The sequence below is a fragment of the Cornus florida genome, unplaced genomic scaffold, assembly GCF_030987335.1.
Source record: "Cornus florida cultivar Cherokee Brave unplaced genomic scaffold, ASM3098733v1 CherokeeBrave_3.0.0_Hap2_Chr08, whole genome shotgun sequence".
NCBI classification, from domain to species: domain Eukaryota; kingdom Viridiplantae; phylum Streptophyta; class Magnoliopsida; order Cornales; family Cornaceae; genus Cornus; species Cornus florida.
In genome coordinates, this window is record NW_026775578.1 from 7,961,403 (window position 1) to 8,072,099 (window position 110,697).

The 110,697-nt window shown below is 34.6% G+C and overlaps 10 protein-coding genes and 1 non-coding gene across 21 annotated transcripts; 7 read left to right on the plus strand and 4 right to left on the minus strand.

Moving 5' to 3' along the window:
• Positions 1 to 853: 853 nt before the first annotated feature.
• Positions 854 to 1,420, plus strand: LOC132269658 (uncharacterized). Its single transcript, XM_059770910.1, has one exon. The coding sequence runs from the start codon at positions 854 to 856 to the stop codon at positions 1,418 to 1,420; it is 567 nt and encodes a 188-aa protein (XP_059626893.1).
• A 17,103-nt stretch (positions 1,421 to 18,523) lies between these two features.
• On the minus strand, positions 18,524 to 19,364 carry LOC132269659 (uncharacterized). Its single transcript, XM_059770911.1, has 2 exons — positions 19,102 to 19,364; positions 18,524 to 19,028 (listed from the first exon to the last, which is right to left on the minus strand). The coding sequence occupies exons 1-2, from the start codon at positions 19,362 to 19,364 to the stop codon at positions 18,524 to 18,526; spliced, it is 768 nt and encodes a 255-aa protein (XP_059626894.1).
• A 10,770-nt stretch (positions 19,365 to 30,134) lies between these two features.
• Positions 30,135 to 31,133, minus strand: LOC132269660 (uncharacterized). Its single transcript, XM_059770912.1, has 3 exons — positions 31,068 to 31,133; positions 30,627 to 30,858; positions 30,135 to 30,502 (listed from the first exon to the last, which is right to left on the minus strand). The coding sequence occupies exons 1-3, from the start codon at positions 31,131 to 31,133 to the stop codon at positions 30,135 to 30,137; spliced, it is 666 nt and encodes a 221-aa protein (XP_059626895.1).
• Positions 31,134 to 33,592: 2,459 nt separating this feature from the next.
• On the plus strand, positions 33,593 to 33,665 carry TRNAK-UUU (transfer RNA lysine (anticodon UUU)). The gene has a single exon. It is a non-coding gene; the product is annotated as a tRNA-Lys (tRNA).
• A 30-nt stretch (positions 33,666 to 33,695) lies between these two features.
• LOC132269197 (protein PEP-RELATED DEVELOPMENT ARRESTED 1, chloroplastic) lies at positions 33,696 to 42,070 on the plus strand. 3 transcript variants are annotated; one of them, XM_059770292.1, is made up of 10 exons: positions 33,696 to 34,170; positions 36,506 to 36,661; positions 38,065 to 38,133; positions 38,236 to 38,406; positions 39,883 to 40,026; positions 40,219 to 40,374; positions 40,454 to 40,519; positions 40,852 to 40,911; positions 41,410 to 41,559; positions 41,781 to 42,070. In XM_059770292.1, the coding sequence occupies exons 1-9, from the start codon at positions 33,856 to 33,858 to the stop codon at positions 41,452 to 41,454; spliced, it is 1,182 nt and encodes a 393-aa protein (XP_059626275.1). In that variant the 5' UTR covers positions 33,696 to 33,855; the 3' UTR covers positions 41,455 to 41,559; positions 41,781 to 42,070. The 3 variants fall into 3 exon arrangements, with proteins under 3 accessions (XP_059626275.1, XP_059626274.1, XP_059626273.1); XM_059770291.1 differs by having other exon boundaries at positions 41,410 to 41,537; XM_059770290.1 differs by having other exon boundaries at positions 33,697 to 34,170; positions 41,410 to 41,533.
• A 4,238-nt stretch (positions 42,071 to 46,308) lies between these two features.
• LOC132269198 (fimbrin-2) lies at positions 46,309 to 56,798 on the plus strand. The gene is made up of 14 exons (XM_059770293.1): positions 46,309 to 46,557; positions 46,686 to 46,856; positions 47,304 to 47,545; positions 47,709 to 47,880; positions 48,630 to 48,668; positions 48,881 to 48,949; positions 49,075 to 49,191; positions 51,426 to 51,637; positions 52,078 to 52,233; positions 52,548 to 52,747; positions 52,863 to 53,020; positions 54,215 to 54,311; positions 56,188 to 56,279; positions 56,380 to 56,798. The coding sequence occupies exons 1-14, from the start codon at positions 46,471 to 46,473 to the stop codon at positions 56,563 to 56,565; spliced, it is 1,998 nt and encodes a 665-aa protein (XP_059626276.1). The 5' UTR covers positions 46,309 to 46,470; the 3' UTR covers positions 56,566 to 56,798.
• Positions 56,799 to 62,181: 5,383 nt separating this feature from the next.
• On the plus strand, positions 62,182 to 63,366 carry LOC132269199 (transcription factor IBH1-like). Its single transcript, XM_059770294.1, has one exon. The coding sequence runs from the start codon at positions 62,617 to 62,619 to the stop codon at positions 63,091 to 63,093; it is 477 nt and encodes a 158-aa protein (XP_059626277.1). The 5' UTR covers positions 62,182 to 62,616; the 3' UTR covers positions 63,094 to 63,366.
• A 5,133-nt stretch (positions 63,367 to 68,499) lies between these two features.
• On the minus strand, positions 68,500 to 70,353 carry LOC132269200 (uncharacterized). The gene is made up of 2 exons (XM_059770295.1): positions 69,672 to 70,353; positions 68,500 to 69,092 (listed from the first exon to the last, which is right to left on the minus strand). The coding sequence occupies exons 1-2, from the start codon at positions 70,146 to 70,148 to the stop codon at positions 69,030 to 69,032; spliced, it is 540 nt and encodes a 179-aa protein (XP_059626278.1). The 5' UTR covers positions 70,149 to 70,353; the 3' UTR covers positions 68,500 to 69,029.
• Positions 70,354 to 74,505: 4,152 nt separating this feature from the next.
• Positions 74,506 to 80,461, plus strand: LOC132269201 (protein WHAT'S THIS FACTOR 1 homolog, chloroplastic-like). Of its 5 annotated transcripts, none has more exons than XM_059770297.1 (4): positions 74,506 to 74,845; positions 75,627 to 76,949; positions 78,202 to 79,175; positions 79,843 to 80,461. In XM_059770297.1, the coding sequence occupies exon 2, from the start codon at positions 75,677 to 75,679 to the stop codon at positions 76,934 to 76,936; it is 1,260 nt and encodes a 419-aa protein (XP_059626280.1). In that variant the 5' UTR covers positions 74,506 to 74,845; positions 75,627 to 75,676; the 3' UTR covers positions 76,937 to 76,949; positions 78,202 to 79,175; positions 79,843 to 80,461. The 5 variants fall into 5 exon arrangements, with proteins under 5 accessions (XP_059626280.1, XP_059626281.1, XP_059626282.1 ...); XM_059770298.1 differs by having other exon boundaries at positions 75,644 to 76,949; positions 78,047 to 79,175; XM_059770299.1 differs by having other exon boundaries at positions 74,506 to 74,753; positions 78,047 to 79,175.
• Positions 80,462 to 81,114: 653 nt separating this feature from the next.
• On the plus strand, positions 81,115 to 84,854 carry LOC132269203 (uncharacterized CRM domain-containing protein At3g25440, chloroplastic-like). 4 transcript variants are annotated; one of them, XM_059770304.1, is made up of 4 exons: positions 81,115 to 81,399; positions 81,831 to 82,119; positions 83,130 to 83,537; positions 84,162 to 84,854. In XM_059770304.1, exons 1-4 carry the CDS (start codon positions 81,287 to 81,289, stop codon positions 84,708 to 84,710), a joined length of 1,359 nt encoding a protein of 452 aa, XP_059626287.1. In that variant the 5' UTR covers positions 81,115 to 81,286; the 3' UTR covers positions 84,711 to 84,854. The 4 variants fall into 4 exon arrangements, with proteins under 4 accessions (XP_059626287.1, XP_059626284.1, XP_059626285.1 ...); XM_059770301.1 differs by having other exon boundaries at positions 81,116 to 81,484; positions 81,798 to 82,119; XM_059770302.1 differs by having other exon boundaries at positions 81,116 to 81,484; positions 81,801 to 82,119.
• A 1,059-nt stretch (positions 84,855 to 85,913) lies between these two features.
• LOC132269204 (protein FAR1-RELATED SEQUENCE 5-like) lies at positions 85,914 to 89,528 on the minus strand. 2 transcript variants are annotated; one of them, XM_059770305.1, is made up of 3 exons: positions 89,329 to 89,525; positions 87,157 to 87,754; positions 85,914 to 86,303 (listed from the first exon to the last, which is right to left on the minus strand). In XM_059770305.1, the coding sequence occupies exons 2-3, from the start codon at positions 87,709 to 87,711 to the stop codon at positions 86,103 to 86,105; spliced, it is 756 nt and encodes a 251-aa protein (XP_059626288.1). In that variant the 5' UTR covers positions 87,712 to 87,754; positions 89,329 to 89,525; the 3' UTR covers positions 85,914 to 86,102. The 2 variants fall into 2 exon arrangements, with proteins under 2 accessions (XP_059626288.1, XP_059626289.1); XM_059770306.1 differs by having other exon boundaries at positions 86,198 to 86,329; positions 89,329 to 89,528.
• Between the last annotated feature and the right edge of the window lie 21,169 nt (positions 89,529 to 110,697).

The following is a 110,697-nucleotide window of genomic DNA, read 5'->3' on the forward strand; positions in this document are numbered from 1 at the left end:
ATTGTACATGCTCCAAACATAATTCTATATCTCTCTCATATTTCATCTTTGTCTCGGTAACTTTGTTAATCAACATGGTATCTGAGCCATGAATTAATGGCCTGTACTGAATCATTCCACTTACTGTACCTCTGAAATTCAGTCTCAAATTTCACAAACTTTCTGCCGCCGTCACCACTGCTCTGCTCTCTGCCGTCACAAACTCTCTGCCGCCATCGCCGATCGCTGCCGCCGATCTCTGCAAGTGCCGACATCGTCGACACACCACTGCTCTCTTCCGTCGCGGCTCTCTGCCGCCACGGATATATCTCTGCCGTCATCGCGGATATCTGCCGCTACGGAGCTCTGTCGCCGTCACCCATCTCTGCTATCTGCCGTGGCTCCATCTACCGCCTCTGTCCTTCACCATTATCACCGATCTCTGCTCTCTGCCGTCGCTCCATCTGTCGCCGATATCTGCCTAATTAAAGGCTCTGTCAAAGCTCTGAATACAGTTTCTTTTTGTGGAGAAAGATAAAAAAAACGTCCTGATTAAAGGTTCTTGGAACCCCACCGACAGCATATATATATATATATATTATATATATTTATAACATCATTGTTTTATATATATATATATATAATATTAAAACAATGATGTTATAAATATATATATATATATATATATATATTTAATATATATATATATATATTTAATATTATAATTTATAAAAATATTATATATATATATATTCACACTCCATCAATCAGGTACAAGTCCATATATTTTCAAGTTATGGACCAATCCGAAATTTCTCATCGTATTAGCACTACATTGGTGGGCTGTTCAAATTATATTATTTGGACCCAAGCTATGACCAGCTTTCTCAAAGGTAAAAAATTTTGGCGCATTTTCACTGGTGATATCCTCGAGCCCGTGCGGGAGGAAACTGAAACAAAAGAAAAATATGGTAACCGTCTTGAAGAATGGGACAACAAAAATCATCAGATTATCACTTGGTTTTGCAATACCTCTATCTCATCCATTAGTATAGAATTTGGTCGTTTTGATTCTGCAAAATCTATCTGGAATTTTTTGAAGCACCGTTACACCACCATTGATCTCGCCCATCAATATCAACTTCTGACCAATCTTCACAACAAAACTCAACAGCCTGGTCAATCTATTAGTACTTTTGTCTATGAAATGCATGCTATTTGGGATCAACTATCTCTTTCTGAACCCACTTGGTCGTGTGCTTCTGATGCTACAAAGTTTACTACCTATCGAGATGAGCAACGTGTGATCATGTTTCTCATGGCTCTTCAACCTTCATTTGAACCCGTTCGAGCCTCTCTTCCTCATCGGCATCCTCTGCCTACCTTAGAAGATGCTATAACCGAGCTTCTTTCAGAAGAAACTCGTCTGAGTACATCTTAACCTTCGGCTTCAGATGCAGTTCTTGTTACTCATTTTCCCAAAAAGAAATTGACGTCATCCTTTTCCTCTCCAAGGGAGTGTAACTACTATCACAAAACAGATCACGTTGTATTAACTTGTCCCACCAGAGTTTGCAAGTTTTGCAACATGAAAAGCCCAGGTCACTACCAGAGTGACTGTCCCAAGAATTGGCAATCTCGCATTAATTCTTCTAAAGGTTCTTCATCTAGACACAATCATCCATCTTCCTCCATCACTACTGGCACTGCTGAGGGATATTGTCCTCCTGCTTCTACAGTCGCACAGATGTCCACCAACGATATCGAGGCCCTTCTGAGACAAATTATCTCTAATAATGGTACTCCTTCTTCCACTGCCATGTCAGTTACCCAGGTAATTCTTGGTTTTTTGATTCTGGTTGCTGTAATCACATGATCTCTGATTCTACAATATTTTCTAAACATCATCCTACCATCAATACACCTACAATTCATACAGCTAAAAGGTCTCACTTACATGTCAATCACGTCGGTCAAATTTCTACTCCCAATGTCTCACTCTCAAATACATTTCATATACCAAAACTTACAATCAATCTTATCTCTGTTGGTCATATATATGAACTTGGACTTAATGTCATTTTTTCTTCTTCTGGTTGTCATGTACAGGATCCACAGATGGGGCAGACCTTTGGGATAGGCCGTAAAGTGGGACGTCTCTTTGAGCTCATCTATCTCCGCATTCCTTCTCATCGGCCCTCTACAGTTTCTACTGTTGCTTTAGCAACCTCTACTCCCTCATTTAGCCTTTGGCATTCTTGATTAGGTAATGTATCTGTTGGGCGCTTATGCTCTTTAGTGTCAACCGGTCAATTATGTTCAATTAAAAATGATGATGTAACTTGTTTACCTTGTTAACTTGCAAAACAACCTGCTTTACCTTTCAATAAAAGCACATCTATTACTACTGCTCCTTTTGACCTAGTTCACTCTGATGTATGGGGACCTTCTCCTCGCATTACAATAGGGGGATCCAAATACTTTGTTATTTTCATTAATGACTACTCACGATTTACCTGGCTATATCTCATGAAAAATCGCTCTGAACTACCCCAACTTTACTATGATTTTGCAAACATGGTCAAAACCTAGTTTTCCAGATCGATCAAGATTTTCCGCGCTGATAATGCTTTGGAGTAAAATGAAACAAATTTTTTAAAATTTCTTCGCCAACATGGAATGATCTCTCACTCTTCTTGTCCTGGTACATCCCAATAAAATGGACGGGCTGAACGTAAATATAGGCATATCTTAGACACTGTTCGCTCCCTCCTAATATCCAGTTGATGTCCTGAGCGTTTTTGGGGGGAAGCAGCTCTTACTGCTGTATACACCATCAATCGTTTTCCCATGCCTATTATTGAAAATCAATCTCCCTTTGAACGCTTATATGGGATCTTTCCTGCTTATAATCTTCTTAAAGTTTTTTGGATGTCCTTGTTTTGTCTTACTTCAGCCTCATGAACGTACCAAATTAGAGCCTTGGGCTTGTCTATGTTGTTTTCTAGGTTAAGGAATTAAACATAAAGGATACCGATGTTGGGATCCCATTTCCAGACGTCTTCGTGTCTCTCGTCATGTAATCTTTTGGGAACACAAAATGTTCTTTTCTCTCTCCAAATTCTATTTATCTCCATCTTCTACTCCCTTATTCTTTATTGATTCTTTAGTTGAACTCTTCCCAGACGACATAGATACAATATCTTCATCTGAGCTTCCAAACACTATCTCATCTACTCCAGAAACAACGTCTTCATCTAAGCTCCCACAAATGGCTTTACCTGACGAATCTGCTTCATCTGATGGTCCTAATACTGAATCTTCTTCATTAAATACCATCACTACTGCTCAACCTCCTCGCAAATCTAATCGGGTAAGAAAACCTCTTAGTCATTTACATAATTTTCAGTGTTTCTCTACTATCATGTCTCATCATAAGCCTCAATCATATCGTGAGGCTAGTTCTAACCCCCTTTGGCAGCAAGTTATGACAGAAGAACTACAGGCTCTCACACAAGCTCATACCTGGGACATGGTTGTTCTTCCCTCTGACAAAACTGTTGTTGGCTGTAAATGGGTTTACAAAATCAAAACTCATTCTGATGGGTCAGTAGAACGATATAAAGCTCTTTTGGTTGCAAATGGATTCACCTAAGAATATGGCATTGACTATGAGAAAACATTTGCCCCTGTTGTTCGACTTATTTTTGTCCGTAGCCTATTGGCTGTTGCAGTAACTCGTAAGTGGGAATTATTTCAAATGGATGTGAAAAATGCCTTTCTCAATGGTGATCTCACTGAAAAAGTACATATGAAACCTCCTCCAGGATATGACCATTCTCGACATCAAGTCTGTAAACTTCGTCGAGCACTGTGTGGTCTTAAATAAGCTCTAAGAGCTTAGTTTGCAAAATTTAAGTATACAATTGGAGATTTTGGATTTACCTCAAGCTCATATGATTCTAGCCTTTTTATCTATAAGAATGACTCTGGTATTACGTTTCTCTTACTTTATGTTGATGACATGATAATCACTGGCAATGATCTTGCAGGTATCTCTGCACTTGAAAATTTTCTCAGTCATCATTTTGATACGAAGGATCTTGGGCACCTCCACTATTTTCTAGGCTTGGAGATTCTCTCTGATTCGGATGGCTATTATCTCTCCCAAGCCAAGTATTCTTCTGACATTTTTGCTCGTGCTGGTATCACTGATTGCAAGGCAGTTCCTACTCCACTTGAGCCAAATGTTAAGCTCACTCCTCTAGATGGTACATTCCTCAGTGATGCCACATTGTATTGATAATTGGTTGGCAGTCTGGTATATCTCACTGTTACTCGACCTGACATCGCCTCTGCTGTGCATCTTGTCAGTCAGTTCATTTTTGCTCCTTGATCTACTCATTATACCGTTGTACTACACATTCTTTGATACATTAAAGGGACTATGTTTCATAGTATTCACTTTTCTAGTCATTTTTCACTTGAGCTACGTGCCTACTCTGATGCTGATTGGGCAGGTGATCCAACTAACCGGCGTTCTACTACTGGCTTCTGTTTATTTCTTGGTAACTCTCTTATTTCTTGGCGCAGCAAAAAGCAATCCGTTGTTTCCAGGTCTAGTACAGAAGCTGAATACCGTGCCCTTGTTGATTTCACACAAGAACTTATTTGGCTTCAATGGCTCCTAACAGATATGGGTGTTTCTCATTCCACTGGCACTATTCTTTATTGTTGCTCATAATGATGTTTTTCACGAATGCACCAAACATATTGAAATTGATTGTCATATTGTGCGTCAACAAGTTACTCGGGGAACTGTACGCCTTCATTCTGTAACTTCCACTGATCAAACCGCTGACATCTTTAGCAAAGCTCATCCGCCAGGCAGATTTCGAGAATTAGTTTCCAAACTCAAATTGGTTTTTGCTTTACCACCTTGAGCTTGAGGGGGGATGTTAATATAAAGATTTTGTGTATCTTATTATAACCGTTGTATTCTGATTCTTGCTGTGATTCTTACCGTGATTATATCTTAATCACAATTGTAATGACCAGGTCATTTCTCTTTCTTTCTTTTTTCGGCAAATTTCATTTTTTCGTCTTTTTCCCTATTTCGTCTTTTTCTCGTTTGTCGTTTTTCCTTACATAACCTCACTTTTTGTGCTCGAATTTGATTTCAGCTTTACATACATTCATGATATATAATTTCCATGATATCTATATTTTTACTTTTGTTGAAAAGCATGCTTGATATTTACTTTCCTTGTAAATAGCATGGATGCATGACTTCTTGTAATTATTCATAACTTTTGGGGTTTTATGGTAATTAAATAAAGTAATTATTTTTCATCTTAGGGACTATTTTGTAATTTAATTTAGAAGATATTTTTAAAAATGACCTTTTTACAATTTTCAAAAAATGTGACAAGTGTCACATTCTCATGGTGCCACTTGTTGGCATTAGGGTGGGTAGACTTGGGAGCATGATCTTATAACATTTGGAGGGTAGAGATTCACCCATTTGTTGTCCTAGGATACGAGCACTTGTTGGCATTGATGGTTGACAAGTGTAGGCTCAATGATAAGTCTTGAAAGTTTATATAGGATGGTGACAAGTGTAGGCTTCACAATTGGTCTTGCATTATGTGTGTGTGAGAGGTAGTGCAAGAGCACCTAGTGAGTGGAGAATCCCACCATATTTAGTTAGGGTTTGTGCCTTTATTTCATTTCATCACTTTCCTCTCAAGAACTCTAACTTAGCCATCATGGAAGGAAAAACTTGACTCAAGGCTTTGACCTCATTTTTGACCTCCTTCCACTCACCCTAGACCATAAAGTTTGGAATACAAAAACTTTGCCTCACCTTCCTCTTCATAACCCTAAAAGAAAAACTTGAAATTCCTTTGCTTCCCTTGGATTTAAGAGGAACAATCCTCTTGTGAGGTAGGGGTGGTTGTATGTTTATCCTCTTTGGGTTTTATATATATTGGAGCTTAATATATATTGATTACATGCCTTTTAAATTCTTTTATTTGTATGTGAATAGAGATTTTATATGCTTAACTTAGGAATTGTGGATTAAAGCATGTATATGACTATTAAATTGTATAGGTATGTTATTGTTTAATGATTTGCCTAATACTTGTGATTTCATTGAGGGTTTATTATGAATATCTTGAAATTGCACTTATGTTGTTAAGTAATGGAGCTTTCATTGAAAGTTTAGTATAAAAATCTTGTATGCAGCACTTGAAATTACTTGTAGGTAAATTACTATATTACATGATTAGTAATTGTGGCTTACATTAATATTAAATTCATATGGCATAATATGTAGTATCATTAGCTTACCACTTTAGATATGAAACCTTAGGGCATGGTTTGTGTAGTTTTACCCTACTTGTGCTTGGTAAGTAGTTCCATGCATTGAGATTATATAAATGTCATGGACTTATTGATTTTTGGAAGCTTATAAGGATATGAAATGTTGACGGCTAGGGTTTGGCTCTAGTATGGAGGGTAAGAATTCTCCTAAGTCATAGTGCACACTAGGTTGTACCTTGTGGGTCGTAATTATTTAAAATAACTTGTATGGTCTTATGGCCACATATCCCAGTCTTTCCATTATTTGATTTCGCGTTACTTTCCAAGTTGTAAATCATGGATTTCTTGTAGCTTGTGATTTGGTAATCCTAGTTTTAATGTGGTTAGTGTACTTGTTTATGTATACTTGCATACTACGTGTTTATAGTTTCAAATATTTGTATAGCTTGAGATGATCCCTTAGAGTACCATGGAAATATAGACGTTAGGTGGAATGCACCCTTGTGATGGTCTATGTTTGGTTCACATTATACTTGAAACTATAAGGTATGCGCATGCACCACATCCTACGAGTAACTTGATTACTGACCCTAGTTGTTTGGGTTGTTTTGCAGGTAAAGAGACTTTGTTTTGGGATGCATCACATCCCTAAATTATTTTGATGCCTTGAAGTATTTTGTTATATTTTTGAAAACATGCAAGTGTTAGCATGTAGTATCATTTTGGTGAAAAACGCTATTTTTGCCTTGAAATATGTAATGTGTACCTAAGTACACTTTTTGATACTTATTTTGTATGTACAACATGAAGCTAAGGGCCATTAACTTGATGTTCACAAGCATGCTATAAAATTTCAAGTATTGTAAATATAGCCTATTGAGAAAATTAGTGGTTTGACATGTCAAAAATTGTAATTGAGTTGTAATGAGGCCGTAGGCCATTGTAGCGCGTCTACTACATCATTTTACATTTGTGTGCATACTCATATCTCACAAAACTCTTAAGTTTTGACTTTTGAACTAATTATGGATAAATTATGGATTTTTATAAAAAAAGTTCATGCATTAGAGTAGGTTTTAAGTTCTCTTTTGTTTTAGCATGTTAGGGATGCTCTTTTGAGGTTAATGAATGTTTTTAAGCAAGTACGGATCATATGGGATGCATGCACAACCTTAGAATTAGACCAAGGACCTTTTTCCTAGCATTATAGTAGCTTTTCGAGGTGTTTCGGTCGACCGAAACACCAATTCGGTCGACCGATGGCTTTTGGAAGCTTCAATGCACAGTAAATAATCAATTCCAGTAGCCATTTTTACTGTTTTGGGTCATTTCGGTCAACCGATGGCCTATTTCGGTTGACCGATGCACCAATTCGGTTTACCGAACCAGCCACACCTCAAAAACAAGATTTCAGAAAAGTTTTTGCCAGTTTTGGTTTATTTCGGACGACCGAAACTCCCCTCATACACATGTCTTCCAGATTTTGTTCCAGCACTAAAGTTTCGACTTCAAATGGCCATAACTCATTTGTTTCTAACCCAAATGGGGTGATTCTTGAGCCTAAACTCAAGGATTTTGAGTCAGCTTTCCAATGGTACTAATTTCATTCTCAGATTCAAATCATAGCGGAAGTTATTCAGGTTTTAGTTGGAGGGTGTCAGTTTTCGCTTAAACCGAAAAATGGCGTTTTATGGGATTTTTGTCCAAAGTTCTTAGAACCTCTTAAAATGTTGTGAAATGATTTGTTTAGGTTTTGTGGACCTTATTTGACTTGTTTAGAGTCAAATTTCCCTTCTCAATTATACATTGACCATTTTGCCCTTGATTGATGAATTTTGCACGTTTTGACTCTTAATTCCTTTTTTTTTTTGCTTTCTTTAACTTCCATGACTTCATGGAAGGTCACACCAGTGTCTTAGGGATGACTTTTAACTCTAGAGACCTTGGTTTATCTCTTCCGCATTTCGGATCCGTTACTGGATTAACTTACGAGTCATCAATGACGCATCAAGTTGAAAAACTTGAACAATTGTATAGCCGTTGTACAATAGACTATAAATAGGCTCCTTTGTACATGCTCCAAACATAATTCTACATACATCAATTCTGTATCACTCTCATATTGCATCTTTGTCTCTCTAACTCTGTTAATCAACACTTTGTTTGCCAGCTACTGATGGATACACTTTATAAACACGTTCAAATACTCTTTTAGCTATGAATTAAAAATAATGTCAATATATATATTGAATTCACGATCATATTTCACTGATGATCCCATTTCAGGTACAAGAATAAATACACAAATAAAATTGCAACAAAATAAGAGGAGCATGAGGTGTAAAAAAAAAAAATGAAAAAGAAATAAATAAACGTAATATTTAAATCCACAACCATCTAAAGGAATAAAATTAGATTTTCAAAACTAGTACATAATTTGGAGTATAAGTGTTTTAAGAACAGGGGTACTTACCTCATAAGATTGAGAAGAAAAGTCTGAATTCTTTCAAAAATTTGAAACTAATAAGATCTGGTCATTAACGATACAAATGCAATCAAATTGGAGAAGCCAAAAATCTGGTCATGTAATGCTCCACCATATTCTCCTATTTTCTTTGTCGATCAGACAAACAAAGTGCCATAAACCTGTAACATGTTAAGGCTCTTATGCATCGAATGCATCTATATCTTTCAAAAATTTGATCATCTGATCGTTCAATTGTTGCTCTCAATTTTGGGATCGCCTTCATCATCATCCTTCAGCATATTTGCTCTCTTATGTTTGAGGAGGAATGGTTTAAGAGTCAGTCATATCTTATGTTGCAGGATTCTATGGCTAGTCCCAGCATTCTAAACCTAGATAGCTTTCGTGGCTTATTTCTTATTAGTGGGATCTCTTCTGCTTTAGCCCTTGTCATATTTTTGATTGGGCGTGTCAAAAACTATATTAGAAACCTGTTTCTGCAAGTAAATTTAATTTTCATGTTAAAGAACCTCTTCGTTGAAAATACTATCATGCATTGAAGAAACCAATGTTGCAAGACAACTATTTTGAAGTTCTTCACCTATTGATCCTTTGTTTGCCAGCTACTGATGGATGCACTTTATAAACACGTTCAAATACTCTTTTAGCTATGAATTAAAAATAATGATGTTAATATATATATATATATATATATATACATATTGAATTCACGATCATATTTCATTGATGATCCCATTACAGGAACAAGAATAAATGCACAAATAAAATTGTAACAAAATAAGAGGAGCATGAGGTGTAAAAAAGAAAAAGAAAAAAAGAAAACGTATTTAAATCCACTACCATGTAAAGGAATAAAATTATATTTCCAGAACTAGTACAGAATTTGGAGTATAAGTGTTTTAAGAACAGGGGTACATTCTCCTATTTTTTTATTTTTTATTGGAATAATGTATTCATTTTGTTTTTATGGAATAGTTTTTTTTTTGGCCAGATCTTTTAGAATACTTGACTATCTACTTTGGGCACGATGTAATGAACAATTGGTGTTCACTTCCATAATGTAAACTGACATCGAAAGTCACAAAGAGGAAGGTGAGTGGTGGCTCGAAGACGGGTTGAAGATGAAGCGGGGAGGGAGGAGAAAGAGAGAGAGGTGGGGCAAGGTAAATCTTCTAATTTAACATTATACATATATTACAATAAAATAATATATATATCCATTGAGCCACGTGTCTTGTTTTTGTCCTTTGGCGGGGAAATTGCACATGCAATTCCCACGCAACTTTTACCTTGGCTCAGGCCCTCAACAACACACACACACACACACACACCCACAATATATATATATATATATAGCACATACTGCTCTTCTCTTACATTTAGAGAGAGAGAGGCTTGCATAGGGTAGGTCTGAGAGAGGGTTTGCTGAGGGTGGATTTGCAGAGAGTAATCGAAATTTCAACATGAGTGGGTTTTCAATTCTTGTTCGTGGTGCTAATAAATCCAATGAGAAGGTTATTGGGGAGTATTTCCAGACTTTTGGCGTGGTGACTTCCATAGAATTGGAGGAATATGGCTGGTGTTGTGTCTCATTTTTTGAGTCTACCCCTGTGCATGCTTGTCTTAGGCGTGTAGTGCATTTCATTGATAGCCGGAAGGTATGCCTTCAAATTATGTTAAACCTTCTGTGGGTGTCACCCATTAGAGGCTGACATGGCATGATTGATAAGTCAACGCGACCCCAACCAAATCCCTCGTGGCGATTTAAAAAGTCAAAAGCCTTGAGAGACCAACTCTCGAGCACATCAAGCCCTTGTATCACCCCAGGCCCATTAAGCCCTGGCATCGATCCAGGCCCATCAAGCCTCGAATGATCAAACTTCGAGCACTCTAAGTCCTGGTATCACTCCAGGCCCAGCAAGCCTCAAGAACCAATCCTCGTGGTGATTTGAAAAGTCAAAAGCCTTGAGAGACATCAAGCCCTAAGAATGGCAAATTCCCCATCCCCGCCGGGGCCCCGCCCCGTTTATAACGGAGATGAGGATCCTTTTAGCTAAATGGGAATGGGGATGGTGGCAAATTTTGAATCCCTGCCGGGGCCAGGGCTGGGGATGGGGTAAACCCGTCCCGTCCCGATTAAGTGTGAAATTACTAATATACCCTTACATATAATAATTTATTACTAAATTAGATTTATTATATATATGAAAATAAGAAAAAAATATGTTTTTTTTTTAATAAAAAAATTATGAAGCCTGGGCCGAGGGCTGGACGGGGCGGGGACGGGGATAAGGTGCAGGGGGCGGGGGCGGGTATGGGGATTCTGGCAAAATTTTAAGTGGGGATGGGGGCAGGGATGAGGAATGAAAAATGCATCGGGGATGGGGATGGGGAATGGAATCCCCGCCCCATCCTGCCCCATTGCCATCCCTATCAAGCCCTAGTATCACCCTAGGCCCATTAAGCCCTGGTATCGATCCAGGCCCATCAAGCCTCGAATGATCAAGCTTCAAACACTCTAAGCCCTGGCATCGCTTCAGGCCCATCAAGTCTCGAGGAACCAATCCTCGAGCATACTAAGCCCTGGTATCGCCCTAGGCCCACCATGCCTCGAAAGATCAAACTTCGAGCGCTCTAAGTCCTGGCATCGCTCCAGGCCCATCAAGCCTCGAAAGATCAAGCTTCGAGCACCCTAAGCCCTGGCATCACTCCAGGCCCACCAAGCCTCGAGAAACCAATCCTCGAGTACTCCAAGCCCTGGCGTTATGTTAGACAACATCACTTTGAAGGACTGGAGTCCCAAAGGACTCGCTATTCAAGGATTGCCTATAGCATGAAACGAAGGTAGGGCCTTCGCAGCTATAGGGGATCTATGCTTGGAAAACTTAGGAAGATATTGGATTGGTAGATGAGAAGTCAAGAAGTGCCTTCGCTTTCAGCAAGGCCCAATTTGCAAGATGATGGGATTATATATATTATGACAGCAAACCTTAAAATCACATTTAATGTTATGTCAGGCTAGACCAACCGGCGGCCAAGTAACATTTAATGCCCTTGATTAAGGGAGAAGTGACATGGCAAAAAAGTGCAGGGCTCTAGAGGATTAGACCTCTCAGACTCCTAAATCTTCAAGATTACCCACATAATCCAGACCGGGAGAAATGCATGAAGCCATGCACGGAAAAGACCACTAGATAATAACCAATGGAACTCGGGCCTATAAATAGTGTTGTCCTATGAAGGAATAACAAAAACCCAGAAGAGGAAACTATCATAAGATATTGTATAATTGCCCTACTACCATCTTAATCTCGACAGTTGTTCTTTTTCTCCTCCTCTGACTCTAAGCATTTCCTTTGTTTCCTTCATATTTGTATTTCTGATATCACCATTACTTATTTGTTTATTGTTTGATCAAAAAGAACCCATATACCTTCTATTTTTTATTTTATTTTATATATATTGTCTGAAGATGATGGATGAATAATGGTGAATCTCTGTTTCTTTTTTCTTTTCTGTTCTTTTGGATTATTATATATAGATATTAGTTAACCAAAATTCTCTGTTCCTTCCCTGTATTGTTGCTTCTCTGTTTTAGATGTATTATGTTTGTCATTTTTTGTTAATTGGATGGTTTGATTCTTGCCTGCGCCTAAATTTTATGGGTTTTTAACAAAATTTCTTTCAACATTTTGGATTTCCAATTGTGTGCATCGTTTTTAGTCTGTAGATTCTTAAGTTTTATGGTTTTTTAACAAAATTTATGAAGATGATGGATGAACAATGGTGAATCTCTGTTTCTTTTTTCTTTTCTGTTCTTTTGGATTATTATATATAGATATTACTTAACGAAAATTCCCTGTTCTTCCATGTAGCTTTTCTATTATAGATGTATTATAATTTGTCATGTTTTTGTTAATTAATTGGATGGTTTGATGATTGCTAGTGTACATCCATACATATATATGCGCACATGTATACATTGACCATACATGTATGTAGTGACCCTTCTCCATTTAATGGATATCTCATTGAACTGTTATATTCTTTTACATTTGAAACTGCTCGATGACCAAGTGTTGTTAAACGACGAAACTTGTCAAATTTATGCAACCTTCTCGACAACGACACCCACTTGTCGATCTCATGCAAACAACTGTCAACGATGACCACACTAGTTGATTTGGTGTCAACAAGGCCGATCGATTTTGTGCACTCAATGATAGCTTTGTCTACGAACCAACCTGTTTTTCTTCGACAACAACCCCTCAACTTTACGCACCCATTCTAGCCGACAAAACTCGTTGATTTCAGGTTACTAGTTACCAATTTGGTCGATTACCGGTGGTTCTCATAACCAGCTGTGACTGCATATTCTTCTATCCTCTACACTGGTGCTTCACCAAATATCAATGTCATAATCCCATTGTGTTGCATACCCAAAAATCAACAGTGTTTGTGAAGTAATCAAAGTATTACACACACAAATTTGCAAAATAAACTCATTTTTTAGATGGGCTTGTTCGGCAACGACCCATCGCTTTCGTCAACCCGTTTGGATTGACGATCCACCCGTCGATTTCATTCTACCATTTTGTCAACAAAAATTGTCAATTTCAGACCCCTGTTAGTCGATGAGCCAATGATTATCTTACCGGTCTATAAACAAGTTCTCGATGATTCTCCCCAGTAAAAATATTAAAATGACACATGTTCTCTCTGTTAATATCTTCGCCAAATGTATAGTCTGGGTATACTTCTATGGTATCATTCTTTATACATGCTAAACTTGTCTACTTACAGTATGTTGACATTAAAGACTAGCCTTTGTCATTACTTTTAGTATGTCTTCTTATGGTACATGATCTTTGTCATTGGCATTTCAGTAGTTTCACTTTTGATAGGGTATGTACTGTTACATTCTAGTTCTTAATTATTTACTTCTCTAAATATATTGTTTTTTGGATGAACCTTTATGGTGTCAATGATTCTTCTCTCCACTTTTTGCTTTTCTCCTTACATCATTGATGAGTCAGTATATAAGCGTACAACTAGGGATGGCAAATTTCCCATCCCCGCCAGGGCCCCGCCCAGCCCCGTTTATAGCGGGGATGTGGATCCTTTTAGCTAAACGGGGATGGGGATGGGGGCAAATTATGAATCCACGCCGGGCCTAGGGCCGGGGATGGGGTAAACCCGCCCCGCCCCGATTAAGTGTAAAGTTACTAATATACCTTTACATATAATAATTTATTACTAAATTAGATTTATTATATATATGAAAATAAGAAAAAATGTGTTTTTTTTTAATAAAAAAATTATGAGGCCAGGGCCGGGGGCGGGGACGGGGGGCGGGTATGGGGATTCTGGCAAAATTTTAAGCGGGGATGCGGAATGAAAAATGCATCGGAATCTATTGGAAGTTTTACTTTTGGCAGGCCTGGTAGGAATAGGTTCATAAATGCCATGATAGTTATGAGCGATTATCCAATTACTTTGGCATAGAAACTGAAATCACTATAACTTCCTAGATTGTCAGAAACCAAACCTTTGGTTAGAAATTAAATATAAATTTGCCGCGCTTGATCTATTGTTGTTCTACTTGTTTTTCCTTTTTCGTAGTATTCAGCTTTTGCCAATTTGCTGCTTCTCTTTGAGCTGTAACTGAATGTGCCTAATCATGCATGGCGAAGCATCCATAAATTCTATGACAAAAAAAATTTAAACATTTTGACTTTCAACTCAGATTGCATTATATGTTTCTTCAATGCAGGTGCTTGTGGCCAAAGCAATATCGAAGGCCGAAAAAGAATCCTCTCGGCTTTCAAAATCGAAGAACAGAAGCACAAGGGATCTTAGGAAGCGTGCTGCAAAATCCATCCCGGTCCATGGAAAAGCTATTCCTGCCAATGAAGATGCCGGCAATGAAGTTGATAATGCTGGCGATGAAGTTGATGATGCTGGTCCTGACTTTCTGGCCATTCTTTTTCTGGCTTTGGGAATACCGTTGCTGCAGGTGGTGGTGGTGGTGGTGGTGATGGTGATCTTGCTTGGTCTCATCGAGCTCATTTCTATGTTCATCTTTTAACTTGTGGCTCACTTTTTTTAGTTCACAATTGCTTTTGAGTTGAAGTTCTTGGGAGTATGTTTGTTGAGTTTGGTTGAGTGTGGTGTCCTTTGATCAGAGGCATGGACTTTAGATTTTAAAAAAGTTATTATTTTCTTTTTTAATGAGAATGCCAAAGCTAAGTTTATCAAATTTTTGCCCTCTACTAATATCATTGTTAGTGCAAAAAAAAAAAAAAAAAATCTAATGAAGCACATTTGACCTAATACTATACTGGATTGGACCTAAAATTTTGGCTTAGTTTCTTATCCAAGCTTTTAGGTTTAAAGAAAATTGGGCCTGCATGTATTCTTCCAAACTTTGTTGTTATAGAAACTAGCTTGCCACGGTATTGACAAGTAAGAACCGGATTTACCCATTTAAAGGGTAGGCCACCTAGGTTCAGAGAAGCTATTACATGATTAAGAATTTTTTTTTTATATTTTTTATTTATTTATTTATTATTATTTTTAATCGAAACAAAGATACAGAGAGGGCAGAAGCCCAAACAAAACAAATCACAAAACATTACCCCGGAAGAGGAGGAAGATCCTTCTCAATAGCACAGAGGAGCCATTCAGGCCAAATGTCCCACAACAAATCTAACGAGTGAGAGCGAAGGGAAGACTTGCATATGGCATGAGCCACGCTATTGCAAGAGCGAGGAGCCCAACACAGCGAGCAATCCACCAAAGAGCCCATTAGAAAATGAATATCTTCCATCACAGTCAAAAGAGAAGAAGACGAAGGGGAAAGGGTCATCACTGATAAATAATCACCTTCAATGTCCACATGTTGATACCCCCAGTCGCACAAAAGAGAGAGGCCCTCCCTAAGGATAATGGCTTCAGCCATTTCAGCAGAGCCAATGAAAGCCTTAAAAATAGAAGCAATTTCAATAGGGTAGCCAGAGGAATCACAGAGGATAAAGCCCCCTCCACCCTCACCGCAACCAGATGAAAATGAAACATCACAATTCATTTTCAGACGCCCCATAGCAGGAGGTAACCACCGAGAAGGAGCATGCGAGCGAGGAAACGACGGAGGAGATAGCAAAACCTGTTGAGAAATAACCTCGGCAAACTCTTGAAAAAAAGAAATGGCCTTTCGAACTACCTCTAAAACATCACACTGAATATGCTTAAAATGAAGGTCGTTCCTAGCCTTCCAAATATACTAACAGATAGAGCTCCCCAGACCACACAAATCATGAAAAAGGTGGCAACGTTTCCAGCGAGTCACAAGAGAATCCCAAATATGGGACCAAGACCTGTTTTCTGAATCTGGTAAATTAACTTGAAGATGAGAAGCTTTCCACACTAAGCGAGAAAATGGGCAAGTGAAAATAAGGTGTGTAACAAATTCGTGAGAAAGGCTACATGTGGGACAAGTTGAGTCAGCCACCACTTTACGATAATAAAGCTTAGAAAGGGTAGGGATCCGTTCATGACAACATAGCCAAAGGAAGAAAAGAAATTTACGTGGAGCTTTGATTTTCCAAATGGCATTCCACAGGGACAATTTCACTTGAGAGTGACTGGAAGAGGGGAGGTGAGAGCTGTTAACCTCGTGAAGAGACCGGGCTAACCTATAAGCCGACTTAACAGAAAAATGGCCATCCGATGAGGGGGACCAGAACCGACGATCTGGACTACCTGACATCCCAAGAGGAATCTGCAAAATAAGGTTCGCATCCCTTAAATTGAAGTGTTGACGGATCAAATCACTGTTCCAAGACCTAGTGTTACGATTAATGAGCTCTTCAACCTTGTGCAAAGATGGATGAACAAAAGGAGTAGAAATAAAAGGTTTAGAGGGATTCGGCAACCAATGATCATCCCGAATGCTTATAGCAGCACCGTCTCCCACCCGCCAAGCAATACCTCGTCTAATAAGATTCTTGGAAGCGGAAATACCTCTCCAGCACCAGGAAGCATTAGCCGGACATGAGGAATTGAGAAAAGATTGATTCTAGAAATATTTTTGTTTGAAAACCGTAAAAAATAGAGAGTGATCATTCAAACTATCACCCATTTCTATTCACCAACCAAACTTAGCCAAGAGGGCGAGATTGAAATCCTCCAAGTCTCGAAAACCCAACCCACCTTGAGATTTAGAACAGCATAAATCGGACCATTTAACCCAATTAATTGGAGTGCCTTTATTTTTACCGGACCACCAAAAAAGACAAAAAATGCTAGTAATCTCCTTAGCATTGTGAAAGGGAATTTTGAAACATTGGAGAGCATAGATAGGAATAGCCGCAAGCACTGATTTAAGCATTGTTTCCCGTCCCGCCCTTGAAAGAAAATGACCTTTCATAGATTTCACCTTGTTACCCAATCTCTCTTTCAAAAATTTGAAGGCTTCTACTTTAGAACGATGAATAAGAGATGGAAGGCCCAAATATTTATTTGCCCAGCTAGAAGGATGAATGCGCATAAGGCGACATAGAGAAAGACGCAGAGACGGGTCCGTATTCTTGCTGAAAAAAGCACCAGATTTGGAAAAATTAACACGCTGCCCTGAAGTAGAGGAGAACAAGTCAAGAATGTCCATGAGTGTGGAAACCTCAGCAGCTTCAGCCCTATAAAACAGGATAGCATCATCCGCAAAGAGCATATAGCTAACTGGAGGAACGGATTGGCCAATTTGAATGCCGTGAATAGCATGGTTGCTTTCAGCATGCTTTAACAATGAACTTAGGCCCTCTGCACAAAGAAGAAAAAGAAGTTGAGATAAAGGATCTCCTTGGCGGAGACCCTTAGATGGTTAAAAGTACCTGCCAGCTTTGCCATTAATAACAACAGAGAAAGAAACTGAGGACACACAGGACATAATAATAGAGCACCATTTGGGGTGAAAACCAAAACCGTGAAGCATACCTGCGAGGAAGCTCCACTCAATGCGATCATATGCTTTCTCCATATCCAACTTTTAAGCGAGAAAACCTCTCTGTCCACTGGATTCAGATTTTAGATAATGCAAAAATTCGTGGACCATCAAGATATTTTCATGAATAATTCGGTTGGGCACAAAGGCAGATTGGTGATCAGAAATGAGCCGATGCATGTAAGGGCGGAAGCGGTTGGCTAAAGCCTTAGAAATTTTTTTATAAATAACATTGCATAGGGTAATGGGTTGAAAGTGAGACATTTTAGTAGGATGTTTAACTTTGGAGATAAGCACGAGATTTGTATGATTAATATGCGAAGAATATGACCCGATTCCAGGAAAGCATTGAAACCATTAAGAGGATCAACTTTAAAATCGTCCCAATGGCGTTGAAAAAAGAAAGGGGTGAAGCCATCAGGGTCGGGAGCTCTGAATGGGCCCATGGAAAATAAGGCTAGCTTTAATTCTTCCTCTGCGCCTCGTTTAAGAAGCTCATTGTTCATCTCTTTCGAAATGATAGAGGGGACCAAATGCCAGAAATTCTCCTCTGTTTGGAAAAGGTGTTGAACGTATTGCTCAGCAATGCCGCGAACGACTTCTTTTGAGTCCTGCCAAATACCCTGATCATCCTCAATACCGGAAATCTCATTTTTCCGACGGCGAATAATAGTTTTGCGATGAAAAAAGGCCGTGTTCTTATCCCCAAGATTAAGCCAAGCCAGACGAGACTTCTACTTCCAGAAAATTTCCTCATTGTGCAATTCGTCAGCCAGTTCCTTTTCAAGCCAAAAGATTTCAGAACGATCAAAAAGATTATCAGAAGATTTAAGAGAGGCTAATTGTGTTTGAAGCTGTTGGATCCGTTGAGAGGAATTGTGATTACGACCCCTGTTCCAACACTTAAGGTTAGCTTTGCAAGCTTTAAGTTTCTCTTTTAATCTAAAAAGATTGGATCCCTGACAAGGGAAAGCCCAAGAATCCTTAATAACGGTAGAATATTCCGGGAATTTGAGCCAGCGAGCATCGAAAAAGAACTGACGCGAACTAGAATTAACTTGAACATTGAGATCTAACAAAAGGGCCGCATGGTTCGAACCCGAGACTGGGAGATGCAAGAGAGAATAATGAGGAAAAACACGCAACCAGTCTTGAGAGCAAAGACCTCTATCAATCTGGGTCCAGATAGTATTATGATACTCCCTCTGATTACACCAAGTGTACGGGAATCCTTTAAACCTTGTATCCAAAAGATTACAATTCAACAAAAATTGAAGAAAATCACGTAGAGTCCAGGCTTCAGTAAAAGTACCTCCTCGTTTCTCCTGAGGATGAAGCATAGCGTTTGAAATCCCCGAGCAACAACCACCGAGAACAAAGGCTGGGTTGAAGACGTTGAAGGTAGCGCCACTGAGATGCTCGAATGGAATCATCACGCGATGCATAGACTACTGAAAAAGCCCAAGACCTACCAGGGAAACCAGCATCTACCACACAAGAAACTTGGAAATCCGAATAATCAAAAACTTGAACATCCAGACCACTGTAATAGAAGAGAGCCAAACTGCCCGCCATCTGACGGGGGGAATGCAAAACACTTCAAAATTGCCCAAAAGTCTACGGATACTGTCAATCTTCTCGTTTTGATTTTTAGTTTCTAAAAAACAAAAAATTTGTGGGGAATGGAGGTGGATGAGCCTCCTCAACTGGGAAATTGTCAGGGGTTTCCCCACACCCTGGCAATTCCACACCATAACTTTCATGTAGACTTTGGGGACCAATTCTGGCTGGTCGCCTCTACCCAATCAAATGACCTGTCAACCGAAGAGGAACCCTTGCAATTCGAACCACCATCCTCCAAAAATTGGTGCTGTTTTTTTAGAGTAAAAGTGTCGGTATCCGAATCCGAAACCACTTCCAAAAATTTTCGTTTGGCCCCCTTAGTATCATTCTTGGAAATTGAAGAAGGAATGGTAGCTCTAGCTTTCGGCTTTTAGTAATTTTGAACTGAATATCCTTTGGAAATCGGGATCTGCCCAACTTTTTGCAAGGCAGGGGAGAGAGAAACAGGTACGGTGCCCACCATAGAAACATCCTGATCAACCTTCGGAGCAACCTCCCGTTCCTCAGCGGCTTAGGCCTCTACAGAGGGAGAAGCGACTGAAATGCAAAAGGTTGGACCAATGCCCTGGACCAATAGAGGACCTGAGTTCATAACTTGGCCTAACAAATCCCTCACGCTAATATGGGCCGTAAACGGTAGAGTGGCCCATTTAAGGAAGTAGAACGGTTTATGAGAGGGCCCCCCAAACAAGTATATCCGCAAAAGTAAGTGTGGAGCCATTAAATTAGAATTAGAAAAGGAAAGGTCAATACCATCACTAGCTGAAGTAAAACCAGCTGTTGGCATCTCAATGGATGAACTGACATTTGACATGACGGATGAGGCCTGGGTAGTAAGAGTAGGAACTGTGATCTGTTGAGAACATGCGTCATGGATGACATCACGAGAGATTGATGCCTATTCACCATGGGAAAGAGAGCCCTCAGTGTCGGAAAACCCAATATTTGGCCGGAGAGATGCAACAGGAGCAAATGAGGGGTCTGTGGATGACACCAGCAAACCGGATGGACCTGCAAACCGCAGAGTAGGACCAAAAGGAAGATTGGCGGTGGTCCGATTAATGGAAGAAAGCTCCCCTACCTTGCACTTCTTAAGTGTATGCCCCAGACAGCCACAAAAATAACAAAAGGAAGGCAACATCTCGTACTAAAACGGGAATCCACTTGGGAGTGCCATCGATGACCAACCTGATACCCCGGCGAAGAGAGCGAGAGACATCTACTGAAATCTTTAGACGAAGAAATCTGCCACCATTTTTGGGATTTTCTTGAACCTCGACAACCTTAGCCTTAGGGAAAGAAGCGACAATCCGATGGCCAACACAATAATTATACCCTTCCAATGGCAGATTAGACGGATACACCCACAAATCAACTGTACTGAAGAGATCATCAGAAACCACCAGATTAGGTTTCCAAGGGATCAAACTAAGGAGATGATTTTCAAAATGCCACGGTCCAGACGACAGAACCCTTTGTTGAGTGGAGCGCTCTTTGAAGATAAACTGGAAAAAATTATTAGAAATATGTAGAACTTTAAGCGTAGAGTTGCAAAGCTAGACCTTATCTAGGGTTTCGTGAAGCCCATCCACATTAACGCCAGACTCCTTGAACAATTTACCAATAAGACTTTGGTTGCACCATTTAATGCCTTCTCTGAGATCGTCAGAAGTGATATTAAGAGTGATGGATTCTTCTGCTGTGAGGGTAATACCCCCCATTTGTTGGAGTAATAACTCATCCATACCAAAGGAAAAGAAATCAAGACAAAAACGACAAGATGATGACAAGGCGATTAGGACCCCCTAGTCTGAAATCTCTAAATACAGAGAGAGTCAAAGAGAGGACTGTAGAAAACTCATACAGGATGAGAGAAAAACACCTCTACAACGATACACACATAAAAATTTGAATAAAACTGATACATTATTTACATGTCAAGTTAGATCATAAAAATATCTTGGCCAACTAGACCGCAAGAAAGTAAGGTTAAAGGAAAAAAATGAGAGAATTGAAATAGGATTGAGCTAATCAAATATGATAGAATTATGACTATTTTAGTGAGGCAGATAATTTCTTTTTAGGATTAATTTTACTAACACTCCCTTAGGTTTGACCAAATATCATATTGAAATAACTTTCAAAAATTACTATCACTCACAATACAAATATTTGGTCCGTTTTTCATTCACATTCTAAACGTTACTTTTTAATAGTGTCGGAGTCCTTTTCTCATGTAAAATGATATTATTATCCTTTTGACTCTCTGTTGACTTAAAAAAAAAAAAAAAAAAAAAAAAACACCGGGTTCAGATGACTTGAGTACTGGGGACGAAAAAAAGGGTAAAGACCAGTAGTAAGCCTCTATCAACCGTCCATTGGAGGCCATATCCATGATGATCACCGGATTGTTGACTGGTTCCTGTCATGTGTTCATTATGTTTGTTCTTCCTTTGGGGGTCGTTACCCTTCACTGAGTTAGTTGCTTTCGGGCTGGGCTGGTTCTTATTGGGCTGGCCATTGTATTATTCATAGCCTCCCTCAGGCTATTACTGTAATCCTTTTTCTTTCTTTCTTTATTTTATTTTATTTTTATAATTTACTGTAATCCTCTTTATTAATTAAATTTACCTTTACTTTTCAAAAAAAAAAAAAAAAAGAAGTTAAATTTGAATTTGAATTTTTTTTTTCAAATTAAATAAGTCAAAATAAATTCATAACTCTATTCATTAAGTAAGAAATTTTAACATCAATAATAATAATTAAAAAAAAAAACCATCTCCTTTTATTATCAAAATTTTATAAAACAAGAAGTTTCAATAAATTATCATATTATATTTGTTTAAAATGATCCCCTTAATAGAGTATACATTATATATAAAAATAAAACTTATAATGAGACTGACATTACAAAATAAAAGTTACTTCAAATAAAGGAAAAAAATAGAAGAATAACAATGTTAATAATTGATGCATAATGATAAAAGAAATTTTAGAAAAGAAACTTGACATGGAACAGTAAAATCTAGATGGATATTTCTGAAAAAAATGATGGTTAACATATTGTACAAATATCTTCGAAAAATACTTGAAAAAAAAATGGTAATTCAAGAAAAATATGGAGAAATTAAAGAGGTAGGAATGGGCTATATATAAATAGCTTGGTGAGTATATCTTGGGTCATTGGTGACCTTTTCCTTTCAACTGAGTATTTTTTGGTGATAATGTGGTACAATATTCTCAAACTAGGCCTTATTTTGAAGCCCAAACATAAATATCTAGCTAGTAGAACCGACCATAGTTTACAACTTATGCGTTAGCTTTAATTGTAGGTTTAGTTACGGAACCGGACTCGAATGCTTGGAGAATTATACTTGATATAGCATTGTGCTCTATTCCGTGCTTGGTAAGTGACTAATGGCATTTTGAGACATCTTTTTTGGGAGAGAGGTAGTATTTGATTAGGATTACTTACTCTTATTTTGAATTTGATGCAACATGGCTTCCATAAAACTGGTTCATGTAGGTAGAGAGAGAACTTATTTGGTTTGCTGGCACCACTCTACACAAGATTTAATAGCCCCAATTGTTCTAAGTGTTGACATTCATAATTAATAAAATGTCTATAAAAGGCTCATTACTCATGGCCTTCCATGGTTAACCAGCATGCTGAATGATATCATATGCATAACTAAAGGATCCACCATCCTCCCTTACCCAAGCTGGACTATTAAGCAGCCAAAACTAATTTATGAGCTATGATACACAGAAGCAAAGGTTTGAGGTTTCACCTTCAAAGTTTGTATTCACTCTGATTTCAGTTAGAAATTGAAACATGGGTACTTTTTTTTTGCTAAGTAAGATAATTATATTGATATGAAAAATCATTACCTACCAAAAAAAAAAAAATTATAGAAAGAAATTTTGAAGCATGAATATTAGAGTAGGAAATTCTCTTCACAAGATCCCTCCTCTTGTGTACCTTTTGCCTTTCGTAATAAGAATATATTAGTAATCCTAAAATATTTGAACAAATGAGCTATTGAGAAAATTCATTACATGAAAAAAATATCATCAAGTCCACAAAGAAACTACTGAAAAATTGTGTGTTGGTACCTTTAAGAATGGGCAGTTGAAAGTTGTAGCGACTATTTGAATATACCGTGTCTCTGCTGCTGCATGATCATCATTACTGTCCATGGATTTCAGAACTGAAAGCCCATTGACAACAAATATAACAAAATTGACCTTCCTGATCTCACTGTAGTAACCATTCTGGCGATCTTTGTACTTCACTATGGTCTTTACACTAGAACTATCTGAATCCCTGGTATAAAAAAAACCACGCGATAACTCAGATTCTAAAACCAGAAAGTAAAGCTGTGTGAAGTAATGATATAAACCTGACAGCCAGCTCTCCATGACGAACACCTTTTGTCATCCAACGCTTCAGCATTTCCATGTCTTCAGATGACACTTGAGACAGGCCTCGCGTGTCATTTAGACAGAAAGAAGTTGAACATCGTGGAATCATATATTCCTGTAGGAAAAAGGTCCCATCCCCAGTAGACAAATTATCTGGCACAAGTGAGATTATTGAATCAGGAAAATAAATAAGTAATTTACCAGCCCTCTATTTGAAAAAGAAGGGGGAAAATGGCATCCTTCACAATTCACGTCAGCTTAAGAAAAAATAAAATAACAGGTACTTGATACTTGGGCCCTTTCTGATGCAAACTTGTCAACTTCAAACACCCTTGATATTCTATTAACACGACTGCTTTTTCCAGATCCCTTGGGACCAATCAATAAAAGTGATGTGGTCTTTGGTACGTCAAAATCACTCAACTGCATGCCACAAACCCTCTCAATCCATGCTTCAGGGTTATAGCTGCAAAGAATACAAGACTGCTTGGTTCAGCTGTCCATCGAAAATGGTTTAAAAATTCAATGATTATTACAACACATTGTAAGTAGTCGATCCTATTAAGAACAACAATGCAAACAAATTGGCTTTGGAATATGGAAACATCACCTATCACTTAATTAGTACGGAGAGTTCCTTGAAAATCTTTTGTCTCACACGAATCTAACTCCAATTCCAGATCAATAAAGCTACTCAAAACCAATGTTAAAATTGTAAACCTGATTTAGATGTTTTGGTTTGTATATTACTTCAACTTTTATTAGTTCTCATAAATTAAATGCTTACATTATGTGCAATGAAGATGGGGGAGACCAAATTGACAGAATTGTAAGGAAGGACAGAAAATTGTCAGTAAAGCACCAACAAATGTAGGATAGCAATAAAAGTTAGGGAGTCGTAACGCATGAAAGATCGATCTCACCATGAAAGCCTACGACCACGTGTTCCACCACCACCCAAACCAGTTGTGGATACCACCACCGTCCAACTCCCAAACCAATAGCAGCAGTGGCAGACTCCACCAGCATGTACCACCCACCGGCCGCCCCCACCTCATTTATCCACACTGAAATAGAACATACCATAAAGTTTCAGAATTCACAATAACGAATTGATTTTTCTCCTATATAGGACCCAAGGAATAATAATAATAATCACAAACTGAGTTTAAAGCAATTTTTCAATTTTTCCATGGGTTATTTTTCTGTTCATTTCATCATCGGGCAAGTAACAGTACTTATCCTTTTGCGAATGAATACTTATTTACTCATTAATGGTTATTTTTGGGAGAGACATATAACACTCTTTTTATTTTATTTTATGTTTATACTGATATTTAAATTAATTTTTGAGTCCCAAATCTGGTATTGTAGACTGATACTTGAAGTTGCTTTGCGATAAACATCTTTCAACCATACATTATTGTGGAAAAACAAACCAATGTGAGCAAATAATACCCATATAACTATTTTTTAATTTCGTATTCCATATGAATCTATATAAGCTTGTTAAATGCATTGTATTAGAACTGTAATTTTGTTCTATTTCATTGGTTCAAACACCACTAAAGGCGGATCCAGGGGTGGACGAAGGTGGGCTTCAGCCCATCCCAAAAAAAAGAAAAAAGACGGATTCAGGGGTGGGCGAAGGTGGGCTTCAGCACACCAAACAAAAAAAAAAAAAAAATTAGTAATGGTAGCTTAGCTTAAGTTAGCCCAATTCTAAGTTAGCCCACCCCATTCAGAAATGTTGAATCCGGCCTTGGGTGGGACTTGGGTGGGCCTAACCCGAGCAACCCGCTTCCAACCCCATAGTTTTACGGGAGTTGGAAAGGTCATTGAGACTATGGGATGGGACTGGATTTAAACTTTAGAGCCTAAATTCATTTTGGGCTGGATTTGGATAAAAGTTTTAGTAACCTGAGGAAACCAAAGAACCAAAATTATAAAAATAGTTTATAACTTTTATACAAGGCTATAAGTGAAGGAAAATAAAGTACCTTAAATTATTTATAATATCATCAATCATGGATTCATGGTATTCACCAAACTCAAGTACTTTGGTACTAAGGGCCTTGTAGCCCAATGGTATTTCCTCTACCTTCCAAAGTGGATGATGACATTTCGAGTCTCCAAAGAAACAAAGTGAGTGTGTGAGTACGTTTATTTTTAAAAAGTAAAAACTTTTAATAATTGAATTTTAGTTAAGGAAACCAAATATTAAAGAATATCAAATATTGAGTTCTTTCCAAGTTCATATTCCCTTCTTTTTTTTTTTTTTTCCTAGTTGGTAGACCTCTCTTTAGAAGGTAAGAGGCTGACACCGCTAAATCACTGACCCGTTGGTATTATGTGAACTTTTTGGGCCTTGTTACATATCTTAAATTATTAGAAATTATATCTTATTGCTATAAGATTATATTACACATAATTTAGTTCTATTCATCATCCTACTTGAAATGGGAGTTTGATCCTGGCTCAGCCTGACCGAAGATAGAAGTTGAGAAGTGTTAGCCTGACCGAAGAGAGAAGTTGAGAAGTGGAACATTCAGAAACTCTAATAGGTTAGGCAATCTCCGATTGATATCGATTCAATGACCTGGTTGCAATAGAGCAAAACCTCCGCATTGATGATCAATAGGTAATCGACTATCTTTGCCTGACCGAAGATAGAAGTTGAGAAGTGTTAGCCTGACCGAAGAGAGAAGTTGAGAAGTGGAACATTCAGAAACTCTAATAGGTTAGGCAATCTCCGATTGATATCGATTCAATGACCTGGTTGCAATAGAGCAAAACCTCCGCATTGATGATCAATAGGTAACCGACAGCTTTGCAGCCTTTTATGAGGCCTACGAATCGCAATCAAGAGGTGAGGGTGGACAAGGAAGAATAAGTCGTAAGGAATGAAGCATCAAGTTTGCTAAGAATCAGTCTGACCTTCGGATTCTACCCCTCACACAAGTTTCAACTACTATGATGTTCTCGCAGCTGGCAGGAGAAGGGGCTCTTCAGAAAGTCTTCCTGAAGCATTCGAACAGGCAGGAGAATGAAATGGATCTCAATGCGGAATTATTGTTCCCCACTGCAGTAGCTACTTTTGGAGCTACTTTCTCGTCAACAAGATACGGCTTCCTGAAGAAGGCAACTCATTTTGAAGCTCTGAGCAATCCTCTTAGAAGATGTGGTTATCTAAATATGCATGGGGTCATTTTGAGCCCCAATGACAAAGGAACCTACGGGCTGGAAAATTCCTCACACCTAACTATAAGGGAGCTGTTGAAAGCTGACCAAAACAACAGAAACTGGGACTACCTGAGCTAATAATAAAGGCAAGAACACTTTCTTTCCGGCCAGACCCTTACTATAACCAACCTCACAGGTCCAACAATATCTTTTACATCGATGTATTAGTACTCTCTCGACCAGGTGATCATAAGAAAATACTGCTCAATCTTTCCGTTTTTGAAGTGAGAGAAGGAGGGAAGGTGCGCTACAACTAACATAACAGCCAGAGCTGAAAAACGTTAGCCAGCTAGGCTAACGCGCAATGGCTTTCTCTGATAAGGGCCCGTTTCTTCAAGCTGCTCCGCCCAACCTATACAAGGTGTTGCGCGCTACAAGGTGCTGCATGCTTTCTCTCAGCCACTAGTGACTTATGTAGTGGTCGGCATTCCTCCCTGCCCCCTACTTAAGGAAAAAAAAGGTCACCTTTGGATGTTGTCGTGACGCTTTAGTTACGAAGGTTACAGGGATCAATGATTTATGGATGGATTCAGTCAGCGAAAGTCCCTCCAACTCAATCAAATCAACAACATGTCGTAACTGGTTAGGCTTGGTTGATTTTGTCAGAAAAAAGTGGGTTTCGGAAGTTCATTGATTAGTACACCTCCGGTGCTGGTAAGGTCGGGACCGTGAGAATCCTTAGTAGGTTTGCCGGCCGATAAGATTTCTGAGATTGACCAGCCAGGGGTTAGTTTAGTTATTCTTTTTTTATTATTATTTTATTGAAAAGGAGTCAGCTGTCTGCGCGAGTCACCTTCTTCTAGGCTCCGCTGGACGACACTGCATTTTCGTTCAAATATAGGCCGGCCATACCTGTGATGGTTCCCAAGGATCCAGTATGATCGCTTAGGTCTACGTTGCCACGATATTGTTCTATGGAAGCGGGCGGGCTGTTAGAAGTTCGGCCCGATTTTTTTGGTGTCGTAGGGGGAGGATTGACCTTTCTAACGCATATTCCGTCGTACCGGCATGGCCTTATTTATTTTTTTTGAGCGGAGCATCAAGCAGCGCAACCCGGTTCTACTTGACTAAGCCCCGTGCTCGTCCAATGAGGGAGTTTGCTTTACCCAACTCCCTTTTTGATAACAATGCAGAAAGCCCGACCCGTGATACAAGCACCAAAAGCCAACGACGCCGTACACTACAAGGCGGCTTTCGGTGCGGAGGAGGTGAGCCCGTTCTGAGCTTCACCGTTTTGAGCTTCCACAGCCATGGCTCACTGTTTGTTTAGAGAGAGAGAGCAGAGAGAGAAAGAGAGAGAGAGCAGTAGAGAGAGACCGAAGAGTATAGTTCTGTTGCAGGTGAGCGGAATTTACTGTTGCCAGGAAGCAGAACGGCTTGGGCTTTATAGGGAAAAAAATGTTGCCGTACTCACTAATATGCCCCTTTATTTGTCCTTTATTTATGATGGTACCATTCTTCCGTCCCTTGAAAGAATTCAAAGTACTACTATAAAATAATATTCTATAAGATTGCCTTCTCCTTTTCTTTTATTTACGACAAAGCCACCCCCTCCTTAAACGGCTATGTTTTGACTGGTTCGTACTTCATTCCACTTCTGAATCCTCTTTAATGCAAGGATGGAAGCTTTTGGACAAGTCTACCACACTGGTTCAAATTTACAAGTAATGACATTTGTATAAATAAAATGGTATATATCATAATTTATATTTCCAATCTTTTCCGATTTACGAGTTTATTTATATATTAACTCTAACTCCATTAATATTATATCATAATAGGAGTTGCGATGCAATCACAAAATTATTCCATTGTAATTTGAAACTCACGATATCAAAAATTATAAATTATAATGTTCACGTATACATAATTTGACACATATATACGGAGTTAATTGTTTTTCATAACAAATTGGTTGGGCAGCAACTAAAAAGAAATATAAAGGACATAATATAATCCAAAATATCTTCGTTCGCTTATGTATTTCAATGGTGGCAGTGGGCAAGAGCCGTGGCAACTGCATGTGGACGTGGGGGGTTAAATGGGTCATGGATGTGATAATGCTCTGATTGGAGAATTCGTGGTTATGAACTTATGATTGTGGGATCAATTTTGGTTGAACGTGGCATGCATGGTAATAAAAATAATTTTGTTTGGCATTATGACTGTAAATACAACTTAATTCGAGTATATCTTAAAGTCCATATTAGATTTATATTATAAATAATTGAAATTAATATAACACAATTCATCATTTCTGAGATTTTATTTAGGTGTATATTTGAATTAATGGTTGCTTTAATATTTGAATTTACATCCTCACGCTGGTAAGATTTTGCAGCTACATTATGAGCCAGTTTGAGATTGTTGTTAGAATGTTAAAAGCGTTTTTAATAGTAGAGCTGTTATAAAAGTGCTGTCAGTAAAACGCAGTTAAACGTTTGGTGACACATTGTATAAAGCACTTTTTATACTTGAAGCACTTTTAAAATTGTTTGGTAATAATATTGCTTAAAGCACTTTTATTACTAATTTTACTATATTACTCTTACAGTAAACATATGATAATTTCCTAATATTTAATATTATAAAATTCCATTGAGTTGAATAATTTATAACGATGAACTTGTTATTTTTTTTTTTATTTCAAATATCATATATTTTGTTTATGATATCGAATTTGTATTGAGTACTAAAATATAAATGAGTTAAACATATTTTAATGATGATTATTTTGTATCTGATTTTGGATCTTTTAGTAATAAAATAAGCAAATTTGCTCATATGTTATCTAATAATGAAATTTAATAATATAATGTTTTGCAATATAGATAACATTTTATAAAATAGAATTAAACACTTTAATCACAATTAATAATCTTATTACTTGTCATTTGAGATAATAGCATAAATATATTGTGGTTATTTTAAAAACAAATTACAAGTCATAAATTATTAAAAATGAAACATCTAACAATTATATAATTGAGAAGTTATACGGTCACGAACAACCCCCATCTCATTGTCATCGCCAGTGTACCTCTCACGTGGGTGTTAATCATTGTCATTCCCTTCTTCATCAGGCACTAAATCCAAATTTTCATCATATCGTTGAAATTCCTCATCAATAATAGCTGTTCGCCGTATAAAATTATGAATCGTTATGGATGCAATAACAATTGCAACTTGTTTTGAAAAACTAAAACTAGGCATTCGTGATATAATTCGCCATTTTGCTTTCCAAACACCAAAGGTTCTTTCAATAATCGTTCTCAAAGATGAGTGAGCATGATTGAAGAACTCATGAGGGCCCCTTGGCTGACTTCCACGACGAAATTCTGGAAGATGGTATCGTTCTCTCTTGTAAGGAGCTAAATATCCTTTCATATTAGAATATCCACCATCAACTAGATAATATTTACCTACGAAGGTAAAATTTTAGAAGACAATATAATGATATATTGTACAAAACTAAATAATTAATGAAACATTATACTTTTTAATAATAGAAAGAATAACTTAGATATAATTCATTTATGAACGAACCTTCCGGGGGTTTTGAAAAATTCAAGTTTATTCTCTCAATTGCCTCCAAAAGAATGCGAGTGTCGTAAGCTGTTCCCTCCCAACTGGCCCAAGCAAATGTAAATAGCATATTAAAGTCACACACATCCATTACATTCTGAGTACAATACCCTTTCCTTCTTATATATGGAACTTTCTTATTTTCAGGGATAACAGCTGCAATATGTGTCCCATCAATTGCTCCGATACAATCCTAACAATCAATAAATAGTAAAATTTTATATAATTAATAATATTAAATTAAAATAACAAAATTATATAAATAATTACCTTAAAATATGGCCAGTACTTTCGATTCTTGCGAATATATATAAGTACTTTAAATTCACAATCAAGAGGTTTTATAAAATCCATAGATATCTTTATGACTGCAACTAACACATCTGTAAAATGTTGACTTACAGTTTCACGGGAATGCTGAAAACGTTCTTGAAGCATTCGGTTACTTACACCGTGTCCAATGGTCATTAAAAACGTTCTTGAAGCATTCGGTTAATTTTTCTTCTTTCTCTCTGTGTCGTTAAATCTATATGTTGAATACGCTTTGAAAAGTCTCTCTCAAGGTACAATCTTTTCACTCTTTTCTCTTCTGAATCGGCTTCAACTGTCATAGTTGTAAACTTTGATTTCAAGTTTTGCTTGATCAAAACTCAACTATAATCCGCCTCCTTTAATTCTAACTTCTTTTTTTTAAAAAAAATTGCTTGTTGATTTGAATTTCTCAACGAGATTGAAGGATAGGAGTGTTGGTTAAGAAAAAGTCTACAGTTTTAGGTCAATTTTAGCTGTTCATTGTGGATCTTTATGTGTTTGGTTTTGTCTTTATTAGCCTCAAAATTGTATATGTTTGTGTTCTGTTCGTTTCACACTGATATTTTTTATTTTTTATTTTTTATTTTAAGCTGACTATATGAGTTTTGATACTCAAAAGTTTGGCATGGTCTGAGCTTCAGTTTGATCCAATTTTGCTGATTTTTTATTGTCTAATTCAACCATTGCAACTTGTTTTATCACAGAAGTGCATGGAGATTGTTTGTGATCAACAGTTTTTAGTTTTTATTTATCATTATTGATGAATTTATCTGGTTTTTGTAGAGGGGTCGAGTGACCGTAATTATTTTACCTAAGCTAACCGAATTAAAAAATAAATCTTAAAAAAAGAGCACTTTGTAAATTAAAACTCCTAACTCAATATAATTATAACTTTCCAAAGATTAATCAGAATACCAGTTGTGTTGTTTAAGAAGAAAAAATACATAAATAAATAAAAATAGGAGTGGGAATTACCTGAAGAAGCTAGTGTAATCTGGCCAACAAAATGACACTATGTAAATTATACTACATATACAACTCAACAATGATAGTCATGTAAAATTCAGAAGAAAAAAAAAAGGCTAGTCATGTAAATAACACATCCAAACTGACTTCATAGTTTGAGCTGTTGATATCATGCATATATATATATAGGGAGGGATCATACCTTATACGATACAAATTATGGTGATGCAGATCGGCACTATTGAGATTGAAAGGCGGCTGAAGAGTCCAAAATAAACTAATCTTTATTTGTTATAGAGTTTCACGCATTGTTTGCTATTTGTTTGTAGAAGCCTAAAAGGGATAAAATTGTATTAATAAAAAATATAAAGGGATTATATTGTCTATAACAAAATTAGTTACGTAAAAACACGTACCTCTACCCGTAATGTAGTTTTAAAAACTACGATTTTTAACTTAAATTAAACGCACTTTTTAAACTTAACCTCTACCATCTTTAAGAGTTTTTTTTTTTTTTTTTTTCAACCAAACACTTTGCACCGCAATTTTTTAAAATAGAAGTGCTTGTCAGTAATAGAGAAGCACTCCCAAACATCCACTATGTCAATGATTCTAGTTGTACAGATATATATGATTATCTTTATTGTATTATTATCATTCTGAAATGCTCTTCGAGTACTTTTCATAATTGACATGAAGAGTTCCCTCCACAGGTTGCTATTAGTTCAATTCAATTGAATAGTTTGACTAGCGAAAATATTTACGTTCCCAAGAGGTAACTAATTTTTAATCGGTGATAGTTAGAGGGGGAGAAGAATCGAACGTGAGATATGACTTTTAAAAGTTTGACCCTTTACCACTTGGGCAATAATACCACACTACTAGTGGTAACTATCATCCGCATTCAAAACTGATGAAAATTTATTCGAATAAAATGATATTTTGTGCACTTAAAAATGCATAAACATTAACCAATAGAAATTCGCAAGAAAAAGAGAAGACGGAATTGTTTGAATTGCACGTGAATATATTTATCGAATGAACTTCTTTCAATGTGTATAATTTATTCAATTTGTGTATCATTATTTAAAACATTCGCATGAATTCTGATCAGATAAATTACTTACTAAGTTTTTGTCCAGAGTTACATGATTGAATGTCTTGCACTTGAGCCAAAAAGTCCACAATTATATTTAGTATAGATAGTGTAACGAGCTGGACACTTCATCTTGAACTAAAAAGTTAAAATTGTTGAGTAATGTTACATAATCATTTATATTTGTGTAAGAACTTTTCTATCAAGATCCGATGTGGGACAAAACCCCTCTTAAATTCTTCCTTATCATAACTCGCAACACCCATGTTGCATTCGGACTGTACCATTTATTTTGCGTCTCCCCTAATGACAGGAGGATTTAATAACGACGGGGACTCGAACTCCACCAAAGTGAGATGTTCCTTTTCTATATCATGGGACAAAAACCCTTTAAATGCAGCATGTAAAAAAGGTATTATTAATGTTTTGTGTTTTTTTTTGTTTTTGTTTTTGTTTTTGTTTTTTTAAAAAAAATAAATATATTTCACAGTCTGTCTTATGGTGAGTATCTTGCACAACAAAATAGATTTTTTTACTCGAAACCTCCGTCGAAGCCGTCTTAGCTCAGCTGGTAGAGCGCGTGGCTTTTAACCACGTGGTCGTGGGTTCGATTCCCACAGACGGCGTTTCCCTGCTTTTTTGTGGTTCTACGGTATCTTTTTAATGGCTTCACCCAATCTCCTTTTCTCTCTCCGCCCCACCAGTTTTCTCTCTCGAACGCTCTACCCAGATATCCGAACTACAGTCTACAGAACCTTAAACCCAACACCATAAATAGTATTACGGAGGACTTTCCTCTTCCCGCCCTGTTCTCCCATGTATTCCACTCCAACACCAGTCACTTCTTCTTCCAATCTTCTCTCTCCCCCATTATTATTCTTCCTAGCCTCACCGTCGTCCCATTTTCCTACTCACCACCACCGGCAACCAAAACAGTCCAAGAATCGGAAAATCTTGGCCATGTGTGTCAGTTACGAGGTCGGTGGAGGCTTCTCAGAGCAGGAATTACGCGTCCAAGACAGGAGTAGAAGGCGAGAACCAGAAAACCCCAAATTGGACACTGCCCAGTACGAAGCTCTCCTCAAAGGAGGTGATCAGGTCACGTCTGTTCTTGAAGAGATGATCAAACTTGTATGTTCTTTGTCCTTCTCATCTAATTATTGATTTTCTTGATAATATTTTTTTGTCAATTTCCTGAAGGACTCGGTAGGTCAACTGTGTAAGTACTTGAGTCTCAAAGTTGGTGCCTATATATCAACTGTGAGAGGATCTTGATTTAAACGGTTCTTTTAACACACACATTTCTTTTGTCTTTAAGTTTGAAAGAACTAATGTATTTTGACATTCAATTTTTTCCTCTTCCTGTAGCTAAATCTTAAACCCTAAACCCTGGACCTTCAATGGGGTTTCATAGAATTCTTGCATGTCCTGCGCCCATATTTCTTGTTTCAGAATGTGAGATTGGTGATTGTATAAGCAGATGATGAACCCTAAACATCCGACTCTAAATTCTTTTAACGGGGTTTCCATATCACCCAACTTCATGCAATGTAGAAAGACTTGTTTTCATTATATCTCGGAGTTGTGTGATGTGAGTTAGGCACATAGAACATTGCATGAATGCGTTTCCCTTTTGAAATAAGAAATTTTCTAACTGCAGTTGGGGAAAAATGTTTAAATAATTATATACATACTGGAAAAAAATTTCATGCATATGTGCAAACTTTGTTCAAATTTGATCTTTCATGTATGGCAAACATATTGTCAACCATGTCTGTTTATAATTTCCTTGCGGTATTCCAATCTTTCTATAAATCACGTGTCTCAACCGAAGAAACATAATTATGTAACTACTTTACCGTGTAATGTGTTTCTTCCTTTTTAGTTTTCATTTCTTTTTCTCAGTATTTCCCCTACCAAACATGTCTACTTTGGGTTTTCGAGTTGACATGCCTCCAAGCCACCATATCGATATGAGAAAATGTGCTCATTCTTTATGATATCTCAGGAATCTCAATTGTACATAAAACCTTGTTTTCATGTTTTCTATTGCATAATCTGATATTCATCCAAATGTAAAAAAAAAAATGTAGTATAATGTATGCCTATTTTACTAGTGGTTTCAGTTTCACTTTCTAGTCAGTGCTATTCCAATTATCTTCTATATGATCTAGCGTTGTAGCATCATTTCACTTCTCTGGAAATTATCCTACTTATTTTGATATAATGGATACAGATACCATATTTGCAATGAGGAGCCTCCTGTCATACAATATGTTGTACTTCAGATAATAAAATTATTTCCAATCGAAACAAAATTCTTTTGAATGAATTCATATTTTAATTATAATTTTGATTTTATTATTAAATTTTTTAATTTCTTCTGTCCAAGTCAAGAACCGATGCTCTTATTCCTCACCGTACGGTTGAACTAGAGTAGAGTTGTTGCTTTGTTAAATGAAAGTTAGGAAAGGTATAGAGGACGTGATCATGGCTAGCAATTCAAAATAGACCAGATACTTGTAGGGGGATTTGTGCAGGAAAGATTCACTGCACAGTCAAAAGAAAGGGATTTTATAACCGCTTTAACAAGGAATTTTTGAGTTCCGCATGGAATCTGGTTGGACCTTCAACTGCATAATAGAAACTAAAAAATTGAATAATGCCTTTTTTCTTTCTTCTTCCTTTTCTTTTCAATTTTCTTTTCTCTGAACTGGCATTAACTGGACTTGTGGCATCACTCCAAGTATCTAGGCGGCCACCGTTATTAAACAGTGAACATATGTATTTCCATGCATGAGGATGGATTTATGCCCATATTTTAAATTCTTATTGATCAATTATGAAACAGAATTATAACAATCCATGCTAGAGATATTTTCAAGCAAAATCCAAAGTAAATTGTGTACTTATCATAAAAAAAAAATTTGCTTTGCTGGTCCACCTTTGTCCTAGTGACTTTGGGTCATAACTCCCAAGCCCCAGGTCAAGGTTTTGAGATTGGTAGAGAGGGAAGAAAGGGGTATTTTTATTTTTTTTATTTTTTTTATTTCAAGCAAATTTCCTAATATTAGCTTGAATTGTCATCACTGCATTACAATGGCTGTCATGCAGAATGTCAAATTATTGGTAAGTTGGAGCCCTTAATTTTTCAGTTGACTTGGTAGTGCTATTTTTTTGTGGTTAACATGGCCCATTTTGTGCCTTTTATTTGAATATGCCTGCCTATTTGAAATAGCATCATTCTCAAATTTTATCTATGAAAGGTTGTAATTTAGTTTCAGACATGATTCATCCTAGGATTTTGACTTGGAACCAAGTTATGGGAGGTAGATGGGTTTATATGTTTCATATGTTCCTTATTAGTGCTTTCTGTGCTCTTTACAAAGCTTATTCCTTGTTCTTAACATAGGATTTCATATATTCAAAGTTAACTACTGATTAATATATATACACATGGGCACAGTTAGAAGATATGAACATGGATGAAGCATCTGAGCAGGTGGCAGTGGAGTTGGCTGCACAAGGGGTTATCGGGAAGAGAGTTGATCAGATGGAGTCAGGATTTATGATGGCCTTGGATTACATGATCCAACTTGCTGAAAAAGACCAGGATGACAAGGTATCTTAACTTTCCATTGTCTTTTGATACTTTGGAAGAGGCATCTATCATCATTATCTTGATGGTTTCGTTTTTCGGTTGGTCAAATATTATAATCTTTTTCATAATCACACCATCTTCTTAACTAGTACAATCATTGATTTGGTTATCATTATTGTCATCATTTATAAAAATTCTGTTGTTGTCTATTATTAATTGAATTTGAATGTTGCAACAAGTCAGTATAACTATCATAATCATGGTCATGCTAGATGCCACGAGATGGGACTGATATGCTTTAGGCTAGGGCACAAAGTTCACCTTTCCCACTGCTGTCCGTCACTTCTGCTGTGAAAAGAGGTTTTCAGTTTGCAGGCTGGAGAGTAGGCCCCCTGATCAGTCTGAATACATAGGGATTGAGTTATTATATTGATCAGAACTACCCACTTCAAGAGATTACTACTAGTTGTCTCTTGTTAGTAGCATTGTATAGACTATCCAGAAGCAAGTGTCCATCTTCACACTAGGGTGTCTTTGTAAACAGCTTATATTCCTCATTTAACGATATCCATTGCAGACAGGATCCCTTCCTCTCTCTATCTCAGCCTCACTGCCTTGGTACCCAACACCATTTTATTATCTTAACCATAGTGTTGCTTGTGTTACCCTTTGAGTCATTTGTCAGTTCATGCCTGATTCAGTTCTAAGTATTAATCCTGTCTCCTGGATCTTATATGCTTTCACGTTTAAATGAATAACAAGTAACCAATTATTTATTGAATTCCATTAGGTATTTACGATTAAACAAGTATAAAAAATGAAAAAAAATAATGAAAAATTTATTAGCAAACCAGCAAAAACGGCTGTCATAATGAAGTTAGTTGCAAAATCTTTTGACAGTTATACGAATTCAATATTTCATTCCATCATGTGTATAATGTAATCATAAGGTTCTAGCATCTTTTTTTTTTTTTTTTTGTTGTTGTTGTTGGTTGGGGGGGGGGGGGGGGGGGGGGGGCTTTGTATTGCTTAGGTCATGGTAGCTTAGGTTTGCAGCAGGTAGAACCGTAGATGGATATTTTTATCCTGACTCTGGGACATTGATGGATGGTTGCCCCCAGACATATTGCTGATGCCAGTAACTACTATGGCAATCATGAGTGAGATGGGTGCTGTCCATGACCATATTGGGGTTTCTTTTCTCCTGTGTTTCATCTTTTTTGCTTCTTCGTCTCATACAATTATCACACTTTTTATTGTTTTAGCTTATATTTGATTGACTTGAAGCTCATTGCCTTTCTAGTAATTACATTTTATTCTTCTCTTCAGATAATTATGTTGTCACAGTATTTTAATCTTTCAATCAAATGTAATTGTGGACTTCAGTGATGAATTTTGACAAGTTACCATCTGTATTTGTCCAGCGTAAGTCACTCTTGGAGGTGATCAAGGAGACTGTGTTATCCCATCTTACAAAAAAGTGCCCCCCTCATGTAAGGATACTTTGCAAATAATTGATACTATTTTGGTCATTAGGTGAATTTAGTCTATAAGTTGTGTTAAATTCTATGTTTACAAGTTATATCTTTTTCTAGGTTCAAGTGATTGGGCTTCTCTGTAGAACACCCCAGAAAGAAAGCAGACATGAATTACTTCGCCGAGTAGCTGCAGGTGGTGGTGTATTTCAAAGCAAGAATGGCACAAAAGTTCAACTCCCAGGGGCAAACTTAAATGATATAGCTAATCAGGCTGATGACTTACTGGAGGTAATCACTAAAAAGGACATGCATGCTTCTCTTTGCAACTTTTGGTTCATAATCAAGCATGTAGAATTATAATATGTTATGAGAACATGGGGCTTATATTAGATAGTTTTATTTTGACCTTTTGAGGTTAAGATCATGTTTTGCTTATGTTGCCCGATGTGTGTGTGTGTGTGTGGGCTTGCTAGAGTACACATGGCCTTGTATCAGTGGGCCAAATGACACAATTCCCTTGTATTCTTGCCAGTCGATGTTGCTTGCATGCTAGAATTCCATAGATCAAATGACCAAATGAAAGCGAGGGAGGTCACTTTGTTTGTCCTTTGTTGTTTCAGAAGGGTCATACCGAACCATTGACTATTACTGTAGTTCTTGCTCTTGCTTTTTCGTTTTTTATTTTTTTATTTATTTTTTTATTTTTATTTTTATTTTTATTTTTCAATGCAAATGTAAAAGAAATGGTCAATATATAGTGACCATCCCTTCAATTCTGTGTGCTAGGAGTGGTAGACTAGGTTACCCTTGCTTTTTGTTAATCAAAGTGGCGGTTGACATACTTGAACCTGTGTTAGGAATATGAATCGTGTGTTAGCAATTTCCTACTCAAAACTTGGGATTTATTGTGTGTCAAAGTTATAAGTTGTTGTCCACAACCACATTAGTCTGAGTCGGGAGGGACTAGGTGATTCTTGGGCTAGAGGACTTAAGATTCTGGTGACTTAGTATGTAACTTCTTTCTCACATAGTGGATTTTGATCTTCTAGGACTAGGACCTGTGGTTTTTTTCCCATTTAGAGTTTTCCATGTAAAATTTTTGCGTCTTTGCCTTATTTTATTCATTGTTTTATATGTTTATGTGATTGCAATTGAGTCGAATAATCAAACTATTTAACTGAATTCTAAACAAAGATTATCTGTAATTTGAAAAGTTAGTTTCAAATAATATCAATAAGACTTATTCACCCCCTTCTAGGTGTAATTCACCTCTTTCAGATTGACTGTCCATAGATTTCACAACCCACTTTCTCATACTTGAACCAACGGTTTTACCGTTGCATTGAAGACACTGCCCCATTTTCTCTCTTTTGCATATTTTTCAGTAATATAGTTTACTATGAAATGCAGCCTAATAAAGTATTCCACAACCTGGACCTTTCTTCTTGTGATTTCATTTTCATTCTGTCAAACAGAGCTTGTTTTCTTGATGATTATAGTAGTAATGTGCAATGATTTATTCATGGTATATCTATTACCTGGATCACAAACCTTGTAGTTCTTCTTCTTCTTCTTCGAAAATGCTTGATTTTCATCATGGATCCAGTATTAATGCTTAAGTGGCTTTTTTTTTTTTTTCTTCTCAGTTACTGAACCATGGATATAAAGTTGGCTACACTTCGTTTCATTGGATGTTTTCCAATGGATTGTGAATCCAAAGTTCAAGTAATTGTATTCCATCACCCTATATTCAATTTTTTGCAGACAATGGAAACCCGGCCTGTTGTTCCTGATAGAAAGTTGCTTGCAAGGCTTGTTTTAATCAGAGAGGAAGCTCGAAATATGATGGGTGGTGGCATATTAGACGAAAGAAATGACCGAGGTTTGAATACTCTCCCTGAATCAGAGGTCTGTACTTGTTTATGCATTTGATTTCTGAAATGAATAATGAGATCCATCTAATTTTCAATGACTTGTCTTAGTTGTTTTAATGAACTATGTTAGTAAAGAATTTCCTCACTACATCTGAAAAACCACGGTGAACTGTTTTAAGTGTAAAATTTTCTTAATAAAGAGGTTACAAATGTTGCATCATCACAGGTGAACTTTTTGACTAAGCTTGTTGCTCTGAGACCTGGGAGAACTGTACATGACATGATAAAAAATGTAATGCAAGGAAAGGATGAAGGTGCAGATAACTCCGGCAGCGATGAGGAAAGTACTAGTGGTATGGTTTCTAGTGGTTTCACAGGAAGGGTAAGTTCTGCTACATTTGATGTAAGGATCGTCAGCATTGATATTTTGATTAAGTGACCCCTCTTGTTATGATTTCCAGGCTAGTGTTTCAGGACGCAGACCACTACCTGTACGTCCTGGCATGTTTCTTGAAACTGTTTCCAAGGTACTGCTCACTTCCACATATGCTCTTAGTTTAATACAGATTGGTGTCTAGACTGTTTCAAGCCCAGTGAACTAGAGTTTCAAGAATTGAATAGCTAAAAGAAAAACATAGAGAAGGACTCCACGTGTTGAACTTAAACCTAATCAGCTGTTAACAGATCCTCTATCTCACATGGGCTTTAACCTGCCTAGGTGCCAATTATTTAAAAATGAATTGTTATTCAATGTGATTTCCATATAAGCAATTGCTTGGAACATCCTCTACTTATTGCAAAAATAGGCATGGAATTTTGATCTACGCTGATCTTCCCTTATTTTACTGGGACTTGTTAGGTGTTGGGTGGTATATATTCTGGAAATGTCTCTGGTATCACAGCACAACATCTGGAATGGGTAACTTCTTTAATGCCTGACAGCGCTCATATCTTTCTGTTTTCGTGTCTCTTTGTGTGTGCATTCATGCGCGAGTGTGTATTTCTCCTCAAAATGAGGAACAATCTATATTTTCTCCTCAAAATGATGAGCAATCTATATTCTTATGATAATGTTTCATACCAAAGCAAATGTATATCCTTTCCAATATTCATGCAGAAGATTTTTGAATAGTTACAGTAAATATTTTAATATGACATGAATAAATAGGTAAAGTAAAGTAGCCGAATTGGTTTTGGTCTATGGATTGTAGTACTTGATTGACTCATCCATCTTTTGAATAAAAATCTGGTTGCCCTTTATCAACCCTTTGGCAATGTAAAGGTTGTAGTTTGTTTCCACTAGTCATAATGTGCAAGCAGTCTTGTTAAATCAAGTCCTGTATTAGAATCTAATTACCATGCTGTTGCTGATACCATGTTACTTTTCCAATAATTCACTCTTTAATCTTGCATTCAGGTTCATCAGAAGACGCTTCAAGTTCTTCAAGAAATAGCATTTTAAATTTTCTTAGGCAGGCACCAGAAGCTCCATCATTTCGTACACCCGTTTTTGAGCGTCAGGTTCAATGAGGAGACATATAGTAGGTCCATACTATCTCAACTCACAGTAATTTTTGACCTTTTTCTTCTACGAGTTTTACACTTATTGTGGACTATGTTAATATTTTCCATCGGTGCAATTATTGTTATTCCCTGCACATTGTCGAACTATCTAATATATATATGTGTGTGTGTGTGTATTCTCATTTTATTTCCAATAGTTGCTACTTCCAATGTTTTATGAATCTGCCCATTTCTTAGTTTATCATTTCTTGTATTTCCATGCAGGCATCACTTTTTGTGCATTTCAAGGCAGGGGCTGCAATAGCTATTGGATCTTTCTATTGGTATATGGACAACTATATGACTGATGTTATCCTCCAACTTTACACAGAGCCACAGGTTCATTGTACGAACATGTTTATTAGTTGTTTAACATATTGTCACATAACACGAGTAGTTTAATGATTTTGTAATAGATTTGTCTTTTCGGTATAGATCAATTGTACCAAGTTACTAGCATTCCATGTAACACATCTTGTCTTAATTATACGAGTAACTTCATTTTCAACCCCTTACTCATTTTAGCTAATCAAGTGTAAGTAATGAAACTAATCTAGTATTAGATTGGTGATGTAAAAAGAATGTGTGACCTACCCATGTAGGTTAGGAGGTTTAATTAGAACCCTAAAGACTAACCATTGTCCAATCCCATAGAGATCAAATGACTTGAGCCTTTCAATTCCAGCACCAGTTTAGATTATTGTTGTGTCCCATGTAGGTTGCGTCATTGTCACCTTGAAATAAAGCAAAGAGCATTGATAAAGTGATGCAGAAGAGGGTCAAGCATCAATATCACCTATCAACCGACCACCTTCTTAACCCTGCTTAATTTTCCTTTTATCTGTATTGATTTTGCTACTTGAAAAATTAATCTCTCTTTTTATATCGTTACTTGAAAGTTAGTTTCATTTCATTATTTAAATCCATTTTGATTAGAGTTGATCTTTGTTCAGTGTTCAATAATCTAGGTCTAAACAACTAGATTTGTGTCCACCGTTTATTTGATTGACAGTCCTTTTGAATTATGTTGTGCTTTGTTTTGCATCAACAGGACATGTGTTTGTTTGTTTACATCCATAATTATACTAAGGATATTAATTTTAAGTTACTAGTTCATTAATCAGAATCAATCAGTAAGAAATGAAAACGCCATTATTGTGTGGCATGTGCTTGTTTGTTTATATCCGTTATTATATTAAATTTGATATTTGTACCCAATCATCTATAAATCTTCTTACACTTTATAATAGAATTTTTGTAGTTTTTTTATTTTTTTATTTTTTTATTTTTCAATTCAATGGTTGGCTTGTACCTCATACTTGTCATGGGCACCAAGAATCAGGATAATTATAGGATTCAGGATTGTATTATGCACAGAACACCAAAGAAATAGAATAAAAAGCACAGGTGACAACATGGGTAAGGTAGGGTATCTTCCTGGGTCCAGCAAAAGATAGTGTTATAGACCCGCCCACACACAAAAACACACACAAAAACACACATTCACATTTGTATGGAGTTGGATGGAAGTGAATGCATTTTTGCTTTATAGAAAAAGGCAGAGCTCGTGGGAAAAAAAGTTGATGAATAATTGGAGAAATGTAGCATACCTTGCTGTAATTGCGTGTGGATGTCCGAACACTAAAATCATTAGCAGGGTCCTCCTACACGGATGAGATCACATTGCAGAACTACACATGACTTTCCACTCTTGTAATGTGATCTTCAATATCATCATCATCATTGCTTGTGATTGGGACATGGCAATGGTATGATTTGATGCATATTTGCCCTTTATTTTTTTTTTTCATCGTTCACATGTTACTAAGAATCATGTTAAACAACTTCCAAATGTGTACGTACGTCTTTGAATTTTCAATTTCTTTATTTATTTATTTTTATGTAGTTTCGATAAACTTACATCCATTCTAAAGCTTAAAAACACACGAATACGTATTTGATTCTCTAATTCTCCATTTCCGTTAAGTGAGGAAAAAAAAGTTGAAATGAAGGAGATGAAAAACATCATCTTTATTTCCTCATAATGTATGTATATTTTTAATTTTGTTTTATCCATTGAATAAAAATGTAAATGCTATTTTCTACTGAATTTTAAATTCCAATTTATATGGCTCATATGTAAAAGATGGTTTCAATATGAAATAAAATACTAGTATAAAGTATACGCAGATATAGTTATATTTATAACGTAATCTTTCTCTTGGTCCCGGCTTTGTCTGCCATGCTTTGATGTTTGTACAAACCCACGTGCTACCATTTTTAGTACAGTACCTCATAGCTTTAAATATTCTAAGGTTTTAATTACATTTTTGTACATAATTATTTACTGTATTTAGGCTTGATGCTATCAATTTGAGAACCTGTATTATGGAATTTATTTAGAAAGTGTCTAATGGTTAGGTTTATATTTACTTTATTCCTCCTAACATTATGGTATAACATTTTTTTACATCTGATAGAAATGTTTCTTTTGTGTCACAACAAAATGGCGAACACTGACACGAATTATCCTATGTTTGAATGATCAATTTTCCTATGTGTGTATGTGTGTGTATATATATATATATATATATATATATATATATATATATATATAGGTATATGTATATATTTTCCCTTTCTCATTTTTGCTTCAAAGTTTCAAAATTGGTTTCCTTTCTTTTTTTCTCGTGTTGTCGATATTTTATAGCATCGTTGTTGCACTCAAGTTTTATATGTGATTGAAAAGGCAATTTCTTATGAAATTTTTTTTTTCAAATTAAGGAAAAAATATTTTTTGAAAAAGTATTTGTTTCGAACCTTTTCTCACCAAAAATCATTAAATATAATGAATTCATGGTAACTAGGCTCCTTAATGGCCGTTTACATGGTGGGTCCAATAGATTGGAGTCCTTGGTTATTGATACCAAAGCCTTTCAATAATTGATATTTTTGAATGTAATTTAGATCAGTATTTTTTATTTTGGAGAAAAACTTATTCTATGGTGAATTAGTAATGATTAAAAAAGACGAAGTAATGATTCTATTCTTTTAGGGAAACCTACTATGTTAGTGACTATTAGAATGAATATAAATTATAACACATATTGAAAACATTTAATGGTTATCTTACAAATGTCATTGTTATTATTATTTTTTTAAATGGTGAATTTTTTTATTTTTTTTTTCCCCTCAAATGGAACTAACAATTAATTAAATACCTAAGTGTTTCGTTGATATGACTATGTCTCGCACATTTTTAAGACGTTAATTTCATTTAAGTTATATTTACAATTATTGAATTAGAATTTTAGAATTGAAATTAAAGAAAATTTAATTTAAAATATATTCAATTTTAATTTCAAGGAGTCAACATGCATTGTAGCAATGGAAAAAAAAGTAATTCCTTCATCCCAATTTAAATATTGCTTTATTTTTAAAGAGATATGCGAGACATGCATCGTAGGTTGAAATTTTAAATTCTAAAGACATATATGAAAAAATATAAAATATATTGTTTGAGAAAGAAAAATGAATAATTATTTTGGAATAACCCAAAAAAAAAAACAGAGTAAGAAATTTTTTGTTTGGACGAGAGGGAGTATATTGTTAATGATCCAAGAAGTGTTATTTTCTTCTAGGAAAGATTTTTATTTATTTTTTTCTTCTTTATTTTTATTTTTATTTTTATTTTTTTCGGTTCTTCTTTATGACACAACTGGACTAAAATAGGTTGTTAATTACGTATTTGGACTTGTTCAATTTAGTTCAAATGCTTTCTTAAATTCTTAGTTTTAAGTTGTTGGTAATGTCACCTCAAACCTTGTGTGATCCATGAACTTTTTGAAAAGCGAACGGTCTTTCTCTTCGTGGGGCTCACAATTTCGAGATGACGATATTATCCCTCTGACGTCCATGTGACAAATCGAAATTTGAAAGCAATGCCACATTTAAGCTTATCTTCTTCTTTACGGTGGAATTATATTATACACGTAGATATACACATTTGAGAGATTAAAAATAAATAAATAAATAGAAAAGAAATTCGAAAAAAATGAGTACTCCAAGCTCTCTGCCATAGAAAAAAATGAAGGAAACTTGTAATTTATTTTACCTCAAATTTATATAGAGTTAAGTTTATTTGTATTAAAAAGGAATCACGATTATAATTTAATGATACCTTTTCATATTTAAAATAAAAAGAAAAAAATTGAAGTACATGTAGTAGTAATATACGGAGTAATTGTGTGAGTTTTTTCTCGGGATCAAAAACAAAAAAATAAATAAATAAGTTCGAAGTGTTGATATTATTTTCGGGTTGTAGAAAAGGACTTTAAGGATATGGGTAATTTCAAATCTATCGGTGGGCCCACGAAGGATGGCCGTTGCCGCCTTGGGCTTTGCCAATTGGGTGTCTTCCGTAGTGGGTGAGTGGTTCAAGTAAAAAGTGGATTGGAAGTTTTGTTTGAAAACCCAAAAAAGCTCACATCACGTGAGTTGCTTCCCTTCTTTTAAATGAACTAAAAGACGTTGGGTGATTTAATAAGACTCAGAGATCTCTTACCCTTTACCCGAAAAAAAAAAAAAAAAAAAAAAAAAAAGAGATTCTTTTTCTTTTTTAATAAAAGAATAAAAGAGAGAGAAGAGTTCGGTCTTAATATAGCGGTTACTAATAGGGACAATCTGGTCATATTTTGAATTCGCAAATAACTTTTGTAATTCTGACAGCTCGGCTCCGTCCCCAGTGTGTTTGCTCACTTGGTACAAAACTTGGAGAGAGAAAGATATTGAGAGATTGAACTCTCTCTGTTTATCAGAGAGAGAAAATCTGTTTAGAGAGAGAAAGAGGAGATTGACGAAAGAGAGAACTGTTTTTCTGGAGAGAGAGAGTTGTTCGTTGTATATCAGAATCAAAATGGCTGGTTATATTGGAATCTTGGTATCAGATCCATGGCTTCAAAATCAGTTCACACAGGTCGAGCTTCGGAGTTTGAAGTCTCAGGTGAGTCTCCCAAACACTTCACTTCAATTTCCGATTTTATTTTATGCAAATCTGTGATCTCCACCTATTCGATCTTGATCACATTCTGAATCTTGCATGGTGGCGATGACGATTGGCTTCTTTTGCAGTACATGACAATGAGAAGAGAGAAGGGTTGTCTCACACTCGGCGACTTGCCGGAGAAGATGTCGAGACTGAAACACGTCGGTGAGAATCTTACGGAGGAAGAGAGGGCTTCTTTTCTTCAAGATTCGTATAAGAACTTGGACGAGGATGTTGATTTCGAACTTTTTCTTCGGGTGAGTGAGCATACAGAGAGTAGAAACAAAAAAATGTAAGAGAGAGAGACAGGAAGCACTTTTTATCATATTTTTGAAATGTTAATCTCATGAAACTTGAATCTGATTGCCAAGAAAATGCTGGAAAAAATCATTTAAAATTTCTGGATCGCTTAATACAATTATTTCCCTTACTAGACCTGAGTTTCTAAACAACAAATAAAACATAAGATTCAAAATTTTGTTGGGTTGTTTTTCTACAGTTTTTAAAATTTAGGATTTAATTCTTCCAATTTTTTTGGAGTGGATTTCAATTAAGTTGCCCAGTGTCCTTTTTACTTTTCTATTCTTCAGTTTTTTTTTTTTTTTTTTTTTTTGCAACCAAGTAATGGTTCTACACGCTTTATAAATTCTAGAGGTGGTTTTTATTTCTGTGATTAGACTGAGAGTTTTATGATGTAATGGCAGGTTTATTTGAAACTCCAAGCCCATTCAACTGCGAGAACGGGAACTGGTGCAAAGAATTCATCCGCATTTCTTAAGTCTCCTACTTCTACTCTGCTTCACACAATTAGTGAATCTGAGAAAGCTTCATATGTTTCGCATATCAACAACTACCTTGCAGAAGATAGCTTCTTAAAGAGACATCTTCCCATAGATCCTTCAACTAATGATCTCTTTGAGATTGCAAAAGATGGAGTTCTTCTCTGGTGATCACCCGTCCTTTGTTGTACCTGTTGCACATATGAACATATATACATATTATATATATATAAAATATAAATGTTGTCTCTTTGTGTGTATGTATATATTTATATACATTTCTTTCATATTATTGGGTTAAGTTCTTAGAAGCATTTTTATCGGATACAGTAAGCTTATCAACGTGGCAGTTCCTGGGACAATTGACGAACGGGCAATCAATACTAAGAGTGTACTCAATCCTTGGGAAAGAAATGAAAACCATACCTTATGTCTCAACTCTGCCAAGGCTATTGGCTGTACAGTGGTCAATATAGGCACCCAAGACTTCATTGAAGGAAGGGTATGTATAGTATAAATGCTCTGCTATTGATAGAAAATCATTATATCTTGCTTATATTTGGACTAGTTTACTTGATATTCTGTTTGGGAACCTGCCAAGTTTGAATTCACTTTCATACTTAAGAACCTCCTTCTGGAGCATTAAACCAATTTGTCTGATATCCTATGCCATGTGGTCCAAAGGGGAAGGCCTGCAAGGTTCAGTGTTGTTTTTAGTCACCCAGAAGGCGAATATTGCTGCAACTCTTTCAATTCCAATATAGGTTTTTTTGATGTAATAGATTGCAGATTCTATATTTTGTTATAAATTATTCACTAGTTACACATTTCATCAGTTAGTAAATGTCATTAGTTTAGTGCAGTTTGTTCACTGGGTAGCTGGGTCTCTGTGTGCTATCCAATCTGAAGAGAACCTGTATTAACAGGTCAAAAAGATTCGCCCCTTTTATTAGTCATTAACGTGACTGATTTGTCTAACCTGATTACTGCTAGAACTATTTTTAAGAAAACAAATATATAAAAATATGAGTGAGTTACATTATATAATTAATAATCCGTTCATTTGCAACATGTTTTACTAAAGGTGTTGAGCCAAAGCCTTTTCAGTCTTTAATTCTTCTAATTTTTGTCCATTTCTACCTCACACTGGATTATATCAAGTTTGATTGTCTACGTTATTTATTCTCAATCAATTAGTTTTTGCAATTCTGTTATCAATAGTAATGTTTTTCAATTTTGTATGCATTTCAGCGTCATCTCATGCTTGGGGTGATTTCTCAAATCATTAAGGTAAGATTTTTTACTTATCCACTTAACTGAATTTCACACTTGCATTGAATTCGCAATTGTGGTTTGTAAATTTTATACGTATGCTATAAGAGATCCAAGTATAGAATGAAAGCACTATTAGATTTCAGATCCTTGGAGCTGATATAGACTGCTATGTAGCATTATACTGTGTGTCTCAAATAGTTTGACCTATAAAATGTATGCTATTTCAGATACAACTATTGGCGGACCTCAATTTAAAGAAAACACCTCAGTTGGTGGAGTTGGTTGATGATAGTAAGGTGATGCTATGCCCTTTTTTCAGCATTGTCATTGGCCCCTTTTGTCAGAATTGATTAGTAATGGTATAACGATATTAGTCTCACAATTTATTCGACAAATATTGTATTATATATGAATCTATCAGGATGTGGAGGAGTTGATGAGTCTACCACCAGAGAAGATCTTGCTTCGGTGGATGAATTTTCAGCTGAAAAAAGCAGGATTCAAGAAAACCGTCTCAAACTTTTCTTCTGATGTAAAGGTATATTGATTTTGATTGATTTTTTCTCTTATAGTTATGTCATTTTCATTCTTATTTACCTCAATTCTTCTTTCCAGAACGGCGGAACCAATATACTATTGAGTGTTGAATTGTGAATTTATGTTTCTTAAAATTTGTCAGTTTCTCTTTTCTTTTGGAATAGTTCCTTTTGTTTGATGACAATTTTTTTTTGTCTGATGACTTGCAGAGCTCTGTAGGCTTGTGTATATATTAGACTGAAGAAAAGATTAAGAATATATTATATATCAATATATCATGTCATTTCAGTACTTGAATACATTCTTAGAGATAGAAGTAATAATGTGTTTATCGTTTGAGTGTAACTGAAATGTGAATTTATGTTTCTTAAAATTTGTCAGTTTCTCTTTTCTTTTGGATGAGTTCCTTTTGTTTGATGACAATTTTTTTTTGTCTGATGACTTGCAGAGCTCTGTAGGCTTGTGTATATATTAGACTGAAGAAAAGATTAAGAATATATTATATATCAATATATCATGTCATTTCAGTACTTGAATACATTCTTAGAGATAGAAGTAATAATGTGTTTATCATTTGAGTGTAACTGAAACGATTCTTAAAAATAATCAGGTTAAGAAAGTTCAAAAAATAAGGAAAACAATCAAAAGGATTTTAAAATACGGCAAGTCAAGCCTTGAGTATAATCAAACTACTGATAATTTAGAATATCTATTACCATGGATGCTGTAATTGGATAAAATCTTCTAAAAACTTCAAAAACCAAAAAAAAAAAAAAAAAACACACTAGAAAACAAAAAACAAATAGTAGAAAAATATGCTGTTCAAGATGATTGATTGACAAGTATAATCAAACTACTGATAATTTAGAATATCTATTACCATGGATGCTGTAATTGGATAAAATCTTCTAAAAACTTCAAAAACCAAAAAAAAAAAAACAAAACACACTAGAAAACAAAAAACAAATAGTAGAAAAATATGCTGTTCAAGATGATTGATTGACAAGTGAACATTTTACTGTCATTGGTGCTGTCTCTGTTCTAGATGCAATAATCCAAGGGAAACCAGTTAAAATTTGCTATTCGGTTTCATTCTTTTTTCTAATTTTATTATTCATAAAATTTGAAAAGCGGATTTCAATATTATTTCTTTATATTCTCCTTATGGGTTAAACATTTATCACAAGACTACTTTTCAATAGTGTTGCACCCCATATCATCTGGGTATTGGGTCCTCGTGCTATTGACACAGTGATTCCATTCCTCGAGATGGATGGCTATCTCCCTTACCATGACAAAGATACAATCATTTTCAACATCTCATCTTTTTGTATATTTTGTTTATTATCTTGTAAAGAGCTAAGCATTTGGAGGGGAAACAGGTTTACCCAAGAATTTAGTTACCAAGTGTTTTAGCATTTACAGTAATTATTAATAGACTCGCTGAACCCACAACTTAACTTTAGTGCTTAGTGTATTAACAACTTACATAGCTTGGTAATTTACTCAATGAAAACAAACATTGCTAGTTTCTTTTGCTTTTCATCTCCTGGCAGATGGTTTTACACGAATTCTCAATTAAATTCGCATAGGTGTAGTAAAGTGGGTTGACTGTAGGCACCCTCTCCTCCCCACTCTCTTCCCAGTCTTATTGTCATCTGGGTTTCTTGCATGCTATATTTCATGATCTGCTGGTGAGTGGTGACTATCTATATTTGCTTTTTTTTCTCTTTCTATAACTGTTACTGAACTAGCTAAAGAAATGTCTATATTTGCTTTTTTTTCTCTTTCTATAACTGCTACTGAACTAGCTAAAGAAATGTCTATCCGTTCTTTTAGTTTAGTTGGAAGTAAATTTGTTAACTTTTTGTTATTTTTGTTTTCTTGGTAGATTTCCAATAACTAGTTCTTTTGAAAACATTAGATAATCCAAAAACTATTCCTTTTAGTGTTAACGGCTTTATCTATCAAGTTCTTTTTAATTTTCCCTGTTAGTATCTGTTTATTCATTATGCACCCTTGGTATGAAGGAGTTTGGTTTTACATTTTCCATATAGTTTCATTTGCTTATGGGAGCTGAATAAGTATATAATTTTTCTTATTTATTATATATGCCTACAATGAAAAACAAGGATTGGTGTAATGGTATGTCCAATATTTTTCAAGTTATGTTAAGTTTAAATGTGTTATTCAAATAATGCTAATATTTGAACATATAAAATGCTTACCCTGCAGGATGGAGAAGCTTATGCTCACCTCTTAAATGTTCTTGCACCTGAGCACAGTAATCCATCTACATTGGCTGTAAAAGATCCTTTAGAAAGAGCGAGGTTAATTCTTGAACATGCAGATAGGATGGGTTGCAAGAGATACCTAACTGCAAAAGATATTGTTGAAGGTTCTCCAAATCTTAACCTTGCTTTTGTGGCACATATCTTCCAGCATAGGTAAGAGTGGAGCCAACTGACCTTCTTTTCATGGGAAACAAAATCTATTTTGAAATGATTTCTTTTTGGGTTTTGTTGTTATATACTTTTGTTAATTAGAATAATCTTTTAATATAAAAACAAATAGTAGTTTTGGTAGATACAACTATCATGCATTTAGGCATTACTTCTTGGAATGTTGCAAGCCTCAACACATTCATGCACATAGAGAATAACTTTGTTCCATTTACATAGCTATCTTAAATTATTTCATGGAATTAAGAGTTGTATATGGTCAAAATCCTTTCACCCACTCCCCCGAATAACTTTTTTCATTTGTTTGTTAAATGTTTAGCCTGTTCTCAATATTTATGATTCATTTGTTATTTTCCCGTTATTTTACTTTAATTATCTAATAAGTGTTAAATGATATACAAAGCTAACTTAGTTTTTACCTGCAGGAATGGCCTCTCAACCCAGACGAAACAGATATCTTTTCTAGAAACTTTACCAGATGACACCCAAATTTCTAGAGAAGAGATGTCATTTCGCTTTTGGATAAATAGTCTTGGAAATTCAACATACATCGACAATGTCTTTGAAGACCTTAGAAATGGGTGAATACAATCCTTATTTGCAATATATAACCCAAATTTACTCTTCATATATAATTAGTGTCAATGTATTTTTAGAATTCCTTAAAGAAATTTACAAAAATGATCACATTGTTTATTTTAATTTAAGTCTCACTATCAAATACCCTGTTTGAAAGGTTGAAATTCATCTAAGCTCTGAAATATTGGAAATTTTCTTATGATTAAAATTAAATAAAGGTCTTCCAAGTATAACAGTTGCTCCAGGATGTATTTGCTTGATTATTATCTGTTGTATTTATTTTATTTATTGAAGCAAAATTTCTATTTGTCTGCAGGTGGATACTTTTACAGACCCTTGATAAGTTGTCTCCAGGAATTGTTAATTGGAAGATTGCAAGTAAGCCTCCAATTAAAATGCCATTCAGAAAAGTAGAAAACTGCAACCAAGTTGTCAAGATTGGGAAACAATTGAAGTTTTCCCTGGTTAACATTGCTGGGAATGACATTGTTCAGGGAAATAAGAAACTAATATTGGGTATGTTCTTTACTTTGACTGTCACAAGTTTAGTAGATATTATTGTGAAAGCTTTTGATGTATTGTAAATTTGTAATAAATGCTTTGGGTGGAATGCTTGGACTTCCTTTTTCAGCTTACTTGTGGCAATTGATGCGATACAACGTTCTGCAGCTTCTAAAGAACTTGAGATTTCATTCTCATGGGAAGGAAATCACTGATGCTGACATTTTAGAGTGGGCTAACACCAAAGTAAGGAGTTCGGGAGGCCAGACCCACATGAATAGTTTTAAGGTATTGTATCTATAGTTTTTCTGATAAGGATATTGAATATATAGTTGTTCTTTCATATATAATTATGTTTGCTAGAAGGACATGATTTTAGATTTTGAGGTTAAAGTCCAAGACTCCAAATGCTCTGGTAGAGAAACAGAGTGGTTGCTTTTTACCGAAACCTTGGGCATAGCTGTAGCTTAAACTGGGTGCTTATTTTGCATAATGTGTATATATAAATATTTTTTTATTGAACGGAGTGGATCAATGCCAGTAAGTGTGGCTGTTGCTGCTCCTTGTGTGATAAGTTTGAGTTTGTTCATTGAGTGAAATTTAGATAGTTGGTTGACATTGCGAAGCAATATATCTTGAAGGATTGGCATGATGATTGAATCGGATAGCAACATGATTGAATGACATAATCCAATTGCAGTTATTTCCTCTAAATAGCAGGTGAATTATGCCAGAAGTTCAGGAAATATCTAGATATAATAATAATGATCGGAACTCTTCAAATTCCAACCTAATTTATATTCTTGGTGATGTTCATTGGGTGAAGTTGCTGATGGTCTGTACAAATGGGTGAACCAAAGTATGTAAATGCCATAATTTTTTTTATTTTTATGGATTTCAAAGACATGACCCTCTTTTTTAGGCTAAACATCTGAGCAGGATTATCATATCAACATGGCAACTCCTGGATCTCATTGCGTGATTTTAATCTGACTGGGTGTCCTACACTATTTTAGACCCCTACGACTATTTTTTATATTGGTTACTGACTTTTTCTTCATGGCTCTTCGTTTATATGTGCAATCCTTTGTTAGTATGTAAATGCCATAATTTTTTTGTTTTTATGGATTTCAAAGACATGACCCTCTTTTTTAGGCTAAACATCTGAGCAGGATTATCATATCAACATGGCAACTCCTGGATCTCATTGCGTGATTTTAATCTGACTGGATGTCCTACACTATTTTAGACCCCTACGACTATTTTTTATATTGGTTACTGACTTTTTCTTCCTGGCTCTTGTTTATATGTGCAATCCTTTGTTATTATTGTCAATGAAGTACATTTGAGAGTGTTATTCTCCTTCAGCAACTGAATTTGCTAGATGCTATCATTTGTTCATGATATTAGTTTGGTGTTATATGCTTTAAAGTTTAGTAATGATAAAAATGAAGTTCATTAATTACTATTTCAATTTTACAGGACAAGCGCTTGTCAGATGGCATATTTTTCCTTGAGCTGCTTAGTGCTGTGCAGCCTAGAGTTGTCAATTGGAGTCTTGTAACAAAAGGAGAAAATGGTATGTCTTTATTTAGATTTACATCATCAAAGCTTCTGTAGTTTGTTGAATACTATTTCTTATTTGTTGTGAATCTTGTGATGACCCAGTTGTTGGGGATTTGGGGTACAACACATCTATAGCACTCGGTCTATGTTTGAATTAAAAAAGAACACAAAAAATACCATGTCAAATTCAACATAAGGCAAAATTAATTTCACCAATCAATCAAGTCTCAAAACATGAACAATAAAACAAGTAATCATGCATTCAACAAATATTCAACCATGCAAGAACACCAAGATTTACATGGGCTACCCTTGAATTAAAAGAAATATATATATATATATAGCAAATTTGGATAAAGTACACTATCTTAGATATGAAGAATTCAAATTCTATCGAAGTTTATGCCCAAAACTTGAGGCATTACATTTTAAGGAGACAGTATGAGGGTTATCGCTTATGTAAAACCATCTGTTTCTTAACAAAAATCAGAAGTTTTCCAAACAAATTGGAGAAGACACAAGTTAGGGCGTTCTTCATCTAAAGGCTCTTGAACTTGTCCAAGTCAAACTCCTCTTATTGTGGGTAACTCTGGGAGACTATGTCCTTCTATTTGATTTAGAAACCGTGGTGGAAAAGCTGGATGAAATCCCTTAAAGGTTTCGAGAACAGAAAATAGTTTTTAGATAACTATAATGAAAGACTCTTGTCAGGAATCAACTTTTAGAAACTGTCAAGCAGATGAATTTTCAAGCTATTCTATATTTTCACTTTGGGAGACAAAAAAATATATATATATGGACCAAGCTAGGGAGTTCTCCCTAGACTCCTCGCTACACCTCACAGCAATTGTGTTGATTCTAATCTGCTTCTTATTGACTATTGTATAAACGGAAAGTTGGGTCGCGCCTTCTGAACAATTGGAGCTGGTGCAAGATTCTTTGTTCTGAGATAGAGAAATTATGCATCCCCAAGTCTTTGTCATGCAGATTGAACTCTTTTTTTTCCTCCTAATGTATCGCCTACGTATCTGCTTCCAAATTCTCCCAGACTAATTGCACCATAAAACAGTGTTCAAATGTTGACCTTAATTAACGAGTTATCACCATGACACTCATCATAGTCAAATAGGTCAACTGTCCAAAGAACTTCCAGCCACCAACCAAGAATTTTCAACCCTGAAAGACAACATATACAAGGAAAATGTTAGAATTGTTTTGGTTAACGTGAATCTTGGTTGGCATCAATAATTTATTTGAAGATGGTGGAGTAACTTGTACAAAATGAGGAAAAAAAGAAAACAATTGTGAAAATCAAAGGAACAAGGACTTGGATTCATTTTCTTATAGATGCACTAACCTGAAAGACAACATATATAATAAGGAAAATGTTAGAATTGTTTTGGTTAACGTGAATCTTGGTTGGCATCAATAATTTATTTGAAGATGGTGGAGTAACAAAATGAGGAAAAAAAAGAAAACAATTGTGAAAATCAAAGGAACAAGGACTTGGATTCATTTTCTTATAGATGCACTAACCTTTGTGTGAGCCTCAAGCATGCTTTATAAATTTTGAGAGTAGAAAACAATTGTGAAAATCAAAGGAAAAAGGACTTGGATTCATTTTCTTATAGATGCACTAACCTTTGTGTGAGCCCCAAGCATGCTTTCTAAATTTTGAGAGTAGCCCAATAGAATGGACATTACTAGTGCGTGATCCCATTAATAGTGGCTGGTTACCTCTTGAAGTATGAGCAGGTCTGTCCATAATGTTTCTTCAGTAAATTGGTGTAATGTTAATAAAAAATCTGTGATGTTTACTGTCATTTTTTTTGTCCTCTATGTTCATTTCACTTGTAACATGCTCGAAAATGAATTTTCTTTCAATGTAGAGGAGCAAAAAAAAATGAATGCCACTTACATCATCAGCATTGCGAGGAAACTTGGATGTTCAATATTTTTGCTTCCTGAAGACATAACTGAGGTATTGATGTTTGAGAATTGTAACTCGTACAAACACAAAAAGTTCATGGAGTTTTAGAGATTAATTTGCTCATCTTCAAATTATATGTTTGTTTGTTCAGGTGAATCAGAAGATGATCCTTACACTGACGGCAAGTCTTATGTATTGGTTCCTGAAACAACCTGGTGAAGATAGATCTTGTGGGACTTCAGATAGTGAGAGTGGAAGTCAATCCGAGACAACTTCAAACTCAACAATAGATGACACTTCCTCTGAGTCATCAACAGACGATAATGGGAGTAGATAAATGTGTGATGCTAAAACTTATGCTAAAGTTATATATATGAATTCTTTGATTTTGATTTTGATTTAAAGAAAAAAAAAATGTTCATGTAAAATGGTGTATGAAATTGATACAAAGTGGAGTGTCATGAATGCAAATTTTGCTGAAGCAAATGCACAAGTAAATAGGTTTGTAATCGTGTTTTGTACCAAAAACTGATGGAGTAAAATCTAAAATTCTGTTCTTTTGCTAGGTTATTCATGTGGTTGGCATCTACTGCTTTTGGAAATACTTTACACAATACATAATACTTGCTTCCCAAAATTTTATGTTTGTCAATCCGCAGACATGAGGTCAAGTGGAGTCTTAAAATCAAAGAAGATGTTACAAAACAGTCGACAAATTTAGAAAATTCACCGTTCTCTTAACGAGTTTGTGGTCCACTAGGAATCTCAAGGGTTTGTGGTTTGGTGGCTTGAACCAAGTGATTAAAATATTACCACGAGTCTATTCATTTCAGCTCTAAAATATTTTTCATTTTTTGGTAAATTTAATGACTTGAATTTATTGAGTGAAATATGTAAATAACTTGTCCAAAATTGATGAAAATTTATAGATTTCTTAATGGCATGCAAATCCCGCTCAGACTGCTCAGTGCACCATTTGGCCATGTCACTTTACAAACGGAGAAATATATTTTAGTCCTTCATGAGAAGTCCTTCACATTGATTGACATAAGAAATGCGTCTAAAGCAACATTAAAGGAAGCTATAAATGGTATTGAATTGTGATCAATAATTCAATCAATTTGATTGATTTCGAAAGAAACTTGCATGCGCACATAATGGATTAGTGCTAATAAAGTTTTAATCTCGTGTAACCTTAAGTTATTAAATTATTCTTATTGAACTATTTTATAAAATATATAAAAATAAATAATTTTATAAAATGATATTATTGGAGGATACAGACAATGGACAAGTAAAGATAAAAATATAAAATAAAATTAAAAGTATAAAAGAAAAGTAAAAATAAAAATAAAAATAGAAAACAAAAAACAAAAATAAAGTGCAAATTAAAGAAAACAAAAATTTTTCAAACTCTGAAAAACCAGCGCACACTGATATTGAGAAATTTTTTTTTTTTTTTTTTTTTTAAAAAAAAAAATTTAGTAGAAAAAAGTAAATTGGAATCTCAAAAAAAATTCAAATCCTTGTTTTAAAAATTGTCAAAGTTTTTTTAAAAATGTTTAGAGATATATATAGAATTTTTTTTAAAAATATATATATATATATATATATATATATATATAAGGTAATGTGCACATAGCACCCTTATACTATGATATTAGTAGTATTTATATCCCCTTAAGCATTTTCAGAAAAGTAAAAAGGCAAAACGGATATTACAACACTAATTTATATTAGAGGGGTATTTTTGCACAATGTGAAAAAATTAAGAGTATTTTTTACACACTTTTTCAAATAAGGATTAAAATGCTAAGCGAAATATATTTTAGGAGTATATTTTACACTCATCCCATATATATATATATATATATATCTCTCTCTCTCTCTCTCTCTCTCTCTCTCTCTCACTAGCCCAATTTCAAGGCTGGCAACTTAATTATGCTGTCATAAGTTAATTTAGTGGTCCTAACAAAAGATGCAAGCATGTGGATTTGCTTATATGAACATAAGCATAATTATGAGGTTAGTTAAGAAGGCTTAATCTTAAAGGTTTTGATGTATATCAATCTATAGGCAAGCTAGGCCTACCATGTTCTTCTTTTGCCATTGAAGCCTACCACTTAAAATAATAGCTTAGCCTTCATTTGCATGTCTGTTTCTTTGTTCTTTCCAAGTTATCCATCTACTTTGTTAATCATGATATTAATAGTAAGTTGCAAAACAAATCCACATGTTTCTCAATTTATTGATTTTCACTTATACAATATATAAATATGTATAATTATATATACATGCACAAATATATATTTAAATTATGTTTGGCAGACATGAAATTGATTAGAGCATTGGAATTGGAGAAAATCAACTAAGAAAATTGAACTACTTTTTTTTCTTTTTTCTTTTTTTTTTTTTTTTTAATTACCAATTCTAATTTCAAGGCTCTAACTCCATGCCAAACACAACATTAGATTTCTTACATGTTGGCAAGTTAGAGACTACGGTGATGTAGCGTGAAATAATTCATACACTATTTTTAGTTCTATGGAGTTGTTTAAGAAGTTTGGGAGTAATCATACCATGATACCATATACCAACCATGCAGTCTAGTGATATATATATACCTCTTAAAATGAATAATGAGGATTCGAATCTTCAAAATAGTAAAGTAAAAATATATAAATGATGTAAGTTTCTCGTCCAAAAAACCAAAAAAAAAAAATCAACGACTACAACCGGCTCAAAAAGGTGCTAACTTACTAGCAATTGCGGATACAAGGTCCTATCTTCCCCAAGTTACTCTCATTATCATTATTTTCAATTTAATAAGATAGATGATAAATGCACTCTCCTTTTAATCAAATGTTTTTTTTTTTTTTTTGAATGACCAATGACTTTCTCTTTTTAAGATTTGGACAAATTCTATACCATAGACATTTGGCCTTTATTATTTTAACCCTCAGTAAAAATGTGCAATATTTTTCATACCCTTATCTAATTTAATAATAAAAAATTTCTCAAATCAAAAATCTTTATTACCCTTTTTATTTGTCCCCCCAACACCCACATCTTGTAACCACTTCATAATTTTTATTTTTATTTTTAAAAGAAACCTAGTAAAACCTAATATATCAAATGTCATTATATATATATATATATATATATATATATATATATATATATATATATATTTGTAAAATTTAATACTCTGTAATATCAAATTAGTAAAAAATTGATACTATATTTCAATAGCATTTCATGTAAAAATAAATATAAGATTATTGAGATTTTTTAATACAAAATGACAATTTAGTCATTTTTTGAATTTTCATTAACATCAAGGAGGTGTCATTGGGTATAAGTGTCAAATTTTAAGGGAGGTCTATTGTGTATAATTTATCAAATTTTAAGGGAGGTCTATTGCGTATAATTTATTCAAACTTTACGAATAGTATCAAAAAATTTATAAAAGTTTATTCTCTTTTACGTGTCAGTGGTCTTGTCACGTACCATGCTGGTGCCCGAGCAGCATGATTAAGTGCGTGCTGGTGAGAATTGTTAGTTCCATGCTATAATGAGAAAGATTTATATGATTTTCTTTGATTTAATCTGTTAGAATATATATTCTAATGGTATATAGGTTTGCTTTTTATAGAATTATAATTATGTATTTATGGTTTACTTATTTATCATACATAATCTTTCTTATATAAACCACTCTTATATACATCTAAAAAACATCAATATACAATACAAAGTTCTCTCTTTTGTATTTAACATAATCATTGGTAGAGTCTTTATTGAAACTAAAAAATTTAGACCATATTTAATTTGTAATTCTGAAAACAATTGGAGAACGATAAAATATTATTCTCAAAACTAAATCAAATAGAATTTTTATACAATTTTTTTTTTTCAATTTTTTTTAAACTGAAAACACCAAGCATGCCCTTACTATTTTTAATGCAACCCGTTTTCATCAAGCAAAACAATGATTTTCTAATATCAAAAGGCAATTAATTAAACATTGATGATATGTAACCAATAATTAGAAAAGTCTTCGTTGTCATCTTCTCAACCGACACTTTTAAGAATTTTATTATTAAAACTTCAGTCAAATCCTTCAAATTCAAAAGAAAATATTTCACATTTTGGTGGAATACAACTTTTTTTGTAACTTCTCATTTACTATTTATTTTGTTTAGTATATAGTGAAAGAAAGGACAAGAAAAGGGTAAAAAGGAAATAAATATTTTCCCACATACTTAAATAAGATAAAAGTAAAAATAAAAAAGCTTTTGGGAAAAAAAAAATCAACCATTAAAAATGAAAATTAATGTAACATGTAAAATTAAAGTTTTCTCCTTCTCTCGTTAATTTTTTAAAATAAATTTATGATAAAAATATTTTCACCCATCTCACTTCCTCACTCCTCGTAGACATTAGACCCTGAGGCTGTGAGATTAGCCTAATCCTATCGACCCAATAATTTAATAAAGAAAAAAAAAATAGCAATTATCTTTTTTATTTTATCCTCTTTTCTTTTGCATAACATTTTTTTCCTCAGTAAATCCTTGAACTAAATAAACAATTTTTAATTTGTAAGTTTCGAAAAGTTGATATATAAATAAAGTATGTATCATTATCCCACCATGGATGGTACCAAACCTATAGCTAGAACTATTGTATCAAACTTATCAATGAATTTCTTGTCAAATAAGAATTTTTTTTTTGACAAGAAAAAGAACAGCCATACCGCATTTACTCTTTGTTGAGGCTTTATGTGTGATTTTTAATAATGTCATTTCTTTTCTTAAGGTTTATAAGGGTGTTTCTTTGACTTTAGATGTCTCGATAAGGCAATGTGGTTGCTCATTTGCTTAGTAAAAAAGTTCAAGTGCAGGATATGACCCGAATGGCTCTTAAACGCTCTTCTCCTTTATTGTATTTGTTCTTCTTCTTAATATATCGTTGCTTTGATTTGGTAAAAAAATAATAATAATTTTGGACAGAAATGAAATTTAGGTTGAAAACCCACCAAGTTGTAGGGGTGGGAATGAAAAACTCGCATATAATTCCAATTTTACCTTTATAATATATTTTATATTTAGAATTATTGAATTCACATTAAGCAAATCCTAAATTGTTCTATTCCAATTCCGCCACTCAACCCATGCCTAGACAATACATTTAAATAAGTACTCTCGTAACCTTAGTCTTGTTCTTGTTCTCACCCTACTCCCTCCCAACTACATCTGATTGGGTCACCTATTCCAAACTCGCCCATGGAGTACATAACATTCAGACAAGGATGTAATACTCCTGTAATAAATTATATTATGTTGAAGTTTTACCATATTATTAAATATAAATAATTTTTTAATATATTTATTGTATTGTCAATTTAAAATTATTATATTATTGATAGTTGTGTTAGTCGGGGGTACTTTAAACACACAAAACGACACAGAATAAAAAGAGGAATCCTTATCATCCTACCACTAACACCATATTAACTACTCCTTCGAGACCATCTCCGCCTCCGGTCCTCCATATTCGTGGTGCTGTTTAAATATTCCCCTCGTGTCTGCATTGCCTTGGTCACCATCACCGCGGTGGTCACTTCCCATCAACCAAGAGAAAATATATATATATATATATAGAAAACATAATTAACCACATATAATATGTAACAAACTATATCTTATCTACCATATATTACTGAAATGACCTAAGAGAGAACAACAATGGAACAAAAAAATGGAGGTCCCTCCATTTGAAGTGGGTATATAATGGAACCATGTGCGATCATATGGTGGGTGGCCCTTTTGCAGGCCCCCCAAGCTCACATCTCCAAACCCATGACTGAAAGCGAAACATCAAACTTAATTCATTCATTCATTCATTTAATAATTAATTAAATATATTTTATATACATATCAACAAACATTGATTCCAAAGTCTCCTCCATCTTCTCACCTCCCATTTTCAATCCATCTTCTCTCTCTCCATTCTTGTTAATTTTTCTTATTCTCTTCACGCATATTCCTCACCACTCTCTCTCTCTCTCCCCTCTCTCTCTCTCTCTCTCTCTCTCTCTTGTCTGGTCTAAGTGGATATTGTGTCAGAGTGATAATCAGAACTGAAGTTTCCTTTTGTCCTAGTGAACAAGGAGGCCCCTCTTGTCAGAAGAAAATCTTTTATCTCCAACAGTTTTTTGCCCTTTCAATCCATTCACAAAAGCAAACCCTTTACATATATATATATAGATACCATTACAACCATCTACACATATACCCATCTCTCCAAAACCCTAAATTTTTCTATAGTTCTCATCTTTAATTAATTTTTCTCCATATTTAGTATATATTCTTATCTTCTTGCATCCATGATCCCTCAACAGTACTCATCATTCCGTCCTACTTCCGTTAAAACTCGATTTACCAATAGGTTTCTTCGAGCTCTGAAGAGAATAAACGAGCATCAATCTAGTAGTTGTGATCTTAGAGACGTCTTTCGAAAATATCGCATGATTAAGGTTGCTGCTGATTCATCAATGGCTTCAACAGTTGGATCAAAGAAAGCATGGAGTCGGGCCATGCTATGGAAAATCAGGTGTAAAGCACGAAAACGTGTTCCAGGGAGGCGAAGTACTAAAGCTAGGGTTTTGAGGAGAAGAGGTCATGTAGAAGACAAAGCTGGTGAGAAGGTTGGATTTGGACGAGTGAACGAGCTCCGGAAGCTCGTGCCGGGCGGTGAAACCATGGATTTAGAGAGGTTGTTGGTTGAGACTGCACATTACGTAAAGTGCCTTGACACCCAAGTACAGGCCATGAGGGATATTGTTGATTTCTGCTCTACATAATTAAGCTATATATATACACACACACATATATGTATGTATAGTAGTGCACAAATAAATCAAAAGAAGCGATCGAGAAAGAGAAGATCATGGTGGTGGTAGCAAGTTCAGAACCAGCAACATAGTTTGAAGAAATTGGGTTTTTATTTTCAAAATAATAAAGGTATATGTACCAATATATTATATACTCTATATCCTTATAGTTTTAATGTAAATTACATGTGTGCGACTTTATGTTGTGAGAAACTAGCTTAGTGGTCGATTTTGTTGCCCCTACAGAGCTGCTTTTCTTTGCCTTTTGTTTTCTATATCTTTTACACCTTTGTTTATATATATATATATATATATATATTACTATGAGGCCACCACCTTCTCGATCTGTAGCGGAGGCCACCACCTTCTCGATCTGTAGCAAGAACTGAGATGAGTAGTTTAGCTTATTGTTGCAGCTGTAGATCAATTATCAATATAGTGAATATATATATATATATATATATATATATATATATCTAGATTATTCTTTTTAATCGGCCCAAAGCAAAATATGAGATTTTTTTTAAATCTTTGACTTATATATACTCCACTTTATAACCTTAATTTTTATAGATGGATGATATAAGAATCTATCTCCAAGTAACACATATATAGTAATTGCATGTTTAATTTCCTACCTTACTTTGAATAAATTCATTTTTTCATTTTTCGTAACTGTCACACCAAGTGTCTGGATAATCGCTAACCAAATGATTCCTTCCCTCAATCTTCCAATCAATATTCTAATATATATTTCTCTTGTGGGTAAAATTTCTTTTTCGTTTATCAAAGGCATCTCTATATGTCCCGTACTTGTACCATTTTTTCAGAAATATAAAAAACTTAAATTCTGAATTACTATATATATTCTAAATCTGAATTTTAAGTGAGGACAATCTTTTCATTTTCCATTTTTTTAATACTAATTGAAATTTATTTCCTAGATCAAATAAAAGTAAATGAAATTATCTCATTAATTGTGGCGTTTAGTGGGGATGTCTAAACCAATTGTACTTTCCTTAGTGATTATTCTTTTTGCCATTTTCAAGATAGCTATTTATAATTAATTAATAATTATTATGAGTCGGAGAATATTCGTCTTAATAGGATGGTAAAGTTGCTCTACTGTAATTAAATGACAAGATTTTAAAACAAAAAGAATAGTGATACTCACACGAACATTGCTTAAGTAAATAATTTTTAAATGATTATTTATACCAAATACAACTAAGTGGAGGGCTCCACTTCCTTATTTGTTGCATAATTGACCAACTAAAAGATTAGGTCTAACAATTCTCTGCAAATATTCTGTGCAAAAATCATTTTCCAAATAAAAAACAGCTATTTATAATTAATTAATAATCATTATGCATGAACCGGAGAATATTGATCTTAATGCAATGATAAATTTTAAAACGAAAAAACAGCCTTTCTCTAAGTGAACCTCATGCAATGGGCTAACTGACTTGCCTTTCATACATGTCTAAAGGGATTCAGTGTTTACACAAAAAGCCAATTAATCGATCGAAGCTTCTCAGAAATCTTATATTAAATAACTGCAAAATTGGGAAGAAGTATCTAGCAGATGGTTTTATATATTATATATATTTCATTTTCTTATACATGATTCCATTGTTAAAAGAGGATTAATTATATATATATATATATATACATCTATCAAGACAAAAAATAATAATAATAATAAATAAATAAATAAAACAGACAAGCTAAGGAACACAACACGTTGCCCTTCGAGGATTTGTTCATTTTTATTTATTTATTTTTATTTAGGTAATCGGGACATACGAGGCTCTGCTTGGACTAAATTAGCTAAATAAATCATGTTTGAGGTTCGATTGTGTGCAAACAATTTTCTTGAAGCCACGCCTCCACGATTCATACGCGACTATTCTAAATGGACCTAACCCTAGTGGATTTGGTTAATTCAGATGACATGAAGTAATGTGTGGTTGCTGAAAACCCTTAATTTGTGGGATGCGTATTTGCATGTATTTGTTTTGTACACATTTTTTTTCAAATGATGTTCTGAAGAATGTCAGAAAATTGAAGGATAAAACACTTTCCTACTATAAGGAGCTATGCATCATATTTGGAAAGAACGACGTTACATATAAAGATGATTAAAGCCTAAAAGACTTGTTGATGTGGTGAATATGATCAAGGAAAAAGAGAATTACAATGTTGGAGATGTGTTTTGATGGTAATGATGTATTAATTTCACTCTTCAATCACTCACAATTGGAAAAAGTCCAGAAATTTTATTAGCTCAGATCGTATTCAATGCCTTATTCAAGTGATTGAACTTGAAAGCTGCGTTGCGGATATCCTCATGCATCCATTTTTGTTCATAGGAGGCTCAAATTCTCGATCTTTCACTTTAGAAGGTGATCCAAAATACCCCTTAAGATAGAACCTAATATTCTATAAATAATTATTAAGTAATCAAAAGGAGAAAAAAAAAAAAAAAAATTACCAAACAAAGTAAAAAAAGATATATTATGTCCTTTTGATAATTTAATTATTATTTAATCATAAGTTCATAACCTTATCTTCTGAAAAACTTGTTTCGATGGAATATGAAAGCTCAAATCTAATCTTAATTGCAATGTAAACAAAATGGACGATGCTACGTCCACAGCTCTTCAGTTCATTTTTTGTTATTAGACAATGAATGTGCTCGATTTGCAAATTGATAATACAGCATATAATAAGCAATACTCTTCATTGGTTTTGGATTTTTTTTTTTTACTCTGCATTCTTTCAGCAATTCCTTTCTTTAACGAAGTTTATGTATGAACTTAGCTATTCAAGCACCTCCATAAGTTTCTTACTCTATGAAAAGTACTCTGTTTGATACAGGGCATCGTAATTGTAGAAAATTAGAGGGAAGATAATGGATATAGTATTGTATTACAATTAAATCGTTTACTCAGCTATGGGGTTTTAATTGTATTGCAATTAATTTTTTTTTTTTAGCAAATTGCCCCTAATCATCAATTTTGACCAAATTTTTATATATATATAAATCCCAAAATACCCTTAAGAGCATTTTTGGTAGTTTAATCTTCAATTTTTTTTTATAAAATTCCCAAAACCTCAAATTTTTTTATAAAAATACCAAAAGTTTTTTGTTTTGTCTCAAGGGCATTTTAGGTATTTTATCCTCCAAATTGAAGAATTGTCCTTATTTGCTCAATTTGAAAGCTAATTTTTTTTTTTTTTGAAAATCAGGAGGATATTTGCACATTTGATATATAAGCTGAATGAGTTAAATGGTCATTAAATTTTTGGTATGCAATAACACACACAAGCAGCTATGCCAGAATGAGTTAAATGGACATTAAATGTTGCATTTGATGTTGAGATAGAGTGGGAACATATTGAAATTTTGTATAGGAGCAAGGATTAAAAGTTTGTGTCGATGAATGTTGTAGTTACATGTGTGGTGGGTATATAATAAACCACATTCTAAGTAGCATGAACATGTAGAGAAGGCACGGATATTGTTACATGGACATGTTGCCCTGTCGAATTCTAAACATGTAAGACTCGGACATCAATAATTGGGATGAGTGAGTGAGTGACACATATTCTTAAGGGTCAGACTCAGTCCAACTTTCAAATGGAGGGGGTTGCTATGGTTACCAACCGGGTGACACACACATGACATTGTTGACTTTTAGCTCGTGGTCTCTTCTAGTACTAATTTCATGCGTAGCTCATCCAATCTATCTTTGCTTGCTCTCAAAGGGATGAATATATAGCTTGGATTCTTTAATGTAGCGATTTGGTGTTGTAACGTTTTTTAATGCATTTAAATTTGTTTTAAACATATTTTTCAATTGCGTTAAAAATGGATGGATGACCGCTGCAGGACCAAAGCGCGACAATATAGAGGATCCAAGGTCATGATAATAAAGGTTGCACATTGTACTTTAATTTCAGCATTCATTTACTGTTAGAAATGCAGACGAAATGGAACTGCCCAAAAACTTACCAACCAGGATAATAACCATATCATTATAAGACTGACAATTGCTTGGTTAGTGATGGGTAGGTAAAGCTACCAAATAACGTAACCACCGTTTCAGTATCATGAATGAACCCCATTTGTAGACAGATAAACTAAAAGAATATGACATCATTTTGTCATTGACAAGTAAAATTTTTACCCCCAACATAAAAGTACATGCAATCATGTGTGTGTGTGTAGAGTAGCAATGGAAACTTACACCGTATAGCAATGGAACTTACACCGTATCTGAATTTATGATTGAAGTTGCCAACAGCTCAGTTGACAAAATCTTCGGTAGACACCAGTGTTCAAATTTTCACTTAAAACCTAACACTGTTCAAAATTTCACTTCTCAAATTAGCCAAATGCTGCATGAAACAAGCAGCAATGGAAAATCAACTCATTTCCCAGATAAATATTCACACTCACAAATTCCCACTATAGGGCTCCGAACCCTCACTTTGAGGGAGAAAAGATTATACCAGCAAGGCTATATTTGCCCACTGGTGACTCAGCATGTTAAGGCATCTCGTGACGTCCACATAAGTGTCGTCGGCCAATTATTTGTGTCAGCATATTTGCTGTCATCTACCAAATGTAAAACAATGCCTGGATGAAGTACAAACCATTGTCACTGAATGGTGGTTAAGACAGTACCCAAAGAGAAGACATTATTCTTGCTTCCATGTAAAATGGCATTAGCCACTGTATTTACTCTTCCAAATAGAAAATCAGGTGATCAACTATTTCAGCATACCAAGCTATAAATAAAACACCCATACAAACCAGCATACATCAAACCAGCCAAGAAGACCAGCAAATTCATGCTATTCATTATCATTCAGACTATTTGTACAATTTGAGTTGTTGGCAAAAAGTTTGTTTTTTTGCCCTTGGAACAATACAGAACACAGCTAAAGATAGAGAAAATTTGTTTCTTCCATGCAAACCAGAACTTTGCACTGACCACAACTGGCACTTGGTCCAACTGGCTTAATTAACAAATTAATTTCCCAAAATTTTATTCTGCAAATATTCATATGTGACCATTCCAATTCTAAAGCTTAGAACAGTCTGAGACGATAAGAGTATTACAATTGTAAAAACCAAGTGTGAATATATTGTTGATAGCAAAACACAAATTTAAAATACAGAATATTCTTTTAATGCTCCAAATAATTTTTAATTTTTCTTTTCTTTTCTTTCTTCCTATATTCCTCTTTCCCCCAACAATTAACCCTAAATTTAAACTAAAACTAAAACTACAACCACTGTAAGTATATACCAGAAGAGAAAACCATAACAGGCGAGTAACAGAGACCTTGACAAGAAGCCAAGCATGAGCAAAGGCAACTGCAGTAAAGTTTAATTCCCAAAACATGAGAACAAATGTAGATAAAATAATAATAATAATAAAAAAAGCTAGCTTATTTCTTATTCTTCTATTGTGCAAGTATGTATAACTCAACCACTAACAATTACACTGCAAAAGGAAACTCGATTGAGAAACCATTGTTATGCTTATATTGACAACGAATTTAACATATAAAAGAAACTTTTGGCAGATTTATCATATCAAACCACTGAAATGATGCTCCTGTCACATTCTATTTTCTGTATATGAGAGAACAATGAATTTCATACTGTTTTTCTGCTAACCTGTACCTCAAACAGATTCACCATCGATTCTCGCATAGACAGGAGCTAGCAACACTAGTTTGCACTCTGCACTATACAAAAACCCCAAGCAAGCACACCGAAATGAAGCATAGGATTTGCTAAACAGACTCTCTCAAGAAATGTACACTCAGCGAAGTGAAAACCCTTGGTTTGATTGAGCTATTCTTCAAATCCATTCATCATGCAGAATCTACAAAACAGCCCTCACAAAATCTTGCTGATCAAGATGATATCTAAGCTTGCCAGATAGACTCTGTACATTAGCAGCAAATAGCATTAGTCTGATGGCTTATAGACATGACAAAATTCAACTGAAATGAAAATAAGGACATAATTACAAATTCAATCTAGCATACAACGGAGATCACACTGCAGAGGAAAGAACAATAACATAAAAATAAGTAATAGATTCTAAATGTGAACAATTTTTTCTTTTTTTTTAAAAAAAAAAAAAATCGTCATTGAATGATTATCCATCTTCTCAAGTTCTACAATGTCGAATTTCAAACCCAGAATTTAAACCAAAAAAAGTTAAAAAAAATTTATCAATTTCTCAAAACTATATTAACCTTTTGCAAATTTAACATTGTTAAACCTTAAACCCAGATGAAAAAAGGGTATCAAAGTTCTCCTAAATAATCTAAGCCTATAAAATTCCACATTATAAATCCAGAAACCCATACTCGTATGGGAAAAACAATATAAAGTTTCCATTAATTAGCTCATTTAGATCAGCAATTATGAAACAAACTATTCAAAACCCAGTCGACAAACCCTAAAATCTGCAAGTACAAAATAGTGAATTGTGAGATTACAAAGAAAGAAGAAAGACCTTAGACAGAGTTTCCACAATGGCGCTTCCATCTTGAATATCAGGCGGCTGAACAGCCATACAATCACGCGGCGATTCGAATAGCGATATCGAAAATTGCTTGAAGACAACACCAACATCAAAGTAAATCAAGCCCGAGCTCGGTACATCAACCCGAATTCCCTTCACAGGGAACCAAAGAAACAAATCTTGGGCCGATATGCCAGACAAACCAGCGATCTGGCCGTAGGTGATAGTGCCCGAAACATTCCGATCATAGTGTAATTCATTCTCAAACTTAGCATTACAAGCTTGATCTAAATAAACCTCGAAACTACCAGAGTCGTCGTAGCGAAATTCTTTCACACCCTTGGGTAACAAACCCATGGGCAATCCATGAGACCGAAGAACTTCATATATCGATAATGCTTCAGAAGCCGAAGCCAAGAAATGGGTCGAAATTGAAACAATAGAGAATATGAGGACTTGAACAATCATGTTGGGTTGTTTGTGTTAGAGCATAGGAGGAGTGAAAATTGTGGGTTGAGAGGCGACTGTATGTATATGTTTAGAGAGAGAAAATTAGGGTTAGGGTTTTCAAGAATTGAAGGAGAGAGAGGCGGAGGGAAGGGAAGAAGAGGGAGGTCGAAGTAGGAGGAGACACTTGTTGCCAGCAAGAGTACAGAGAGGATTAGGAGGATGATCAATTATTGGTGAAGAGGTGGGACCCAATAGTATCGTCTGCGGTCGGGTTTAAGTGGATTGTGTAATGTTCGAACCTATCTGAACCCGTGGGTCCAAGGGTATAACTGTAATATCGAGGAACTTGTTTAACAATTTTGTGGTTTAAAACTGAACATGACAGAAATATCTTCGCACGTGACCGCCAAGTGGCGGACTGTAGCTGCGATGTGTTCATACGAGAAAGTGTTCATTCACGCGCTCTCATCCACTATATGCATATAAATATGTGTGTGTATATATATATTAGGGAAAACTATGTATATATAGATTTAAGAATCCTAAATAACAAAATAGTCTATTTTTAAAGTTCATACTTTAATTTGATTGAGTTAAATAAAATAATTACAAAAATATCAAGAATTATTATTAAGAGCCAAAATACCCTCAAGCTCTTATTTCAAATTACCTAAATATCCTTCTTAAGATAATATAATTTGAAAATAATGCCTTTTTAGTTGTTATTTTCTTTTGCAATAAAATTGTTTAATTATCAACAATATATATATAGAAACCTAAACTATTTTGCTAAGAACACAGGAGGAAGGTAATGCTGAAATTATTCCCCTGCAGCTTTTCTCATGTTAGAGAAAAATTCCAGTTACTAGGAAAAAAGAGAGCAATGGTTATTTTTTACAACTGGTTTGATCCTAAAAATCTAATTTTATAAGAGACTCATTAATCACTCGTTTGGTCATTATGAATTGACCAAAATAATTGTTGCAATGGTTCGATTGTATATATATATATTTTTTTCCTCTTATGCTCAACCCTTTTTTCGAGCAATACTTCAAATGGGTAATCCATTAAAAAAACGCCAATACTGAGATTGGCTAGAACAAAGCAGGGTTTTTAATTTTTTTTAGTGTTTTGGAATTATGTGATACTATCTATTAAGGATATTTAGGTATTTTGGAATGAGGGTATTTTGAATCTTAAAAATAATTTTTGATGTATTTATAATTATAATTATTTTTTTTAAAATTCAATCAAGTTAAAAAATAAAATTTTAAAATAAACTATTTTGTTATTTAAGAATCTTAACTTGGCCTATACGTAATTTTTCCTATATATTATACTGATTCCGTGAGTCACAATTTTTAAAACAGAAAAGTTAGAGAGAGAAAGTGAATGACGCGAGAAAAGGTGTGACACCGCGCGTGATAGTACAGAGAGAGTACCGAGAGTAGTATGAGAGACTTTGAGTTGGTCAGGCGAGAGAAATGTGCTTTGACAGATGGATCCAAAGAAGAGTAGCCAGAAAATATGATAAAGATGGAGCTTTGTATCGTACGGAGTAGTATTTTAGGATAAAAATAAAGAATCATATTATATAAGTTTGTCCTAAACAAAACAAGTTCTGCTTTTTATAAAGTTAATGTATAATTTTAAATTATTTTTCTAAATACATGCCAATGTGTTAAATAATGAACATATTTTATGCTTTTTAAAAATCTTTATTTAAAAGATTTAGTTTTTATCAAGAAAAATTGGTATGGCATTTATGTTCCGTGCCGTTTCTAAATGATAAATTAGTAAGTGATTTACAAAGACAAAAGAGGCTACTTTAGTGCACGGATATTTGACTATTGTGGGAAATTAGTAATTGTATTTTTGTAGATATATAAAAATAGTTATCTAAAAGATAATATCAATATATTTTCCTTTCATATTTGATTCTCTTGTCTCATGGATTGAGTTTTAAGTGAAGTCAAAATTATGTCCATATAAGTAATTTTATATCCATAGCTAAAATTAGGAAATGTCGACTTTAGCCACAACCAATAAGTGGAATTAATAAACAATTTACCCTGAGTTCAATATTAATCAAGTTAAAATATTTTTCTGAGTACAAAAAATACATAAATACTACTCCGCAATATTTCATATTCATTTAATTTGGCATTTAATTTCGCCAAATATCTAATTCTCTCTATTGTTTCAAGTTTGTCTTTTTCATCAACCATAATATTTTAAAATTCTTATGTGTTGGTTTGAAACTAAAGTCTATATCTCCAAAATATAGGATTATGTTGGTATATGTTAAATGAAATTAGTAATAGACAATTGTATGATGCATTGTAAAGGAGAATTACTTTGATGGATTTTAATGTTGACGTCTGTGATGCCTAGAAGAAAAATATGAATCTTTATAATTTTGAAATAAAATAGTAAGAGAGTAAAGTAACTAGCCTAAAATAGGGAAGAGTGACTTTGATGAAGAGATACAAAATTGTATTTATCATTTATGATACAATCTTGAAATTTCTTTCTTTAAGTCTAGCATTGCTCTAAAATGTATCCAACTTGAATAGAAAGTATTTGAGTTGGAAACAAATAGAAAAACTTGCCTCTCTAGAATCTTATTATAATTGTAAATTAATTGTTATATAAACCAGGGAAAAAAAAACCTATTGATCATGTGTACATAAAATAAATTACACTTTTGTAATCACAAAAATCAACTAAACTTAAAAATAAAAATATCAGACGTTGATAAATTGAATTCTAAAAAGGTGAAAAGAAATTGTCAAATTTTAATTTGAGAACATTGAGAGAAAAAGTTGATAAATTGAAATTTTAAAGAAAGGTAAAAATGAAGTTAGAATTTTAGAAGGGTTTGAGAGAGGGAATACTCAATACATGTAACATGAGATAATAAGGTTAAAAAGAATTTGAACGATTAAGGAGGTCAATTATGGTATTAAAGGCATAAAAACTAGAAATGATATAATTTAAGGATCATTTTGTACCTTCATTTTGAGAGAAAGAGGTGGAGCACCTGAGACTAAAATAGTGAATCGCCACCCAAAAAAAAAAAAAAAAGCATAATAATTTATTCTTGCTAAATGATGACACACACCCATTGACTTTATAAAACAAAAGAGTATAACAGTATTACACACACACATATATATATATATATATATATATATATATATATATAGATAAAGATTAAAAGAAGATATTTTTTGTCCTTTTCTTCTCAACATTACCAACAATATTTTCTATTTTGAACTTATCTTGTAAATGAGATACGGAGTATAATATTTGAAGTTTTATGGGTATATGAAAATAATGAAAATCACTGAAATCCCCTCCCAAATAAGTAAAATGCAAAAAGTATATATATCAGAAAATTCCAAGTCTTCCCATGTAGTATGTCGCTTCCAACTGTCTCCCTCATGTAATTATGATCAGGTGCACTGTGAGCGCGCACCGTGTCAAATAGAAAGTGATGATGGGGGAGAGGGTGAGTCTAGCGTGACTAATGGTAGGCAATTAATAATTATGATATATTTTTGTCTTAAGGACAAAAACCGTTCCATCACTAATCAAATTATGTAGATCCTGGTTAGGTCATTGTTTCAAGGGCCTTTTTAACCTTTTTAATGTCTCCCTAAGCGTACAAATTAAATTAGGCGTGACATTTGCAAAACTATTTATGGATCTTACTGCACACTATTTAGTTGGCCAACAACCACGTCCAATCATATCGTTTTTTTTACCCACGTCCAATCACATCGTTTACGGGATATTTTTGGGTGTATTATCCTCCTCCATGCATTTAGATTCCGACTCCTCGTGCAAATATGCAATAACAAATAATAATAATAAAAAAAAAAAAAAAAACACAATGAAAGCCCTTTCATTGAATTGCATTCTTAAGATTATTCTGTATGCACTGAATCGTTCAAAGAAGGTGAATTTCTATATATATATATATATATATATATATATATTTGACATTGACAAACTAAGTGTGGTCTTTACTTCACATAGAGAAATAGACTGTATTACTAATTAAATATTATTAAGCAGAATATTTTATTATTTTTCAGAGTTATTAAGTAATTCCCAACCAATCACAATAATAAGTTATGGGACTATGCACGACTCGAGACAGCATTTTGACTTCAAACCACCACATAATTCCAAACAACCTAATACTAATTTGCAATGGCCGTTTTCATCTCTCTCTCAAAGGAACTCCTGAATGTCGATGGTATCTAAACATGCAAGGCCCGCATTTCTTTGTCAGTTGGGCCGATTAGGCCCATATCCTAATTTGGTCCTTGAATTGAAGCCCTCGATTTGGCCCTCTTAGAATTACACCGAGCGAGAAGTAGCAGTAATGGAGGAAACCTATTTCCTTTTGGGATTTTTCCACATCTAAAACGTGAAGGTTCTTCTTCGTATTCAAGCAAACAGAGCTCACTCTGCTCCTCCAATTTAGTCTATTACATAATGATTCTCAAGTTTATATTCACGAAAGAGTTGTAAAAGATTATTTGTCTTTCAAGAGCATCTAAGTTTGTGAATATTCAAAATCAATTTGTCACTGCCGCCGTAAGATTTCCGGTGAGATTCATCACCTCTGCCGCTGACTGCTGCTTGCTGCACTAGCTTACCGCTTTAGAAAATGATTCAATTCCAATGCTGATCAGATTGAGGTTTTCCAATTTAACCCTTTTTTGTGTGTGTGTACAGATTTCAGATTTGAACTAATTGCGATTCTTGTATTTTTTGTTATTATATACGCAATATATATATAGACACACACACACACCGACACACGCCCAAGTATATGTTTCTAATTTTCTATTTGTTGTTGTTAGATGTGATTTTGCTTGCTATGGGTCTTCTAGTTAGATATGTACCTTTGTTTTGGGTCCTTTATATTTCCAGTGTGACTCTGCAATTTATAATTATAAAGTTTACCACTATTACCCGCTTTTCTGGTTCGATAGGCCGGACTGGAACTAAGGGACCTTGTTATGGTTTTTTTGTTCTTACTTATGGTGAGGTATAGCTTCGATTGTATTGGCTCAGCTGGGCATTTCATAATTCTTTGTCCTTAATTATGGGGAAAATTCGTTGTTTTTCTTTGATCTGCACTCATTTGCATTATGTTATGCATATGGATTTTGAAACATTTATGTATTAGGTTCTTGAATGTTGTTAAGTTTACCCATTGTGATTATGAATATCATTGCAGATATATATATATATATATATATATATATATTTTCACTTTAGTAATCCCATCATTTGAAAAACTACTTTCAGTAATTCTGCAGCAAACAATTGCAAATTAATGATTTCTCAGCAACATATTAATGATTACTCAGCAACATATAGCTCTTTCCTGTATTTTTATTTATTTTTTTCAAATCATATTTTCAGTTGTTATGTTATCTTCAGTTATTCATTATTTCGTTTGCCCTTATACAGGGCCATGATTTCAATAGAATACTAAAAGGATACACGGAGATAATCATAAAATGGTGTTAAACCTGTGTCTACTAAACCGAAGTTATTGGAACCGTGGTATCTTTTCTTCGCTGCCCCGTCTTGATCTTTTTCGAAACTTCTCTCTCTGGTCAATGAAGAAAGACCCTGATCTTGAATCAGCTCTATCTCGAAACCGTAGATGGATAGTCAACAATCAGATCAAAAACATAATTCTTAGATACCCCGATCAGGTGGCACCTGTAAAGTTCCTCCAGAAAAAGTTCAAGACTCTTGATCTCCAAGGGAAAGCTCTCAATTGGCTTAAAAAGTATCCCGGTTGCTTCGAAGTCTATTTCGAGAATGATGAGCACTACTGTCGATTAACGAAACGAATGATGTATCTAGTAGAAGAGGAAGAATCTGTGAAAGATATGCAGGAACCACTATTTGTGGAGCGGTTAGCTAAGTTGTTAATGATGAGCTTGAATCAGAGGCTCAATGTTGTGAAGCTTAATGAGTTGAAGAGAAATTTTGGATTTCCAGATGATTATTTGATTAGAATTGTACCCAAGTACCCAGAAATTTTTCGAATTGTTAATTACAGTGGCAGACGGAGTTCGATGGAGATTGAGCTCATCTCCTGGGACCCTGATTTGGCAGTTTCTGCAATTGGAAAGATTGCTCGAAACCAAGATGCTGAGCCTTGTTTTTCCTGTTCATTGCCTTCAACTTGGGTAAAATCGTGGGAGCGATTTCGTGACTTTAATTCAACTCCATATATTTCGCCGTACTTGGATCCAAGAAGTTTAGTAGAGGGATCGCAAGAAATGGAGAAGAGAATAGTGGGTTTGGTGCATGAAGTACTGTCACTGACCTTATGGAAGAAAGTGTCAATTATGAAGTTATGTCATTTTAGAAGAGAGTTCTGTTTACCAGAAAAGTTGAACGTTTTGCTGCTTAAGCATCCTGGCATATTCTATGTTTCAAATAAGTACCAAATTTACACAGTTCTTCTTAGGGAAGGTTATAACGGGTCAGAACTTATTGACAAGGATCCACTTGTTGTTGTAAAGGACAAATTTGGGGAATTGATGCAAGAGGGGCTTCATGAATATAATCGAAGACATTATTTAATGAATTTGGAAAAGAAGAAGAAGGCAGGCATGATTTCTGTAAGACCAGAGAAGAGTAAAAAGCAAAACAATGAAATGTCTGAACAAGATGATCGGGGAGGTGATAAAAGTGGCATTTTTGATCCGGAAGAAAGGAGACGGTTCTATAAAATTCTTTTTGATGACAGTGCCCCATAAATTTTTAATGAAGGTATATATTGGTATCATACTATCAAGATCTTACATTTACTCTTAATTACTGGAAAAAAAAAAAAAAAAAAAGATCTTACATTTACTCTTAAGGATTTGATGTTTTCCCAAGTAGTCACCTGTGTTGCACTGATGCATTTGTTTATGAAAGTAATGATCTTTTTTCTTTCCAAAATCATTCTCTTTGATTTTCTTATCTCGATTTTGATGAGCTGTGTGTGTGTGTATATATATATATATAACAGATATATTTAGTTAGACCATCAATGAGTTTAGATATATTTAAAGTTGTGTTCTCTTTGAAAATAGGACACTTTAATTGCATTATCTGGAAATGACTGGCACCTGGATTGTGAAGTTGGGAATGCTTAAGATTAGTTAGGTGTTCCATACAAAATAGCAAGCCTTATTTGCTTTTTGGCTTTTGATGGCTCTTTGTTTGGAGCCTGCGTTTGGAGCCTGCTTTTGTGTTTATCTCCTTCCAGTGGTTTTTCTATTTATTTATTTTTGTCATGCCTATTTTCTGTCTATAACAAAATACAAACAAGACTTACCCACCTCAAGGAAGAGGGGGGAAGAAGGGAGGAGGGGGGGGGGGGGGGGGGGGGGGGGTGGGGGGTCACCATGGTCTTCTATAATAGGACAAATGCACACTCAAAGTACTCATTTTAATTTTAAAGTGGTTTTGTTTTGTACTTTTAAGGTCAGATGATGATACGAAGATCACAAATACATGTATATTTTGACCATCAATAAGTTTTGATTGACTTAAGTTGTGCTTTCTTTGAAAATAATAAGGTACAATTTAATTGCATTGTTTGGAACTGATCAGCACATGGGATGTGAAGTTGGGTATGCATCAGATTTATGTGTTGTTCCATTTAAATGAATTAAAAACTTGTTTGTTTTTTGGCTTTCGAAGGTCCTTTTGTATTGGGTCTGATTTTGGGTTTATTTTCCTCTTGTGGATTGTTCACTTGCTTCCCATTTTCTGTCTATTAGAATTGTTATTGGTATCCACAAGGATGATATTGATCCTGTTATCAAGACGTACCATTTGATGTCTCACCAAAGGTTCACTCATTCTTTTCAATGCAGGAACACCAAAGCCCCAATAGAATAGCTACTTCCTGATGTGGATGAAAATGATAGTATTGAAGGAGTTTATGATATTATTAATTTGAAGGTGTTTGCTGTTATTATCAAATCAGCAGGTGTAATTGGTCTCTCTGTTCATAATATCTGTGCTGCAGGCACTTATATTCACGGGACAAATCGAACATCAAATAGCATTCTTCCAATTCCACCAGTGTTCAATGACACAGAAGAAGGGTGCTTTTGCTGTGTACCTGAAGCCATGACATGCTGATATATTAATGTACATTTAAGGAAAAACCACGGAAAGAAGCACACTGGGGTTGGAAACTATTTTAAGCTCTTTGGGTACTGATCTCTTTTTGGAGAGAGTGCATAGTAATGGGCAGTGATCTATGTTCTGCCCAAATAAGGCTCTGGGTTTGGCTGATTGTTGGGGTGAAGAATTTGAGAATTTGTATACCCAATATGAAAGGGAATGGAAGGCAAAGAAGGTTGTACCAGCACAAAATCTCTAGTCACAATGGAACAACTTTACTGTTGTGCTAAGGTCTGCCCTCTTCTGGTGAATAAGCATCTTCTTCACAATTGACTGATGGATATTTGGTCACTTACTCTTGACAAAATGTATGGGGATGGTTCTGTTAAGAAAATACCAGATATTCTTGATGAGCTGAAAATTATTTACAAGACTGTTCTGGTGAATAAGAAAAGGATGCCGGTTGATATGGCTGTTGTTCGTGGATGCTACATAGATAAGAGTTAAAGTTTAAATACATACGTGGACCAACCCATTTTCGGAAAACTTGTATTTTCACGCGTGGTCCAAGGATTTGAAAACAGGGATGTATTACCTACAATCACGTGTTGCAGCTGATGCCATCTAGTTTACTGTTGAAACTTTTATGCCTAAAGAACAAGCCAAGTTGTTGGATGATGATGTGAAGATCACAGATGATTTTTTTTTTTTTATGGCGTGTTAGGACGGAGCAAGATTTGGCTTTAAACAGAGCCCCTTTCTTATGGTGGAGTTGGTGAAAGTGATACTTCTGAAGGTGAGAGGATAGGGGTGTCAGAAGTCTGACCAAATATTCCAATGTGAAGTCTAAATGCCTCTGAACTCTTTGTACAGGTATTATTTGTTTCTTTTGTGTATTTGCTTCATAGTTTGTGTTTGTTTGTAGTCAGTTCACGGATTCTGTTCTAACTAATTTCCAGTGACAATTAGAAATGGAAATTGTCCTAAAAGGCTAAAACAAAAGGATAATATAAAACTGCTGAAAGTAGTAAGCAATAGGCTTATCAAAAAACAAATTGTAGTAAGCAATAGGCTTAATTGGTTTTGGATGTTCCTTGTATTTACGAGATTTTAAGTCTGTATATTTTTAAATTCTAATTTTACAGTAAAAAGACATATAATCGAGAATAGAGCATTAAACCATCTATCATCTTTTATTCTTAAAAAAGCTTAAACTCAAATCAAGCAAGAGATCTGCATTCATAAATTCATAATATGTATTAATGATGAAAAAGGAAGAGAGAATAAAGTAAATCATCTTTACAGAGACGTTGCATGTTATTATCTTAATTCATCTTGAGATACTACTCTTCAGTCTTTTAACATATATAAGTCCCTTTCTTTGATTCATTTGATGTCTCACTTGTATGTTGATACCAATGTAATAATATCTTCAATTAGTAAAATTAAAAATTATATATTTATTTTATTGTTAAAATGGTGAGTACTAAAAATCTATATCTGTGGTAATATCTTTCTTTCTTCTTTAAAATTTTGCCAGGCTGCTGGTTAGCTAACTTAGCTTGCTGATCATGAATCGGGCTACAGTTGGATCTTGTTGAGCTCAGCTCTCAGGTCAAGCAGTGGGCATACAGCCGCCACCTGAACCTGCCCACCAATGAGAGTACTTGTCCGGCTGAACAGTGCCTAAACGGCTCCATTGAGGATTGGACAATCCATTGTTCTTGTCATGCTTTGTTTGTTCATTTGGGGAAGAAAAGATTTTGTTCAATGAGAAATGCTGCCTCTGAAGAGTCCGTTGGTGTTCATTGTGGATTAATTAGGAGCCATTGAGGATTGGACAATCCATTGTTCTTATCATGCTTTCTTTGTTAAAGATTTTGTTCAATGAGAAATGCTGCCTCTGAAGAGTCCTTTGGTGTTCATTGTGGATTAATTAGGACTGTTCAAGTTTTTGACAACTTGTGTTTTAAGACGTTGAGGTCTACTATGTGTCTTTGAATATAAGGGATTTTAATTGTACAACACGAGTTTGGCCCCAATTGAATATTTTTATGTACATCTCTACCAAGAAGTAAATATTGGATCCAAAACTGTAGATGATCGAGTGATATTGGACAAGCAAGGTTGATAAATGATTTATGGTTCAAGGATATTAATGATTAGTTTGAGACGAGATAGATGATTAATCTGTTTGTTTGAAAGCAATGATCTGATTATGATTTGATATCAAGTGGTTCTTCACGATGATTAATTTTGGTCATTGATTTCGTATTGGCCTGTAATTGTTACAGTTATAAGAGTTTTATTTTATTTTTTCCTTCTTAGGATCCTTCTTAAAATTATCTACTTTTAGACATTTTTTATAAAAGATTACTTTAATGGCATATTTTTATAATACTCAAAAGTTATCTCAATAATAAATTAAGAGAAATTTCATAAGATTCTCAATTCATTTTGGATAATTACACAAGGAGAATCCTGGTTCTAAGTATGCTAGTACTTGGTAAAAAATAGTCAGAGAAGAATAACTCAACTTCGCAAATGTCGTCGTAGTTAATGGTTAGGTTGTTCTTGGGAACCTTGCTCTCAACTTGGCTATCTCAAAGTGAAGGTGACCGATAAATCGATAATGAATAATTTGTAAAATGTGTATCTGAGCCAATTAGCGAAAGTGTGAAAATGACATAAAAAGTTATACAGAAAGGAATTGGGACCAAGAGCGTGAAAGCGACAAAAATGAAGTTACACAAAAAGGGGCTGAGGGCAGGAGTGTGAGTGACCCTTAAATCATCAAGTCCTTAACCCATACCTATCCCTCTTGCCTGGCAATTTTAATCCAACCCACAAGAAACATGAGCTGGGTCAGAAACTCCCACCCTATCATGGACCCATTCTCAGACCCAGTAGACCAATGATTGTCAAGAGGATCAAGTTGCTGGACCGTCTTAGTTCTGGATCGGCCCAGGTTACGACCGACTTTTATGGGTTCACAAAGAAGAAGAAACGCAGTGACGACCTCATCTCAATTGCGAGCAGCTACGGGGAGGAAGAAGAAGGAAAATGGTGACGAGGGTTTTTGCTTCGGTGGCTCTCGGTAAAACCCAACAGCTCAGAAATCTCTTATTTTGTCCTTTAATTTTCACTCCCACCGCACACAAATTCCTTCTTCACAAACCCAGGTACTCTCTCATTTGATTAGGTTATTGAACAAGTTTGAATCCTTATTGAGGAACAGTTTATTCATATGGACATTTAGAAATTTAGATGAAATTTTAGAAATCATTTTTAAGATTCAATTTGAACTCTCTCTAAGACTATAGTTTATTGTTATTAATTTTTTTGACTTCTACTGTGATAATAACCAGTATGTTTGTACAATTGAAAGTGGGGAATTTCATGTAGTACATCTGTGAATATAAATGTAGTTTAAAATAATATTTAAAAAAATTTAAATTAGAAAAATGATATATTAGGATAAAACTCATTCTGCAGTAGTGTCGTTGATGTTATATGCAAGGTTTGCAGTCAGGATCCAAGTGCCAGTGGGCCACTCTATGGGTTACAAAGGTTTTCTATTTCGGGTAAATGGATTCATTCGGGTCGGCTTCTGAATGAGATTGACCAAGTTGTGGAGCAAGCAGGCCACACTGGAAGCAGCACAGACGCCAATGGTGCTTGTGATGTTAAACCTAAGAGGAAGAAATTGAAGGGAAAACGAGCAGTTGTAAGGTGGATAAAGTTCTTTAGGTGGAAGAAGAAGAAAGAGTATGAAAGAATGACCACAGAAGAGAAATATTTGTACAAATTGAGAAAGGTAAGTTTCCAATCTTTTTTATTTTATTATATTAATTATTATTATTATTATTTTTTATGCTTATTGTATATTTTCTTCTAAGGGATCTAAGATACACAATGGGCACTAGCTTTTAGGATTAGGACAGTTGGACTTCAAATGCTTCTACTATTTATTTTCTACCTTGGAAATCAACCGCTTGCATCCCTTTTGAATGTTGCCAATCTCTTATATGGGAGCTACAAATCATTTTGATGCCTGGTGTAGCGTGATAGTTCTGTTTATAGCCCATCAAGCGTGTCTACCCAATCACCGTCCAGCATGATTTAGATTCCGATCTCATAGTGCATGCGAATTGAGTTGCCAGGAGCTCTATAGACAAGCCTCATGCATGGTTGATATACTTGTACACTGCTACCATTTGCTTTGAACTACATAGTCATATTTATACCGTATTAGTATGAGCTATTTTATCGCATTTACACTCTTGTTCATAAATTTTCAGCCATCGAGTCCATACTTAAACATAAGTATGGATGGTTGTGCAGAGAATGTTTTTTGCTAAAATTAGATTGACTTTCTTGGAAATTATTGCAATAATCAAATTAATAAAATGTTTTAAATGATTTGCTATGTTCACAAACAATCAGTATGATATGAAAGGCTAGGATACTATTGGTTGGATCCGAAAATCTCTATATCCTATCTAAAAGCTTAGATAGGGTAGGATGGTACTTGCAATCTTGACTAGTAAATTGTCTGCTTTATTCAATGAAGTGTGGAGAACAATGGTAATGGTGTTTCTTACACTTATAACAGCTGTTAGTTCAGATTAGGACCGACTCTTGGCTTAAAATTTTGAAATTTATACCATGCTGTGATATGTTTGACAGAACAAAAAAATTTATTGATGTTTTCAATAGTTAGTATGTTTATACAGTCCAGTTCCTTTTCTTTTTCCTAAATGCATTTCCTTGTGGACCGCACCTATAGTCGGAGGTCTTATGATGGATCATGTAATCTTTTTCCAGGCTCGAAAGAAAGAGGAAAGGCTTGTTGATTCTCTAAAAAAGATCGAACCTAAAGATTCCTCAGAAACAACCCATGATCCGGAGATTTTGACCCCTGAAGAGCACTTCTACTTTTTGAAAATGGGCATCAAGAGTAAGAACTATGTGCCAGTTGGCAGACGAGGAATATACCAGGGTGTAATCCTTAACATGCACTTGCATTGGAAGAAACACCAGACCTTGAAGGTGGTGGTGAAGACATTCTCACCAGAGGAGGTCAAGGAGATTGCTGCAGAACTGGCAAGATTGAGTGGAGGGATTGTGCTTGACATTCAGGAAGACGACACAATAATTATGTACAGGGGGAAGAATTACTCTCAGCCACCAACAGAGATAATGTCACCTAGAATCACTCTTCCCAGGAAGAAGGTACTTTTCTATTGCTCTTCATGTCCATATATCTCTTCATCTTTAAGCATGCATGAACATATCTATAAATATATGTACATTACAATACTTATAAACTGAAGACGGGAATTGCTTCCAATTTCTGGACATGACAGATGATATCTGGATTGCTTGAGTCTCCAGAAAAGATTAAAATTTCCTCATGTTCTCTTGCACTGAATCTATGATGATTCTTATTAGTTTTTATGGCATGTAGACGAATATGCAATTTACATCTACATTGAGAAAAACAATGCATTCCTGATCTCGTGTAGGTTGGACATAAGCCTTAATTGGGTTTGATATGAGTTACTGTAGTATTTTAGTGGATTTTTTTTTTTTTTTGGCTGTGATGGAAAATTCTAGATGTAAACACCCTTCCATACGAATTGTCTAGAGATGTTATCACAGTCGAGCATATAGTGGCCTAGGTTTTGGGCATTCTGTTTGGTGGATCCTAAGAGATATCCCCAGCCAGCAGAGCAAAACTCCTCCTGTGGAGTGTTGTTAGTCTTTGGACTTTAAGAAAACAAACCTTTTAGATTGTATTGTGTATACTTGGGTGGAACTTTCCCTATGTTCTGACTTTATTTCCCTCTTATACAGGCTTTGGATAAGTCCAAATACAGGGATGGTCTCCGAGCTGTTAGGAAATATATTCCAAGACTTGAGCAGGAACTTGAACTGCTTCAGGCAAAGGCTGCAAGCAAAGTTGAAAACAAAAGCAAGGCTGTTGAAGAAACCCCCTTGACTGACATTGACAGTGCTAACTGTGGAGGCAATATAAATCCACAGTTGGAGGATTCAGATAAGTTGAGAGAGATAATGGATAGAAATGATGAATGCCCCGAGGAGGACGATTCTTTGATGGATTCTGATATGGGTTCAGATTCTGAAGCTCTTTCAGATATTTTTGAAACAGATTCTGAGACAGATACTGAAGAGGTAGAACATCCCCTTTACTTAAATGAGTTCGAAAAGTTTCCACTACAAACCAATGCAAAACCGCATGATTTTGAGGAGCACCTGCGTCAAATATCTGCAGACTCGAAAAAGGCCAAATCATTGGAAAAGGATGCAGAGTTACCCGACCTTGATGAGGTTGATCGGATGTTTCTGCAAGCTGCTTCACTTCTAAAGAAAAAGAGGAAATAGAAGATTCATAAACTAATAGAATTGATCCATCTCCCTTTTTAAGGTCATGTTTGGCAACAATTGCTAACATCTTCTTGTGCATATTATCAATAACATTTGTCATTTCAGAACAATTAAATCTGTGGCAGTCTTTGTTTGGCTTAATGAGGTTGAGGAACTTCCAGTTTGACTTCAAAGTTTTGATAATTCCCATGAGTTGCAATTCTCTTGTTCTTGGTAGTTTAAGTTGGAACCAGTTATCAAATATGCTCTCAAACAAAACCAGCACCTTCTTGTGTTCCCTCATTCTTCAATTTTTTGTCAAGATTTCCAAAGGAATTGATTATCAGACAGGTTGGATCTAACTCGTATAAAACTGATCGGTCTCCAGTGTTGTATTCCTGGAGAACTTGGCGCACTCATCACTGAACAGGTCGTGTCTACCTTGTGCATGAATGATAAACAGAGTCTATTGGATGCCCCCTCCCCCCAACCAAATACCAGTCTTTAGTAACAGTATCCCATAAACGTAGGATCAACACATATTTTCTTGATAGATTTTCTTGTTCTTTGTGATTCATGCGGTAGCCAAGATCAAAATTCATGATTCAGTGTGAAAAAAGTAGTTCTCCCTTTTTCCCCGAGTCAGATAATCTTATTGATTTCAACTGCAGTTGCACCTGCATGTTACATGTAGCTTTTTGGTTTTTTATCCAGGTTGTAAGTTCTTTGACAAGTATGGGTGCTTCTTCATCACAATTGATTTGCATTTTCAAGTTCCCTCCTCCCAAAATTTTTTTTATGACCATGCCATGTCCAGTTGTCCATAGTGATTAGTGACAAGGGTTTAACCCTGTGGAAAGGAAGGTCTGTAAACAAGTCTTCTATTCTCAGAGGACCCTCCAAAAAAGAATCCAAGCAATACCTATTACCCTCGAATAGTGTTCACTAAGAAAGGCATTGATGATGACAGTAGTGAAAAGTAAAAAATTGATCTGAACTACGAGAATTGAAAAAAATTAAGTAAAAATTGATGAAAAATATTTTACCTTCCCAATCAAATACTTTGGTTTTGAGTTTGAGACAAGCTAAAAGGCATTAAGCTGTAAAAAGACATTCTCTTGGTTCTCTTAATTTCTTCTTTTATTCAACTGAACAACTGCAGCAACACTAATCTAGATTACCCAGTATCTCTTTCACAACCCACTCTCACCTAATAACAACAAATCAAATCAATCTTACTAGCAAACACCATTAACAAATTCACATGCCCAAAGGAAACGAAAGACAATCACCTGTACAAATGATTTCTAGGCTATATAGGGGATTCAAAAAACATACCTTACTGTCCTAAAGTTTGCATTAAACAAAAACCCAAAGAAACAAAATTTATAAGAAAATTTTAACACAACCCTAATCTGAAAGTTCATTTTCAAGCTCTTTTATTCTCTGAACTATGTCTTGAACACTTTTTGACAAGTGATTGGTGTGTTCCTCAACATATTTCAATACTGTGCGCAACTGTTCTTGGTAAGCCGTGCACCGACGTTTGCATCGTTGTCTCTCATTATTAAGTTCAAGTGTCAGCTCTCGGATTCTTTGATCCTTCTCATCCTGCAAGCAGCACCCCCAGTAAATATCTGGGTAAGACTTATTATAAAATGTTGCATCGAGGAAAAAATCACAAGTTCCGCTATAGTTTTACACTAGTAATATAGTTGAATATCAACACTCAGCAGCATATCATTCTGCTCAATTTCTTTTGAATTTTTTTTTTCTCCAAGATCCCTTCTACATATTCTTCATTCAATAAAGTCTAATTATATTCTTAGTTTCTTAAAGGAAATCTCCAATCTAGTAAACATCTTACATATTTTACAAGTGTCCAATATGATATGACATGATATAATTACGCATGGCACAACAAAATGAGCCCACTCCAAATGAAACTCTTATAAGATTTAAAGCATAACCAGATCCCATATTGCATGGTGTTACATAGGTATCCCAAGTGGGTGTATATCTAATTATTGTTTATTTTTCCCAATGAAATGTTAGAACAAGGGTATGTGGCTTAATTATTAAAAGAAGCATTTTTTTTTCCCCCTATTTTTATGACCTAGCATTTTGGCGCTTAGGTATAGTCACCATTCTTAATTTGAAATTCTACACAAAATGAAGAGTAGAAACAAGGAAGTCTCCAAGCAAATTTGTAGTCAACTCTGGATATTTTTCTCTCTTCTGACGTCATCTAGCCGCATATCCCTGACCTATACTCATTTCATCATGTCATGCCAGCCCTCCCTCTTTGAGATGAAATTACACTATATATATATATATATATATATATATATATATATATATGTTTTATCCCAAGTAAAGGATAAGTAATTGGAGCTTACTAAATTATATGGCACTGCTACCCAGCCAAACAGATAACGAAATAAAAAATGAAAATGCAAGATACCTCGCTGATCAAATTTTTTCCAGATCCTCGCCATGGAACTTTACTAGGAGACATTAAACTGTGATTGTGATCTTTTACAAATTTGGTAACAACCCACTTAACTCCATCCCTCAGAGCTACCCTCAGCATTGCAGGACAGCCTTCACGGCTGATAGGTGGTGGAGGCAGAACTCTATCCTTCCTGCATACATATTTCTTTTCGCGAAAACCTTCTTTTGAACAAACAAAATCTTGACCAATAACCATATTATTGATTCGAGAGCGGCGATTATGATGAATGCGTACGGTAAATCCTGTGCGCCTTCCATAAGCAACATAATGCTCCCGAGCATCATCTCTTGAGTTGAATTCCATGCCAATGTGTGGTTCTACATCATCACCGATTGAAGGTGAATTTCCATTAGATTGATCCATTATCTTTTCATCTTCACCAATACACAGATCCATACTTTCTGAGAGCTCGTCATCAATGAAATCACGCTCATCGTAGCTCTCATCTGGCAAACAGCTTTCACTTTCAACTAAATTGAACGCTTGACTAGATGCGCTATCCATAATGACTCTAATTTAGACAAGCCATATATCCATCATTGCTGATCTGCAAGTAGAAAATATAGTAAGTAAAGAACTCATTTTCTAATATATTGATTTATTATATCCAAAGTATGCATTTCTAAACAACAAAACAATGAATGGAGAAGTTGGTGCAATCAAAATTTCGATGTGAGATATGTAAGGGGTTTTGTGGGTTGGGGGGGGTGGGGAGCTACACTGAAAGGGAAGCTCCGCCTTCAACCGCTAACTGAATAAAATCAATAATTTGTATTATTTAGATACTCAATATTCATGGTTAATTTATCAATTATTTAAACCGCCAAACCAAGTAGTTAGGTTGACTGATTGAGGATTAGTTGAGTTCTCTTGATCTTCTTAGTTTAGATATATACAGAAAAATTCAAGATTTGTTGTGCATATAGTTTAGCTTGAGAAGTGGAGATTCATGATTTTATGAATCAATGACAAATAGCTTAAGTAAACAATGAGGTGCCATCTCAAGAAAATAAGAAGAATCTGCCAAGGAAAATCTGATTGGGTAGTTTGCAATATCAATACCTATTGTGACATTGAATTGAGCAAATATGTTATTATCCATTTTTTTCCTTTCACAATACTCAAGAATAGGTTCTTGGATTCATTTTGAGAGGATTTTGGCTACAAAGATAGTTAGGAATCTCTTGCTCTCACTGGATTGACTTTGTTCATCCAGTTAACAACCTTATAACCAAGAGATGAGACATTCCTAATAATTCTGTTGCCGGCAATTCAAATTAGGAGTTACAAGAACACTAGTATGGATCTTTTTAGAGGCATCCCTCTCAACTTGATTTCATTGGTTCTTCCTTTTGACAGTCAAAAGTTATACAGTAAATAATAGCATCTGAAAAGCACAGGGTAGTAGAGCAAAAGCCCCAAAAATGATTTCTTCTGCAACCCATATTAGAATGTGTGTTGGTATCTAGCTAATTTTACAGTTCTTATCTTTCCACATAGTCATCTAAACATTAATAACAGCCCAACATTCTATACCACAAAGTATGACTAATCTAATAGTTAATTTTATAAAATTTTCTTCACACTCTATTGATATATGTTGACACCCAATGCCCAGACATACCATCTTGACTTTAAAGTTCGTCCCAATATCTCAATAATTTAAAAATTCATCTCCACTTTAATTTCATGAAGCAAATCAATATCAAAGAACCTAATCCGGAAAGAAAATATAATAAGTTGTGACTTGAACTGAATCTCTCACACCCTTCAACAACTATTCAACCTCCCATGCTGTTTTGCAATGATTTTCTTGCAAAAGCAGTCGATAGTTCAAAAGCCCACACATAAAATGAACAACTCTAATTCACTGAGACTGACACAATTAGCAGGGTAACATCAACTAATATTTTAAATATTTTAAAGAAAAAGATTCAAGATTCTATTTTTTACTTGGTCTCCTTCCGTTTTCTGAGAAACCAAACGGGGGCTTTTAGGGTGAGAGAGCAAGAAAGAGGTGATGATGCCCTTTATGCGAGGAGTTTTTAATCAAATGTCAAATTCAAACAAAAGAAGCAACAACTAAATTTCCAAAAGAAAAAGTCGTATAGACGAACGCACCATTATGAATCGTAGAGCTCTTCAAGAAAATCACCGACGAATACAGAGTTGGTTGACTAATTATGTCTCTCAATCTCATCGACGTTCGCGATCGAGTCTCTCCTCAGTTGGAGACCATAGGGTCTATCAGCTCTCAAGGGTCGCATACACAGAATGACGGGATCTAGGTTAGGGGAGTGACAACCAACAGGTTTTCTCAAAAGGGCTTGCTTCATAATCTGCTGGATCATGGCCCACTATAAGACCAGACTTTGCCCAAATTTTATGGCGACAAATGGAGTCCAAATTTTATTGACCTATATTTCTTCAAAGATACCACCTTATTACAGAGTAATAAGTTGTCTTATTAATCACTATAATGCATGATATTATAAAATAAAAAAATAAAAAATTCTACATCTCCATCACAAATAACCTATAGCATATAATTTTTAAAGAATAATTCATAAATCAAATTTTATAAATTTCATTTGATTTCATAGAGTGAGACTTTCAATTGTATAGACATTTAAAACATTTTCGAATTATAATTTGGATGCTAATTCTATATATATATATATATTTTTAAAGAGCAGTTCACAATCAATCATGTTGAGGTGTCTCACTGTTAGATTACTTTACTTATTTAATACTATTAACATTGAAATTCAAGTGCATAAATGACCCCACATTTTAAAACCTTGTAAAATTTTTGTCTTGAACTAGGGTCAATTAATCAAGAGTTTTGAGAAGAATGGACCTAGAAAAAGTTAGAACCGTTTTGAAAGTTGACTAAAACTAAAAAAAATATCATCTTTCAAATCATATGATTCACTATTCATATAATAAGTTGAAGTTAAGTAATTAAACTAAGCAGTTAAAAAAAATTGTGATTTGTGTGAAAAAATAATAATAATAATAAAATGTATGCAATGAGTAACATCAATTTTATTTTATTTTATTTTATTTTTAATCCAGTAAATAAGTGATTTACTATAAAATGTAAAATATTTACAGAATGAGTACCATCGAGCCTGTTTGGGAAGTGTTATGATATTATTTTTCTGATATTGGTATTCAAATTTGAACCCATGTCATGTTTGGGATAGGAATGGTAATGGGGCGGGGCGGGGCGGGGCGGGGCGGGGCGGCGCGGGTATCTCATTCTCCATTCCCATATTCGGTAAATTTTTTCATCCCCATCCCCACCCTCATCCCTTTTAAAATTTCACCCCTACCCTGCCCCGCCCCCATAACTGATTAACACACACTATATTTTTTTTAGCACATAATTTTTCTTTTTATCAAATTCCAAGATTTAGCACAACCAAGTTATAATTTGTCTTAAATGTATTTCATAAGTTATATATACTTAATCTAATTTAGTAATATATCATACTTATATAAGGGTATTTTAATAAATGTACACCCTAAGCAGGGCGGGGCGGGGCGGGGGAGTTTTCAAAAACTATCCCCATCCCTATCCTCATTTACATAAAAAGGTTCCCAAACCCGCTTTAAACGGGGCAGGGCAAGGACCCACCAGATTTGAGGATTTTGCCATCCCTAGTCTAGGACGACTTATATTAGTTTAAAATAATTCATAACATATCAATTTTTTTTTATCAAAATTCATATCACCAAAAATTTGGAACTGCAACAGAAGAATTAAAGCAAAATTTTAAATTTTTCAAAACAAATTTTAATTACTGATTTTGATTTCTATCCAATAACATACCTCCAACAAAACCCTTATTTTGATTGACTAAAAACATAACGCAGTAAAATGGGCCCTCATTTATTAATGGTAATTGTTTTAAATTTTTCAAAACAAATTTTAATTACTGATTTCGATTTTTATCCAAAAACACTCCTCTAACAAAATCCTTATTTTGATTGACCAAAAACATAACACAGTTTTTGGTTAATTGGTGGATTTGAGTGTGAGAGCATGAAGGAGAAAGACGGAGGAAAGAAAACGAAGGTGCTGCTGGAGAATCACATGAGCACTGGAAGGCCAGATTATATAATAGGTGTGTAACGACCTGAACTCGAGGGTCCGAATCGCTAACCGGGTCCTTACCCGAACCCGATATCAATTATGGACACTACTGTCCTTTCTTATGTCAATACATAATATACGTGTCATCCCAGGGTTTATAAAATAAATAAATAGGTAAATAAATAATAATAATAATAATAATAATAATAATAACAATAAAAAAATGATATCATAGTTACAAAGTATGTCAAAACAGTCCACTAACCCATCAAAACCTGTAGAGGAGCGTCGTCCGCCACTTCCTTTTCGTATCTTGAAAAATATTAAAATAATGGGGTAAGCATAAGCTCAGTAGGAAGTGTCTAAGGCACACTTCTTACGACCCCGTGAATCCACATATGGATTAAAATACAAGAGAACGGGATCATATCTCGGGAAGCAAATAAAACAAGTATAACATCAACAGTTATGTACACAAGTCATCCGACAACTAAATACGCACAATGTACCAATGAAATGCCATGCCATACAATGTCGCTCTCTATTTCCGAAACAATACTGTTTCAACTTCCAAACCATTAGTGTAATCCGACCCAAGACACTTCTAAGGCGTCACGAATGGAGGGTTAACTAACTATCCACGATCACAAGGCACCTCCAAGGCATCGTATCCGGCCTAGTTAGCTCAACTATACTCTCTTCTGGACTAAACTAACAACACGGACCATTAGGCGCCTCCTAGGCGTCCAATTTTCACAAACACCTTTAAAAATATTTTTTCCAAAAACAATTTCATTTATTTTTAAAACAAACTTTCCCCTTTACTTTCCCAATGGCAATGCATAAATTATGCAATTCCTTCAATGTCATGACAATATAGAAATTTCATACATATCATCCACATTATTTTAGCTTGTTTAAAACATGAATTTTCACAAACGATCATATTTTCATATTTCTAAATCATGGTATTTTACATACTTTCAATTCACAAATCCAACAACTCAAGTACATAGGGCATAAAATAAAATCATTTAAGTATGTATCATCTCAACAAGGCAATTATCACAAAATCACACACTTTCTACACCATAAAAAAAAAAAATCATGTATAAAATATATAAATTACATCTCAAGTACTTAACACAATATAAACATGCTTATACATCAATTAAAGGAGATTAATTCAAAAAGCTCAAAGAAATGGGTATTAGAACACCCTTACCTCAAGTATTGAAGAACACCCCAATTTCAGCCCAATTTTTGGAATCCATAGTGCTCCAAACTGAAAATTGCTCCGATCAATATGAAGCCCACGACGAGCTCTTCAACTTTGCTTTAAGTGGCAAAGTCTAATTCCCAATAGTTAAGCCTAGATCAAGGTTTGAAGTTTGTGAGAAAAAAAAAGAAAAAGAAAAGTTACGAGGGAGAGAGATACAGACGTGATGAGAGAGAGAGAGAATGGCCTGATAATGGCCTTTGGCCATTTTAATGACCAAAATAAAAGGGGTGGGTCCCGCAAATAACTTTCCATTTTCCATTACTTTTTTTCTTTTTTTTCTTTCTTTTTTTTTTTTCTCTTTTTTTTTTTTTTTTTTTTTTTTTTTTTTTTTTTTTTTTTTTTTTTTTTTTCTTGGCTAGTAGCCACCTGCTCTCTTCTTTATTTGATTCACAATATCCACACACACACACACACACACACATATATATCATAAACATTACAATCTACCCTTCTTAAAAGATTTCGTCCTCGAAATCTACCCTCCTTAAAGAAGGAGACCTATAACCACACACCTTTCTGAGAATATCTCACAAAACCCCAAAACCATGAACTCATTAACATTTGCCTTTGACACCGGACGTCACCAGGCATCACACACCACTACCGCAAAAACACAATGCTCACCACCCTATGAGGGTATTCATTATTCATGACATCAGAACACGAGACCAACTAGGCCCTACACTCGACTCAAAATGGACATCGGTCCACTCAACACTGCTACGCAAGACTCCGAAGCTCGAAAGAAGAACAGTCACTAAACCACCGAATATGACAACATCTAATCACAACTCCTCTCTAAAAGGACACATAAAACCCTAGACAAAGAACCCGTCCATCTCATAATCAAGCTCAACTCTAATATACACAGCCCTGTCAGACCAAACATTCACTATCTAACACTTAACTACACCATCTCGTATTCGTACAAACGACTACCAACCACACAAATCGGCAATTACAATACTTATCACCCTCAAGATAACCAAACAACAATTATCTCAACGACTACATAAACATGAGTCACCAGAATAATAAAACGTATTATCCTGTACCTAGAACCCAAATCCTCAAAACAAGATCTTCAATAATCAATGGTCATACCGAAAACCCTTATTGGACACTTGGTACTACCTAGCACATCTCGTCACCCAAAACAAATCATCCGAATCCACACTGTCACACTGACACAATGCGCAATACTGTGCTCTCACTACCCCTGACAAATTGAAACAATCATTGACCCTTGACCCGACATCGTGCTAAGAGGGACTGATTCAGGAGAAATGGTTGGCCAAGCCATTCTCATCATCGATCCGGTCTCAGTACAGATGTCGTTCCTGTCCTTAGGTCCAAACCTCAAACACACTCTCACACAGTCTACAAGACAACTATGAGATTCACTTGCTATCAATCCATCGTTTTACGTAACCACAACGGCTAAACAGTCTTATACTTACTCTAAAAATTTCAATCATGCTTTAATCATACAACCCTAACAAGCTAATAATAACACAGCATGTGATACCCCTCGAATCCGAAACGCGGGTTGATCAGGCCCAGGCCCAAACCCGAGGGAATATCAAACAATTAAAGTATTTTATAACGAACACAGATGACAAAGTGAAATAAGAATAAATATTAAAAGTTGAAATGAATACTAATGTAGAATCCTCAATCGATAAAACTTAATAAAATCCAACATCCAAAACCTCTATGATTATAAATCGGGAATCTATTTAGTAGACCCTTAAATAAAATCCCAACTGAACTGAAAACTGAAAGTAAATGAAACTGAAATATCGTGGGAAGTCCTACGTAATCTAACGAATGGAAACTGTCCTCGAACAGCACGATCAAGCTCTAAGGCTGGAACCGTCCTGTACTTGAAAAGAATAAAAGAAGAGTGGGTCAGACCCACGAGCAAGTTCTAAACTATCTACAATCCATACAGTGACCCGATACACAGATACACTGTAGATACCTCACAATATCTATCTAGTCCATACATATATTTATATATCCACACTAAGGGACATTCACTGGACTACAGTAAGGGTCTCAACCTGAATAGAAGGCAACATGCGAAAACACACCCACGGGTGGGCATGAGTACCTAGACCTAACAGGGTACACCTTAACCTATTACATCCAGTTACGCATCCACTGCATATACGCACCCTAACCAATGAGTCTGAGACTCAAGCTCATCTCGTGGTACCATAAACATATATTTAAAGTCCATCCATAGAGTATATCATTCAATAGTTCATTGAGTTGACATACAATACACAAACTAGTTAGTCACTCAACTTATTCAGTTGATATGACTTAACTACAAACTAATTAATCCAGGAAGCTATTCAACTTAGTCGCAGTTGATCCGACTTAGTCACAATTAGGATTCAATATTTTTCAATCCATTCCTTTAATCCATTAGGTTAAGTTTAGGCGTTTTGAGCTAAACCATCCCTAGTATGTCACCGTCACATACCGGTGCATACAATCCTCCATATCCATGTAAATTACAACAAATATATAATCGTTTAGCAATTTACAGTCCAAAATCAATATCCAAATAATTACAAAAAGATGTTTAAAGGTTCAACAATTTAAATCCAAGAGTTAAAACCATGTATTGTTTAACAGTTCAACAACTAGCATCCAGAGCATGAATAAATCAGTTTTAATAAATCAACAACTCTATCAATCATTTAAATAAGTTTTAAAATCATAATATTGTCCAAGAAATTGCTAAAATTAATTCTAGCAATTCAGTTCCTTTTATCCATCAATAGCATGCTAGGTTGCATCCTTATATACTGTTTTATTGTTTTAGCATTGAGCCATAAATTATGCTACAAGTCCAATTTGTTACTTAAAAGACTCCCTCATACATCTAAAATTTAATTTAGTATCATATTATAGCACCCTAAATTGTCAAATTATAATTAGACAATTTAACTTCCTTCCAACAGTTAACCACGCACAAGTTGTTAAATAGCGCACTGTTAATTCCATTAATACAAAGAGGGTATTTTATGCAATACAAGACCTTAATTACATCCTAAATTAATTATTGAAATCCCCATTAAAGTTTTAAAACTGTTCAGAAACCCCAAGAGCCTAAATAGTAGCTGAAAACTTACAGTATGCATCAAAATGGAAAGAGCCTGCTCTAAAAAAAAATAGAACAGGCTCAAACCAACATTGAGCCGGCTCCAAAAAATTTTGGAGTAGGCACAAAGTGCTTGGAGTCACCTTTAAAACACTTTGGAGCAGCCTCCAAAAAGGGGGAGCCCACTGTTCTGCTTCCTTCTTCGTTTCGATGATCTGTTTCAACCTCGGCCACTTTCTACCCTTCAGTTGGTTTCTAAAACTGATCCTAAGGGTCTTATTAATACCAAATAGCATCCCAATGGTTTAATAACAACAATTGGAATTAAAAACAAAGATTAAATTTGCTACCGAACTAAACATGCTTTAGGAACAAACTGAAACTATTTTGCAACAACAGTTCCATTCCAACCCTTCTGTTCCTCATCAATACTGAACCTAAGATCTTATATCATCCCATTAACATCCCCATGGTTCATTTATAGAAGATGGAAGCAAGTACAGTAACAAAAATCACAACAGAACTTAACATGCTTTAAGGAACAAAACCGGAAGCAGACATGCACAAATTGTAAGCAGATTTGATTTTAATACAAACAGATCATCAATATAGCATATACTAAACACGTAAATCCCGATTACTGATTAATTAAAACCCTAGAGGCTATCTAGGTGCACAGAACACGAGCCAAAGGGAAGGAGAAAGAAAAGAACTTGCCTGTAGTTTTGATCTCAAAACTTTGTCACTGTCCTCCTAATTTCCGGCAAACACTAATCACCTTCAAGTCTCCTATGGTTTTGGTTTAATCCACCACAACTCTCCCCTGGTCTTCTCTGTTCTCCTCCTAAGCCTTGTTCTGTTTTCTCTCGCTCAATTCTCTCACAAGTCTCTGTTATCTCTGTATCTTTGATATGTGAATAGGGGTTGTGTAATCTACAAACCCTAAGTGGACGTTGTGATACCCCTCGATTCTAGAGCCACTGGTGATCAAGTCCGAGCACAGACCCGAGGGATACCAGACAATTAATATGTAAACAAACAGGAATAAAACTGAATTAAGAATAAAATAATGATATGCTGAAAAGAAATCTAATTGTAAAACCTCCTCCAAAAATAAAAGTTTTAATATAAACTAACTTTCCAATTTGTACAACTCGGGAATCCAACTAGTGGACCCCTAATAATCTCAACTGATAAAGCTTTACAGAATAAAATCCAAAACTAAAACCAGAAAAAAAAATCCTATTTAGTCGGAAGAGTGACTGACTGTATCTGCATCACCACGATCAAACCTTAAGCCTGGTACTCACGAACACTTGAAAAATAAAGGTGGGTCAGGCCCACATGCAAGTTCCATCCTACTACAATCCGTACATAAACCCGATATGCAGATACATCCTAGATAGCTCAACAATAGCTACAATAGTCCATAGATATATAAATACACACTATAGGATGCTCACTAGCCTATAACATAGTTCAGCCTGGGTAGAAGGTGACCTATAAAACACGCTTTTCAGCGGCCAAGTACCTAGACCTACCAGGGAACATTTGCTATATCTAGCTACTCAACCTTTGCGATATACGCACCCTAACCGTGATCAGGAGACTCAAGCTCGTATCACAGTACCATAAATATATATATAAATTCCTTCCTAATGCCGAAAGATAAAACAAGCATCCATTATGTCGTTCAACTGTTTTAGTTGACAGGACATGTATCCATGTAGGAGTTAACTATTTTAGTTAATCCATTCCGTATGTAAGAAGGGGTAGGACTTAGCTTTTTGATCTAATCCATCCCTGATATGTCACCGTCCCATACCGGTACATATAATGCAAATGATCCGTAAACGATGCACATTCATTAGAACATCAAATAAATTCAGAAACTAGCATAATAGAAAACTGATATTATTAAGATCCTATTATGCATCTAGTATATGATTATAATCATAGATCCTCCTTTTAAATTGTTAAAGTACTGATAAACAATTTAAGCCATCCATTTTCATATAATTGACAGAACAGAAATTATGACAGTTCAGCAATTATCATCCATAACATAATATAATGAAAAACAGAATTATAAACTGCACATTATACTAGAATTCCCAACCAATACATCCATACTAGTTCATTTACATTATTAAAACGAAGACTAGCATATAAATCCTCCTCAATCCTTGTCGGCATGTAAATTAATATTTAATTCTCATGGCGACCATTTAATCCCCAACTATAAGTCCGAAGCATGATCTAATGATACTCAGATATAAAAACTGAACACATTTTATTTGAATGCCAAAACCACCTCCATGCTAGTCCATTTAGTTTTCTAAAGCAAGACTAGCAATTACAACTTCCACTGCTCCTGACAGCATATAATTTAGTATCTAAATTTCATGATGTCTATAACTGTAGTAGAAACCAACATTCCTAGGACCCATACATTATATATTTCATTTATATAACCTCATAAAAACAACTTTTATTTGAGTCCGTTTAATTTACTAGTACTACGCTAGAAATTAACCCTTCTACCCTCCTTAACTGCATGCTTAATTAATAATTAAAAGTCATGACATCCACTCCCATAGCCTCAACCAATAATTCTAGGTCTTTTAATAAATTAAATACATCATTTTAAAACCTCTCCATTAAGTTTGCTTAAACATCACGACAAGCAATTTAATTTCTTCCAAGCCGTAAACCGCATGTGAATTTAATTTTAAATCCCAAGTTGATCAAGTTCCTAACATGAATTAATTATTCATGGGTAGAATTAATCATTCTTGGGTATAATCCTATTTAATTACATCATTCAAATCCATTAAACCAAGTTTAAACACACACTGGAGCCCTGAAATCACAAAATTCACGTACTGGGCACTTTATAAAATTGGAGCCCCCTCCAATTTTAAGTTGAGCCGGCTCCAATTTTAAGTTGAGCCGCCTCAACTCTTTGTGGAGCCGGCTCCACTTCAATGGAGCCGCCTCCACTTCCCCAGCCTCCGTTTTTCCTTCTCTGCTTCCTCTGTGTTGCCTTCTTCGTGTCCGGCAAAGCCTCCGCCCTCTGTCCCACCTTTTGTTAAAGATTTCTAAGGTTCAGATTAAGTCCTAACAAGCCTAGAAACTTATTTAATTCCAGCATGAATTACCTAGCAAAAGCTTAAACCATGAACGCAACAGTTTATGTTTTCTCCGTTTATCTTCTTCGCGTTCGGCGAAGTTCAACCCTCCGTTCTAGAATTTTTCTTACATTCCTAGGGTTCAATTCAAGTTCATTAAATCCTAGAAACTCCTCAAATTCTCTTGTGAAGTTAATGACAAAAATTTAAAACAAAAACACAACAGTTCGTAGTTTCAAAGGCGAACAGGGGTTTAAAATTGTACAGAGACTCTATCACGCATAAACATCCGTTTTAATAATTAAATTAGATTCCTGGAGACTATAGAGAATGCACAGAACACAATTTTATAGGAAGGAGATAGAATGAAACTTGCCTTTAGGTTTCGGTTCGAAACCTTTCAACGCCGTTGCTAAATTCTCCAAGACTGTTCCCTCCTCTCATCACTGTTTTCTACCTTTGTTATGTCTTGGTTCAACCCACGCACAATCCCCTTAATTCACCTTTCAAGACCCTTGCTGTGTATCTCTCTTCATATTCCAGAGCCTCTATTTTTTTCCTTTTCAAGATATTACAAGAATAGGGTTGCAGACATAAAAGAATATATATATATATTGCCGTCCCCAATCCTAAGTCTGCTTATAACTTTATATATATATAGCCTTCTATGAAGCCCTAATCCTAGATCCAGCCTAATGATATGTCGGCTACTATATGAAATAAAACCCTAACCCTAAACTATAAATACAACACACATAATTTTATAAGCTACCCAAAATTAAATTAAAACAATAATCAAATATTTAAATTAACCAAAAATTAAATTAAAACAATTACAATCAATTTAAACAAACACAATTACCAATTAAGCAAATAAAACAATTAAGCTAAACAAATAACAAATAAGTCCAATTATTAAATAAAAAAAAAATGAAATACAAATCAAAATTGAAAATTAAATTCCCATTCCCATTTTATCCTTTTGAAAACTAGGGGTATTACAGACGTACTGTTCTATATATATAGAGGCTTAACTAAACCCTATTCCCTGTATGTGTAGAGACAAAGCCCTAATCCTAATCCTTGTCGGCCCATAACAAAACTGACGTTTTAAAACAGTTACGGCTACACACGTGAATTCCATTCTACAGTTAAAACTATAACCTAATTTAATAAATAAAACATTAAACTTAATCCAATTAAAATAAACCATGAAACTAAAATAAATATACAAATAAAATAATCAACCAATTAAATAAAATAACATTTAACTTAATCCAATTAAAATAAAACATGAAACTAAAATAAATATACAAATAAAATAATCAACCAATTAAATAAAATAATTAATCAATTAAATAAAAATAAAAATGCAATTTAAAAAATTAAATAAATACCAGGACTATCTTTTTATAATTAGGGGGTATTACACAGCACCAAACATCACAATCATTGACCAGCGTAAAAACTCTCTAATAATCTCATAACACCCATACCAGGTATACGACTCCATAACATCATTCGGTTAAATTCTTAATTCTTCAAAACACATAATACAACCGTCTCATGCCTAAAACCTAAAAACCAAAATTAATCATTCCCATTATTTCTCAACGGAATCCCATATTCACTTTCTTTAATCACGAAGTTCTAAGACGACATCGACACTTGTCCTCAAGACACTGCTCGAATCAAACGTCTATAAAAACATCCGAGTATATGACTCACATCATATCACCTAACCATCCTCAAGCTTACAATTCACGACACACCCCTAGCCATCATCAAAAGTACCAGACACCGGAAACACAACCCCTATTCAGCAACTCGTGCCGTCAAAACCAATCTCAAAATAGGCACTACTAAAAACCAATGACTTTATCTCCCTCCGTGGGAGTGAGTCGACCAAATCAACCAAACCTTTACTGACGAGCACTAATAACATAACAAACCACATACAGATTCGTCCACCCACGGATGCACACAACTCCTAAATGGAGAACAAGACTCACGACAAACGACGTCCTTGCCAGGACTAGAACAAACGGAAGAGTAACAAATCCCCATGCTCATAAGAGGCTGACAACTCGCATCTGAATGTACCCGACACCTTGTCACATACTACTCACCAATCGTCTAACCGTGGACACTTGTGATACCCCTCGATTCTAGAGCCACGGGTGATCAAGTCCGAGCACAGATCCGAGGGATACCAAACAATCAATATGTAAATAAGCACATAATACAAAATGAATCAAAGAAATAAAATAATAAGCTGAAAAGAATTCTAATTATAAAATTCTCAAAGGTTACTATTGTTAAAATCCAATAATCCAAAATAAATCTATTAATTTAACAACCCGGGAATCCATCAAGTGGACCCCTAATAAAAATCCCAAATTGGAAAGGAAAATAACTGCAATAAAAATCCAACGCTAAAAAAATAGAAAGCAGTCCTACGTAGTCGGAGGAGTGAGTCACTATATCTACTCTGCACGATCAAGCTCTAACCTTGGAACTGACGAACACCTGAAAAATAAGAGAGTGGGTCAGACCCACATGCAAGTCCTATCGTACTACGATCCATACAGAAACCCGATACACAGATATATCTTAGATAGCTTAACAATAACTAGAGTAATCCATATATGTATAAATACACACTATATGACGCTCACTAGCCTAATAGGTCTGTCTCAGCATGAGTAGAGATACCATGCAAACCGCACATAACGTGGTCATGTGTAACTAAACCTACCAGGGAACAATAACTATGTCTAGTTATCCATCCTAGGCGACATACGTGTGATACCCCCACGCCCGAACACCCGAGGATATCAAAAACGAATCGGCAATAAACGAACACAGAGTACAAAAGAATAAAGAAGAATAAATAAAATGCTGACAAGAAACTAAAATGATAATCTAATAATAAACCTCAGAATATATTTCCATTAATTAATAAACTCTTCTGATACAACTGATCCTCCAAAATACAACTCGGGAATCCATACTGTGTGGACCCCTAGAAAATCCAAACTAAACAAATGACAGCAATAACTGTCTAAATCAGGAAACTGAATCATAAAGGAACTCCTATGTAACATTAGAAGAATGAAGTAGACTGATACCCGCTCAGCACGAACAACCTTTACTCCTAACGAACACCTGAAAAATAATGGTGGGTCAGGCCCACAAACAAATTCTACTCTACTACAGTCTAAGCAGAGATCCGATACACGTATACATCCTAGTCAATCCAACAGTAACTAGTAGTCCGTATATATATATATACACACTAAAGGAACCTCACTAGATTATATAGTTGTCTCAACCTGAATAGTAGGCAACATGCAAAACGCACATATAGTGGGCATGAGTACCTAGACCTACCAGGGTATACAACTACACTATATCTAGCTACACATCCCTGGCGATATATGCACACTAACCATTGATTCTGAGACTCAAGCTCATATCATGGCACCATACTTATATATATAAAATCTAGTAACCATCCTATTCAGTATAAATTAATCCTCCATAAGTCATTCAACTTGTTCGGCTGACCTGACTTGAATATAAGTAGGACTTAACATTTTAGTTAATCCATTCCCTTATATAATAAATTAATCCTCCATAAGTCATTCAACTTGTTCATCTGACCTGACTTGAATACAAGTAGGACTTAACATTTTAGTTAATCCATTCCCTTATATAAAATAGGTAGGACTTAACTGATAAGTTAATCCGTCCTTAAAATGCTACCGTCCCATACCGGTGCATTAAACCACACAATCCAATAATTAATGTAACGATTAAGGAAATACATCAAACAATTCAGAAATAACTATGATAATATGATATCAAGTTATCACAAAATAGGAATGATTTATTATTTATTTAAGTTTCCTATATCATATGTCCTACATAAACTGATTCTTATACATATGATGATATTTTATTATACCGTCAAATAAGCATTCTCCATATCCAATTCATCATACACATTTAATCTCAATTGCTAAAACATATTAAAAGATTAAATCCATTCGTTTGTTTAAAACATTCAAATAGCAAGCATCATTATGATTGAGTCTATTTAAATTTATTTAAACCCAAACCTAATTCCTATTTAATGTTCAAGAATCCTAGGCATGTTTCTACGTTCCATCATTCCACAGATATGAAAAATACATAATTTAAACATATAAAAATTCACACCGGAAATCAAATCAAAATCATGCATTTATCAATTCATAACACAAGAACAGATATGAACAAAATTCATAAAACCTATGTTTTAATCCAATTAAACATGCATAATTATTTAATTTTATGTGTTTAATAAATCCTGGAATTTCTTAGGCATGTACAGAAACACGAATCAAAAGGAAAGAGATAGAAGAAGAACTTGCCTTAAACTTTCGGATCGAAAGTTAAACTTCTTCTTCCTTGATCTTCTCTATACAGGATTTTTCTCCTCTTTCCTTCTCTAACTCTCTCTCTCTCTCTAGCATATATCACGTGAATATTTCTAACCCCATTTTACAACTTATAACTATATATTTATAAGCTAAATAAAATAACCCTAACCCTTTTCCCAATTCAAGTCAACTTAAAAAAAATAAAAAATAAAATATTAAAAAGGTAAGTAAAATATGTTACGTATATAATTTATGTATATCTTTATTAAATAAATAAATTATACACATTCCATTATTTATTAATGGATTATCCAATAATACTTAAGTTACCATAACATTATAAAGTAACTTAAAACATAATACGTATCAAATCTATGTATATTTTTATTATTTAAATATAAAACATATACATCAGATAAAATATTACTACCCAGGTTACTATAAAAGTAATTAATAAATTACTTTCCCTTTTACATATATTAAAAAGGTAAGTAAAATATGTTACGTATATAATTTATGTATATTTTTATTAAATAAATAAATTATACACATCCCATTATTTATTAATGGATTATCCAATAATAGTTAAGTTACCATAATATTATAAAGTAACTTAAAACATAATACGTATCAAATCTATGTATATTTTTATTATTTAAATATAAAACATATACATCAATAAAATATTACTACCCAAGTTACCATAAAAGTAATTAATAAATTACTTTCCCTTTTATATATATTAAAAAGGTAAGTAAAATATGTTACGTATATAATTTATGTATATCTTTATTAAATAAATAAATTATACACATTCCATTATTTATTAATGGATTATCCAATAATAGTTAAATTACTATAATATTATAAAGTAACTTAAAACATAACACGTATCAAATCTATGTATATTTTTATTATTTAAATATAAAACATATACATCAGATTAAATATTACTATCCAAGTTATCATAAAAGTAATTAATATATTACTTTCCCTTTTGTATACGTATATAATATATATCTATATATATACATGCACAACTATCCATGGGCAATAATCCATACACATCCAACCTTTTATCCAAGTAGTCCATGGGACCCAATTAGTTGGCCCATTACTACTAACTATAACCATAAAAGAAAAATAAAATAAAATAATAAAAGAAAAGAAAACATTTAATTTACAATTAATCAAAACACCATTTAAGCACATAATCTAATTAAACAATTAACACATAGACAAATACAAATAATACATAGACACATAATCAAATAATCAAGTAATACCAATTCAATTAAACACATAAGCAATTGGTCAAATAATCAATTAAATAATTAAAAATACAATTAAAACAAATAAATAAATACCGAGACTATCTTTTTAAAATTAGGGGTATTACATTCTTCCCCCCTAACAAAAGGAATTCCGTCCTCGGAATTCGCCCTTACTTTCTTCCATTATGCTTGGAAACTGTGAGCGAAAAACATCCTCCTATTCCCAAGTAGACGCAATCTCACTATAAGGGCTCCACTTAACTTCAATATACCAAGTGGTATACAGGGTTCCTATATTGTAAGAAACACAATAATCATACAATGCATAGGTTGTATTAAACAACAACGTAATCCTCTCATTTCGACAAGGGAATGATATACATACCTCCAAGTGCCATAAAATATACGCACAAACTCCTATGCACCCAGCGCTAATAATTTGGTAACGCTAATCCAGAGACGACTGCCTCAATTGCGAAACACAATCCTCTAAAAGTCAATGTAATAAGTAAAATTGACCTTTCTCCAAAAATCATCTTTCTTCCTACATGGAAGACATAATGAGCAAACTACTCCCTGATAGAAAATCTAGTATACGAGGTCGATTATTTACAACATCCCACTGCTGCCTTCAAATTATGCGCAGTCCATTATAAATGGGAGTATTTCTCTCCGACGTATTTTTAAATGAAGTCAAGGTCTGATTATACAACCCATACTTCCATTTCAAACCAACAAATGAGAGGTATGCATTGTGAAAGATACAAAACCTACAAAGTTGTCACACTAACCTCCTTATGCCAACAATATCACAGACAAAATTCTGATAAGTGAAGTAAACACTTGCAACTGTCCATGAAAATCTAGGATATACGCCTCAAACATATCCTTTATAGTCTAATTTAATCTCTCGATTAATTCCTTCGTCTATAGATATGAAGTGGAGCTGCTGCTCCAAAATCTTCATAAAGTTCCTTCGAAATAGCACTTTGCATCCACTAAAATGAACATCCACATGTTATAATACCACTATCACTGAACTATAGAACTACTATGAAATTTTAAAATAAGCATCACTTAAATTTATGTCCTCAAGCGATATTTCTCAATCCACTACTCGGATTCCATATGGAAAATTGAAATTCCAAATCAATGTCGATCCTTCCCATCGACCGTCACTCCTATTTAATTCAACTTCCATATTTATGATAGGAAGTGGCTAAAGATTCCTATGATATCCGATGATCAACTTTCCATCTTTGTAGCAGGGTTTACACTTAGGGCAATTATATATGCATCCTTATCCGTATCTATTCACCAAAACTGACATTTGATGTCATGATGTACCTTCTAACCGTTTAATCGCACCGAGAAAAATTATAAATTTTTCATCTCATTCGCACGACCGTCTTATCACTATTTACAGAAACTACTAAATCCTCCTCGAGTACCTTAAACTCCATCTGAGTAAGGTAACACCGTCTCCAATGTCAGCTCCAATATTCAAAGTTGACCTTCTTAACTACCGTAGTAATAATAAGTGTTAGTATTACACCTGCTATAAATGCATCTAATAACTCAACAACTAACCAAAAGATTTAAATATTCTATCGTTTGTTGAGAGCATCCATTTACATCATTACTTCCACCAGACGGAACTTGATATAAAGTGTGAATCACCACTATAATCCATCTAAACCGTCTCGTGATCCATTCTATTCGTATGAACTGAAGTCCTAATAGTTCGAAATAGACAAGAATTAAGTTGACCTAATGTATTAGTCAACCAATTTCCCATCCAGAATCCTGAACCTTGTGTAAAATCAGAAATCCCGCAACTAAATTTGTAAAATGCTCTCTCATTTCCACTTTAGTACAGGAAATGGCTGCAAAGGATCTAGTGATCTTTGATGGTCCATCTCTACTATCTAATCAATATTAGACTTGGAGATAAATCATTATGTCCCTTCTCCTGCCTATCGTGAAGCATCATGTTTCCACCAGGATGAAGAACTAAAAGTTGTGAAACTCAGTCTGTGCATCCTCCATCCAATTTGTCTATAGAAAGTACCGTTAGTCTGGTACCACCAGCTTTCGTTTGTACCCAACGTTTAAATTAAAGCATCTTCAAAAGCGAATTCTGTAACTAAATCTATCCACCACTGATCCGTGATAAACTTACCGATATTGAAAATCAATCGGTAATTCCATTTATCTATAGTCAACTATGACTTAACTCAACAAAAGTTAACAAACTACGACCTTTCCATACATACCATGCACCTCATCTTTATATAAGTATTTGGTCTCACCATCTTGTCTTTGACACACCCTGCTTCTTTAAGATAAGTTAATGACAATTCGACTTCTTTGCCTAATTTCAAAAGAATATGAAATCTTTCCATCCTCTACATAAGTCATCAATTTCCTTGCAACAGCTAATTGTTGCAAATTGTGACTAAAAAAAATATTTCCATATTATTTATGGAAATGAAGAGACTTAGTTTCCTCCTCCATGTGCAATACCAGCAAATTCCTCTAATGACACACCCTCTTGAATAAATTCTTAATTAAGAATTTACTGATGAATATTTATTCAGTCTCCTATCCTCACTCGGTGTCATTCCAATAAGTACTTAATCCCATACTAAATCCTCCTTCTGACTTGGTAACAACTTCTGAAATTTTCAACAAGATGTTCAGCAAATCCAGCACCACTAATATATCATCATAGCGTTACAGTGATCTTTATTTACCACTACCTCACGCATACCGAAACATTAACAACCACCAATATCATGGCGTTGTAATATGATACGAATTCATACCTAACGTAAAGTATATCAAACTAATTGTTCTAGATTGTTTGACTCGTAGTGATGGTTTAATTATCCCATCCCAAAACACACCATAATGACACATGTCCAGGTCCAATAGATTGACTAGATTTATGTGTATCTACCAAATCCTACGACCGTACGCTCACAAATCTAGCATAAACAGCGCTATTACAGCGCTATTACTCCATTTTATTAAAATAATAATTGGCTGATTACACACTTATGTCCCCAACTAAACCACATACAATTAACCAGAAAAATCAAAGAAAATTAAAACACGTATAACAAACACAAAAGCACAAAATATACCCCTACTTAAAACTCCGTTCTTTCTAGAAAAGAAAGTCTCATCTGAAATCAACTTGCAAAAATTGTTTCACAAAATTTCCTTTTATAGTTTCATAGGTACTCATCCAACCTTGAAACATATCATTGAAACATAGCTTAAAAGCAACATTTATTTGTCTAAGCAAATACTAAGGGCTTAACCCTCATCCTCCCTATACACAGAATGTAAACTATCTAACTTGGCTTTATAAAGTGAATTAGAACGTCACAACATAATCCACATACTCTTTTAAACATGATACAAAATCATATGCTTCGTTCTGATAAGAACTCCAGCAAATTCCCAAGCTCCTGAAGAGTACTTCTTATATATCTCTTTTAGAGATGATAAGAAAGTTTAATTATTTGTAGATTGATCAACACCAATTCTACTAATATCATCCGCTATATTACCAGTAAATAAAATCACCCTCGTGCGATCATCCATCTTCAAGATTTAGTACCCTTTCTCTTTGGATACTCTAAACTCTCCTCCATGGATCCTCTTCGGACTCCTACTCCTCGTTTGTCTCCTTTTTAAGATCAACTGAAGTCGTGTTGACCCCGATATGCGGTGACCTATCACATATACCTAAATCCTTCACTGGCTTATACTTTTAAAGTAACACCAACCCGGAACTAAACATTCGATCTCAAATTCTGGCTTCTGGCAAAGAAATCGATAACTTACTCCTTTACTTCTTTGGGTTTTTATTGCTTTCGCCTTGAACCCAATCATCCTCATAATGCCAACCATTCTGTAACTACAGAATCTAATTGACATCAGCTCCTCCTAACGAACCGTAAATAGAGTACAACGAATCCTAATATGAGCTCTAAGTTTTAAGAAACGCAACGCGGAAGTCACATAACGAAAGATACTACTAAGGACACTTAAACCTGGAGTGCTCTGATACCAACTGTGATACCCCCAGATTTTCGAATGCGGGTTGGCCAGGCCCACGCCCGAACACCCGAGGATATAAAAAACGAATCGGCGATAAACGAACACAGAGTACAAAAGAATAAAGAAGAATAAATAAAATACTGACAAGAAACTAAAATGATAATCTAATAATAAACCTCAGAATATATTTCCATTAATTAATAAACTCTTCTGATACAACTGATCCTCCAAAATACAACTCGGGAATCCATACTGTGTGGACCCCTAGAAAATCCAAACTAAACAAATGACAGCAATAACTGTCTAAATCAGGAAACTGAATCATAAAGGAACTCCTATGTAACATCGAAAGAATGAAGTAGACTGATACCCGCTCAGCATGAACAACCTTTACTCCTGACGAACACCTGAAAAATAATGGTGGGTCAGGCCCACAAACAAGTTCTACTCTATTACAGTCCAAGCAGAGATCCGATACACGTATACATCCTAGTCAATCCAACAGTAACTAGTAGTCCGTATATATATATACACACACTAAAGGAACCTCACTAGACTATATGGTTGTCTCAACCTGAATAGTAGGCAACATGCAAAACGCACATATAGTGGGCATGAGTACCTAGACCTACCAGGGTACACAACTACACTATATCTAGCTACACATCCCTGGCGATATACGCACCCTAACCACTGATTCTGAGACTCAAGCTCATATCATGGCACCATACTTATATATATATAATCTAGTAACCATCCTATTCAGTATAAATTAATCCTCCATAAGTCATTCAACTTGTTCAGCTGACCTGACTTGAATATAAGTAGGACTTAACATTTTAGTTAATCCATTCCCTTATATAATAAATTAATCCTCCATAAGTCATTCAACTTGTTCAGCTGACCTGACTTGAATACAAGCAGGACTTAACATTTTAGTTAATCCATTCCCTTATATAAAATAGGTAGGACTTAACTAATAAGTTAATCCGTCCTTAAAATGCTACCGTCCCATACCGGTGCATTAAACCACACAATCCAATAATTAATGTAACGATTAAGGAAATACATCAAACAATTCAGAAATAACTATGATAATATGATATCAAGTTATCACAAAATAGGAATGACTTATTATTTATTTAAGTTTCCTATATCATATGTCCTACATAAACTGATTCTTATACATATGATGATATTTTATTATACCGTCAAATAAGTATTCTCCATATCCAATTCATCATACACATTTAATCTCAATTGCTAAAATATATTAAAAGATTAAATCCATCCGTTTGTTTAAAACATTCAAATAGCAAGCATCATTATGATTGAGTCTATTTAAATTTATTTAAACCCAAACCTAATTCCTATTTAATGTTCAAGAATCCTAGACATGCTTCTACGTTCCATCATTCCACAGATATGAAAAATACATAATTTAAACATATAAAAATTCACACCGGAAATCAAATCAAAATCATGCATTTATCAATTCATAACACAAGAACAGATATGAACAAAATTCATAAAACCTATGTTTTAATCCAATTAAACATGCATAATTATTTAATTTTATGTGTTTAATAAATCCTGGAATTTCCTAGGCATGTACAGAAACACGAATCAAAGGGAAAGAGATAGAAGAAGAACTTGCCTTAAACTTTCGGATCGAAAGTTAAACTTCTTCTTCCTTGATCTTCTCTCTACATGATTTTTCTCCTCTTTCCTTCTCTAACTCTCTCTCTCTCTCTAGCATATATAACGTGAATATTTCTAACCCCATTTTATAACTTATAGCTATATATTTATAAGCTAAATAAAATAACCCTAACCCTTTTCCCAATCCAAGTCAACTTAAAAAAAAATAAAAAATAAAAAATTAAAAAGGTAAGTAAAATATATTACGTATATAATTTATGTATATATTTATTAAATAAATAAATTATACATATTCCATTATTTATTAATGGATTATCCAATAATACTTAAGTTACCATAACATTATAAAGTAACTTAAAACATAATATGTATCAAATCTATGTATATTTTTATTATTTAAATATAAAACATATACATCAG

Bases quoted from the DNA above. Each gene is read 5' to 3' on its own strand.
- LOC132269197 (XM_059770292.1), top strand. From the start codon at position 33,856: ATGTATTCCACTCCAACACCAGTCACTTCTTCTTCCAATCTTCTCTCT. The intron at 34,171-36,505 runs GTATGTTCTTTG...ACATGGGCACAG, and splicing joins TTGAAGAGATGATCAAACTT to TTAGAAGATATGAACATGGA. The intron at 38,134-38,235 runs GTAAGGATACTT...ATCTTTTTCTAG, and splicing joins CAAAAAAGTGCCCCCCTCAT to GTTCAAGTGATTGGGCTTCT.
- LOC132269198 (XM_059770293.1), top strand. From the start codon at position 46,471: ATGGCTGGTTATATTGGAATCTTGGTATCAGATCCATGGCTTCAAAAT. The intron at 52,748-52,862 runs GTATGTTCTTTA...TTCCTTTTTCAG, and splicing joins AAATAAGAAACTAATATTGG to CTTACTTGTGGCAATTGATG. The intron at 53,021-54,214 runs GTATTGTATCTA...TCAATTTTACAG, and splicing joins CCCACATGAATAGTTTTAAG to GACAAGCGCTTGTCAGATGG.
- LOC132269204 (XM_059770305.1), bottom strand. From the start codon at position 87,711: ATGGATAGCGCATCTAGTCAAGCGTTCAATTTAGTTGAAAGTGAAAGC. The intron at 86,304-87,156 runs GTATCTTGCATT...TGCTGCTTGCAG, and splicing joins GAAAAAATTTGATCAGCGAG to GATGAGAAGGATCAAAGAAT.
- LOC132269658 (XM_059770910.1), top strand. From the start codon at position 854: ATGACCAGCTTTCTCAAAGGTAAAAAATTTTGGCGCATTTTCACTGGT.
- LOC132269200 (XM_059770295.1), bottom strand. From the start codon at position 70,148: ATGATTGTTCAAGTCCTCATATTCTCTATTGTTTCAATTTCGACCCAT. The intron at 69,093-69,671 runs GTCTTTCTTCTT...GCTAATGTACAG, and splicing joins TTGTGGAAACTCTGTCTAAG to AGTCTATCTGGCAAGCTTAG.
- LOC132269659 (XM_059770911.1), bottom strand. From the start codon at position 19,364: ATGGCGGGCAGTTTGGCTCTCTTCTATTACAGTGGTCTGGATGTTCAA. The intron at 19,029-19,101 runs GTACTTTTACTG...TTTGGATACAAG, and splicing joins TCCTCAGGAGAAACGAGGAG to GTTTAAAGGATTCCCGTACA.
- LOC132269199 (XM_059770294.1), top strand. From the start codon at position 62,617: ATGATCCCTCAACAGTACTCATCATTCCGTCCTACTTCCGTTAAAACT.
- LOC132269203 (XM_059770301.1), top strand. From the start codon at position 81,366: ATGGTGACGAGGGTTTTTGCTTCGGTGGCTCTCGGTAAAACCCAACAG. The intron at 81,485-81,797 runs GTACTCTCTCAT...CTCATTCTGCAG, and splicing joins TTCCTTCTTCACAAACCCAG to TAGTGTCGTTGATGTTATAT. The intron at 82,120-83,129 runs GTAAGTTTCCAA...ATCTTTTTCCAG, and splicing joins ATTTGTACAAATTGAGAAAG to GCTCGAAAGAAAGAGGAAAG.
- LOC132269660 (XM_059770912.1), bottom strand. From the start codon at position 31,133: ATGACCATTGGACACGGTGTAAGTAACCGAATGCTTCAAGAACGTTTT. The intron at 30,859-31,067 runs GTAAGTCAACAT...ATTGATTGTTAG, and splicing joins TTCAGCATTCCCGTGAAACT to GATTGTATCGGAGCAATTGA. The intron at 30,503-30,626 runs GTTCGTTCATAA...TTACCTTCGTAG, and splicing joins TTTTTCAAAACCCCCGGAAG to GTAAATATTATCTAGTTGAT.
- LOC132269201 (XM_059770297.1), top strand. From the start codon at position 75,677: ATGGTGTTAAACCTGTGTCTACTAAACCGAAGTTATTGGAACCGTGGT.